The 144,179-nt window shown below is 40.2% G+C and overlaps 2 protein-coding genes, 1 non-coding gene and 1 pseudogene across 9 annotated transcripts; 2 read left to right on the forward strand and 2 right to left on the reverse strand.

Moving 5' to 3' along the window:
• The first annotated feature begins 9,631 nt into the window (after positions 1–9,631).
• LOC131230854 (probable leucine-rich repeat receptor-like protein kinase At1g35710) lies at positions 9,632–93,143 on the forward strand. 5 transcript variants are annotated; one of them, XM_058226874.1, is made up of 3 exons: positions 9,632–10,311; positions 10,456–12,375; positions 14,371–14,833. In XM_058226874.1, the coding sequence occupies exons 1-3, from the start codon at positions 9,639–9,641 to the stop codon at positions 14,730–14,732; spliced, it is 2,955 nt and encodes a 984-aa protein (XP_058082857.1). In that variant the 5' UTR covers positions 9,632–9,638; the 3' UTR covers positions 14,733–14,833. The 5 variants fall into 5 exon arrangements, with proteins under 5 accessions (XP_058082857.1, XP_058082858.1, XP_058082859.1 ...); XM_058226875.1 differs by having other exon boundaries at positions 9,632–10,290; positions 10,435–12,375; XM_058226876.1 differs by having other exon boundaries at positions 9,632–10,290; positions 10,579–12,375.
• LOC131232044 (small nucleolar RNA R71) lies at positions 53,789–53,895 on the reverse strand. The gene has a single exon (XR_009164649.1). It is a non-coding gene; the product is annotated as a small nucleolar RNA R71 (small nucleolar RNA).
• LOC131230855 (ribonucleoside-diphosphate reductase large subunit-like) lies at positions 83,851–91,522 on the forward strand. Of its 3 annotated transcripts, XM_058226877.1 has the most exons (11): positions 85,102–85,746; positions 85,831–85,980; positions 86,074–86,160; positions 86,257–86,421; positions 86,507–86,626; positions 87,289–87,922; positions 88,197–88,299; positions 89,120–89,176; positions 89,348–89,419; positions 89,510–89,592; positions 91,255–91,522. In XM_058226877.1, the coding sequence occupies exons 1-6, from the start codon at positions 85,735–85,737 to the stop codon at positions 87,358–87,360; spliced, it is 606 nt and encodes a 201-aa protein (XP_058082860.1). In that variant the 5' UTR covers positions 85,102–85,734; the 3' UTR covers positions 87,361–87,922; positions 88,197–88,299; positions 89,120–89,176; positions 89,348–89,419; positions 89,510–89,592; positions 91,255–91,522. The 3 variants fall into 3 exon arrangements, 1 of the variants encoding a protein (XP_058082860.1); XR_009164110.1 differs by lacking the exons at positions 85,102–85,746; positions 85,831–85,980; positions 86,074–86,160; positions 86,257–86,421; positions 86,507–86,626 and adding exons at positions 83,851–84,051; positions 84,675–84,729; positions 84,999–85,059; positions 88,775–88,833; XR_009164111.1 differs by lacking the exons at positions 85,102–85,746; positions 85,831–85,980; positions 86,074–86,160; positions 86,257–86,421; positions 86,507–86,626 and adding exons at positions 83,852–84,051; positions 84,999–85,059; positions 88,775–88,833 and having other exon boundaries at positions 91,255–91,521.
• Positions 93,144–139,195: 46,052 nt separating the features above from the next.
• LOC131230499 (large ribosomal subunit protein eL8y-like) lies at positions 139,196–140,043 on the reverse strand (annotated as a pseudogene).
• Between the last annotated feature and the right edge of the window lie 4,136 nt (positions 140,044–144,179).

The following is a 144,179-nucleotide window of genomic DNA, read 5'->3' on the forward strand; positions in this document are numbered from 1 at the left end:
ACTAGACCCAGTTCTCCTGCTCTAACTTTGGCATCGGAGGGTCTCTTTGTGAGGCTCGTATCCTAGCTCGTACCATTCCGTATGCTTCCGTGTTCCTCCCGGTTGAATTCTAACAACCCGCAATTCATAATCAGCAGTTGCTCGCGACCCTCAGTCGTATCCCGTATTCCAGAGTCGGCTCAACCCAAGACTTGTACCCTAGCGACCGTGCCGTTGCCGCGGTTCCGATGCTGCATCTAGTGCACCGAGGCGATACCCAGGCCAAAAGATGTGGGCCCGCGTTCAGTTCAAGGAAGACACCGCGCATTGCAAAACCGAAGAGAAATATCCCATCAATCACCTCACATGTCAAGTACAACACCCATCCCTAAAGTCAACTCTCTCTCTTACACATCCCTTACATGTCAAGTACACTTCCATTACTCACTCACCCATCACCCTCTTACATGTGAGGTGATGCGCGTTGTAAAACCGAAGAGAAATATCCCATCAATCACCTCACATGTCAAGTACAACACCCATCCCCAAAGTCAACTCTCTCTCTTACACATCCCTTACATGTCAAGTACACTTCCATCACTCACTCACCCATCACCCTCTTACATCACCTCTCTCTCTCATTTCAAACTCCATCTCCCAAGCAACCATGAGAGAGGTGGACGTCCATGGGAGAGAAGCTAGTGTGGCCCACCTTCCTACCACCCAATCCCACCATCCAAAGTCCATCTCGACAGTTGAATCGCACCCCTTGGAGCTCTAGATCGTATTAGAGCTCTAGAAGATTAAAGGTGAGTGATCTTGTATTTGTCTTTTTGTGATTTAATGACCCACATTGGTGGGACCCATCGTGATGTATGCGTTGTATAGGGAGGGCCCATAGTGGCGGGGTCCCTTCCCTTCTCACCTCTCTCTCTCTCTCTCTCTCTCTCTCTCTCTCTCTCTCTCTCCCTTTCATGCCGTGTTGCCCACTTGATGCATGTGATATATCTACGCCATCCATCACGGTGGAGCCCACTTTGATGCATGTGGTGTATCCACACCATCTAGCAACTTGGACGATGAGACCCACCATGACGTATGTGTATCATCCACACCGTCCATCCACGGTAGAGCCCACTGACGTATGTATTATAACTATGGCTACCCAGCCCGTGGGGCCCATGTGACATATGTATTCTACCTTGGCCGTCCACCAAGTGGGCCAGATTGTTGACCATCCAAACATGGGACGTCCAGCAGCAGACGCTGCTGGACAGTGTGAAAGGAAGACATAATTATCGGCTTGATCCTCAATCGAGTGGGCCACACTGACGTGGCACCACCCTGATGTATGTGTTTTATCCACCGTCCATCAGGGATGGTGGGCCTCCACCGTGATGATCTATGCGTCCAGCCGTCCGTCCATTGCTGGATGCTGGATGCTGGATGCACGTGATTTTAATAATAATAATAATAATAATAATAATAAACAGTATGTAGGATAGTGTGTGTGTGTATATATATATATATATATATATATATATATATATATATATATATATGGGAAAAGGTACTATGCGCTCGACCTCACGAGTCCGTCCCATGAGGTCGAGCTGTGTGGGCCCCACCGTGATGCGTTTCGAAAATCTACCCCATCAGTTGGATGCACCATTCCATCGTGGGCCTAGGTCCCAAAAATCAAGTCAATCCGTGACTTGTGTGGGCCACACCACATACAGAAGTGGGGAGGGGCCGTGCACCATTAAAACATTCATAATCTTTTTTTGGGCCCACCGAGATGTGGTTTGCAAATCCAGCCCATCCATTATGTGTGTCTCACTTGGATGAGGGTTCAGACCAAGTTTCAGCAGCATTCAAAACTCACCTTTATGAGAAAGGGTTGGCTGGTGTACGCTGACACCAGCCATACATCTGTGTATCACAGCCAGTAAGTTCTTTGGGACCCGCCGTGGACGTATGGGTTTAATCCACACCGTCCAGATGGCTGGACGGTGGGACCCACGTCACGATGTATCTGTTGTATCCACGCCGTCCACCGGATGGTGGGACCCACACCATGATGTATATGTTCTGTCCAGACCGTCCATTTGATGGACGAGCAGCGAGGTGCTGCTGAGCATGAACGTCAGCAAGTTCTGTGGCCCCATCTCATGAGGCATGGGTTATATCAAGACCATCCGTCCGTTTTTCCTGCTGGTGGGACCCACTCCACACGTGCTGCGCGTGTGGAGGTGAGGCCCACATTGATATATATTTTATATTCACGCCATCCACCGTCCAGCAGATCTGGACGGTGGGCCACAGCTTGATGTATTTATTCTTTATCCACTCCGCCCATCTGTCCAGATCAGTGGACCCACATGATATATGTGTTCTATCCACCGTCCATCCCTGTAGGGCCCACCATGATATAGTGTTTCATTCACACCGTCCAGCAAATCGGGACGGTGGGCCTGACCGTAATGTATTTGTTTCTTCCACACCCTGGACGGTGCTGTGGTACCCCCCATGATCTATGTTTTGATCTATGTCGACCATCTGTTTTGCTAGGACCTACCTTGAGGAATGTGATGTATTCACACCAACCATCAGGTTGGACGTGTGGCCCACATTCGATGTATATATTGTATATCTACACCGTCCAGAGTTTTGGGATGGTGGGGCCCGATGTATGTGTGTCCGTGGACAGCATGGACCTACATGATGTAGGTATTGTATCCACACCGTCCACGCTATTTCCAGATCATTTCAAGGCCCACCATGATATGTATGTTTTATCCCTGCGGTCCATCATCGGGATGGTGGGACATCATAGTGTTGTATATGTTTTATCCACACCATCCAGACCTTGGACGGTGGGACCCACCATGATGCATGTGCGGTATCCATACCGTCCTACCGTTTTGAGATATCATTTTATGGCATGGGAGAAATAATGGGTCAAATCTAAAGTTCAAGCGACCCCACCATTGGAAATTAAATGGGACACTGGCATCCACCGTTCAACTTCTTAGGAGCCATAGTAGTTTCCACCAAGCTGATATTTGGTTTTTACTTCATTTATCTTTATGTTAACTTATGAATAGGTCGGATCTCAAAAATACATAAGGGTGGGCCCCACTTGATGTGTATGAGGCCCATTAGTGTGGCCCATTGATGTAGCTCACTTGATGTGTATAAGGCCCATGTGTAGGGCTCACCTATTATGTATTTGAAGCCCATGGGATGTGGCCCATTGTGATGTATTTGAGGCACAGGTATGAAGCCTAATATGATGGGTATTAGGCCCTTGTGTGAGGCCATGGGCCTACTATATATTTAGCCCTATGTGAGCCACTCCTTGCGAGCAATGTTGGTTAAATGTCCACATTGATGGGCAATGATGGTTGAATATCCGCATCGTGACCTTCCCTTAGGCCTTGTTAATTAGGCTCATTCTCACCGATTCCGATTGTCGAGGCCGATTCCGATTGTTGAGGCCGATTCCGACTATCGAGGCCGATTCCGATTTGTCGAGGCCGATTTCGATTGTTGAGGCCGATTCCGACTATCAAGGCCGATTCGGTTTGTCGACGCCGATTCCGTTTGTCGAAGCCGATTCCGATTATCTATGCCGATTCCGATTGTCGAGGCTGAATCCGATTCTCGAGGCCGATTCTGTTTGTCGAGGCCGATTCCATTTGTCGAGGCCGATTCCAATTTGTCGAGGCCGATTTCGATTGTTGAAGCCGATTCCGACTGTCGAGGCCGATTTCGATTATCAGAACCGATTCTATTTGACGAGGTCGATTCTATTTGTCAAGGCCGATTCCGATTATCAGAGCCGATTCTGTTTGAAGAGGTAGATTCTATTTGTCAAGGCCGATTTCGATTATCGAGGCCGATTCCGATTGTTGAGGCCGATTCCGATTGTCGAGGCAGATTCCGATTATCGAGGTCGATTGTACTTGTCGAGGCCGATTTCGATTGTCGACGCCGATCTCGATTTGTCGAGGTCGATTCCGATTGTCAAGTTCGATTCCAATTGTCGAGGTCAAATCTGATTGTCGAGGCCGATTTCGATTGTTGAGACCGATTCCGGTTGTCGAGGTCGATTGTTGAGGTCGATTCCAATTGTCGAGGCCAAGTGTTGAGGCCGATTCCGATTGTCGAGGCCAATTATCGAGGCCGATTGTCGAGGCCCATTATTGAGGCCCATGTGATACGACCCACTTGATGTATATGAGGCCTGCGTGATGTGGTCCACTGTGACCAAGTGAGGCCCATCGTGACCATGTGAGGCCCATTGTGATTACCTGAAGCCTATTATAACCACGTGGGGCCCATTGTGATTGTATGAAGCCCATCGTGACCATGTAAGGTTGGCCCATTGTGATGGTATGAGGCCTACTGTGTATGTATGAGGCCCATTATGATGTGTGAGGACCATTGTGTTGTGATGATATGAGGCCTATTGTGAATCTATGAGGTCCATTGCGATGTGAGAGGCCAATGGTGATTATGTAAGATTAATCATTATTATGTTCGATAATCATGCATAGCATCATGATACATGTCCATACGCATTATCTGCATGTTTATCATGAGATATGGTTGACCATTGCATATGTCATTAGGCAGGTTGTTATGAGACTCCCTGATAGGCGGATGTTATCTCACATGAGCGCACGGTATGCGCATGATTGATGCATTACTGGATTGTATGACTCATGCACCTTGCATTGTGTGTTGTAATTACTGTACGTCATAGCGACATCAGGGTCGTAACCTCCACAGGCATGTTGTGGATGGCTAGATGCGACATCGAAAATGTTTGGTTCGAGCATCTGGGCACTTTGGATGTCCGTGGGTAAAAGTCCTTAAACCTCCGTGGCCAGGAGATGCTCCAATGTCTAGACCGAGTGGATACATGAGCACCCGAGTGCCGAATACCAGTAGGCCGCGTCTCCCACTGTGTCGTGGTCGGTTGAGAGGGGGTGTGGCCTTATTCGCCAGAGTGAGGGGGTTATAAACTAGGATGAGTTTGACCAACTCCCAAATGGGTCCGCTATCGATGAGCCGGGTAGACATTGGTATACTACTGGTAGGCGGGTAGTGAGGTCTTTTTCACTCACTGGGTTGCGCAGCCGGTCGGGGTGTTAGCCGGCTTGGAGTGTACTAGACCCCAGTGATGATCCCAAAGATGTACAGTACTGATTTGTGGAGCAGGAGTTACACATTCAGCATCATATTCATTCATTCACTATCCACTCGGGCTGGTGGTGCACAACTAATTATTATCTGTACTTTCACAATGGCCAGGATTTCAGTTGGGGCGCGGGACTAACCTGAGATCAGGAGCTTACCATATTGAGTTTATCTATCCAAATTTAAGTATGAGACTGGTTTAGATAGAAGTCCTTTGTGATAGGCCCCATAGCCTGCGATACCACGTACTATCATCCCGACTTCACACTGCAGCTTGGTCATTTCATTCGCACCACATATTGCATATTGCATTACATCCTCGTCATATGACATTTTTGGTTACCGTGTTTCTGTATTTATATGGTCTAGATACGACTGACGGTATTCGTGAACTCATCAAGAATTGTATATTGTATTGCATCCTCGATATCTAATATTTGGATCTTTATGACTCTTTATTTGCATAGCTGATTTGTATTGCGTACTCTGATATTGTTTGACTCATGTACTTGTCTGTATTTCAACTTACTCTGATGTCGTATGATTCATGATCTTACCAGTATTTCCGATATTGTTTGATTATCGCATTGTATTGTATACTTGACACTTACCTCGTGCACACACTTTCACCACCCACTAAGCTTTGTATAAGCTTATGCACGATAGATGCGTGCAAGTGGCGTTAGGTTGCAGCAGCGTTGAACTTGGAGCATGCAGCAGACCTCTGGAGCTTTGATTTTCGATATATGTATTTCCCTTTCAACATTGTATTCAAATGATTACATTAGTGGATATGTGATGATGATGTTGCCTTTGTGATTTGGGTAAACTTGTGGTTATGCTTCTTATGAGTTAAATGTACGTTGAAAAATCCTCCTTGTAGGATCCCAGGATCAGAATCTACCATATGGGCGCTGGGAGCCGAGAATGGGGTACTATGGAGGTTGTCGGCATCGGATTCGGCGATCCGGATTCCTTTGAATCCGATTTCAAGTTTGGGGCGTGACTCTCCTACTATAGCCAAGGTCTCCATTACTGTTTGCTTTTACAGGTCCGCAATGGTCTAGGGAGGATGTCCAGATCACTGCATCAACGGTTACATTTTTGGTTTATTAACGGTTTTAAGTTGTTCCAAATTTGGAACGGTTCTGAACAGTTCCAAATTTAGAAAGAAAAAAAGGACGGTGTGGATTTCTTACCTCTCATATGGGCTACTTGAGTTTTAGATCCACCTCATTTTTTGTCTCATATCCTAAAATGCTCTCAAAATGGATGAATTGTGTGGATTAATCGCAAAAATCACGGTGGGCCCCACCTAGCATCCCAGTGTGTGGACCACAAAGCATAAGAAGGAAACATTGTGAATTGAGCATCTATCGTTAAAAAATTCTTTGGGGCTAACGGAAGTTTTGGGTCAAGCTGATATTTGTGTTTTCCCTTCATCCATGTCTTTGTGATCTTTCGAACAGGTTGGATGACAAATAAACGTCACTATGGGCCCTAGGAAGGTTTCAATGGTGAAAATCATTATTCCCACTATTTCAACCACTAAAATGAGATTAAAAAAATGGATGGATGGTGTGGATAAACAACATGAATTTAAGGTTGGCAATAAGATAAAAGCAAGATGAGTAACTCACTACGCAATCCTCGCCCCAAACCTCATCTCTTGCCCAAACCCTCATCTCTCTCTCTCTCTCTCTCTCTCTCTCTCTCTCTCTGAAAGCTCATGCCAATCCCTTGTCCCTTCCTATGTCTACTCATCTCCTTCATCCCAAGCCCTAGATTTGCAGAAATTCATCCACTGAAACTCTAGCTTCACACCGTCTCCATCTCCATCTCCCTCAAATGGAGTTTCAAGGCCTTCATCGTTCTAGTGCCAAGTGAGCCCGGCAAGATCAAGATGTATTCATTGGTTTTGTATGCCTCCTACACCTTTGGTGGCATCCAAGTCTCTTATTAAGTGACAAAATCAATAGACGGCATGAATTTGTCACTTGCATCAAGACAACCCAACATACATGACCTACGGATCCGGAACAATTTCAGTTGTGTAAATACATTAATTTCACATTTGTTTGCTGGAGAGTTTTTAACTTTATATATATATATATATATATATATATATATATATATATATATATGTATGTATGTATGTATGTATGTATGTATGTATGTATGTATGTATGTATGTATGTATGTATGTATGTATGTATGTATGTATGTATGTATTGATGGTCCACACATAATGTGTATGCGCTAAATTTATTCCATTCACGAGTTTACCACCATTGTTTTAGGACATGTCAAAAAATGAGACAGATTTATGATTTTGGTGGACCTTTCTTCCACCATTAAAATATATACCCTTCTTATCGCGAGCCTTATTCTCTAGAAGAGAGAGATCCCTTGGAACAACTATTACTGGAAGGGGCGGTTTGATGTTATATGGAGTAGTTCCGAAGTGTCATTAACCCACATCCCGAGAGGTGTCAATAGTGTGGCGGACATTCTAGCCTGCCTAGGCAGCACCAGTCAATCAGATAAGGTCTTCACAACCATCACAGAACTTCCGATCGCTTCTTGAGGGGAAATTGTCTTAGAAAGGACGAGGTTGGGTATGGTTAAGGAAAGCTAACATGGGTTTGTTCCAGCCTTGCGCGGGAGCCAAACGGTCCGCACCCCTTCGCTTTCTACTTTTCTTTTTTCTTTTTTCCTTTTTCTTTCTTTCCTTTTCTGCAAGGGTTATACGATAGGCTGCCCTTGGAATTTTTTCCCAACTGGCACCTTGAATGTAATCATCCTCTCTATATGTGAATAAAAGGTTTAATTAAAAAAAAAAAAAGAGTAAAATTTGAGTTATTCATTTGTTAACCCAATTATTTTTGAAGGGTCAAAAGAATTATTATCTTGATTGGAAGTTCTTATGGCCCAAATAGATATTCCAATAGTGAATATATCTTAAATTCTATTTTGGATATTATGGCCCGCCCAAATGTTGATTTGGCCTAATTTTTGGAGGTTTACTGTATTTTAAATCTTAGAATCTAATCGACGGAATCGATCGGACCCCACATGTACCAGTAAGCCCAACATATAATTCAAGTGAAAGCAAAACAACTGGTTTTGCTTTCATTCTTTGTTTTACATGCTTAAATTGTTCCAATGTGCACCGTGCATATACACACTTTTCGATATATGTGTACATGGGTTGCGCCCATTGTAAATTCACACTGTCCATCATGTAGGCCTGAAGTATAATAATATAAATAAATAAATAATACTAAATAAAGTACTAACCTAGTACTTTTTGCTTTTGATATATCTCTCTTCCTTATCTTTTTTCTATTATTTTTTTCTTCTTGGAGCACGTCCCACCCTTATGAAGAGAGAATGGTTCCTTGAATAAAATAAGGGTGAGGATGTTACAATTAATTCAATCCTTCCTTTTTAAAAATTTAAAAATTAAATTTTAACCTACCTAAAATTTAAGTTGTTGCAACACTCCAAAGAGCAGAAGCTCTCATGAAAACCATGTAAAGGATTCATACAAATGATAAGGAACATAGCATGTCCTTGTAAAGGATTTTTTTTTAATGAGATAAACTTCGATGTTTTGGAAATTGTGATGGAAGGTAAGAAGGCACTTAGAAATTATTCAAATGCCTTAAAGCAACGTCAAATTAAATTCCCGAAATTGTGGACGAAATTGTGGGTCCGGAAGTATCATAAACTAAAAATTACATTTATTTGATTAATTGACTATCGGATTGGAGGACATCTACTAGAGTTTAGCGAATCTGAATTTAGCTACAAGTGCTTGCATATCATACGTCATGCCCTGCCATATTATGAAATAAATAGTAATCCAAAAATCAGGTCGTTTGAACAAATCTGCAGACGTGGTTTGGCTACGACCCCAACACCAGCCACGTACCTGGTTTCAAAGCTCCGTGGACCCATCATGTCATGGTGTATGTGTTTTATCCATAACATCCATTTATTTTTTTCAAGTCATTTTAGGGCATGAGCTCAAACATTAGGCGGATCCAAATCTCTGGTGGACCACACCATAAGAAACAGTGGGGATTGAACGCCTACCGTTAAAAATATAAGTGGTAAGTTCGTAACAGACCACAATCAAGAAGATTTCAACGGTGTGCATTCAATTCCCACTGTTTTATGTGGTGTGGTCCACTTGAGCATTGAATATGTATGATTTTCTCTCGTGTTATATGGATGGTGCGGATGAAACACCAACATGACAATGGGACCCACAGAGGCCAGGTCGTGTGCAACAGGCAATCCGATTCCGTTTGAATCGCATGCGCGCATGTGGATACTCACGTGCTCATGTGCAACAGGAAACCTTCTTTGTAGCATGGCATCAACCTTCTCCTATAAATACCCATCCATCGTAAGTTGGTAGCATACCATAAGCAACAGCAACCATGGCCATACACAAATCTCTCCCCTTTGCATTTCTACTCTTTTTGCTACCCTTTCTTTCTTTCCAAGCAATATCATTTGCAACAGCAGCGCCATCATCCGCACTCTCAGAAGTAGAGGCTCTCATGAAATGGAAAGCCAGCCTCTTCGCAGCACAAGCTCTCCATTCATGGTCTCTTCCTTCTGCTAATTCTACCACCAACATAATCTCTCCATGCAACTGGACTGGGATCTCATGCAACATCCTTGGAAGTGTAACAAGGATAAGCCTACCGAGTGTAGGTTTGCAAGGTAAACTCGATAACTTGAGTTTCCCATCATTTCCAAACCTCCTCCATCTTGATCTCAGCGATAACACACTCATCGGAACCATTCCAGCCCATCTTGAACCTCTTTACAAACTCACGTCCCTGAATCTGTCTGCAAATGAAATAATTGGATCAATACCTCTGCAAATAGGGAATATTATGAATTTGAATGAGCTTGACTTGTCCATTAACCATCTAAATGGTTCCATCCCTTCCACTTTAGGAAATCTGACAAAGCTTTCCATCTTGTACCTGGACCAAAATCGAATCTCTGGCCCCATTCCTTCACAAATCGGAAATCTACAAGCTCTGGTTGAGTTGACATTGTTCCAAAACAATCTGACTGGTCAGATCCCTCCTGCTTTAGGTAATTTGAGAAACCTTACAATTTTGTATCTCTACGACAACCAAGTTTCTGGTTCAATTCCACCTGAAGTAGGGAATCTGGTTAATCTCACGGATCTCGAGCTATCCAGTAACCTTCTGACAGGTTCTATCCCTTCCACTTTAGGAAACTTGTCCATGCTCACTGTTCTTTATCTGTTCAAAAATCAGTTCTCTGGTTCTATTCCACCAGAAATAGGGAATCTGGTTAATCTCAAAGAGCTTGACATGTCCATGAACCCTCTAACAGGTTCTATCCCTCCTACTTTTGGAAAGTTGACCAAGCTTACTTTTTTGTCCCTTATTTACTGTGAATTATCTGGTTCCTTGCCTCAAGAAATGACAAACATGACAAATCTTTCGGAACTCTACTTGGGTGACAACAACTTTTCTGGCTACTTACCTCAGTTATGTCATGGTGGATCTCTTGAAAAATTCACTGTGCCAAACAACTATTTCAGTGGTGAGATCCCAAGAAGCTTCAGAAACTGCACTAGCTTAACAAGACTTCTACTCAATGGAAATCGACTCACCGCAAATGTATCAGAAGCCTTTGGTGTATACCCACATCTCACATACATGGACGTCAGCAACAACATGCTGTTTGGTGAACTCTCACCAAACTGGGGAGAATGCCAAAACTTAACAAAGCTACAACTCTCCGGGAACAATATCACAGGTAGAATTCCTCCTGAGATTGGGCAGTTGGGGCAGCTAAGAGTGCTTGATCTTTCTTCAAACCATTTAGTAGGAGAGATTCCAAAGGAATTTGGGAGGCTGACTTTTTTGTTCAACTTGACTTTAAATGATAACCAACTTTCTGGTCAGTTACCACAAGAGATTGGAAATCTATCCAATTTGGAGATTTTGGATCTGTCAATGAATCACCTAAGTGGTCCAATACCACCTCAATTAGGGGATTGCTCCAAACTCCAATATCTGAAGTTGAGCGAAAATGTTTTAAATGGAAGCATTCCTTTTCAGATTGGTAACCTAGAATACCTACAGATCTTACTAGATCTAAGTCATAACTCCTTCAATGGACAGATATCACCACAACTTGCAAAATTGATTAGGCTGGAAAAGTTAAACGTCTCCCATAACATGCTGACAGGCTCCATTCCACATTCTTTTGAAGAGATGTTCAACTTGCAATCCATTGATTTTTCATACAATGCTTTGGAAGGTCCTCTTCCTAGCAGCAAAGCCTTTCGGAAGGCTCCGGCAGAGGCATTCATAAAAAACAAAGGCTTATGTGGTGAAGTGCAAGGTTTACAACCTTGCAACACCTCTTTAATAAGTCATGGTGATGCAAGGAAAGACCACAAAGTTGTGATCCTCATTATTCTTCTCTTCTCAGTATTATTTCTTTTATTTGCAATCATCGGCATAATTTATTCCATTTATTATCAAAGAAGAAGAATAATAGAGAAAGGGGTTCTTGAAATGAGCAGAGGAATTACATTTTCAACATGGAATTATGATGGGATTTCCACGTTTGAAGACATTGTGGAGGCAACAGAGGATTTTGATGACAAATACTGCATTGGAACTGGAGGGTATGAGAAAGTTTACAAAGCAAATCTATCAGCGGGCCAGGTAGTAGCTGTGAAGAAACTTCACCCACTTGAAGATGGTAATCAATCTGATCAAAGAAGTTTTAGGAATGAGATAAAGACATTAACAGAAATCCGCCATCGCAACATTGTGAAACTTTATGGTTTCTGTTCCCATGCTCAATTCTCATTTCTAGTCTACGAGTACATGGAAAGGGGAAGCTTGACAAGTATCCTAAGCAACGATAAAGGAGCTGCACAGTTGGACTGGACTTTGAGGGTGAAGGTTATCAAAGGTGTGGCACATGCTTTATCTTACATGCACCATGATTGTAACCTGCCGATTGTCCATCGAGACCTATCAAGCAACAATGTTATGTTGAATTCAGAATTTGTGGCTAGTATCTCTGACTTTGGAACTGCACGATTACTGATACCCGATTCCTCAAATTGGACTACACTCGCAGGCACTTGCGGATACATCGCTCCAAGTTAGTTGCTAGTACGATCTCCATGCTTTAAAAGTTTTATGAGTAATTGTGGTTTTTATTTTTCTTCAGCTTTTTTTATCTTTTGTTGGCACTTATATATGATAAAGTTTCTGCATATATTAGCATACTGTTGAAGAATGTGGCAATATAAGGCAACTGGAATATGAGAAAAATAGTATATGAAATTGCTCTCTTTTTCCACTAAGATTTTCTAATCCGACTATTGTAACAGGCCTTGCAAAGAAACATACTAGGGATATTATTCCAATCCTTCAATTTATTTAGTTAAAAATTAGAGGTTATGACGTACGCCTGCATATCCTTTCAGCTATTGTCAAAAAAGAGTTTGCCTTTAGACTCTTTCCAAAACCCACATACTATTTCAAAATAAGGTCGGAAAGCCATCTGGTTTGACTTTAACTAAAGGATGGCTAATCAACAAGTCATTATCTCATTGAAAAAAAAAAAAAAAAAAAAAATCGTTTTTCCCTGTTTTCAAACAAACTCAATGATTATAACCAATATATTTCATACTAATATTGAACTATGTTGTGGACCCCGCAATGATACTTGTCTCAAATCCAAAGCATAGGTAAATTGCACGGTAGGAAAAAGTCCACTATTTTCACCATCTTATTTTAGGCCATGGGCCCAAAATCAAGCAGTTCTAATGCATAATTAGGTCCCATCACCGGAAAAGGTAGGTTGGTAGTTTATTACCATTGAAATTATTAATGGTTCATCTTTTTAAGCCATCCAAACTGTTGAAACGATATTTCCAACTGTTCAGAAAGTTATTCCCAGTGGGCTGAATGCAACCACTGAATTTTTATACCTGATCTAAAATTTCTTTAGCCCAATGACATATGTTCAATATATACCTTTATTTGTCATTTTTCCCAACTGAGATTTGCATCTAAATCATTTCTCAGCCTAAGCCCTGAAATCATATAAGGGAAATGGTAGGTGGCTCAGATTTCTTGCAAAGAACATGGTAGGAACCATAATCACGACAACCATCTTCTATCATGCAAACACGTTCATAACTAAGGTGTTGTGCTCTAGGTTACAACAATTCAAGTCCAATAAAATGTTACACCTAGGCAAGGTGTCAGTGGTTATCATGATCTGTTAAATCTTTGTGGGGCCCACTTTTATGATGTTTGTCGCAAATCCAAACCGTCCACCATTTCACCATCTTATTTTAGGGCACGAGTAAAAAAATATAACAGATTGAATACACGATTGAGTCCCACAACAGAAAAAGTTGGTCACTAGCTTACCACCGTTGAAACTATCAATAGTCAATTCTTTTAATTTTTTTTTTCTTTTTTAATGCTTTTAGTCCATGCAAATTGTTAAAATGGCATTTCCAATTGTTCAGATGTTCATTCACAATGGGTTGAATGTAACCACTTGATTTTGTCAGAATATTGATACAAGTAATTATGCTAAATTCATTTTAATTATGTGAAACAATGCCATTATCACCCAATCCTTGCCGATGAAATGTGTAGCTTCAATGATGCCTATTCGCGCACCATTACAGTCTGGTTCATACATGCCAACTTCTCATGCATTTGGGACATTTGAGACATACATAATGGTCGGCTCAACCATGCAGATGACCCGACACTATGATTATACTGGTCAGCTTATCGGGCATGCCGCCACCACATGAAAACAATAGATAGTTCAGAGAGAAAAAAACCAACAGTACGCGCTTAATTAATGCATATATGTGGCATGCCTGGTGAGTTGACCATCCCGACTTTCCTAGGAAGATCATCCGAAAGGCCTGGCCCATCTTATTCACCTCCCAAATCTTCCAAATACATCTTTGTTGAGATGCCTTAGGGTTAGCAAGCACAAAAACCTACAAGATATGAAACCTAACTTAAGAAACTCAGATGAGTTTTGATATATGATTAGGAGTTTAGCTATTGATGATTAACAAAGAGAAAAGAGCATGACTGATTATATTCCTTCTTGTAGAGCTTGCATATACAATGAGGGTGACTGAAAAATGCGACGTATATAGCTTTGGTGTTGTCGCACTTGAAGTGATGATGGGAAGTCATCCTGGGGAGCTCATCTCCTCTTTGTCATCGTCAAGTAGTAGACAAGATACACTGCTAAAAGATATGTTGGACCAACGTCTCTCAAATCCGATGGCTGATGTTGCACATGAAGTCTTATTTGTGGTATCCAAGGCTCTTGCATGCATTCGGCCAGATCCAGACTCTCGGCCAACCATGCGACATGTGGCTCAGGAGCTATCTATTGGAGGACCTTCTTTCTCTCTCCAGTCATTCCATGCAGTTACATTACGTCAACTGATGGATCTGAAGGTATAGTTGGGTGGATGAAAATCACCAAGTTTGTGGGCATGTGGTGGCATGAACATTATTAATATGAGTGTTTATTGTATGAAAATCATGGAGTGAGAAGGTGTTTTTCTTGTTATGATATGTGCATAATTAAGTGTGTAGAATCGATGTTTATAAAAAAATGTAGCATTATTTTAGTGTTGGTGATCGAAATCTATATGTAATAAAGTATTTGAAAGAATAAAGATGTTTTCTTGTGTGATGATTAAGATGTTTTCTTGTGTGATGATTATCTTCTAACTGAAGGGTTTCAAGCCAAATAAAAAAAAAATCTACCTTCTAGGCATTAAAATCATTTTCCTTATATATACTAATGTATTAAGAAAAGTAAAAGAATGAGTTTATTTAACTAAGAGAGATGGTCTAATTTTTTATTTTTTATTTTTCAGAAGGCAGGCAAGAAAAGACTCTTTTATTACCAAGGGCTAAGACCTAATTAAACCCAAAAAAAAAAAAAGAAAAAAAAGACGGGTGGTGGGGGGGAAGCAAAGGAAACAAAAAAGCCCACATATTGGGCTTGAAACAAGCACTCACACCCTAGGCTAGAAAAAAAAAAAAAAGAAAAAAAAGAAAAAGAAAAGGAAAAGAGCCTAAGCCCTGGGCTAGGGAAGGAGAACCCACATCCCGGGCCTTGGAAGAAATTAAAGAAAAGAAAATCAAATAAAAAGTTAACTTGTTAGTAAGAAATAATCGAAAAGTAGCACCAAAAGGAGTCCTAGACAATCTTAAAATAAGTGCTTTCTAGCATTTTCTAATAATCCAAGAGGAGAGATATAAGAGTACACTAGCTAATAGACTTGTTGATCCGGAAATCCGGTCGTCCCTTCTAGATTGCTGTATACCTGAAAACCACACCACAATGGGGACCGTGGCTACCGCAGGGGACCCTCCGATGTGAAAGTTAGAACAAGCACACTGGGTCTAATAGAGCTTAGGATTTTTTTTTGTACGTACCTTTCATCGTAGATAAGTGATGTAGAACCTGTCACAGACATGTTCCTAGCATGGTTGAGCCAAAAGAAGATGGACCGTGAATTGACTATAACTTTTGATCCGGGTATCATTACGGGGCACACAACCTATCAATCTTTACTGAAATGGGCCATCTGAGGTGAACCGACCCACAAAGTGGGTCGCATCTGTCCGTTTCGTCAAAAAAGGCGCGCTTTCAGCTCAAAAACGAATTTTTAGGAAAATTTTACTATTTTTAGTAATTCCGATTTTTTAAGTATTTTTAGAGCTTTAGATTTTCTTTCCTTTTAGAAATAACTTTTAGTTATGCTAGGACTCTTCTAGAGAAAGTTTATTTGCAATTTTTATTTTTAGAAATTAGGCCTTAGAAGAGTTTTATTAGAATTAGGATTTTTATTAGAGTTAGAATTTTGCTATTTTTGGTAATTACGAATTTTAGTTTAATTTTTTTCCTATATTAATGGTGTAAGGAGATACATTAGGGAATTATCAATTAATCATCAATCAATTTCGAATTTATTAGAATTTATTTCTATTTTCTGCTTTCTTTCCTCGTGGATTCGAGAAGTCTCTGTGAGGAGTCCAGAGAAGTTCCGTGGATTCGGAATAGTTATCCTCTTGAGGAAGACGGTGCTCGACCTCACGTCCTCCCCTGCGTCAGTTTGGTATCAAAGCGAAGTTTCTCCTCAGATTGATGGCTTCTAACGACGGGTCGGGCAACAATCCCATGGGCGGTGCTCCAGGGAATTTACCTTTAACGGCGGCAGCTTTCGAAGCAGCACGGCGAGAGAATCGGCAAGCTATGCAAGGGCTGCAGGCTTCTATCGATCGCATGGCGGATCGTTTGGCGGAGGCCCTAGGGCAACTCCGTGTTCATGGTGGTGATCCACCATCAACAATTGCTAGAATTCGTAATCATATTGATCATAGGGCGACGCTATCAGTGAACCACAGGATCACTCCTGATAAAGTGAGATCTAGCGACATGATTTTACAGCATCCTAGACGAGCCATTGATCAGATGGATCGGATGGACCAAGAATTCAAGATGAAAGTCGATCTTCCTAGTTTTAATGGTCAACTCTACTTCAAGGACTTCCTCGATTGGTTGCTTAAAGTCGAACGTTTCTTCGACTACATGAACATAATGGAAGAAAAGAAAGTTAAACTCGTGGCCTACAAGTTGACGGGCAGAGCTTCAGATTGGTGGGAGCAACTTTAACTCGAGCGAATGAGACGGATGAAGGCGCCAATCCGCATGTGGTCGCGGATGAAGAAGTTATTGTGCATGCGATTCTTCCCTACCAATTACGATCAGGTATTATTCCAACAAAATCAAAATTATTGGTAAGATAACCAATCATTAAAGGGTTATGCAGAGAAATCCTATTATTTGTCGGCGAGAGGTGACCAAGTCAAAACGGAGTTGCAACAAACCACAGGATTCATCAGTGGAAAACATGTGACCCCTATGGAAACGGTGAGCCAACTCAAGACTTCTAAAGTGGAGGGACAATCTCTCATGACTGAACAGGCCTTTGTTAAACAATCTGAGGAAACGGGAGACATATATGCAGTAGTTGAAGAGAAAAAATATGTGGAGCCTGTGAATATCCTAAAGGATTTGGAACCAATATCGCAGGAGTTCAAAGGGGTTGTGCTCGATGAACTCCCTAATAAATTACCTCTCATACGAGATATGCAAAATTACGTTGATCCCATCGCAGGGGCAAGTCCGCCTAATTGCCCACATTATCAGAAAAAATATGAAATCTTGAAGACAGATGTGAAGGAATTAATCGATATTAGTCAAGTCAAGGAAAGCATGAGTATATGTATCGTATCGGCTCAAAAGCTTAATGCCAAGTACAAAAAAAAGTCTAATGAACATCGTCGTCAAAAGTTATCTCAGACTCATGTGCCAAGTCTCTTGCGTAACTCGAGGACGAGTTTTTTTCAAGTGGAGGGGTCTGATGTAGAACCTGTCACAGACATGTTCCTAGCATGGTTGAGCCAAAAGAAGATGGACCGTGAATTGACTATAACTTTTGATCCGGGTATCATTACGGGGCGCACAACCTATCAATCTTTACTGAAATGGGCCATCTGAGGTGAACCGACCCACAAAGTGGGTCGCATCTGTCCGTTTCGTCAAAAAAGGCGCACTTTCAGCTCAAAAACGAATTTTTAGGAAAATTTTACTATTTTTAGTAATTCCGATTTTTTAAGTATTTTTAGAGCTTTAGATTTTCTTTCCTTTTAGAAATAACTTTTAGTTATACTAGGACTCTTCTAGAGAAAGTTTATTTGCAATTTTTATTTTTAGAAATTAGGCCTTAGAAGAGTTTTATTAGAATTAAGATTTTTATTAGAGTTAGAATTTTGCTATTTTTGGTAATTACGAATTTTAGTTTAATTTTTTTCCTATATTAATGGTGTAAGGAGATACATTAGGGAATTATCAATTAATCATCAATCAATTTCGAATTTATTAGAATTTATTTCTATTTTCTGCTTTCTTTCCTCGTGGATTCGAGAAGTCTCTGTGAGGAGTCCAGAGAAGTTCCGTGGATTCGGAATAGTTATCCTCTTGAGGAAGACAGTGCTCGACCTCACGTCCTCCCCTGCGTCAATAAGGCCCTTATTTATAGCATTTTGGTACCAATTATGTAGATGGTGACTTCCCTACTTGGTAGGTGTGTATTATAGAATGAATCTCCTCCCAAACATGTCATCTTTATCCTCCCGAGATCTTTGGTGAGGATCCCGAGGAAACCTTACCTCAACAACAATATCTCGAAGTGGTTAGCCTCCAATGGGCTAGGCATTGATGACTGAGTCCGACCTCACAGGCGGGGTGCATGAAGTCCATGGTCGGTCTTCGATGACCGAGGCTAACGTCGAGGTCGGGCTGATCGGGGTCCTGCCGTTCGAGTATAGAATCATTGATTATGGTCATGATCTTCGGTCGAGGTCAAGTCGGTTTTCAAAGGTTGTCCACCAGTTACAATGGCGAGACAACTGAGGTTGAGGTCCCTTCCAGTGGTCGGGACTCGAGTTGTTCGTAGAGGTTGTGTTCAGAAGCATGGACCGAGCTCATCTCCATGCTTCTTGTTCTCTCTCATGGAAGAAGTGGGCTGACTTTCTCTTCCACGCTTTGTGTTCTTCTTCATACAGGTCGTCTTGGCGGCGAGGACCGAGTTCTCTGCCTCTTCTATACTTTGCATTCTCTCTCATACAGGTTGTCTCACTTGGTTCATTTTCACCCATAACAAGACTCATTGTACATGAAGAAGAGTTTGAAGTAGAAATCTCACACCTCCTTATTATAAACTTCAATAAGAACATTAAAATATAGATAATATTTAATTTAGAGATGCCAACAAAAAGGGTTTCTAGACTTCCATCTCGTAGCCTATGCATGTCAACCTCTAAGATAACTCCGTAGATGGCTCTTGAGGAGAGAGGATAGAACATGAGCCCAATTCTTATATCATTTATTTTGACAGAAGATATTATCCACCAAGGGTCGGGATATCTTTGATCATTGTTTTGAAGCACAGGAAGACTTGCTCTATTATGCAATGTGGGGATATCCCAGGCAGCAAAGAGCGAGCTTGTGGAATTGGCACCAATAAGTGCTTGAAAACAAAAATGACTCAAGATTTCAAAACATTAATGATATGGTCTAAGAACGGCTTTCTTTTAGAGAGATTTAGAATTGAAAATGCGGTTATATTCTCCCTCCCAAATATGTCAAACAAGCGCTGGGAAATAAAACCTGCTTTGCATGTTAGGAACATGACACATGTAACCATTGATAAGATTTCTAATAGATTTTTTTTTTTCTTTTCAAAATTAACAGATTTCATTGATAAAACAGAGATGCTTTACAGGTGACATACAAAATTCGGGCTACGCCTCCAATTCAAAAAGATGGCGGGGGCAGCCTATCGCATGAAAGAAAACTAGAGTATCCTCATTAAGGTTCTCTAACTGTGCCTAGGCCTGCTCTGTCTAGAAAAGCTTCCCCTCTGATCTTTAGTGAGAGGTCCTGGAGCTGGTCCAAATCCTTATCCAACTGGTTTTCACTGCCCAAGCGAGCCAGCCCATTAGCCACTCCGTTAGCCTCCCTCATGACATGCTAAAAAGAGATGGTGGCTTTCCCCTGGAAAGAATCAATCATCCTCTTCCAGTGGATGGTGTTCCACGGGCTAGGATTACTGTTAGAAGAGATACACAAAGCTACCTCAGAGTCACTTTCAACCTCAATTGCGCTTAGCCCTTTTGTCAAATAGAGTTCGAGACCGTCCAACATTGCTTTTACTTCTGCCTGGAAATTCGTTCTGATGTCATAACCTCTGACGAATGCAAAAACCAACTCACCTCTACATTCAATTTCACCCAACCTGTTTTTGGTCTCTTCCACTTGATAATGCACGTGGGTTTGGCTATGCGCTGGATTGGTTGAATGCCCAAACCATGCAACACGTCGATGTTGCTGACAGTGTTGCTCGATGGGAACGTGAAGGATGACATGATAACAGAGAACCATCTCTGAATTTTGGTTATGGATTGGATCACGTTCATGTGGAGATGGTCGAACCGTTTCCTGTTTCTAGCATTCCAGATTTCCCAGAAAATTAGCTCAGGGGCTATTCCTCGGAGAATTCCAATGGTTGAGTTCCCTTTAGCTAAGCTCCAAGGAAAGAGACTGAGAGCAGAATGGAGAATCGCTGCCAAATGCAAGAAGCAAACTGACCGTTTGAGAATAGATGATCGAGGGATTCCTCTTGGCAGTTATCTGTGTCTTCGCAGCAAGAACAGCAGAAGGCGAGAATTGCTCCCCTTCTTTTGACGCTGATGTCCACCGGGATTGTTGCATTAATAATTTTCCAAGAGAAAATGGAGATTTTCGGAGGCAGTCTGCTATACCAAACCCATTTCGCCCACTATCTAGACGCAGATACCATGCGTATCATCTTCCAAGCTGATCTAATCGTGAAATTACCTGATGGTTCCGCTGTCCTCTCCTGTTGTGGTTCTAATTCCCTCATCCTGTATGTGCCTTTGGACATTTGGCAGGATCAGATTGGCAAGAGGCGAACTCGAGAGGAATCCATCCCTTCCTAAGACGTCATTACTTTTCCTATGGAGCAGGTTTTGGGTCATCTGGCCTAAGAGGCAGTCTTTGAGGGGACCAAGACCCGTCCAATTTGTGGTCCAGAGGTTGCTATTACCATCACCCATCATCAGCCGTGACTTGCCTTCCACCAGATTGGTCCAGTTTAGGATTTCTTTCCAGCACCCAGAGGCATTCATTCTGTTAGGCTGGCCTATGAAGTGAGCTTCTACCCTATATTTTGCTCTCATAAAAGTGGCCCATATGTTGTTTCTGTAGTCATTGATGGCCGTCCATGCCATTTTAATTCTGAAAGCTTTCATCATGTCCTTGAGGGATTTGATTCCCAGACCACCTCCTTCTTTCGGGGCTGTTATTGTTTTCCATCTAATCCAGTGCTGATTTTTCTTAACTTCGGTCAAACCCCAGAAAAAATCCGCCATCCCTTTCTCAACTTCCTTTAGAGTCCCTTTAGGCACTTCCGTCACTGCTAACGTGTGAACCGGAACGCTACTCAACAGATGTTTGATAAGAACTGCTCTACCAGCTTGGTTTAGGAAGCGACCTTTCCACCCAGCAATTCTATGCAGGATTTTGTCAAGCATGGGTTGAAAATGGGCTTTATTTGGTCTACCTCTTATCAGGGGAACCCCTAAATAAGTTAGGTTTGCAGAGGCCCTAGTTATCCCTGTCAGTGTTTCTATGCTTCTGCAACAACTTTCAGCCATGTTAGATGGGGTGAGTAGGTTACTTTTGCCTTTGTTTATCCTCAAGCCTGACACTGCACCAAAATTGTTGAGGATTTTTAGCACTTCCTTCAGAAATTTAATGCTTCCGTTAGTGAATACGATGGCATCATCTGCAAACAGGAGGCGGGTAATGATCTGGCCTGTAGTGTAAGTCTTATAAGGTATACAGAAGCCCCTTTCTACATGTGCATATTGTTGCTTCTGCTGAGAGCATCCATCATCAGGATGAATAGACTGGGGGATATCGGATCTCCCTGACGCAGGCCCCTTTCTGATTTGAAGAAACCGCAGGCCTCACCATTTATTAGAACCGAAAACCAAGCTCCTGTCCAGCAATTTTCCGCCATCACAACCCACTGTTGGCTGAACCCAAATCAGAGGAGCACTAATTGGAGAAAGTTCCAGTCTACCCTATCGTAAGCTTTTTCGAGGTCTAGCTTTAGAATGATGTTTCCGCCTCTCACTTTCTTGTTTATGTCTTGTAGCATTTCTTGCGCTAGAGCGATGGCATTGGAGATTGATCTGCCTTGGACGAATGCTACTTGTTCTTTCGAGATCAGCTTTGGGAGTATAGCGTTCAACCTAGCTGCAATGATCTTAGAAAAAACCTTATACACACAGTAATATAAACTAATTGGACGAAATTTAGAGAATTTTTTTGTAGACTGGGTTTTGGGGATGAGGCAGATGAGGGTGGATAAGAAAGCTCTTGGAATTTTACCTCCCTTGAACAGATAAATAGTAGCATTTAACAGATCATGCCCCCCAATATCCCAACAGGTAGCAAAGAAGGCACCAGGCAGACCGTTTGGACCCGGAGCCCCATCGGCAGGCATGCCTAAGACTGCGCTCTTCACCTCTTCCAGGGTCGATTCTAAGAGGAGGGCCACATTATTGTCCGCTGAAACTAGTTGAGGAATGTGGCGAAGAATGTCAGCAGGATCTGATGTTTCTTCCTTCTTGAACAAGTTGGTGAAGAAGGAAATTGCTTCAGCTTTTATCTCCATCTAATTTTGGCAGCAGGAGCCATCCGGAAGTTTTATGGCAGAGATGAAGGACCTCTTTGCTATCTCATTTGCTGTTGTGTGAAAGAACTTCATATTTCTATCGCCTTCCCTGAGCCACTTATTACGGGATCTTTGTTTCCAGAAAACTTCTTCCATGCTTTCTAGGCGAATTAGTTCTCTTTTGGCTTCAGTTAAATTGTCGACATTCTGGATGTTCGAGGCTGCTGAGCATTGGTCTTCTAGATCACCGACTTTTGCTTCTGCTTGCTTAATGAGATTGAAGATGTTGCCAAAACTGTGCTTGTTCCAGGCTTTCAGAGCTAACTTGGTGTTCTTCATTTTGCTGAGCAGGGATATCATTGGGTTGCTGTTGGTTTCTGACTTCCAGGCGGCTGAAACAGTTTCTTTAAATCCCTCATGCAACGTCCACATCTGTTGGAACCTAAAGGGGCGTGGGATCGAGGATGGGGGCTGGGGGAAGGTTAGTTGAAGTGGAGAATGGTCTAAGTTGATTATCGGAAGGTGGTGGACTTGGAAGGTTGGGAACATGTGAATCCATTCCACCGAGCAGAGGGCCTGATGCAGAACAATTAACCACTTGCTCTAAAAGCTAGAACTATTAGAGTATGGTGAATTAATCCCTTTATCTCATAGCCCAAGCCCCATATCTCATGAGTTAGGACCTCGGCCGAACCCCCTTCGTGGGCCCCAAATCACATGGGTCACCCACCCTAAGTGTGCCCCTACATCCAACAGGCGATCCCACTCGAGCCCAGTGTGAAAATGCCCCTGCATGAATCACCCCCGGTGAGGAGTCTCGAATACGAGACCTTCCGCTCTGATACCAATTTGATGCAGGACAATTAACCACTTGCTCTAAAAGCTCGAACTGTTAGAGTATGGCGAATTAATCCATTTATCTCATAGCCCAGGCCCCATATCTCATGGATTAGGACCTCGGCCGAACCCCCTTTGTGGGCCCCAAATCACATGGGCCGCCCACCCCGAGTGTGTCCCCGCATCCCACGAGCTACCCCACTCGAGCCCGGTGTGAAATGCTCATTAATCACCCCTGGTAAGGAGTCTTGAACATGAGACCTCCCCCGTGGGCCCCAAATCGCATGGGTCACCCACCCCAAGTGTGCCTCTACATCTAACAGGTGATCCCACTCGAGCCCACTGTGAAAATGCCCCTACATTAGGGCCCTGTCCAGTCTGGCCCACTTTCGGTTTCTTCCTATCTGATTATTACACCACGTGAAGTTGCTACCACAATAGCCTGCATCGATCAACCCTGCTTTGTTGATTGCTTCGACGAAATCATTCGTACTTGTGGTTGTTAGGTTGTTCCTGCCTATTCTCTCTACAATCCAACACTTGGTGAAATCTACTTCACAATGATAGGAAGAGCCGACATCGAAGGATCAAAAAGCAACGTCGCTATGAACGCTTGGCTACCACAAGCCAGTTATCCCTGTGGTAACTTTTCTAACACCTCTAGCTTCAAATCCCGAAGGTCTAAAGGATTGATAGGCCACGCTTTCACGATTCGTATTCGTACTGGAAATCAGAATCAAACGATTATGGTTCGTGATAGCATTGAAATCCCCACAGACAATCCAAGGGCCTGGTGTACCATTGGCTATGTCTACTAGATAAGTTTCCTTCAACGGATTAATGAGTATTTAACATAAACTATCGTGATTAGGAGTTTGTTCGCACAACCCTGCATAAGGATCTTGAAAGTGATCATCTGGTTTAACTCTTTGATGATTTCAACAGAGTTTGAAGATGAGTGAAATACCCAAATCTTTCCTTCTGAACCTGCATTGAAGAAAGAATAAGTAAACCCCATTTTGAGGCCCATCTGAATCCTCTTAAAGTCAATGATCATTGGCTCTAGAATAGCTACTAACGACGTCCTGTGATTTTTGATGTTCCTCTCGATCGACTTGATGGTGCGTGCATTCCCCACCCCACGAGCATTCCAAACTAAGATGTTATCCATCAGACAAACATCCCGTGTTCATAGCCCTGTAGTGGAATCTTCTGCTTTTACTTCTCTGGCATTCTATAGCTGCTTCCTTTAATCTTGCTGATCTCCTGGTATTGTTTCCTTGCTTAGATTCTTGGTTTGTTCCTGCTTGGGTGGGTGATTCCTGTCCTTGGTTCAGTTGCTGGCATCCTTTCTTTGCCTTCAGTCTTTTAGTTGGCACCTGGTTCGACAGATGGATCATCTGCCTGTCATTTACGAATTCTATACCCATTTCTATGAAGTAAGGTGACAGGTCTACAAGAAACTGAGAAGGGTCGATCTGCTCTTCCTCCCTTTCTACAGCTTGAACGTAGACCGTCTCCACCTGCACATCCTCCCTGCTACCTGATTCTGAACTGTGTCTGTGAGACTAATTCTGAAGTGGGCTGATCCGCATCTCTTCTCTTTCTGCTGCTAGATAAATGACTGGGTGGATCTGCAGCATGTGAGTCTTCTTTGCATGGTTCTGGACTGGCTCAATCTACAGCTACTCACTCTCCTCTGCATAGTTCCGGATTGGCGCGAGCTGCAACTCCTCATTCTCCTTTGTATGGTTCTGGAATGGGTCTAGCTGCATATCCTCCACCTCTGCTTGAGGGGACTTGCTGCAGATAGTCGTTCCTCCTGGATCGGGCATTCTTAATGTTGGGTCTGGATTAGTACTGTCACATTCCTTTCTTGGCCTCGCTCCTTTCGAAAGAGAGTGAAGTCTATCCATGCCTCTTTTAGATGCAATGTTGACAATCGTTGATTGAGTGGCTCGTAGGAGGTGGGAGAGGAGTGTGTAGAAGAGGTTCTATATGAGTTGGGACTAACTCTTGTGGGAGCTCTTGAACAGACAATGTGGTAGTGGCATTATTGCAAGCAGAACATCCATTTACAGCCCTATCCTCTGCTTCACCTCCTAGATTGCTGTTTCCTTGATGGGAATTTCATCGAACATGTGTTGGGCCATTCACATTTAGGTTTTTTTCCTGGTAAAAGGAGGATTCTACCCATTGTTTTGTTGAAATTTAACTTTGGGGTATCGTTCTGTCGACCAGCCATGTCTGTCAACCATCATCACTGGATTCTCCATGACCACATAGAATGGGTATGAAGATTCACCAACTTGGACATTGATGACTTTAAACATATCTCTTCCAGGCTTCAATTTAATTTTTATTCTAGCAAACATTTGGAATAGGCCAAATTTAGTACTTGTATCAATTTGTACCACTTCCCCGAAGTGTTGGCCAAGATCGATGATCACCGATTAGAACCAAGCATGCATTGGTATGCCATATAGTCTAATCCAGCCTCCTTCACTTCCCAGTCCTCTGTTCAGGTGCCACTCTTCAACCTTCACCAGATCCAAAGCTATATGGAGAGCTTTATCGGATAGGAAATCAATGAATTCTTTCCTGGATTTAAGCAGAATCAGGAAGCTCTGCAAATCTAGAATCCCTGATTTTCTGAATCAGAATTAGGATAGATACGTGGTTGCTCGCTACATAGCCCACAAGCGCGTTCTGTAGAGCTTTCCTCTTTTCTTCCACCGCCGCTTCATCCGCAACAGACGAGAACGAATCATCGGATTGATTTAGGGATGTAACAGGACATGAAGAACCCTGTATTGCTTGCAGATAAGGTTTCTTTGGCCCAGGTAGTTGTGTAATAGAGGGCCGATGTTGGATTTCCTGTGATTTATGAAGCACTAGTTTCGGGGGAGTTTGAAACTTTTGCTTGCATCCCTAACCACCGCTCGCCTCCCGTCTATTTTCTTTCCGTCCAGAACTCCTTTAGCTGCCCTGACATCGTCTTGGTAACGGTATCTAACAAAGGCATATCCATGGGATCTGTTTGTACCTGGGAATGAGGGGATGAAGATATCTAGCACCCTCCCATATCTACAAAAAATCTGGGACATGTCATTGATAGAACAGTCGAAAGGGAGATTGCCTACAACGATGGTGAAATCATTCCTCACAGTTGGCCTTATTTCTCCTGCCGATTTCATTGGATCCACCTTCTTTCTCCTCACCTCCGTCCATTGCCGATCGGATTCCCTGACCGCTAGTTGTCCCCTTTCCCTGTCTGGTGGATGCAAAGCTCCATGCGAGTAGGATCTCCTCCTATGAGATTCAATCCTCGCCATCCTACTTAAGAGTTTCTTGATATTGGTGTGAGATGCGTATCCAAATGATGATTGTGATTAGGGTTGCTCTGAACACCCTTCCACATCTCCATAATAGTACTCATGATTTTCTATCTTTCCAAGAAACGGCCAGATTTCTAATAGATTGAAGAAGAAGGATAAATGGCTAAATGCGATTTAGGTGAAGCTTTTCCCAAATCCAAAGAATAAAGAGATGGTAAGTTTTGGCTTCTTTAGTTAAAAGAGAAAAGAAAAAAAAAGAAAGAAGAAGAAAATAATTTTTTTTAAAAAGAATGATGAATCCACACTCTAGAAATGTGACTAAGATGGCGGTATTGTAGCTCAATGCAACGTTTCTATGAATATACGCCAGTCTATAGGGGCGTAATGAGCAACCCATGCCTTTCTTTACATCTAACCCTGATGTTAATAGCGCTGTGACTATCATTAAGAGAGCCTAATGTTGCTTGGATATATCCAAAAATTACATAAATTGAATAAGCTTCCTCACCTTTGAAAAAGAGGATTTTTTTTTTTTTTTTTCCCATTAGAAAAGGAGGCATTCCAAAGAACTTCAATTGGGCTTATTGCAACCATCTTCTCCTTCTTTAGAAGTCCTTTAATAAAATTATTAGTTATGAAGTAGGTATATTTTTATGGCTTGTTTGGGGCTTAGAAAAACAAACAATGAAAAGACTGGGAACTTTTTTTAAAACTTCTTTGAATTATTCTTTAAAAAAGGGCCAGTTTAAGTGCTCGGAAAGTATTTGGGTGGAAATTTTTTTTCAAGAAAATGACATTTTCTTTAATTGTGAGTTCACCTTATGGTGGAAAATATTTTCCAAGAAAGCTTTTTTATAGGAAAAAAAAAAAAAAAAAAACTCCTATAAAATATTTCCAACCGTCCCCCTAAAATTTTTCAAGAAAGCTTTCAGATTAAAATAGGCACAAAGGGGATAATACGAGTAGTTTAAATCATTCATTGTTGATTTGAGATTTCCAAAATGTGAGACAGATAATTGTGCCTATGTTCGTCGATATAGTACAAGTAACTTCATTCTCCTATGATTGAGTATTAATCAAATTATGGTTGTACATCTTAGTAAAAATATTGTTGTGTAAAAGCTTGTTTGGTTCATAAATTCAATATGAAAAATTTAGGAGTCATTAATCATATTCTTCGAATGACTATATTAGGAGCAAAAAAGCAGGAAAGTATACATAACTCAAAAGAGTTATGTTGAAAGAGCTTTTCACCACTTCGATGTGCAGAATTTCAATCCAGCTAGTACTTTATTTACTTCGGTTTGTATTTATTTGCTTCGGTTTTAGATCAGAAATCTCTTGATCACCATTTTTATGTATGGTCATTTTGGTGCCCTAGGGAGGTTGAGCATCAGAAGGCGATTGGGAGATTATTGTTTCTTGTCAATCACCACCCAGCTGCTGTCCGTCACTTGTATCTTCCACACCTTCAGCTGGCTGTGGATTAGAAATCTCTTGATTTACTATTCTCATCATCTTGTGTCCCCATCATCCTCTCGCTGCCACTCTCTAAATGCCTTTCTTTGTTCAACTCTTCAGCATCCTCAATCCACTGAATTCTAGGATTCCTGGAGATCAATTCCATTACCTCAGCTTCTCATCAGTCTGTTCACCCACTGGCAAATAATGGAAAGGACTCAATTCTGCAACATCCTCAACCGATCGAAGATCGGAGAGGTCTTCGTCATTTCCATCACCATTGGTTCTGATCACTGGACCCTCATTCCCACAAATAGGGTTGATGTTGTTTGGCAATTTGGCATTTTTGAGAGGTTGTGGACTAAAGAACTCTTGGAGATCATTTCCGTTGCCTTGTCTTGTTAATACATTCTCTTCACAACCCTCTGGATTCCGCGCATCATTCTCCTGTCCACCATCCTCGTGCAGTTCAAAATCTGAACTCTCCTCAAAGTCATTTTTGCTTTGGCGGTTGGTTTCTGCAAGATGGGAGAATCGTCATTTGAAGCAAGCACAACTTCCGTTCTGACTAATTCTAGATGAGCAGTAGTACATGCATTATTAGCAGGAAAAGACTGAAATGCATCCCAATCATCATCATCATCTTCTTCTCCTCCTCCTCCTCCTCCTTTTTCCATGCTAACAGTGTTGGGATGAGTTGTCACCGGTTCTAAAACATTATCTTGAGGCTCTTTGTCCATCTGCAATGGTATCTTAATGATTGGAAATGGAGATGAACATGTGGATTTCACCTGAGTTGCATTTTCGCCCTGAGTAGCATTAATCTCAAATGATATCCTGAAAAGTACCATCCAAGAATGTTAAAATATTTTTTCTCCCTAATCAAATTAGATACAGTAGATATGTGTGGGATGAATCATGAAAAAGGAGTTTCTTGATACACTCATAGATTATGAGAGCCATAGTAGGATACCGATATTTGTGCCTTAGTTCAAAACTCAAACCATCCAAACAGCGTTCCCCACTGTAAATGGAAATTCCCTAAAATTGGATTAATCAAAATGATCCTGACTCTACTTAATGGACTTCAATTTGTTTAATTCGAACAATTGAATATTTTCTGTTCTCTCAACGAGATGTCCACGAATCAGGCAGTTAGTATCATCCACTCAGTGTAAATTTTTTGTTACAACAATCTAAAATGGGATCCATGATTTGGACAATTAATTTAAGGTACATGGGTGCCCGTGTATAAAGTGGATTATCACATGCTCCCAAACCACTGAAGCTTTTCTCATCCTGAAAACGAAAACAAATTGAGAAGCTGGTCACATGCAAGCAAGGTGCCACAACTTGTCGAACCATATGATCTTTTCCACCAACATACCACTTGTGTAGGCATCAATACTATGAAAATAGTAGGACCCACCAGGAAGATCAGTATGAACAAAAATCAGGTTGTCTGCATCAGCTAGGCCATACCACAAATCAATGGACAACTGACAATCTGACTCGAAATTAAGGTGTGGTATCATTGACAATCCTCAGGGCAGGGCCTACCATTTTCATGTCGTACACAAGTGGCATGCTGACAGAAAATATCGTACGGTACCACAAGTTGTGGTATCATTGACTGTGCATGATCAGTTCTCAACGTGTAATTAACAACACCACTGAATTCAACAAGACATCAGTGGAATATGGGTCATTGTCTCTAAATTATCATAATACACATAAACAAGCCAGTGGATGAAAACATTTACAAAATGGATAATGCATGAGTAAAACCAAGATAATATTATGTTTATATCGGCAAATTCATAATATATAAGATTTAATATCATATTCACTTCAACAGCCAGGAGTACAAGATTTGCGCAAACAACAATGGCCCAACAAGGTCTCATACTCATGAAAATTCATTGCAAGTGACTGAATCAGCCTAGATGATTGATAATTTGAAGAATAGTTTCCTTTAATAACTTGAAAATAATTCTGCAGAGGCACTTTATTGATGAGAATGTATGTGGGAATTTGGTGAACTATGTATGCTGTGGTAAAAGACTGTTAAGTCTTTCACAGAGGAGACCGAGATCCCTATTGATTCTAAAGAGGGAACAATCATGTTTAGAGCCTAGTTTGGAGATGTGGTGCCCATGGTTAGTCCACCCAAGCCATCGATCTGATGGCCCCCATCATGGGTGGACCATATCCCCAAAATCTCCTAAATTGGAAGATTAGCCATCAAATTTTTGGTCTTTCCTCCATTAAATGTGGGTTTATTCATGAATTTCTTTTAAACCATGTATTTGCATGTCAACAACGGGAAGGTTTTTGAGTTGACCAATTGTGAGGATATTCTGTAAGACCAAATGGCTTGGATAAATCAAATATAGGACTCGAATCTACTAAGTTCTAAATGTTTCCTATTTGGAAAGAATAGGGAACTCGACCTCAACATTTACAATTTCATCTCCTTGTGGATTTAGCTTCGAGAAAAGCTGGACTGGCAGTGTGATGAATGACACACAGGCACTTAGAAATTAGTCTAAAATTGAATACGTAGAATAAAAGTAATTTAAATTAAGCTGTACAAATTATAGGTCCCTGTTTAGATGTACCATGAACATGATTATTTATTATCTGTGACTATCAGATTCGGCAGTAAAAAATGAAAAATGTTCAATGGTCCTGTTTCAACAAACATGCATCCACAAACCAGAAGTTAGGATTGTTCAAGAGATCTTATTTGTGGACTGACTTGGCAACAGTTTTGGCAGATTAGTCAGTTTAATTTGAGTAAAATTTATGTTGCGCATGGGTGACTACCTATCAAAGTGTCCTACACTGCCTGAGCATCAAATAACTCCCCTTTGTTTTTATTTTTTTAGTGGTCAAATACACACTCTTATACCCACACACACCACATGGGTTCTCAAACCCATAACCTCAAAGTTGAAACACACTATCTACCACCAAGCCATGAGTGGAGACCCATAGGGGGCATTTGGCGCAGGGTATTAGATGGGATTAGGTGGGATAGAATTGCATTTGGTCCCATGCAATTCCATCCAGCATTTGGAGAGGATGGGAAAGATTGGGATTAGGTGGGATGGAATTGCATTTAGTCCCCTAGAATTGTATTTGGTCCCATGCAGGATTTCTGTGGATTTTGAAATCCACTATACATGTGGGCCCTACATTGATGCATGCGTTTATCCATGCCGTCCATCCATAAACATCGTTTACACGTGACACTTTGATTATATAAGTGTACGATTGAACGACATCCATTGTGAATTTGGTCCGTTGATTACAATTCAATGGTCCACCAAACACGATTTTGCTTAATCCGATGTTTTCCCCTAGCAAAATTTTTATCCCGAATATGGGATTGGATCGCTACAATACCGTGATATTTCCTGACATGCAATTACTGTGCAATAATAATGTTAATCCCATCTAATACAATTCAATACCATTCAATTCCACTGACCAAGCATGCCCATAACATCTTCCTGACATTCACTTGCGTGTGACATTGTGTTCAGGAAAACCAGTAGTCTCAAGAATTCACCAGCAATAACAACTGATACCCTGGTCTGAAATCCATATGATAAGACAACTCTTTTAGAAGCACATGATGAAAACCAACTTGCATATATGCCATAAATTCAGATGGGAAGTACCTCTAAGATCTTGTGAATTAGGGAGAAAATATCTCTGAGGAGACCTGCAGCAGAAAACAAAATGAAAGAATTATTTCCCACGTTTGCACTTTCACCACAACATGTGGCACCGTACCATCTTTGCCACAAACATACCACTTATGTGGCATCAACATTGTGAATGCAATAGGACCCACCAGGAAGATCGCTTGAAAGTTGGAACAAAAATCTGTCCTTTTCATGCATCAGGTGGACATACCACTGTAATCAATCGAAAACAGACAATCTGACTTGACATTAAGGTGTGGCCAATCTAGTGAGTGAATCAGCCCGGGTTTTCTATAAGCATAATCCTCATGGTGGGGCCTATCATTTTGATGTCCTACACAACTGGCATTTTGGAAGGAAAGATCATACAGTACCTTCAGTTGTGGTATATTTGTCTGCATGTGATTAGTTCTTAAAACAAATTATGCAAGTGCATCATTCCTGAGCAGGTCTACACCAATCTGACATAGAAGTGTAATGAACATGACCACTGAATTCAACAAGACATCAGTATAATATGGGGCACAGATTCTTTGTTGTCATAATGCAGATAAACAAACAAGTCGATGGAAACATTTACAATATGGATAATGCAAGACTAGACCAAGTTCATAGTATGTTTAGATCAGTAAATTCATAACATATAATATTTAGTACGATATTTTCTTCAACAAACAAGAATAGCCGATTTGCACAAAATAAAAATGGCCAAAAAGGTGCCATACTCATCTGAAAACTCATTGCACGCAACTGAATCAGCCTGGATGATAGATAATTTGAAGAATAGTTTCGTTTAGAAATTATAACTTTTGCAGACGCACGTTATTGTTAAGAATGTAAGTGGGAATTTGGAGAACTACGTATGATGTAGAAACAGTATACTTTTTCATACCAAATAAACTTTTCGTTGACACATTGGTAATTTATAGAAATATAATATAGAGGAGGCCGAGTTAGTTCCCTATTCATTCCGAACAAGGAACTTTCCTGTGCAGAGCTTAGTTTGCAGATGTGGACTGACACCCACAGTTGCTCTACTCTAGCCAATGTCTAGGATATACCAATCATGGACCCAACTATACAAACTAAGTTCCAAATGGGGAAGTTCCCTATTTTGAAATAATAAGGAATTCAAACCTCAATATTTACAATTTTCATATAATCGTGGACTTAGCTTCAAGAAAAAATTGACACTCTGGCAGAGTAGTGGAAGATGCACAGACAGTTAGAAATTAGTTAAAAATTGCATACATGTAATTCAAATTAAGCTGGCCAAATTATGGGTTCCTGTTTAGATGCTTCCAATGGTAAATTCATAACATCTTTCTGACATTCACTTGCTTGTGATAGTGTGTGCATGAGAACAACAAGTCTCAATCGTTCACCGGCAATAACAACTGATTCCTTGGTCATGGTTTTCTGAAATCAAGAGGATAAGATGAAATGTAGTCTCCTTGTTACATGGTTTGCATCCCTTCTTACTTGCTACTGTATAGAAGATGGTCGCATATTAGAAGCATTAATATGCAATTACCTGTATATTGGAGTCCGTAAGAGTGATTTGCACGCATTTGATGCCTTGTCTGCATAAAGTGAAAAGGAAATTGTTATTGTCTTTGCTCTGTCCAAGCTATTGAGTTTCATGAGCTAGTCTGGCAAGGATCTTTCTTCTTCAAGGCAGAAGAAAGTTTTGTATGCAGAAAGAAAGTTTACAATAGCATCATCACAAAGCTCAGCCTTTTCTGCAATACAGAGTTCACATCATTTTTTATCCGAGTTTCTTAACTGAAACTGTAAGGGGTCGTTTAGATGGTGGTAAATGGTTTGAGTTGTAAATCAGTAAATCATTTACAGGCTGTAAATGATTTACAGCATCTCTATTTGCCTTTAAGTTGTAAATGATTTACTTGTAAATCATTTACAATGTTTGGATAGCTTGTAAATGGTTTATATCCTGTAATTGTGTATTCACACCTGAGATAGTTTAGAGAAGAAATTCATTAGAATCATTAAAATGGCATATAAGAGTGGAAATCTTGGGGTTGATCCTCACATAAAACCAAGTAGTAGGTTAGCCATAGAAGTGGGCCCATACCAAGATTTGTTGTTGTTGGTTCACAGGCATAATGGACAGAGGGAGATGCGTATCTCCCGGCCTTTAGAAAAAAGAGCCATTGGAGGCTTGTTGCTGGTTAATCATTTGCTAGCAAATGAAAAGGGAGAAAAGGTGGTAAATCATTTACAACTAGTAAATGATTTAAAAGCATTTCAGGGCATCCAAATGCAAGTTGTAAATTATTTACCTGTAAATCATTTACAACTTACCTTATTTACCACCGTTCAAATGATCAAAAGGAGGCATAATTTATTATATTTACCAATGTCCTTAAATGCAATTATACTACTTTAAAGCTTAAAATGAACGAAACACCACTGCATACAAAGAGTTGCTTCAATTATGAATAATGAGGAAGATGCTTACATTTTGGTCATTTCCAAGTAGTGTTGTACACGAAACGAGTTAGCCCGGTTAACTCGCTCAACTCAACTCGAAAAAGCTCGAATCAACTTGGTTCGAAACTGAGTTCAAGACGAGTCGAGCTGATTTTTGGAGCTCAAAAAAATTTCGAGCCGAGTTCGAGCTTGGCCGAGCTCAAATCGACTTGGATCAAACCTCAACTCAAATCGAACTCTGATCGAACCAGTTCGACGACTCGTTTATTTTGGTATTGATGTTGTTAACCAAGTGTTTGATGAAATGACTCAACGAAGTATTGTTTCGGGTGGATACATTCTCTGTGGGATCGGCCGGTGGCGAGGAAGGTATGGATATGAAAAAAAATTAACTAACAAAAAAACAAACATTACATGATAAAACTACCCTTAGATCTTGATTTTGATGCTGCCTACTGAGTGTTTGATGAAATACCTGTAAATTGTTGTTGCTGTTTTGCAAACAGTGAGAAATTGAAGGTGAACTTCATGTGTTTGAGAAAATGCTGCACAGGCTCGAACTCGGCTCAAACTAGCTCGAGCTACTGACCGAACCGAGCCGAGTTCGAGCTAGGGTCAGCTAGTGGCCGAGCCGAGTCGAGTAGTGCCAAGCTCGACTCGGTTCAACTCGTGCATTCCAAGGTTGGCAATGGGCTGGACTCAAGATAGACCTGACCCTGACCCTGGCCCAAGCCCAAGCCCAAGCCCAAGCCCAAGCCCAGCACGAGTCTAACCCAACATATGCATGGACTGACCGATTTACATAAAGAATTACAAGTTAAAACTGTGAAGACAAGAATCATAAAACATAAAAGAGGAATACATATGGACCCCGAAAATGTGACTGAATTGGTCCTAGTTACTCTTCGGGACGGAGTGGAAAAAGGTAGGAGATGCTCGAACGAGGATTCAGTAATAGATACTGAGATGGGGGCCTGATTCGGCAACGGCACTGTGATGATGGATTAAACTGTTCATCACCATCTCCACCATCTGAGGGCCATCGATTCGGCAGGAGTGGTCTGATAGGAGACTGTGAAAAAATGCACCAAGCAGGCCCATTAAAAAGGGGGCTTATGTTCTTCAACCAGTGGCAGCAGCAGCCATGGTCGGTGATGGAAAACCTTGCTCTGATACCAAATGTTTACAATGCTGTTGAGAGTCAAATCAATGGGCTGACAGAGGTTTTGATCCTTACCTACTTGATAACCGAACGCTTGAGAAGACGCTCGCTAGAGAAGTGTCAAACGCCCGCAATCTTCCTTCTTTATCTCTCTCTCTGTAATGGTAAAATGGGATCTGAACTGAGGGAAGAGAAATGGGGAGACTGAGGACCAGAGCCAAACACAAATTTCCATTTTTCAGTCTAATACACCGTGGGTATGGGGAGACTTTACAAGCCACACAATTGTCGGTCCCCCCTGAAGCTCGTTAACGAGATCCAAACCGTTCACTCTTTTGTCCTTCTACTCATTGTTACTTGTAGCCCCATTATTTCCAACAATAAAAAAATTCAAAATGTATCCTATACATTTAGTAGGCATCGCTTCCTACTTGCCTCCATATAGATGATGATGGTCGCAATATAGAAGCATTGACATACAATTACATGTACACTGGAGTCTAATGGAGTGATGTGCACGGCTTTGATACATTGTCTATATAGATTAAAAAATGAACATCTTCTTGTCTTTGTTTTTTCTATCTATGTTGTTTGAGGGCTAATTCAATTCAATTATAAACAATAAGGAAGATTTTTAGGATTGGCAATTATTGGTGGGGCTTAAGGCCTGGCCTTAACCCAAGCTCAAAATGAACCTAATGCTGTAGAAAGCCCAAGCTCAAGCTTGACCTAAAAATTGGTAAAATCCCTATTTCCTATTCGAATTTTCTTAATATATCCATTGATCATGTGGAGCACAAATGTACAGAGAAGTAGACATTGTAGAGGAATTAAACCAACCGTTAACATTCATGATGAATGGATTATCTAAATTAGGATTGAATTATTATATATTTGTGGGATATCATACATGCACATATTTAGCCTAAACCAACATGAGTCCGAGCCTAACTTAAAAAATAATCAGGTCCTACATGGAAGGTCCAAGCCTAGCCCACAAGCTTAGTTAGTAGGTCCGAGCTCAGCCGAAAGATGGGTCTGGCAGGCAACCCATCCCATTTCTAATTCTAGAGCTGTATACACGAGCCGAGCTGAATCGAGTTTGACCCAAGTTTGGTTTGGCTTGTTTATGTGACATCCCTTGTTCGAGCTTTATACGAGCCGAGCTTTGAGCATATCCCTACTGTTTGAGCTTGGGTTGGTTTCGTCCAAATATGTAAGCCGAGCCAAACTGAGCCAAGTTCGAACAGGGGTTACTATAATTTTTTGTTACACTATATATATATATATATATATATATATATATATATCTATATATATATATATATATATATATATATATATATATATATAAAATTGAAAAAATGGTTAATAAAGGAAAAAAATCTAAAACATTTTGAAAATTGTCTAATTACAATGCATGAGAAATCTTCCTTAATTTTAGTCTCATACTGTAAAATGAGCTGAAATTTTTAATGGACAGCTGGATAAAACACATATATCATGGAGGGCCCCATAGAGCTTTGACACTAGCTACATGGCGGGTGTTGAGGTCACTAGCCAATTCGAATCCTGTTTTAGCATACTAAGTAAACTTTATAGGCCCACCATCATGTATATGTATTATCCACGCCATCCATCTGTTTTTACATATCATTTTAGGAGCTGATCGAAAATTGAATCATATCCAAAGCTCAAGTGGACCAAACCACAAGAAATAGTGTGCATTCATGTATATGTATATGTATTATGTATTATCCATGTCATCATGTATATGTATTATCCCCGTTGTTCATCCATTATTACATATCATTTTAGGACATGATCCTAAAATTGAATCATATCTAAAGCTCAAGTGGATCACACCATAAGAAACAATGTGAATACAATCTACATGCTGAATCAAACCGAGCTAAATGAAGCCAAGATCCGAGCCGATACTGTCCTCGTTTGAGCTTGGTTTGTTTTTTTAAGTGAGCTTGACTCCAACACTTAGTTTGATTTGAACTTCTATTCCAACCAATCCAAGCCGAGCTTTTTCAAACCAAACCGCGCCAAACTTTCGAGCCTGCTAACCCATTGCTACCCTTGGTCTCATTTCTTGTCTATTAAACTTGGTGCAACTATCACATTGCAATTAAATGCAACCTTATTTCTGTGAGCAACAACATGTATTAGAGAAATTGTGTATAGAATGAAAATCAATTTTTACTTCCCGTCCGCATGTACAGGGATTCTACCTTCAACAAGCCTCAGATTTTCTATATGACTGAGAGAAATTTCTGGAGATGCATGTAATAAATTTCACAAAGGCGTAACAAATAAATATCGGATACTTCCACAGGGAAGACGAGCAAACAATAGATCCAGAGATGTGTAGGTCCAACACGGTTTGGCAAGCGATGCTGCCTGTATCCACCTCAATGCTCTGTGGGCCCACCATGATTTATGTACCTCAATGCTATGTGGACCCCACCATGATATATGTATTTTATCCTTGCTGTCCATCGATTTTTTTTTTCAAATCATTTTATGGTTTGACTCAAAAAAATCAGGTAGATCTAAATTTCAGGTGGACCACACCACAACGAAACAATAGTAAACCTCCTAGGGCCCACTGTAATGTTTACTTAAAATCCAACCAGTTGCTTAGGTCATAGAGACCTGGATAAAGGGAAAAAACAAATATCAGCCTGATCCAAAACTTTTGTGGCCCCTATGAAGTTTTTAATGATAGGCATTCAATTAATATTGTTTCTTATCATGTGCTCCACTTGAAATTTGGATCTACCTCATATCTGGGCTGGTGCCGTAAATTAATCTTAAAAAAATTGGATGGTCGGCATGGATGAAACACATACATCATGGTGGGGCCCACAAAAGCTAATGGTATCATCTGTAACTAAACCTCATCCATCCCTTACCAACCGTAAGGAATAGTAAAGGAATTCAATTGTCTACTGAGGCTGTCAATAGGCAGTAGTTATTGGACGGTGCTCTCTTGGCCTCGTCATGATTAGGGGTGCCAATGGGCCAGGCTAGGGCTGGGGCAAACTATCCAAGCCTGGCCTGAATTTTTTAGCTTCAGACCAAACCCGGGCTGGGCCCGTAATATGCCAAAACAATCCAGCTCGAGTCCGGCCTGATTTTTTATTATAGAGCTCGACCCAAATCTGACCTAAGCCTGAGCCCGAAGTGACAAAAACTCTTTAACAATCGAAAAGAGATGATGAAATTTTTGTGATACTTACATACTTGACAACCAGTAGATGAAACGCTATTTCCTACATTCATTAAAGCTTCTTCTTATTCTTCTCTATCTCCCCTCTTGAAATTAAACCCTAAAATATAAACCAAACAAAAATTATAGAATGTGAAGAAAACTCAATGAATCGGAAGAGATACGGATGGAGGTTGGTGCAGATGATCCGACATACATACGAATGGAGGGTGGTGCGTTTGCTGAGAGGGGCAATCAAAAGAGGAAGTGGATTATGTGTTAGCCAGGTAAAAACATAGTTGCGGGACACATCTTGATGTTGTGTAGTATATCAACACCATTCATCCATTATTTCACACCATTTTATATGTATTCCCAAAAATTAAGTAGATCCGAAAGCTTGTTGGACCACACCAAATGAAATAGTGGTTATTGGACACCCACCATTAAAAACTTCCTGGGGTCACAATAATGCTCACCATAATTTTTTGTTTCCACCCAACCCGTCCTTCTATTTGGTAAGATCATTTTAGTGCTTTATCCCAAAAAATTGAGACAGATCTAAAGCTCAAGTGGACCACACCAAAGAAAGCAATGGGCATTGAACGTCTCTCATTGAAAACTCACGGAGGGTCACGAAAGTTTTGAATCAATCTGGTATTTGTATTTTCCCTCCATCTAGGTCCATGTAACCTTATGAACAGGTTAGATAGCAAATAAACATCATGGTGGGCCCTAAGAAAGTTTCAACAGTGGGAATCATTGTCCTACTGTTGTCTCTAGTGTGGTCCACTTGAGTTTTGGATCTACTCATTTTTAGGTTAATGCGTTGAAATGATGTCTCAAAATTAATGGACGATATGGATATAACACATACATTATGGTGGGGCCCATAGAACTTGTTGATGTTAACACAGCATGGAGCACACGACGCAATCCGCTTCCAGTTTAAAGAGGGAAGCGTTAACAGCGGCCTTGGAGAAGGGGAAGGTTTGAAAAATAGTTTTAAAGAAAGGAAAGTTTGAGGGAGAAAAGTTTAAATTTTTAACTTTAAAAGATTGTTACATGCCGGGCAGGCTAACAGGCCTTAGATAACTATATCCAAGCTCAGCCTGATTGAAAAACCAACTCTATCTTTGAGCTCGAACCTGGCCTAACAACCTAGCCCAAGCCCAGCCAAAGGCAGGCCAGGCTGGCCTATTGACAGCCCTAATCATTTATTTATTTTATTGATGTCGTCCATCCATTTTTCTAAGTCATTTGAAGGTATGATTCCAAAAATAGCCACATCCAAATCTCATGTGGTGATTGAATGCCCACCATTAAAAACTTCTAAGGGCTACAAAAGTTTTAGATGCAGCTGATATCTGTTATTTCCCTTCATTCAGGATGCCCTCCCTACCAAGATTTGCAGCCTTCTCTTCTTAGACGGCTGGGCAACATTCATATCGCCTCACCCGAGTCTGCTTCTTCAATTTCCTTGTTGCTCTTACGATAGGAGGGCCCACATACCGAGTCCCTCCGGAATCTCAAGCTGTATAGACTTTTTGCGATGGTATATGATGAATGGTTTTTTCAAAAATAAAAATAAAAATAAAAAAATAACCATTACATTAGGCCTTAGAAACTTGTTTAATGATGGGCTTTCAATCACCATTATTTTCTTGTGGCGCGGTCCACCTGAGATTTGGCTTTGTCTAATTTTTGAGCTTGTGACCTAAAATAATCTGGAAGATAGCATGGATAAAATAAATACATCATTGTGGATTGGACAGAGCACTGTCCCATAGCCACCTTCCTAGTGACAACATGCAGAATATCATCAGAAAGATATCGAAATCCATTTCCATCATATTTCCTTGGTCATTGTGGATCACATGTGAACATGTTGGTAATGTAGGCAACATCCAATCCACTCATCAAATTGCTTCCATGATGTCTAATTGATATTTGAAAGTTGTAATTGAGCCCATAGTTTAAAGACCCTAAAACCCGAAACTACATCTGGCTCAACATGTAGTTGTGGCCCTTGTAGTGGGTCAAGATCTGATGTGAAAGATGAATTGGGTGATGAGTTCAGTGGTGCATTTTGATACTTTATGGAATTAAAAGTGCACCCACATAATTAATGGATTGGCTTATTCCATGCTTCTTGCCCTTTTTAATGATTGGATCTTTCACATGTGTGCTGTGATTTGAGGTGGCAGTGGGTCAAGTTTGGACTGCATTGAAAACATGAGCCCGTAACGAGCCTAGCAAAACAAGCCTGAGGCTGAAAAGATTAGTTGGGACCTGGTCCAACCCCAACCTAAAATACCTATTCAGTCTCAACAAATGAACTGTCTGGATTACCTAAAGGTTGTGAACTGTCTGGATTGCCTAAAGATTAGCTTTGGTTGTATGTGATGCTACTCTTTAAGTGATCATTGGCAAAGTATTTTGTGCCAGAGATTGAAGAGGTGATTAACAGGACACGCGTCTACAGGCCATGCATGCAATATCTGTGTTGTTCATGAGTTGTGTCCACTATCAGCATGTTCTCTCTAAAGAGTTTTGGACTGCTCCACTCACAAATTGTGTTACATCAAATTTAGGTTACTCGTCATGTTATCTTGTATCATTGACCCACCTAATTAGCTAAGGGATCTATATTTTGGACAATGGAATTTCATATTAGGCCTTCCTAATCACTAATATTACACAGGTGTCAAGAACCTTCTCCGTCACCTCTTGAAAGTTTGGATCCATCATAGATGTAAAGTTAGTAAAAAAAAAAAAAAAAAACCAATTTAGGCAGAGTGGTAGAGGGTGCGACTAGTCTGGGTCAGTGGCCTGCTACAAGACAGAAAAACCATTTAAATCCAAAACTAAGTCACAGCTTATGGACCTGTGACCAATTCTCACTAATTTACTAATTCAATTTAGAATTTTAACCCATTTACTTTTAGTTCTAGCCTCCGTGTCACTATGCCAACATAGCGTGACACAAAAATGCTTGGTTCTACGATGGATCTATTCAGTTGAAAAAAAAAACTTGGTTTAAATAATGCCCACCATCCCTCACACTATAACTCAAGAAGAAATTCGACAAGTTATCGCCGAAATTGTTTGTCTAGAAAGGGAACTGGGGCAGAATGAAAGATTCCTCACGAAATTGATGAGGTATCATTTCCAACTAGTTTTTAATATTCAAACTTTTAAAAGTTTAATGGAGATGGCTCACCAGAACAACATTTAATGCAATTCATTACAACCATGGAAAATTTCTCTACAATGTACCAATGCAATATTGTTTAGGATTGGCTTTTACATAGTACACAACCTTAGCCTCAAAATCTATACATACATGGGATCAAATGTAAAATACCTTTATGGCAAACTTTTTCTCATCTGATAGCGACGTTATCTTGATCGAATTCACTTCTATCTAACAAAGAGAAGGCAAACCAATGGAGAAGTTTGTCGACCGATGGAAGACTCTAACAATGTCATGCCGATAACTTCTGGGAGAATCAGAACAAGTTAAAACGTGCTTGGGGTCTATGGAGTTAGAAGTAACGCTAGGTCTAACAAGCACTGACATACAAACTTTTCATAATCTCGCTACCAAAGCCCATGCCCTTAAATTCACAGCCAAGAAAATGCCAACCTTTCGGATGGAGTCGACACGTCGAAGTTCCAATAGAACATCAACAAACATCACCGATAAAGGGAAAAGGAGAGAAGACCCTTAAAATAAACAAATAGATGGTAGAAGGAAAAGAAATAAATAGTTATGTAGGTAGGACGACAGATAAACGGCCTAAACAATAGGAGGACCATGAGATGTATGCATTCGCAAGACGCTTCCTATAATGAACTAGTTCATGGCTGTAGGACGATTTAGTTACCCCTGCCAAAATGTCCCGAAGAGGTGAGGAAAACAAAAGAAAAGAATTACTGTCATTATCATCGTATGCTTGGCCATCAGACTAAAAATTACTATCCTATAAGAACATACTATAGAAGATTGTTGATAGAGGCGAAATTGTAATAGAAATTGACAATGAATGAGGTAAGAAGGTTGTAACGAACACAGTGTCTGTGCGAAGCATATCCAACATGATTGGTTATTATAAGAGCTCACATTATTTTCAGGAGATCGATCTTATTGTGATTTATTATGAGAATCAAGTAACAGCCCATATCGTAAATAATTTAGTAGTCAATGAGAGGACTAAACACATAGATATTGATTGCTATTTCATCCGTGAGAAGATCACTTCCAAAGATATTACCATATCCTATATTCAGTACAAATCACAGGTTGTAGATATCTTCACTAAGGCATTACCATGTGTATAATTTTCTTTACTATGTTTTAAGCTAATTATGATAGATATTTATGCTCCAACTTGAGGGGGAGTGTTAAAATAGAAATATTATATTTCTGATATTCTTGTGGACTACCATATCTTATTAGTCTATTAATATAAATTAGAAAGGGGGTGCAGAATTTCCTAAATTTAATAACAAACTTTTTACCCTTTGTTCGTATAGTGAGGGGAATGTTTTGACAAAGATCGAATGTGAAAACATCTTCCGGTAACATCATAATCTCGGAAGAATTTTCAAGTAGAAATCCCTAAATTTTTTCAGAAAACTTTTGCCCTTGTGAAAGTCCAACATTTTTTTTTTCAAAAAATCTTATGAGAAAAACAAATAAGGAAAAATAGGTTTCCTCTCTCACCTTTCTTTGAAAGAAGGTTCATAAGAAACACAGCTTCATTTCCTACACTTTTTACAAATTCAAATGGGCCTTTGAGAAAGTTAACCAACTTTTCTGTAAATGATTTTATCGTGGCCACCTCAATAATAAATGGGCTTGATATTTTAGCAAGGATATATGTTCGTGCAGTGACAGAACCAATGAATGGTTTGAATTGCACACATGCATTGAAACCTCTATGGTGGTCCACTGTGATGGATCCAATCCGACCATCAATTGTGCCAATTATGTTAGGACATGAGCCCAAAACTCAGTTAGATTTAATGCCTAATTGTGGCCACACAACAGGAAAGATTGTAGACTGGGACACGTACACCATTGAAACCTTATTTAGCCCCATTAACGTTTTGGATCAGGGTGAAATTTTTATTTTCCCTTTATCTTGGTGGACTTGAATTATGATTGAATAAAAACATTCTGGTAGGCCCCAGGAAGGTTCCCCTACAAGTCTTGTCTATAAGGAACAAAAGATTCCGTCTATACTATACATATATGGCCCAACTAATGAGCACACATCCCTAATATTTCGGACAAGGAATCTAAATAGCGAGGGCTACCTGATGAGCTACTTGGATCTCCTACAAATGTGCTATGGTTGCACGTGTGAACACCAGAGAAATAGTTGGGGAACCCATATTGTGTAGTGTAGAGAACAATATGGAGGTTGGTACCATGTGCTACTAAAGAAGCTCCATGGGCTCCACTGATGGGTTTTTTCAAAATAAGAAGAAAAGAAATTTTATTTTTTGGGAAAAGAATGGTTGTGGCTTTGGTGATTGTTGGTGTGAATGGTGATGCCCCTTGGTGAAGGGAGCATCTTTTGAATTTGAAATGGAGGGATGTCATTGTTGGAAAGACACCACCATTGATGAAAAGATACTATGGAAGAAGATGTCTTTTCATGAAAAGGGCCTTAAGCATCTCTTGTGATTCTATATAAACCCATCTTTGGGTCAATCCGAATTCACAATTTCCAACAATCTTTTCTCCATCTTCTTCTTCTTCTCTATTTTCGTTTTTAGATGTTCTTTGAAAAATACAGTTTTCAGGCGCTAAATTGCAATTAGTTTTTCAGGCAGTAAATTGTAAATATTTTTTAGGGGGTAAATTGTAACAACACAGAAGTCAGGGTTGTACGCTGTAAAAGTGTGTTTGAAGTGCGATTTTTCAGTTTTGTAGGCCGAAACCCACATTTCTCCAGTCTTGGAGAAGAGGCTTTTTGTATCCTCGAGGCGGATTTGTTGTAACCCTCTTGCAAATTGGTTTAATCACCAGTAGGGTGCGAATATCGCCTTAAAGATAGTGACATCGTAACACGCCTTAAGCCTATCTTTAAGTGATTCATTTTCTATTTTTTCGCCTCAACAATAACAATTTTAAGGCGATATTATGACTTCTTCTATGGGTCATCCTGACTTTGTTCGAATTACGCCATTCGACAACTCAAATTTTCTTCGATGACAATCAAGGGTCCATCTCTTCCTCACATCACTCAAGTTGGATCACGTGCTCACTCAAGATCCTCATTCACCACCATCTGACAATGATATGTTAGAACAAATTCAAAAGAGACAAAGTTGAGAGCGTAACGACTACCTATGCAAAAGTCATATCTTCAATGCTCTTTCTGATTCGTTATACGCTGTTTACCGTCAAAAGAAGACTGCTAAGGATTTGTGGCAGGCATTGCTCACCAAATACACATCAGAGGATGAAGGCAACAAAAAATTCCTTGTAAGTCAGTTTTTTGAATTCAAAATATCGAATGAAAACCTATCCTTGATCAAGTACATAAGTTATAGGTTATCATCCAATGGATTATTACCGACGACACTAATCTCGACAAATCTTTTCAAGTATCCACCATTATTGTTAAACTTCCACCTAAATGGAATGATACTAGAAAATCATTGAAATAGAAAAAGAGAAAATGTCCTTGGAGGACCTCCTAATGTTTCTTCGAATATAAAAAGAATCTACGCTTGGTGATAAAAATGAAGAACAATAGGATGCTATCAGTAACGCTAATATAGTCGAGAATAGTGTGAATTGGGAATTAGAGAAGCCACCTTTCAAGAAAGATGATAGGCTCAAACCTAATAACCAAGCGTTAAAAAAGAACACATCCAAGAAGGGTCCATGCTTCTTTTACAAAATCCCTGGTCATTTTAAGAAAGACTGCCGAAAATACAAAAAGAAAATATAAGAAAAGAAACGGCAAGTCAATATGACAGAAGACAAGAATCTGGCAACTGTCGTATCTGAAGTTAATATGGTAAATGAGGATGTTGAATGGTGGGTAGATTCTGGCGCTACTAAACATATTTGTAGAAATTACAACATGTTCAATTCCTACGAATTAGTGAGGAATAATCAAGAACTATATATGGGGAATGCCTCCACATACAAGGTTGTAGGAAAAGGAAAGGTACGTCTTAATCTAACTTCCGAAAAAGTCCTTACTCTGAACGATGTGCTGCATGTATCGGATATTAGAAGGAATCTTATATCAACTAGTCTACTGATTAAGTTTGGATTCAGACTCCTTTTTGAATCCGATAAATTGATTATGTCTAAAAATGGAGTATATATAGGGAAGGGCTATGTATCTAATGAAATGTTCAAATTGAATCTCATAAATGAAAATTCTTCTTTAGTTTTTATGCTTGATTCATATGATGTTTGGCATGCTAGATTAGGATATATTAATTATCGTAGTATGGATAATATGTCTAATCTAAATCTAATTCCTAAGTATACAAAACTTAATGCCAAATGTAGTATTTGTGTACAATCCAAAATAACTAGAAAACCGTTTCCAAGGCTGGAAAGAGAATCACAACTCCTAGACTTAGTTCATAGTAACATAGTGAAATGAGTGGTTTAATAACAAGAGGGGGAAAGAGGTACTTCATAACTTTTATAGATGATTTCTCTTATTATACCTTAGTATACCTATTGAAGAATAAAGATGTGGCACTACAATAATTCAAGATATACAAGGTAGAAGTTCAGAACCAATTAGACAGAAAGATTAAAATTCTAAGGTCGGACAGGAGAGGAGAATATCTATCCCTAGAATTCTCTGAGTTTTGTAAAACTCATGGTATAATTCACCAAATTATAGCTTCCTATTCACCCCAACAAAATGGGATAGCAGAACGGAAAAATAGGTCTCTCATAGACATGGTAAACTCTATGCTCAATAATGCTGGTTTAAGTTCAGGATTTTAGGGAGAAGCTCTATTGACTGCCTGTCATATCTTTAATAGGATACCTCACTCTAAGACTTTTATAACTCCATATGAACTATGGAAGAATAGAATTCCTAACATCTCATACTTAAAGGTATGGGGTTGTAGAGCTTTAGTTAGGCTTACTGATCCTAAAAGGCCTAAGATAGGGCTGAGATCTTTTGAGTGTATTTCATAGGATGTACACAAAATAGTAAGGCTTATAGGTTTCTAGTTGTAGAATCTAATCATGCGATCTCGATAAATACCATAATAGAATCTAGAGATGCCGAGTTCTATGAAAACTCATTCTCTTCTATAAATAGAAAAGAGACAAGACCTCAAGATCCTAGTACAAGCAGTAGTTCTCAAATACCTGATCAAAATATTAGTAGTCTCGATAAAGAGGAAATAGAACCTAGAAGGACCAAGAGGATTAGAAAAAGTACATCTTTCGGACCCGACTTCTACCTTCTGCTAATAAAATGAGATAAAGATAACATAATAAAGAAAACTATGTTAGTTTGTAACATAGAATATGATCCAGTAACAATAGATGATGCTTTTAGGTCTCAGGATGCTTCCTTTTGGAATGAAGCTATAAACGATGAGATGGATTCTATATTGCAAAATGAAACATGAAAACTTATGGATCTGCCCCCAGGATCAAAACCAATAAGCTGTAAATGGATTTTTAAAAGAAAATTAAGACCAGATAGAACTACTGAAAGGTTTAAGGCCAGCTTAGTGGCTAGAGAATTTACACAAAAAGAATATATTGATTTTTTCGATACTTATGCTCCAGTAGCAAGGATATCAATTATCCGAGTTTTAGTTGCTCTAGCATCCATTCATAAGTTAGAAATCTATCAAATGGATGTGAAGACAACTTTTCTAATTGGTGACCTCGATGAAGAAGTTTATATGGAGTAACCAGAATGTTTTATAATTCCAAGATAGAAAAATAAAGTATGTAAATTGATCAAGTCGCTATATGGACTTAAACAAGCACCTAAACAATGACATGAAAAATTCGATAAAGTAGTCACTTCATATAGCTTTAAGATTAATGAATATGATAAATATGTATATTCAAAATTCTTTGATAATAAAGGAGTAATTATATGTCTCTATCTAAATAATATGCTAATCTTTGGTACATGTTTAGAAGTTATAAATAATACTAAAAGATTTTTATCATCTAGTTTTGACATGAAATATAGGGGTAAAACTAATGTAATTTTAGGTATCAAGCTATTAAGAAACAATGATGGTATAACTCTCAATCACATTATATTGAAAACATACTTAAAAAGTTTGATCACTATGATAAGAACCCAGTTTCTACTCCTTTTGATTCTAATATCAAGTTAATTAAAAATGAAGGTCGTAGTGTATCTCAGTTAGAGTATTACAAGGTGATTGACAGTCTTATGTATGCCATGATTTCTACTCGACCTGATATTACTTTTGCAGTAGGTAAATTGAATAGGTTTACAAGTAATTCAAGTTTAGATCATTGGAATGTTGTTTCTAGAGTATTCAAATACTTAAGAAAAACTATTAACTATGGTTTACATTTTTCTGGTTACCCTAGTGTACTTGAAGGCTATAGTGATGCAAGTTGGGTCACTGATTCTAATGAATCCAAGTTTACCAGTGGATAGATTTTTACACTTGGAGGAGCTGCCATTTCTTGGGGATCCAAGAAGCAAACTTGCATATCTCACTCTACCATGGAATCTGAATTCATAGCTTTGGCAGCTATTAGTAAAGAAGCAGAATGGTTAATAAACCCGTTATTAGAAATACCATTATTGGTAAGGCCTTTACCACCGGTCTCTATCTACTGTGATAGTGAAGCGACACTATCAAAGGCATATAACAAGACTTATAATGAAAAATCCAGACATATCAGTCTAAGGCATAGTTTTGTGTGGGAACTACTTGATGACGGTGTTATAACAATACAATATGTACGACCTATCCAAAATTTAGCAGACCCGTTCACCAAGGGACTGACAAGGTATGTTGTTAGTAGAACATCAAGAGGATTGAGACTTAAGCCAATTTTACAGACACCAGATGAGGGAAACCCAACCTAAGTTAATACGTTCAATGGGCAAAGTACCTCACAGGAAGTGGCTGAAGTAGCACTATACATTTTCTATCTGTCTCATTCGTGGATGTATATATAGTGCTGGGTACCTATAATGATAAAAGTGAGGATGAGCTGCTGCTCTTAATGAGTTCTTTCAAGGGTGTTATAGTTACAAGGGCATTCATAAGGACTCACTTATATGAGTATTGGAAGTGGAGCTGCTTCCTGATGTTTGAGAGTTTTTGGCTACTCTAATGAACTCATGAATCCAGAATAGAGCATAAAGTCGTTAATGTGCTATAATGTTAGAACACATGACAATTGAAATATATGTGTGTGTAACATGCTCGGTTGAGAATACTTAGTTTAAGACCATAGTGTAACGCCTCGGAATTCGAGGGTCGAGCAAAGCTCAACTCCCGAGATCCAGCTCATCACTTATGTAACACGGATAATGATGTTTAAATCTTATCATATTAAAGCATTAAACACGAGTGGGATCATACTAAAACAACATATCATACTCTAGATATAATTAAATTTAGCAAGTGAAAGACTACAATACATATATATCTGAATGCTAAACATTTTATAACTCCATAGTATGATAATGTAATAGGGTTTAATATACTAAGTTTGTTTTAAAAATATACAAAATGTCAAACTAATCCATGTAACCCTGTAGTCCCATCGAAGCAGCACGAGGTCTATGTTGAGGGTCAAATATTGCATATTAGACCTCAGTTATTACCTGGATCTACAAGCATAATACTGTTTAATGGCTGATTTAATCGTGTTTGTGATGCAGAGTGTACTTACGAGCTTAGACTGAAAAAGGATGATAAAGCATAGATTTAATGCGCTGATGACACCAAGGGCAAGAGACAGATTCCAGGGGACCAAGATCGACGGAATTACACGCCAGGGATCCTCGAAAATTGAGAAACTGAAGCTCAAGTGGCCTGAAAGTCAGTCAAAATGCAAGATCACTAGGTTTCCATCATCTGTTTGGCTCGAAACTTTATACATGGCCTGAGGGCCATAAATTAACCGTACACGTAAAATTTCAGCCATTGAATACTTCTGAAAGTGGCACAACTGTCAGATCAGCCCATAAACAGTTGATTCTGGGCCCACCTAATCTTCGGATATGCCTCAACTTTGGTCTCAACCCCTTAAATTTGATGATTCAGTAGATGGACGGTGCAGATTTCTCGCGAACATCATATGTGGACCCCATATGAGACGAGTGTGCATAGTGTACAAGTGCACTAGTCGTGCACAGAAAACGCAGAGACGGTTTGATCGTCTCTGATCGAGAAAAAAAAAAAAGAAAGAAGGAAATTTTCTATTTCCTTCGTAAGCTGCCCGACCATTTTTGGGTAGTGGGGCCCACCCATCATCCATTTGAAAGATCTGAACCGTCCGTACTCTCCTAAGGGTGGGAATAACCCCATCCTAGCTTTCCTTTCGGTTTCATGCACGAACACACAGAAGGAAGCAATCAAACGCAGGATAGACGGTGGAAATATTTGATACGGTGGGCCACACTAAAATTAAGAAAAAGTGTACATTTCTAATTGGTTTTTTGCTATGAGTCGAATGAACGGAGTGGATTTACTTTTTGACATTGTTCATGGGCCCCACCGACTCTCAGTCAAAAAGTGAAAACTTCCGTTTCTTCTGACGTGAAACAGGGGCGCCGTTTGATCTGCGGTGGGCCACCATCATGGCTCACGAGGGTGATCCAAGCCATCCATTTAATGCATATGACGGTCCTAACCAAGATCTTGTGGTTCTTGGTCTGAAATGTGCCAGACAGAGATTGCAAATGCACTTAACGGCAAAGTCTTTGCGAAAAATCAATCAGGTGGGTTGCGCCAATGAAAATTTAAACTGTCCATATCCAAACGGTTTTTTGAAGAGAGCGCAATGGACGGAGTGGATTTCCTGGAAAAATCCGATCGTGGGCCCACCAACTATCGCAGACTCGCGGTTCCGCAGCAGGTGCGATTCGGAAGAAGCCGACAATACCGCAGGCCGTTCGGTGATCAAGATCCGAATCATGGACATGATCCAGACCGTTCAAAGTCATCCCAGGGGACCACCATTCAAGCTCAAGGAGTCTGAAAGGCTCGGATCCAGCATGAGACAGCCATGGACCGACAATGATGGAAAAACGTGAGTCGGTTTCCAAGTTCTGCGTAAACAGAGTCGCGCACGTTGCTGTGCAAGGTGAGTCGGTTCTCCGAATCCAGCAAGCTCTCTAGCCTACCAACTTCCCCGCATATAAAAGAATTAGAATAGAGAGAGAGTGGGGCATTCAATTCCAAGGAGGAGTGCTAGAACAGTTGGACGTGGATTCAATCTTCAGAGAAAGAGAAAGAGAGAGAATTTTTAGAGTTTTTATTTTATTCTTTTCCTTATGATTTTTGAGAGTTCTAGCCTGATTATGTCAGGTTAAACCTCTTAGCTAGGGCTAAGAGGTGAACCTTGTGGCGTGATGGGAGTACTCCTATGGTTGTGATTTACGTTGAACTATTTTTGATGCTAGTTGATTTCATGGAATGCTTTCAATTTTTAATGATGTATTGTGACTTAAATTACAATATATCTGTGATGGTTTTGAGTATGTCTATTCCCTTATTATGATTATGCAGTTAGGAAGCCCTGTTGTTCACCATTGCCCCTTAGACATGGTTGGATGATAGAATCCTTCCTAACATTCATATATCTTCTGATTGGTTGTGGATTGGTTTAGTTCTATTGTTTACCTTGCTCATGGGCATGGATTTGTGATGGAATCATATCTAATTCTTATACCTTTCATCTCTTTGAAAACAAGATCAAAGGAAGTTCAGATTGTGCTTTAGTGATATACCTTCCAATTGGATGAAGATGGGACTTTAAGTCCAATTAAGTTCTTGATGCAGGCATAAGATCTCCCTGATCTCTACAAGTGGATCCTCTGAATCTCTAGTTTTCTTTCCCTGAATTCTTTAAGTTTTAGATAATTATTTCATCACTATTTCTCAATTTACACTCAATTTAGATTTCATCTTAGTTTAGTTCTAGGTCTATTTAGTTTCAGATTACGTACAGGTATCAGTCCCTTGGGATTCGACCTCAGTCTCGCCGAGTTTATTACTACATCAGAACCCTATACTTGGGGAGTGAACAAGTTTTTGGTGCCGTTGCCGGGGAATTGACGATTACAATTCTTTGAAATTAACTAGTTTTAGGATTAGTTTAAAATTATGATTTTTCTAACTTTAGGTTTAGGTTTTTCTAATTTCTAGAAACTAACCTGTTTTCCTGTTTTGTAGGATCCTGACATAAACTTCTAAATTGGTAATCCCTTTCTAATTCCTCTACTTTTTCTATTTTTAGAATTAGGGTTTGAATTTTAGAAATTTCTAATTCTAGTATTTTTCTATTTTTAGGAAATAGGTTATGTTTAGAAACTTTCCTCTTTTGTTTTTAGAAACTAGGTTAGTTGTTTCTCATTTTAGCAATTCTTCCTGACATAATCTTCTAAATTTGTTATCTATTTCTAATTCCTCTACTTTTTCTATTTTTATGAAATTTTTTTTTTTTAGAAACTTTCTAATTTTAGGTTTAGATTTTCTATTTTAGAAACTTTCTGATTCTGGAACTTTCCTTTTTAGAAACTAATCTCTTTTATTTTTCTTTTACAGGATCTTAACATAGGAACTTCTCATTTGGTACCATCTTTCTAACTTCTCCTATTACTTTCTGTACTTTTCTAATTTTAGATTTAGATTCTTCCTTTAAGTAACTTTCTATTTTCTAGTTTTAGAAATTTTTTCTTTTTTTTATAAACTAACTTTCTATTTTTATTTTTAGTAACTTTCTAATTCTAACTCTTTTAAAATCTAACTTTATTTCCTAATTTATTTTTAGAAATTTTCTACTTGTAGACTTTTTGTTTAGAAACTTTCCTATTTTGTAGGCATTTAAGATAAAAATTTCTAATTCGGTAAGTTCTTTCTCGACTTTCAATTTTTCAGATCTCTTTTAGTAACTTACTTTCTAGTTTAGGACTTTCCTAATTTATTTTAGAAATTTTCACCTTTCTTTAGGAATTTCTTCTTTTAGCACTAGTTTACTTCTATCTTTCTTTTTAAGGATTTTCTAATTTTAGACCTTCTCTTTAGAAACTAACTTGTTTCATTTTCTTTTGCCGGTTTTTAACTTAGGGACTCCAATTTGGTAACTTCTTTCCAACCGTCTCTTTCTTTCTAGATTTGCTTTTCCTTTCTTAAGATTAGGCTTCGAATTTAATTGAGGGCTATGAGTGTTTCATGCCCAAGTGGGCCCGTAACAGCACTTGACGTCTATTGACTGAAGGAGGATTGGTTGAGGGGTTGACTATCCATCGCAGGACTAGACATCACTTGAAATCTCCTGAGTTAATTGAAGTGATGGCTGAGAACCAACCTCTTCTACCTCAACCCAGGGTGAAGGACATTCAGGATGAGAATGAGGTGCATTAAACACCCCCGCCTCATACTTTATGAGATTATTTACAACCAGCAAGGGTGAGTACGCCCTCATGCATGATTTTTCCTGAAAATACAGGACATATGGACATCAAGCCAGGGGTTATCCAACTCCTTCCTAAGTTCCATGGGCTTGAATCTGAAGAACCATATCTACATTTGAAAGAGTTTGATGAGATCATAGCTACTTTATATTTTCAAAATGTGTCTGAGGACACAGTCAGGCTGAGACTCTTTCCTTTTTCCTTAAAGGAGAAGGGTAAGACGTGGTTACATTCACTGCGTCCTAAATCCATTGGCACATGGAATGATATGCAAAGGGAATTTATAAAGAAATTTTTTCCACATCATAAAACGATTACCCTTAGAAAAGCAATCATGAACTTCACCCAAAAGGAAGATGAAACATTTTACCAATGTTGGGAAAGGTTCAAGGATTTGGTTAGTTCATGCCCACAACACGGCTTTGAAACGTGGCGCATTACAAACTTTTTCTATGATGGAATGACATCTTCCATGCGCCAAATGGTCGAGACAATGTGTAATGGAGAATTCATTAATAAAAATATTGACGAGGTATGGGATTACCTCGATAGTCTTGCTGAAAAAACACAATCATGGGACTATTATCCAAAATCGAACACCACGTCTAGGCCGACTCAATCTAAGGAAAAAGGTGGATTGTATCTCTTGAAAGAAGAGGATGATCTCAAGTATAAAGTGACTACGCTCATAAGAAAAGTTGAGGCCATGGAAGGAAAGAAGGATAAGGTTAATGAAAGCGTTTGCGGCATATGTGATTGCAACATTCATACAACTGAAAATTATCCTACGATACCCGCCTTTCGATAAGTGTTGAATAAACAATCCAATGCCGTAAATAATTATCAAAGACCTTTTAATGGACCAACCTCTAATACGTACAATCTTGGTTAGAAAAATCATCCAAACTTTAGTTGGATAAATGGACAAACTGCTACCCCTCAAGGTATCTTCAATCAAAATCCAAATCAGGGAAAACCTCAAGAAGAACCGGTTTAAAATTCCATGCAAGAGCTGACCCAGGCAATGTGAGACTTTATGCAAAAGATGGATTCACGTATGACGGTTATAGAAAAAGGGATGCTTCCTGCACAACCGCTCCCCAATCCTAAATCGCAATACGAGATATGTGATCCTAGCTCTTTAAATCAAATGGGGCACGCCAAATCCATCACCACTCTTAGGAGTGGGAAGATTATTGATAAAATCCTTCCGGTTAGGCCTGAAAAGCTTCAAGAACCAGAAGAGAACAACAATAATGGATCTAATGAGGCCCCACAAAAATTAGAACCGGAACTTCTAAAAAAGCCAGTTGCTCCATTTCCCCAACGGTTGGTTGCACCAAAACCTCTCTCTAACTCTCAGGATATCCTAGAGGTGTTGAAACAAGTGAAAGTTAACATTCCTCTACTTGATGTCGTAAAATAGATACCTTCATATGTCAAATTCCTGAAAGACTTATGCGCGACCAAATGACGACAGAGTATTCAAAAGAAGATCTTCTTAACTGAGAAAATGAGTGTCATCCTAAAGCAAGACGTGCCACAGAAATTCAAAGATCTCGGTAGCCTAACCATATCATGTGTAATCGGGGACCATTGAATTGATCATGCACTTCTTGACTTAGGATCGAGTGTCAATTTGATTCCCTACTCGGTATACAAACAGTTAGGCTTAGGTGAATTAAAACCCACCCTAACCACACTACAACTTGCTGATCGCTCTGTTCGTGTACCAAGAGGGATAATTGAGGATGTGTTGGTCCAAGTTGATAGATTTTACTACCCTGTAGATTTTATCATCCTGGACACCGAACCCATCAATAACATGAGCACTCAGATTCCCGTCATTCTTGGTCGCCCATTCCTTGCTACTTCAAATGCAATTATCAATCGCAGGAATAGTGTCATGACTATGTCCTTTGGGAATATGACATTAGAGTCAAACATCGTTTTCAATAACGGCAGAAACTTAGAGGATGATGACGATTTCTACGACATTAACATGATTGACTCTTTAGTGGAAGATACGACACCTTTGACCATATCCTCTGACCCTCTAAAGACGTGCCTGGCCCACTCCCATGATTTTGATGATGACATGATTAGGGAGACGTGTGCCTTGCTTGATACTGCACCGGTACTTGAAGTTAACTGGTGGAGACCACAATTTGAAGAGTTGCCCCAAACTGATGTAGTGCCTCTACCGTCTAACCTCAAGCCACCGAAGCTTGACCTAAAACAATTACCCTCTGATTTGAAATATGTCTATTTAGGTCAAGATGAGACATACCCGGTGGTGATCTCTGCCCACCTGGAGAAAAAACAGGAGAGTATGCTCATATCTACTCTCATTGAGCATAAGGGAGCCCTTAGATGGACGATAGCGGACCTTAAGGAAATCGAACCCCTCAATTTGTACTCACCACATTTATCTTGAGGATAATGCTAAGACCACTCGGCAATCACAACGTAGACTAAATCCAAACATGAGGGAAGTGGTTAAGGCCGAGGTTCTTAAACTATTAGATGTGGGTATCATATACCCCATATCTGATAGTCAATGGGTGAGTCCAACTCAAGTGGTTCCTAAGAAGTTCAGGATCACTATCGTAGCCAATGCTAATAATGAACTCGTGCCAACTAGAGTTACTACTGGTTGGAGAATGTGCATTGACTACAGGAAGTTGAACACTGTCACGAGGAAGGACCACTTTCCTTTACCCTTCATTGATCAAATCTTGGAAAGGCTAGCTAGTCATTCCTATTACTGTTTCCTTGACGGGTATTCGGGCTACAATCAGATTGAAATCGCCCTTGAGGACCAGGAAAAGACTACATTTACATGTCTCTACGACTCCCTTGCCTACAGAAGGATGCCATTCGAATTATGTAATGCCCCTGCCACCTTTCAGCGATGTATGATGAGTATCTTTTCTGACATGGTGGGGAAATATCTAGTGGTCTTCATGGACGATTTCTCTGTTTTCGGTTCATCTTTCAACGAGTGCTTAGAGAGTCTTAAATGTGTGCTAAAAAGATGTGAAGAAAAGAACTTGGTACTTAATTGGGAGAAGTGTCATTTCATGGTTCATAAGGGAATTGTCCTTGGACATATTATCTTTTCCAAAGGAATCGAGGTGGATAAGGCAAAAATCGATCTTATCTCTAACCTACCTTCACCCAAGAATATTAAAGACGTGCGATCCTTCTTAGGACACGCAGGATTTTACAGGCGATTCATAAAGGACTTTAGTCTCCTCTCGTCCTTTATGTAATCTACTTCAAAAGGATGTACCATACGAGTGGATTGAGCCATGTCGGGAAGCTTTCATTAAGCTAAGGGCATGTTGACTAGTGCACCCATCATACAACCACCCGACTGGGGCATTCCTTTTGAACTTATGTGCGACACATCTGATTATGCTCTTGGGGTAGTTCTAGGCTAGAGAAAAGATAAGAAACCCTATGTTATTCATTATACGAGTAAGACTCTAAATCCTGCCCAAGTGAACTACTCGACTACGGAAAAGGAACTCTTGGCCATAGTATTCGCTTTGGACAAATTTCGGTCATACTTGATTGGATCCAAGATCATTATTTACACTGATCACGCGGCGCTCAAGTATCTTCTGTCTAAGAATGATGCTAAGCCCCACCTGATATGATGGATCCTCCTACTCCAGGAATTTGACCTAGAAATAAAAGATAAAAAGGGAGTAGAGAACATAGTGGCTGACCATCTTTCTCACCTTAATCCCTCTGATTCCCTTGAAATAACACATATCAATGACATGTTCCCTGATGAAAAATTGTTCAGAGTCTCTCATTCACCTTGGTTCGCTGATATTGCTAATTATCTTGCCACAAGTTCCATACCGACACATTAGACTGTGCAAGATAAGAAGAAATTTTTCACCAAGGTACACAACTTTTTCTAGGATGATCCATATTTGTTTAAATATTGCCCAGACCAAATCCTGAGGAGATGTGTGCCAGACGATGATCATCAGAGTGTCATCTCCTTTTATCACTCACAAGCCTGTGGTGGTCACTTTTCTGCTAAAAAGACCACGGCTAAGATTTTGCAGTGTGACTTTTATTGGCCCACTATGTTCAGGGACACTCATGAATTTTGCAAAGCTTGTGAGCGTTGTCAGAAATTGGGAGCGTTGTCCCGTCGAAATATCATGCCCTTGAATCCTATTCTTATCATCAAGGCATTTGATTGTTGGAGCATTGATTTCATGGGACCATTTCCCCAATCTTTTGGAAATCTATATATTTTGCTCGCTGTAGACTATGTCAATAAATGGGTTGAAGTGATTCCGTGTCAGAATAATGACCATCGCACGGTCATTAAATTCCTAAAAGAGAACATCCTTTTCCGATTCGAAACGCCTTGAGCTATCATTGGTGATGAGGGCTCACACTTTTGTAATAGGTCATTCGAAAGTTTAATGAAGAAATATGATATCTCTCATAAGGTGAGTACCCCATATCACCCACAGACAAGTGGGCAAGTTGAGATTTTCAATAGGGAGATCAAACACATTTTGGAGAAAACAGTTAACCCTGACCGTAAGGATTGGTCAATCCGATTGACTGATGCCTTATGGGTTTATCGTACTGCGTTTAAAACCCCTATTGGAATGTCTCCCTTTAGACTTGTCTATGGAAAGGCTTGCCACTTGCCTGTGGAGTTGGAACATAGAACCTACTGGGCAATAAAAAAAATTGAATTTCAATCTGGACAACGTTGGCTCGCTACGCAAACTTCAGTTGAATGAACTGGAAGAAATCCGGAACGATGCATATGAGAACTCGAGAATTTATAAGGACAGAATGAAGGCGTTTCATGACCAACGTATTCTACGAAAATCATTCACACCTGGTCAGAAAGTCTTTTTATATAATTCTCGATTACATCTCTTTCCAGGTAAGCTTCGATCTCGTTGGACTGGCCCTTACATTGTGGTCACTGCGTATCCTCATGGGGCTGTTGAGAAAAGAGATCCAGACAATGGCAAGGAGTTTAAAGTAAATGGACATCGACTAAAGCCATTTGTCGAGAAATTTGACGTAGAGGACATGTCCATGCCTCTGACAGATCCTGTTTACCAGGATTGATCTCCTTGTCTGATGGAGGTATAGGTAGGTTTCCTGTTTTCATAGGACTAGGGTAGTTTGCTTTATGCTGTTTTAGGTTAATTTACTTTTTACATTGTTTTAGGATAGTTTTCTTTTATTGGTTTCTCTCTTGTGCTGACCCGCTCTTACGTAGATATCTTTGGAAAGCCTCTTAATTCTTTCATCCAGGTACAATCTTTCCATCACTCCTCTTATACTTTCGTTGTCTCATGTGCATTACATGCTTATTTCTTTTACATTGAGGACAATGTAGATTTTAGGTTGGGGGTGGGAGATTAGGTTTCCTAATCAGTGTTTTCTTGGTCTTGAGCAAAAATTGTGAAAATTTATAATTTTTCTGAAATTTCTTATGAATTCGGAGTGATTTTGACAGCCATCTAAGAGCACTTAGAATTTTAAGATACGTGATGATGGCAATTTATGACTCTTGAATTTAGTATCTGTTAGATTTCACAAATTTTACAATTAAGTTTGAATTGTTAATCCAGAATTAGAAGTTGTAAACATTGATTAAGTTATGATTTTACATGTCACATCTCGCTTTCACATTAAGGTTTTAGTTTGATATTGACGGGTTAACTTAGTAATCATTAAGCATGTAAGGAACCAGCTTGGAAAATTTGCCAGTCAAGATCAGTTTTTTTTTTTTTTTTTTTTTAAACACACAATTGGAAAGAGTTGGCCGAATAATCTTCACCATAGTTTTTCTCCCTATAGGTGTAGATTTAATTCCCCAAGGATGATATGTGAAAAGGGCTGGGTATACAGTGTTCACTATAGGTTTACTCCCTATAGGTGAGGATTTGATTCCCCTTCTTGGCGTTACTTTTAATGGAAAAATCAAAAGCTGGAGGAATGAAAAAGATGATTTGTGAGGCAAGTTTTGGTTATCATGAATTCTCTTGTTAGTTACCAATAATATCCTGAAATAGAGAAGTGAATTTTAATGATGATAAGTCGAGATTAGACTATACACCCATGGAACTTAATGTTTAGAATTGTTCTGATTGATGGATTAATACTTTGAAATTTACTATGTGCTCGAGTCCAGGAGATAGTAATGCCCAACATTCATGAGTCTTAGAATTCTCGTATCTGGATTATTTCGCAAAATTCACTCGAGTACATAGAAATTGTCTTGTAGTTTTCAACTTATTTTTCGCATATTTTACTCAGGACTAGCAAGATGCTGGTTGGGGGTTGTGTTGAGGGTCAAATATTACATATTAGACCCCAGTTATTACCTGGATCTACAAGCATAATACTGTTTAATGGCTGATTTAATCGTGTTTATGATGCAGAGTGTACTTACGAGCTTAGATTGAAAAAGGATGATAAAGCATAGATTTAACGCGCTGATGCTACCATGGGTAAGGGACGGACTCCAGGGGACCAAGATTGACGGAATTACACGCCAGGGATCCGTGAAAATTGAGAAACTGAAGCTCAAGTGGCCTGAAAGTCAGCCAAAATGCAAGATCACTGGGTTTCCATCATCTGTTTGGTTCGAAACTTCATACATGGCCTGAGGGCCATAAATTAACCGTACACGTAAAATTTCAGCCATTGGATACCTCTAGAAGTGGCACAACTGTCAGATCAGCCCATAAACAGTTGATTCTGGGCCCACCTAATCTTTGGATATGCTTCAACTGTGGTCTCAACCCCTTAAATTTGATGATTGAGCAGATGGACGATGTAGATTTCTCGCGAACATCATATGTGGACCCCATATGAGACGAGTGTGCATAGTGTACAAGTGCACTAGCCGTGCACAGAAAACGCAGAGACGGTTTAATCGTCTTTGACCGAGAAAAAAAAAAAGAAAGAAGGAAATTTCCTATTTCCTTCATAAGCCACCTGACCGTTTTTGGGTAGTGGGGCCCACCCATCATCCATTTGAAAGATCTGAACCGTCCGTACTCTCCTGAGGGTGGGAACAACCCCATCCTAGCTTTCCTTTCGGTTTCATGCACGAACACATAGAAGAAAGCGATCAAACACAGGATAGACGGTGGAAATATTTGATACGGTGAGCCGCACTAAAATCAAGAAAAAGTGTGCATTTCTAATTAGTTTTTCGCCATGAGTCGAATGAACGGAGTGGATTTACTTTATGACATTGTTCATGGGCCCCACCGACTCTCAATCAAAAAACGGAAACTTCCGTTTCTTCTGGCGTGAAACAGGGGCGCCGTTTGATCTGCAGTGGGCCACCTTCATGGCTCACGGGGGCGATCCAAGCCATCCATTCGATGCATATGACGGTCCTAACCAAGATCTTGTGGTTCTTGGTCTGAAATATGCCAGACAGAGATTGCAAATGCACTGAACGGCAGAGTCTTTGCCGAAAAATCAATCAGGTGGGCTGCGCCAATGAAAATTTAAACCGTCCATATCCAAACGGTTTTTTGAAGAGAACGCAATGGACGGAGTGGATTTCCTGGAAAAATCCGATCGTGGGCCCACCAACTATCGCAGACTCGCGGTTCCGCAGCAGGTGCGATTCGGAAGAAGCCAACAATACCGCAGGCCGTTCGGTGATCAAGATTCGAATTATGGACATGATCCAGATCGTTCAAAGTCATCCCAGGGGGCCACCATTGAAGCTCAAGGAGTCTGAATGGCTCGGATCCAGCATGAGACAGCCATGGACCGACAATGCTGGAAAAACGTGAGTCGGTTTCCAAGTTCTGCGTAAACAGAGTCACGCACGTTGCTGCGCAAGGTGAGTCAGTTCTCCAAATCCAGCAAGCTCTCTAGCCTACCAACTTCCCTACATATAAAAGAACGAGAATAGAGAAAGAGGGGGGGCATTTAATTCCAAGGAGGAGTGCTGGAACAGTTGGACGTGGATTCAATCTTCAGAGAAAGAGAAAGAGAGAATTTTTAGAGTTTTTATTTTGTTCTTTTCCTTATGATTTTTGAGAGTTCTAGCCCGATTATGTCAGGCTAAACCTCTTAGCTAGGGCTAAGAGGTGAAGCTTGTGGCGTGATGGGAGTACTCCTATGGCTTTGATTCATGTTGAACTGATTTTGATGCTAGTTGATTTCATGGAATGCTTTCAGTTTTTAATGATGTATTGTGACTTAAATTACAATATATCTGCGATGGCTTTGAGAATGTCTATTCCCTTATTGTGATTATGCAGTTAGGAAGCCCTGTTGTTCACCATTGTCCCTTGGACATGATTGGATGATAGAATCCTTCCTAACATTCATATATCTTCTGATTCGTTGTGGATTGGTTTAGTTTTATTGTTTACCTTGTCTCATGGGCATGGATTTGTGATAGAATCATATCTAATTCTTATACCTTTCATCTCTTTGAAAACTAGATCAAAGGAAGTTCAGATTGTGCTTTAATGATATACCTTCCAACTGGATGAAGATGAGACTTTAAGTCCAATTGAGTTCTTGATGCAGGCATAAGATCTCCCTGATCTCTACAAGTGGATCCTCTGAATCCCTAGTTTTCTTTTCCTGAATTCTTTAAGTTTTAGATAATTATTTCATCCTTATTTCTCAATTTACATTCAATTTAGATTTCATCTTAGTCTAGTTCTAGTTCTATTTAGTTTCAGATTACGTACAGGTATCAGTCCCTTGGGATTCGACCTCGGTCTCATCGAGTTTATTACTACATCACAACCCTATACTTGGGGAGAGAAGAGTCTACAGAGACCTGCCAAAGAGCTGAACATATGAGAACTCTTCCTTCTCATCTAGGAAGTCCAACTCTGCTGCATATACGTCCTCATCACCTGCATCTATAACAGGGTCTGGTTGGTGTTTTAAAACACCATCCCAGAGTGGGAGTAAGTAGCTAACTCAGTGGTACTATATGGTAAAGGTTAACATGTTATCAATTCAATCAAGCAGTAATGATAAAACAATACAATAATCACTTCCTAGCTACTCTTATTAATGCAGGAATTGTGTGCAGTAATGATGCATGTTCTGCACAAAGCTCCTTCAAGCGACTTCATCAACCATTCGCGTATGGCAAACTTCCTAAATGTGCCCTTCCTTGCTAAAGCACATGCAATATGGTGCATAGTCATATTAGCCAAGTACTTAATTAGGTTTATTCATACAGTAGATTTGGGAAGCTAAGGTACCTCTCTTTATATCATTGGCCGAAACGAAGGATCCATCTAGGGTCGTCAATCCTAGTTATTCATATACGATAGGCAAGTTGTAGGGCATCACCCATAATGAAAAACAGTAGATATGTAAGTTCAAGAGTTTATACTCGAGGTCACTAAGGGGAGGCTCATCACCTCAATGTAGGCCGACAGCTCGAATACGGTGTGTCATACCACCATATTCGGCTCACGAGTTTGGGGTGCTCACTGGTTACTATAGGGAGGCTCATCACCCTAGCGTAGATTGACGGCTCGACCACGGTGTCCCATACCACCATGCCCGACTCATGAGTCTTAACGGATCATGGTACCATGGTTGAAGCGGGTCTGTACATTGGTAAGTGGTACGTTAGATTCAAGCAGTGATATCCATATATAGTAAACATAAAATAGGCTGATCGGTTTGTTAGGGAAGTTCAATTGGTACGGACACACACTGATTGATTTGACATGGAGCCCATAAACACCCCTTGTGGCCTAACCACTGCCAACAATCTTCGTGTGACCCGGATTTGTTGAATTATCCCAATGTGACGTGACTAGTTCAGTCATCCGAACAGGGACCATTACCGATTGCCTGGGCTACGCTATTACCCTAATCTTACTCAGATGCAGTAAGTAAATACTGTGATAACTATTTCAGAATTCAACAAACAATCCAAGCGAATTTTTCATTTGAGCATTTTATCAAACACATTGATCATGTTACTAAGCACTTGCATTTTATCCATATATTTGCATAGAGGCAAAGATGATTACATGAAAGAACTATACATATGTATGAGGCAATACAAAATCCTAAGTTAATACGTGAAATAAGTACAAATCATCAATAATTTCTTATTCAGACAATTCAACAAACACTTAGGCTACAATACACCAAATACATAGACTAGGTTAGTTACAACACGTATTTTAGCAATTCCTTATACAGAGAGGTTAACGTACATGTGTTAAGGACTAACCCTAGATCAGAAATCATGGAAAGAACAAATCATATTCACATGCTCATTCAAATATTTAAACAAACACATGGAGTGCATCTTTTACCTAACACAGTTCATACATGTATATTATGCAAAAATTGGCGTATCTACGACAACATGGCAACAAACATGTTAGACATAAACCATTAGCTGACATTGAGAGTATTGAAAACCATAACCTAAATGTTTATAGTCCGCACCTTTTGTCGAAATCCACGATCCGAATGTGGTTCGAATCCTACGTCCCCGAATACGGAACAACGGGTACCTAAACATCGAAATAGGTTAGCTATTTCATTGGTTACTCTTTTGGATTCCTAAATCAAGATTAGGGTTAGGATTTCTTACCCAAATCGTAGTTGAAATGGTTTGCCTAGTGATGGTGGGGAGGTGAATCAGCTCATGGGGTAGTGGGAGTGAATCCCGGCAACGATCTCCTGAACTCTCTCTCCTCTCCTCACTCTTTTTTATCTTCTCTCTCTTAGGGTTAGAGAAATTCGTATGGAATGGGAATAGGGTGGTTTAAGGCCTTTAAGTAGGCCCAGAACTGATGTCAATGGCCCTAGGGCCATGGTATATGTATGTTATAACTAAAGGGTGCCTATTTCTGACGAATGGGGCTCATCTGGAGGGCCATTACCTGTCTATGTCATAGAGTAAGTTCTTTAACAATGGATCTAGGGTAGGATGCGATTTCAGCCCGTTTGGATAGGCCGATCAATCGTGACGGACCTGTATTAGATCAACGATCATTGTCACTCGATCAGGGCCACAAGTATACAAATATGTGCAGGAAAATTTTCCTGATCCATGGGTGAAGTTCTGTCAGAAATTGACGGTCTGAAATTTTTAATTTTGCCCATAAGCGAATGGTCCAATTCACTTAAGTTTCACTACGTTTTCTAAAGATATTTGTGTTTCTCACATACTTTGCTCAGGGCTCAAGTTGTGCATTTTGTCACACTATCTGGGCTCGATTCCCGCGATGGTTGTCAAACCTAGTAAAGTGGCCATAACCCTATAGTTTTGTGGTCATCGGACTTTCGACGTGTGGTTCAGGTCCGATACGGAGTTTCAATGTGCTCCCGAGAGCAACCGGCTTTTAGGATTCATCTTAGGTTTTCAAGTAATGTTGAGTCAATGATTTTGATGGTTTTTAGTCTTGCCGTTTATATAGATAGTGGTTCAAGCTAACTCATCGATTAATTTAGTTTAGTATTTAACTAAATTTTTGTCTAATTTTCTATGAGATACGATCCTTAGGTATTTCTGCCTGAGGTGGTACTCGGGCCTTTGTATGAATTTTTCCAAGACGTTACACATAGTCACTAAGGATTCTGATTCAACTTTGATTTTTTTACACTAAGTGAAGGTTCAAGTCCATAAGACACCTTCTCCTATGCACATATTTTCCTTACATACCCTGACCTCTGTATTTTAAAAAATAGTGGGTGATTGTTGGGTTTTTTCAAAATAAGAAGGAATTTTTTTTTATTTTTTAGAAAAAGAATGGTTGTGGCTTTGGTGATTGTTGGTGTAAATGGTGATGCCTCTTAGTGAAGGGAGCATCTTTTGAATTTGAAATGTAGGGATGCCATTATTGGAAAGAAATTACCATTGATGAAAAGACACAATGGAAGAAGATGTCTTTTCATGAAAAGGGCCTTAAGTATCTCTTGTAATTCTATCTAAACCCATCTTTGGGTCAATCCGAATTCAAAATTTCCAACAATCTCTTCTCCATCTTCTTCTTCTTCTCTATTTTTGTTTTTGGATGTTCTTTAGAAAAATACAGTTTTCAGGCGCTAAATTGTAAATAGTTTTTTAGGTAGCAAATTGCAAACAGTTATCAGAGGGTAAATTGTAACAGCACAGAAGTCAGGGTTGTATACTGTAAAAGTGTGTTCGGAGTGCGGTTTTTCGATTTTGCAGGCCGAAACCCACATTTCTCCGATCTTGGAGAAGAGGCTTATTGTATCCTGGAGGCGGATTTGTTGTAACTCTCTTGCAAATTGGTTTAATCACTAGTAGGGTGCGAATATCACCTTAAAGATAGCAACATCGTAACATGCCTTAAGCCTATCTTTAAGTGATTCATTTTCTATTTTTCCACCTCAACAATAGCATCCACCATGATCTATCCATTTTATCCATGCAGTCCATCCATTTTGTCGGCACATTTTGCCGGCATGCCCAAAAATGAGGCAGATCCTAATTTTGGTTGACGATATGATACGAGATAGTGGTGATTTAATGCCCACCAACAAAACTTCTTTGGGGTGCAAAAGTTTTGGATTAAGCTGATACATGTGTTTTTCCGTCATCTAGGTCACTGTGAACAAATCAACAAGTTGGGTGGAAAAAAAATATTACAGTGGGGTCTACGATGTTTTTAATGGAGGGTGTTCAATCATTATTATTTCCTATTTTTTTACATTTATTTTGGCGCATACCGATGAGATGCCACCACATGAAGATACTATGCACTAAACGATGGATGAAATCTTACTCACATCTCGAAGATATCTTTTACTTCACTTCTTTCAACAGCATGTAGTTACCAAAAGAAGAACGACATAGGTACAAATGTATCTAGAAAGACATTGTGATGAGTGACACATAGCCCTATCATGAGCGACACATGCAATTGACGTAGCATGCTCGACAAGTTTATAAAGACTTGCTGAGATATGGATCTTATCACAAATCCCGATATGCTCGGTAAGGTTGTCGCACATAATCCTGCCAAAATGGGAGATCTTCCCAAGGACGATCGGTGCTCTCTTGTGGTAATTACGAAGTTTCAAGAAGCATATTTCTCTCGGAGCGGATGGAAACCAAAGACACCTTAAGGAATTCAGGTCCAGTAAAAATGATCTCGTAAGATCCACAGATCTCTTTAATCATACTGGTAAGGAGAACTAAAAAAGTATCTGACCTGCAGGGATCTCTTTGACCAGGTTGGGATGATCTAAGAATAATTGCGCATTGTAACTATCAGGGATCCTAAACTAACAAGGAAACCCAACGAGGGTTTTATCGTCTCCCAAAGCTATATAAGGAGCATGCGAGGAGTAGCTCTAGGCCATGCCAAATACAATCAACCTACACAACACAATGTTGCTTATCGTAGTTTCTGATTCCTCCACTTCTATCCAGCCACACTGCAGAATGTCTAGAGTTTAGGTTAGTTTAAATCACTACTATTCAGTGCCATTGCTGCATTATGCTAATTAGGAGTAGTATAAATATCCGCGACCTACCATTGTAATTAGACATCTATCAATCGAGTCCTTACTTTGAAAACCACAACCTAGTCACATCTTGCTGACCAATCCACCTCAATTGTTTGTCCATACTACAGATCACAAGCATTTATCTTCTCTTTTTTTTTCTTTTTTTCTTTTTTTAGTTTCTTTACTTATATGTTTATCTGTGGATTATATTAAGCTTCAGACACATATCAATTAAATTGACATTTTTGGCCTTTAATTTTAATCTTTTATATCCATCATTGTTCTATTGAAAAATATAAAGCCTAGTGAAAGATAAGTCATTAATGGATGTAACCCAGCATAGCGGGGTTGGTTGGTTAAAGTAGCTTCTCCTACCCCAAAACCATATATGATATGTCGAAAAACTCATTCTGGTTCACGAGATACGACTGTTTTAAGGTTCTGACGGTCCTGATCACTTCCGCCTCTGATCGGGCCTTCTCTAGTCCGTCTTGGCCATGAACATGTTTGCGACCCGCTCTACATCAATTTCCAACCTTAAGCTGGCTCAAATCATGGATGGATTGGATATATATCACAAGCACATCACGATGGGCCCCACAGTAGTTTTCGTTGCACTTGCTCCCTATAAATCCTGATAAATGGGCCCCATTCAAATTTGTTATCTCATTTTCCCACCTTCCGGAGCCAATTTAATTTCTCAGATTGGAAGATCTTAGCCCTCAGTCTTTGGACCTTCTTTTTGGACCACTTCCTAACCATCCATTTGTATGTCAGGAGTCGAAAAGTTGCAATTCTCGTACCAAGGAATTTTCTACAACCAGTCCATCCACAACTGGACAACATATTAGTGATCTGCATTATAGAATTATGGGCTCACTTCACAATTTCTCACATGATGCATGTACTTGGTTGACCAATAGATTGTCATTGCAACTGGAGGGGGCTGACTTGATGCTGTTCTTTGTTATCGGACACATCCGGACATATGCTTGTGTTCACTAACTGGGTAGTCAGAAAACACTTTCCTCCTTCCACTCTTTTCTATTTCTCTTCCAAGTCGGTAATTGTTGGAGTTGCAATTCTCCCATCTTTGTAATACATAGCAATTTATGTTTCCCTATCTTATTTAATTGAAATGACTTATCTAATTACCTAAATACATATACTGTTATTTAGTTTCTACAGCCACACATTCCCCATCTTTGTGATATATAATAATTATGAATCGAGGTAAGATTTAATCACATACGAGTTTATATATATATATATATATATATATATATATATATATATATATATATATATATATATATGTTGGAAATTATACAGATTAATATAATTTCTGTATAATGTGGAAACCGAAAATTACAAATGCTATAAAATATGGACAGGCTGAAGGACGTCTGAAACGCTGTCCTTAAAGCGTTATTTGCCCCTACTCAAGTGAGTTGAGTATGCTGATAGGTTACAGGCAAACTGCTTCTAGGATACGACGAGCCTGGTGTGGGTCTGCGTTCAGCAAACACGAAGGCCCACCTATTGGAACTCTATTACACTCAGTCTAGCAAAATACAATAAAGAAAAAATCCCAGAAGAAAGAAAAAGAAGAAAAGTGTAATTTAGATTTAGACCACTGCATTGGTCAAGTCTTCAGCCACTGGTTCACTTGAACTGTTCTAGACTACACCGTTGGTCTGTTCTTCAAATAAAGGGTTCAACTCTTATTGTCTTGCTGGAGTATACGAGAGGAGTAGAGGGCTGTCTTAGTTCATATGGGTTTGCTGGAGTGAGTTGAGAGATGGTTTGGAAACCCATTCAGGCCCTCCTTTTATAGGCTATGTTAGCTAGGGGTTATGGTCCAGGGACATAAATCCCATTTATGCAATTTCTAGCCGTTAAGAAACGAGCCGTTTTATGGCCATTTCTGACTGTTGTGCATGGCTCATTATAGCAACTGCATGCTGACTGTTGTGAGAGCTGGCTAGCCATTTTCTAGCTGTTAGGTTAGCCATGCAACAGTTTCTGTATGACTTCTGCAATCAAGTCCATATCTTTATACATTTGTGTAACAGCTATATTTTCAGCCTCTATATAATCAGAGGGACTCTCATTCAATCATCTAGATTTCGTCCAGCCATCCATCTGCCTTAGCTACTTAGTCGCAATGCGACTCGCACACGTCTCGCTCTGGTTCGCTCAAGGTCACGAAGGAGCAACCCTCTGCGACACGATGCGGACGTGCGAAGTGCAAAGTGCGCTACTAGCGCCTCTACAGCCACATTGCCTCACATGCCCACGCCCTCGCACCGAGCCCATGACCGAGACCGAGCCCGTGTCCGTGCCCGTGCCCGAGCGCGAGGGCGTGGGTATTCCAGTGCTTAGCACTGGAACACGCAAGTTCCATTCTCCTTTGTACCATGTGTGTAACTATTATAATACTCCACCACTCTCATATAAAGTACTTTTTCTTCTTCTCTTTTTCCAATGTGGGACTATTCCCAAAAACCCACAAAAAGGTATTTTTTCAAACCTTTTATATATTATATTATTTTTTATTTTAAAATATATTTTATAAAATCAATATTTTGCAACAATCCCTCACTTGATTTTTTAAAAATATATTTTTCTCGATTAAACATTTTTGCCAGAATCATCAGCTTATATGCATAAAGAAAGATATCTTTCGATTTTAATCTTTCCTTAGTATAAGCATCTCAAAACTCTATCGAAATGACTGGTAGCCGTAGCGTTGAACCAGTTATTCTTAGATAAAAGAGTCGGAGAAACCACATACATATTCGCTATATGTTGTTAGAGTTCCCACAATCTTGCTCAGCACAATTAAATGATGCTATTTGAGAAAACTCCTGTGTTGCAAGTGTTATTTGATTTAAATGATGCTATTTGATTTAAATGATTCTTGGAACTCTTGTAACTACAATTCAGTACTGATTACTGTCATAGTTCCAAAAAATTCTTTCCTCTGTTTATTTCATGGTTGTCTAATGCTTTTGCATGCTTGTATGGGATTATGGACAGTTCTTTTAATAACAAGTGAATGTAGAGTGGAGTAGGTCACTTCTGTTAGTATCTGGTATGAGTCCAAGGACTTCCTCTATAGTTAACTTATCTTGGTTCCTGGTTGAGAACCTCAAGTTTTTAACTTCCATATTATGTGGGTTTTCAACTTCTCTAATACAATTTCATTTTCTAACATATGATTCCATTATTGATACATGGCACTTTGGCAACACATTTTTAGTTGTCTACATATCCTTTACACTTACTTTACTTTCATCTTCAGATTTATGAACTTAGTAGTTTTTTTTTAATTAAATTTTTTAACTAAAGCTTTAACGAGCTTGATGTTTGGGTATGGATATAACATGTGTCAGAATAATCTGATTTGTGCCTCACTTCCACCTTTCCATCAATCAAGGTTCACATTGACATATGTGTGCATTATCTTTCCCTTAGTAGCACTACTTGGTAGATCTTTATCTTTCTATTATGTGTGCAATGTAGTCTCCAATGCTATTTAACTTCTGCTCTTCATTAAAGTGTGAGTGATATGCTGTTATAGCTTAGCCATGTTTTTGTCTTTGTATTTTAACTCAACTAGTGCTTTTTGTGTAACATGATTTTAACAGGCTGATGTTCTTAAGCAAGGTCGGGCTTTCTGTTTTCTTTTGCTGCCGGTAAGAACGGGATTGACTGTCCAAGTAAATGGTTACTTTGAAGTTTCCTCAAATGGTCGCAGCATATGGTTTGGAGCTGACATGGACAGAGGTGGAAAACTTCGTTTTGATTGGAATAGGCTTCTCTTAGAAGATATTGTTGCCCCAATTTTCAAGAAGTTATTGCTTAGTGTGCACAAGTTATTGGGTCCCACTGAGTCATACTATTCATTATGGCCGAAGGGTACATTTAAGAAGCCTTGGAGTATTTTAGTGAACCAGATCTATACAAGTATTGATGATACTCCACTTTTCTATTCTGATGTTAAAGGAGGAAAATGGGTATCGCCAACACAGGCCATGTGCTTATCCTAATTCTTGAATGATCCCAAGAGAAAACTCTTAACTCTCATGAGAGACGGCACCATCTTTACATTCATATAGGTGAAATCCTTCCAGTGTCTCCGTTACTATAAGACACTTGTCCTATAGACTGGATTTCATTAAGAGTTCTAAGATTCAACCCTCTTTCATAGCGCTTAACACTTATCTATTATGAATGAGGTTTTATAATTTAGTGCTGAAAACTTTCTACATATTAATAACTTGTTCTTACTCATTAAACCCAAAATTAGAAATTTTTTGATTTTAGGTTGGGTCACCATCACTGGTGGAACTTTGGTTTAAGAGTTTCAACCCCATCCCTCTAGATGTAGCCTTTACTACCTCTCTCGGTAAAGGTTTAGTAAAAGGATCTGCCAGGTTATTGCTTGATTTCACATAGAAAAATAACAATGATTCCATCTTGAATCAATTATTTGTCATAATCATGTCGAAGACTGATATGTGTAGACTTATCATTATAAATGCCGCTATAGACTCTAGTTAATGTGGCTTCACTATCACAATGTAGTGACACAGTCGATATAGGCTTTACACAGAAAGGAATTTCTAATAGAAGATCTCTTAGCCACTCAGCCTCTTTGCTTGTTGCAGCTAGGGCTATAAATTCATACTCCATAGTCGAGTGCATTATGCAAGTCTGTTTCTTGGATCCCCAAGATACAGATACACTTCCTAGGGTGAATACCCACCTTGTAGTAGACTTGTTGTCCCCTACACTTCATATCCAGCTCGCATCGGTATATCCTTCCAATATGGCTAAAATTTTTGAATAAAATAGTCCTAAGTCTTTGGTTGCTTTTAAGTAACCAAGGATTCTACTGATTGCATTCCAGTGTTCAGTACTGGGGTTACTAGTAAATTTACTAAGTTTACTCACAGTATATGCGATATCAGGTCTAGTGCATTGCATAGCATACATAAGACTCCTATAGCACTTGCATATTTTAATAGTGCAACTGTTCTTCCAGTATTTTATTTTAGCTTGATACTTGAATCAAATGAGTTTTTTGCTTTCTTTATATTTAGATGGTTAAACTTGTTTAGTATCTTCTCAATATAATGAGATTGACACAAAGCGTAACCCGCACAATGTTTTTTTAACTTTGATACCTAGGATGGTATTAACTTGTCTAAGATCCTTCATTTTAAATACGGAAGAAAGAAACCTCTTTGTTTCAATCACACCTTCCATTTTATTATTTAATATTAACATGTCATCAACATACAAATAAATAATAACGATATAACTACCATCTATTTTAGAATATATGCATTTGTCAGCTACATTATGCATGAAACCATGAGATAGTATTTTGAAATCAAACTTCTCATGCCACTGTTTTGGTGCTTGTTTTAATCCATACAAAGATTTGACTAATCCACATACTTTGTTTTCATTTCCTAGTAGAACAAAACCTTTAGGTTGTTCCATCTATACCTCCTCATTGAGGTCATTATTCAGGAATGCGATCTTTACATCCATTTGGTGGATGTGAAGATGATGTATGGAATCTAGCGCAAATAATATCCTAATGGATGTTATCCTAGCTACAGGTGAATATGTGTCAAAGTAATCTATCCATTCTTTTTGTTTAAAAACTCTAGCTACTAGTCGAGCCTTAAAGATTTGGATAGTCCCATCAGTGTGATATTTCTTCCTAAATACCTACTTACAACCTATTGGTCTAAAACCTGGAGGTAAGTTTACTAGTTCCCATGTTTGATTTGATATTATGGATTCCATTTTATCGTTTATAGCTTCTTTCCAAAAAGTTGAGTATCTAGAGGATATAACCTCTTTATATGTTTTAGGATCATCTTCTATAGTCATTACTATAGGTATTTGTCTTATGAGTTTATATAGTCATCTCCTAGACTCTTCTCTATTCTTGTTCTTTGAGTCTTATGAGGTTCAAAAGGAGCTTCCACTATTTGTGGAGTTCTGATATCTGGTTCTCTATTAAGAGTTTAAATTTCATTATCATTTAACTCTAAGGATAATAAGTCCTCAAATAATTCAACGTCTCTTGATTCTATTATTGTATTAGACTCTATGTCTAGAAGTCTATAAGCTTTACTATTTTGTGCATACCCTACGAAGGCGCACTTAATAGCTCTTGGTCATAACTTAGTTCCTTTTGGATCAGGGGTTCTGCAATATGCAAGACACCCCCACACTTTAAGATACCCTAGGTTAGGTTTTCTACCTCTCCATGTTTCATATAGAGATATTTTATATTTTTTAGATGGAATTCTATTTAGTATATTGCACGCTGCAAGCAGTGCCTCACCCCATAGATTTAGTGGTAACTTTGCTCTTATCAGCATTGAATTGACCATCTCTACTAATGTTCTATTCTTCATTTCAGCTATTCCATTTTGTTGAGGTGTGTATGGCATTATATATTAATGTATCAGTTCATGTTCTTCACAGAAGTTATCGAATTCATTTGATGTATCAGTTCATGTTCTTCACAGAAGTTATCGAATTCATTTGAGAAGTATTCTCCTCCTCTATCACTACGGAGAATTTTTATCTTTTTATTTAGTTGATTCTCTACTTCTGCTTTATATATTTTAAATATGTTCAATTCTTCATCTTTGCTCTTTAATAGATAAACATACACATATCTAAAGCAATCAACTATAAAGGTTATGAAGTATCATTTACCTCCACGAGTAAGAATACCGTTTAACTTACAAATATCACTGTGCACAAGATCCAATACTTGAGACGATCTTTCAACACTTGGAAAAAGTTTCTTCATCATTTTGGATCGTATGCACACTTCACATTTATCTATTTCATTATCTGTATATGAGATTAAACCATTTTTAGTCATGAACTTTAAGGTACTATACCTTATATGGGCTAGTCTATCATACCACAGTCTAGCGGATTCAACCGTATATGCAGAAGTGCTACTTTCTTTCAGAGAAAACTTGACCATCCCGTTACAAGCATATCCCTTTTCGACAAAATTCTCATTCTTGGACAGAATCAGTTTTCCTGACTCGTACACCACCCTAATGCCTGGTTTACCCAGAAGATCCCTAGAAACTAATTTTCGCCTCATGTCTGGGACGTGCAGTACATTAGTCAGAATTACTTTCTTCCCAGAGGTGAATATCAGTTCGACAGTTCCTTTGCCGACGATCGACCTTCGATCGGACTTCTTACCTATTTAGACTTCTTGACCATCGGTCAATTCCTTATAGGTTTTGAAGGCTGATTTGTCGTAGCACACATGTACTGTAGTGGCAGTATCATCCACCAACCTAGAACTTTGCCTTGGATAGTATTCACCTCAGTGATCATAGCCATAATATCGCCTTCTTCTACTGCACTTGCCTCTTTTTTAGATTTGCGATATCGGCATACTTGAGCATAGTGCCCGATTTTTCCATAGACATGACATGGGCCTTTGAACTTTCCGTTCTTCTTTTGGGCATTTTTCTTGAATTTTCCTTTATTAGGTTTAAGGGAATCATCCTTCTCGGGATTTTTGTTGTTGGTGTTCTCTACTGCATGTACCTTGGACGGGGCATTTCCGTTATCATTCTTTCTGTTGCAGTTATGGGATTCTTCCTCAATCCTTAGGTGTTTCTAAATTTGTTCAAGTGCGTAGTCCTCAGTTTTATGCAGCAACTTCTTTCTATAGTCTTTCCACATTGGTGGCAATTTAGCGATTATATCCTCGACTTGGAATAATTCAGGAAGATCAATCTTTATCGCTTTGATTTTATTTACTATTAGCTGCAGTTCTTGGATTTGGGGCAGTAAGGGTTTATTATCTACCATGCTGAAGTGAAAACACCTGGCGATGAGAAACTTATTGGTACCTTCTTTTTCAGCCTTGTATTTAAACTCCAGAGCGGCCCAGATCTCCTTTGCTGATGACATCTGTTGGTATAGAACGTACAAGCGGTCGGAGAGCGCGTTTAGAATGTGTCCTCGACATAAGAGTTCATCTTCGGCTTGTTTGGTGCGGGCAGCCACTTGTTCAGGTGTGTTTGTGTCGGATGCTTCAGGTAGCGCTTGCAGATTTAGATCTAATATGTAATAGATCTTCAGCGCCGTCAGGAGAAATTTCAGCTTGTCTTGACATCTTGTAAAATTGATTCCATCGAACCGATCAAGACATATCAAGTCCTGATTCATCAACTTGATGGATGAAACACTGTCGGCTTCCATCAAATAACGCTTTCAGATTGTTGAAAATTATACAGATTAACATAATTTCTGTATAATGTGGAAATCGAAAATTGCAATGCTATAAAATATGGACAGGCTGAAGCACGTCTGAAACGCTGTCCTTAAAGCGTTATTTGCCCCTACTCAAGTGAGTTGAGTATGCTGATAGGTTACAGGCAAACCACTTCTAGAATACGACGAGCCTGGTGTGGGTCTGCGTTTAGCAAATACGAAGGCCCACTTATTGGAATTCTATTACACTCAGTCTGACAGAAATACAATAAAGAAAAAATCTCAGAAGAAAGAAAAAGAAGAAAAGTGTAATTTAGATTTAGACCACTGCACTGGTCAAGTCTTCAGCCACTTGTTCAGTTGAACCGTTCTAGACCACACCGTTGGTCTGTTCTTCAAGCAAAGGGTTCAACCCTTGTTGTCTTGCCAGAGTACAGGAGAGGAGTAGAGGGCTGTCTCAGTTCATATGAGTTTGCTAGAGTGAGTTGAGAGATGGTTTGGAAACCCAGCCAGACCCTCCTTTTATAAGCTATGGTGGCTGGGGGTTATGGTCCAGGGACATAAATCTCATTTATGTAATTTTTAGCTATTAAGAAACTAGTCATTTTATGGCCGCTTCTGACTATTGTGCATGGCTCATTACAGCAGCTGCATGCTGACTGTTGTGAGAGCTGGCTAGCTGTTTTCTAGCTATTGGGCTAGCCATGCAACAATTTCTGTATGACTTCTGCAATCAAGTCCATAGCTGTTACACATTTGTGTAACAGCTATATTTTCAGCCTCTATATAATCAGAGAGACTCTCATTCAGTCTTCTAGATTTCGTCCAACCATCCATCTGCCTTAGCCACTTAGTCACACCGTGACTTGCACACGTCTCGTTAAGGTTCGCTCAAGGTCACGAAGGAGCGACCCTCTACGATACAATGCGGACGTGAAAAGTGCGCCACTAGCGCCTTTACAGACACACTGCCTCACATGCCTACGCCCTCGCACCGAGCCTGTGACCAAGACCGAGACCAAGACCGAGCCAGTGCCCGAGCGCGCGCGCGCACACGCAAATTCCATTCTCCTTTGTACCATGTGTGTAAGTATTATAATACTCCACCACTCTCATATAAAGTATTTTTTCTTCTTCTCTTTTTCCAATGTAGGACTATTCCCAAAAACCCACAAAAAGGTATTTTTCAAACCTTTTATATATTATATTATTTTTTATTTAAAAATATATTTTATAAAATTAATATTTTGCAACAATCCCCCACTTGATTTTTTAAAAATATATTTTTCTCGATTAAACATTTCTGCCAAAATCATCAACTTATATGCATAAAGAAAGATATCTTTCGATTTTAATCTTTCCTTAGTGTAAGTATCTCAAAACTCTATTGAAATGACTGATAGCCGTAGCGTTGAACCAGTTATTCCTAGATAACAGAGTCGGATAAACCACACACATATTCGTTATGTGTTGTTAGAGTTCCTACAATCTTGCTCAGCACAATTAATAGTCATATGCTTATCCTAATTCGTGAATGATCCCAAGAGAAAACTCCTAACTCTCATGAGAGACGGCACCATCTCTACGTTCATATAGATGAAATCCTTCCAGTGTCTCCGTTACTATAAGACACTTGTTCTATAGACTGGATTTCATTAAGAGTTCTAAGACTCAATTCTCTTTCGTAATGCTCAGCACTTATTTATTATGGATGAAGTTTTATAATTTAGTGCTGAAAACTTTTCACATATCAGTAACTTATTCTTACCCATTAAACTTATGTTAGGTTACTATCACTGGTGGAACTTTGGTTGAAGAGTTTCAACCCCATCCCTCTAGATGTAGCCTTTACTACCTCTCTCGGTAAAGGTTTAGTAAAAGGATTTACCAGGTTATTGCTTAATTTCACATAGGAAATAACAATGATTCCATCTTAAATTAATTGTCTGACATAATCATGTCAAAGACTGATATGTGTAGACTTACTATTATAAGTGCCACTATAGGCTCTAGCTAATGTGACTTCACTATCACAATGTAGTGACATAGCCGATATAGGCTTTACACAGAAAGAAATTTCTAATAGAAGATCCCTTAGCCATTCAGCCTCTTTGTCTGTTGCAGATAGGGCTATAAATTCAGACTCCATAGTCGAATGCGTTATGCAAGTCTGTTTCTTGAATTCCCAAGATACAGCTGCACCTCCTAGGGTAAATACCCACCTTATAGTAGACTTGTTGTCACTATAACCGGCTTCTCATGACAGCAAGAGGCTGGCCGTGTTGGATGAGCCCCACCCAAATGTATTTCCCAAATCTGCTGTCCACTAGGTGAGTGACCTAATTTTAGGACAAGGGCAATGGAAAAAGATCCATCCCTGGTTTAAGGCTGCGTCTAAGGGTTGAGTGGATTTTATGTAATCATCATGATAGGCCCTACAAGAAATCATCATTGGATATCTCTGTCTCAACTGCTTTCTTTGGGTGCCACATTTGAATCAGAGAATAATATGATATTTTGGGCCTAGCAGATTTCATGCCCATATTACCGTTTTCCTCTTGAAAAAATCAAGGGTGGCATCCCCTTTCAGTCGTTTCAATTGGTATGGTTCAAAGAAATCATGAACGGGGCTCGTTTTTATGCCTCGGCCTAAAACTAGGTCAGGGACCAAGTTGTGGGAGTAGACTTCAGAAACACGTTATGGTGGGACCCACCTGAGCCGGCCAACTCCCTTGCTCGCGCCATGGACCGGATTAGGTGTTAGCTGGGTCACTTCTTAGTGAGTGTTACCCTTACCATGTGGGGCCCACCTTGATGAATGTGCTTTACATCCACATTACTCATCCGTTTTTCTGCCACATTTTAGGATATCAACCCAAAACTTAATCAGACACAAGCCCCTGACCGACCACACTTGAATGACCATTGAAAACTTTTCTTCGGTAGCAAAAGTTCCATATCAAGCTGAAACATCTTCGTGAGAGAACTTAGGAGCCATGAAAGCTTGGATGAACTTGATATTTGTATTTTTCCTTTCATCTACATATATGTGACCTTATAAACAGGTTGGATAGCAAATAAACATTTTTGTGGGCCCTAGTATGGTTTCAACGGTGGGGGTCGACATTGTTTCCATTCTATTATGTGGTGCGGTCCACTTGAGCCTTGGATCTTCCTTACTTTTAGGCCCATGCCCTCAAATGATTTCAAAAACTGGATGGATGGTGTAACACATGTATCATAGGGGACTATAAAACTTGGTGACGTTGACACACCACCAAGATCGGTAGTGGAGGGTAGACCGGCAATCCACACTCATTCGAGTCTACTTTAAGGAGACCAATTCTTACACAATCTATATGGCATTTCTCTTTTTGTCGTTCTTTTTCGGTGTTTTCTTCTAAGTTTCTCACACAGCTCCACCCGGCAAAAAATTACAAGGCCCCAGTACCACTCCTGGGAACGTTGTTTTCACTTGAATGTGCGCATATACAATGGTTTCTTTACCAGATTACCATCAACCTTCTCCTATGAATACCCATCCATCGTAAGTTGGTAGCATACCATAAGCAACAGCAACCATGGCCATACACAAATCTCTCCGCTTTGCATTTCTACTCTTTTTGCTACCCTTTCTTTCTTTCCAAGCAATATCATTTGCAACAGCAGCGCCATCATCCGCACTCTCAGAAGTAGAGGCTCTCATGAAATGGAAAGCCAGCCTCTCAACAGCACAAGCTCTCCATTCATGGTCTCTTCCTTCTACTAATTCTACCACCAACATAATCTCTCCATGCAACTGGACTGGGATCTCATGCGACATCCTTGGAAGTGTAAGGAGGATAAGCCCACCGAGTGTAGGTTTGCAAGGTAAGCTCGATAACTTGAGTTTCCAGTCATTTCCAAACCTCCTTCATCTTGATCTCAGCAACAACACACTCATAGGAACCATTCCAGCCCATCTTGAACCTCTTTACAAACTCACGTCCCTGAATCTGTCTGCAAATGAAATAATTGGATCAATACCTCTGAAAATAGGGAATCTTGTGAATTTGAATGAGCTTGACTTGTCCATTAACCATCTAGATGGTTCCATCCCTTCCACTTTAGGAAATCTGACAAAGCTTTCTTTCTTGTACCTGGACCAAAATCGAATCTCTAGCTCCATTCCATCACAAATCGGGAATCTAGAAGCTCTGGTTGAGTTGACATTGCTCCAAAACAATCTGAGTGGTGCGATCCCTCCTGCTTTAGGTAATTTGAGAAACCTTACAATTTTGTATTCATCCATGAATCAAATTTCAGGCACAATCCCTGGAGAGTTAGGGAATCTCAAGAATTTGGTCGAGTTGACGTTGTACCAAAACAATTTGACTGGTCAGATCCCTCCAGCTTTACGTAATTTGAGCAACCTTACAAAATTGTATCTCTACGACAACCAAATTTCTGGCTCAATTCCACCCGAAGTAGGGAATCTGGTTAATCTCAAGGATCTTGACATGTCCACTAACCTTCTAACAGGTTCTATCCCTTCCACTTTAGGAAACTTGTCCATGCTCACTCTTCTTCATCTGTTTGAAAATCAATTCTCTGGTTCTATTCCTCCAGAAAGAGGGAATCTGTTTAATCTCGAAAGACTTGACTTGTCCATTAACCATCTAGATGGTTCCATCCCTTCCACTTTAGGAAATCCGACAAAGCTTTCCATCTTGTACCTGCACCAAAATCGAATCTCTAGCTCCATTCCATCACAAATCGGGAATCTACAAGCTCTGGTTGAGTTGACATTGTTCCGAAACAATCTGAGTGGTGCGATCCCTCCTGCTTTAGGTAATTTGAGCAAACTTACAATTTTGTATCTGTTTGACTACCAAGTTTCTGGTTCAATTCCACCAGAAATAGGGAATCTGGTTAATCTCAAGGAGCTTTCTTTATACAGTAACCTTCTAACAGGTTCTATCCCTTCCACCATAGGAAACTTGACCAAGCTTACTTTTTTGGACCTTTATTACTGTCAATTATTTGGATCCTTGCCTCAAGAAATGACAAACATGACAAATCTTTCTCAACTCCAGTTGAATGGCAACCACTTCTCTGGCCATTTACCTCAGTTATGCCATGGTGGATCTCTTGAAGCCTTCATTGCTTTCAACAACCATTTCACCGGTGAGATCCCAAGAACCTTCAGAAACTGCACTAGCTTAACGCGATTGCGACTCAATGGAAACCGACTTACTGCAAATGTATCGGAAGCCTTTGGTGTATACCCTCACCTCATATTCATGGATGTCAGTGACAACATGTTGTTTGGCGAACTCTCACCACATTGGGGAGAATGCCAAAACTTAACAAAGCTACAACTCTCCGGCAACAATATCACTGGTAGAATTCCTCCTAAGATTGGGCAGTTGGGGCAGCTAAGAGTGCTTGATCTTTCTTCTAACCATTTAGTAGGAGCGATTCCAAAGGAATTTGGGAGGCTGACTTTTTTGTTCAACTTGACTTTAAATGATAACCAGCTTTCTGGTCAGTTACCACAAGATATTGAAAACCTATCCAATTTGGAGATTTTGGATCTGTCAATGAATCACCTAAGTGGTCCAATACCACCTCAATTAGGGGATTGCTCCAAACTCCATTTTCTGAAATTGAACGAAAATGTTTTGAATGGAAGCATTCCTTTTCAGATTGGTAACCTAGTATACCTGCAGGGCTTACTAGATCTAAGCCATAACTCCCTCAATGGAAAGATACCTCCACAACTCGCGAAATTGGTTAGTCTGGAAAAATTTAAACCTCTCTCACAACATGTTGTCAGGTTCCATTCCGCCTTCTTTTGATGGGATGGTCAGCTTACAATCCATTGATTTTTTATACAATGTTTTGGAAGGTCCCCTTCCTAGCAGCAAAGCCTTTAAGCAGGCTCCATCAGATGCATTCATAAAAAACAAAGGCTTATGTGGTGAAGTGCAAGGTTTGCGACCTTGCAATGCCTCTTCAATAAGTCGTGGTGATGCAATGAAATGCCACAAAGTTGTGATTCTCATTATTCTTTTCTTCTCAATATTGTTTCTTTTATTTGCAATCGTCAGCATAATTTCTTCTGTTTATGATCAAAGAAGAAGAAAAATAGAGAAAGGGGTTCTTGAAAGGAGCAGAGGAAATACATTTTCAATATGGAATTATGATGGGATTTCTACGTTTGAAGACATTGTGGAAGCAACAGAGGGTTTTGATGACAAATACTGCATTGGAACTGGAGGGTATGGGAAAGTTTACAAAGCAAATCTACTAGCAGGCCAGGTAGTAGCTGTGAAGAAACTTCACCCACTCGAAGGTGGGAATCAATCTGATCAAAGAAGTTTTAGGAATGAGATTAAAGCATTAACGGAAATCCGTCATCGCAACATTGTGAAGCTTTATGGCTTCTGTTCCCATGCTCGCTGCTCATTTCTAATCTATGAGTACATGGAAAGGGAAGCTTTGCAAGCATCCTAAGCGACAACGAAGGAGCTGTACAGTTGGACTGGACTATAAGGGTGAAGGTTATCAAAGGTGTGGCCCATGCTTTTTCTTACATGCACCATGATTGTACCTTGCCAATTGTCCATCGAGACCTATCAAGCAACAATGTTCTGTTGAATTCAAAACTTGAGGCTAGTGTCTCTGACTTTGGAACTGCACGATTGCTGATACCCGATTCCTCAAATTGGATTACACTCGCAGGCATGTACGGATACATTGCTCCAGGTTAGTTGCTAGTAGATTCTCCATACACTTTAATAGTTTTATTAGTAATTGGTCTTTATTTTTCTTAAGCTTTTCTATCTTTTGTTGGCACTTATATATTATGAAGTTTGTGCATATGTTAGCATAGTGTTGCTGAATGTGGCAATCTGCAGCAACTAGAATATGAGAAAATTTGTATATGAAAATGCTCTCTTTTCCCACTAGGATTCTCAAATCGATGGTTGTAACAGGCCTTGCAAAAAATAAATAAATAAAATAAATTTACCAGGGATATTATTCCAATCCTTAAATTTATTTAATTAAAAATTAGAGGTTTTGACGTACACCTACATAACCTTTCATCTATTGTAAAAAAAGAGCTTGCTTTGAAACTCTTTCCAAAAACCCTAATACTCTTTCAAAAGATGGTCCTAAAGCCATCTTTTTTTCTTTCTTTCTTTCTTTTTTTTTTTCAAAAAATCCGTGAAATTATCATTGATAACCAAGGAGAATTACAAAGACCCTGAAATTGGGAGACCCCAGGAGAAAAGGGACATACAAATTGCTAAAGGATGGCTAATCAACCGGTCATTATCTCATAAAAAATTGCTTATTCCTATTTTCAAACAAACTCAATGATTATAGCCTACGATATTTCATCCTAACACCAGCTTACCATCATTGAAACTATCAATAGTCAATTTATTTATTTATTAAGCTTTAAGTCCATACAAATTGTTAAAATGACATTTCCAACTGTTCAAAAGGTCATTCACATTGGGTTGAATGTAACCACTCGATTTTGTCCATAATCTAATATTTTTATGGCCCCTGACAATTTGAAAGGTGTATGTTCAATATGCACTTTTAAATGCCGTGTGGCCTACTTGAGCTATTGATTCGGATCATTTTTTTTTTTTGGCCCAAGCAGTAAATTATATGAGGGAAATGGTGGACGGCTTGGATTTTTCTCAAACAACATGTTGGGCTCCATGATCACCATGACCATGCATATCCCATTGAAATCAGACGTTGGTTCAGATATGTGACAAAACATGATTTGTTATCAAATCTTGGCGGGATTCACTTTCATGATGCTTGTGATAAATTCGACCTCCTACCTGTTTAGCCATTTAATTTTAGGGTGTGGGTGCAAAATTGAGGTTGATCCAATGCACAGGTGGGTCTCACAATAGCAAAATGTTGGACAGTGGCCTTTAACAATCCACTCTTTTTTGTGCTTTGTGACTCACTTGAGCACCTGATCTCCCTCATCTTTAGGCGGCTAAGTAAAACCAAACTTGTAAACGGGATAGATTTCTCCTAAATATCATGCTGGCCCTTTGATTATAGAAACCACTTGTAGTGAGACACTAAATGTGATGTCTTACACACTAAATGCCCCACACAACAAAAGAAGTTCTAAGATTGGAAAATCCGAGCCATTAAATCTACTGGCTTTCTTTGTTGAATATGCACACACTACAACAAAGTGCGGCATTGCCGACCCTTTTTTTTCGGGCGCCCAACGTGCACTGCCGGCAAAGGGCACCAAACATATCAATAACCCTAATCGGCCCTTCATTTGCCCACTACTTTGTTTCCGCCCCCGTTCCCCTCTTTCCCTCTCTCCCGATTCTCCTCTTTCCCTCTCCTTCTCTCTCCCGATCTCCGCTCCCGATTCTACTCTCTCTCTCTCTCTCTCTCTCTCTCTCTCTCTCATGGCTGCTTTGGGATCTCTCCAGCTGCAGCAACCTGATAACCCATTAACTATCTAGATCTGCTACTCTCTTGCTTTCTAGGGTTTTGGATCTAATTTCTGCACTTTGCAAGGTTTTTTGACTGGTTATGGTGGGGATTTACAAGATCTAGAACTAGGGTTTGGATTTCAGAAAATTCAAGTGAGAAGATGCTTTTTCTTTTTCCATTTTTCATTTGTGGATTTCTTGTGTATTTTTCAGGACTTTCTCCTCTCGTGAGCCGAGAGAGTAAAAAGACAGATTCGGATCTCATTCCACGCTCTTCCATCTCCAATTTAAGGTACTACCCTTTTCCAACTCACTCACTCATTTCAAAACTCTAGATTTCTACTCCTATTTCTCCAAATTTCTTCCCATATCCCGACTTCCCGACGAGATTCGACGATGTTACTTTGGATTTTGGTTTCACTTTCCAAATTCCTGCAATTCTCTCCACTTGATCTGATTTTTCAATAAACTTGTGTTTGCAACTGAATGGTTTTCGGTAGCAGTGGATCCAGCTCTGTGATCCATGCCATTTATCCGATGGGCCACACTCTTGGATGGGGATGCCTAGAAAGCTCTTGGATTGGAAGATCCTGACCTTTTAACCATTGTAATGTTTTCTGTTGGATGTGGACTGTTGCTGTACTCTCTGCTTCACAATCCATTCAAAGGCCATTTGTCAGAGGTTCAGGATCTTCCAATCTGGCTGATTCTCGTTTCTCAAGAGTCTGCTTTCTGCATTTGGGCCCCCCATGTAGTGGGTTAGATTTTTGTGGTAGGACCCACATCACCCACCTGGCTGGAGCACAAGTCCATATCCCACATGTGTATGCCCGCCTGTTACAGGTGCATGTGGGTGTTGTATTTAGCAAAGCTCCTCATTTTCCTCTTTCGTGCTAACGTTTCTTCTGTTAACAGAGTTTTCAGGTCCTATTTTGTGAATCTGAAGCCTTTACTAATTTAAAGTCTGGATGTAAGTTTTTCATTTCTGGTGGTGGTTTTGTTTCACAAACAGTTACAATCTATAAATCCTTATTGTGATGAAAACATGGATGTTCTGTGCTCTGTACTTGTTTTGTACAAATGAGGCAGTAGGTTTGGTTATTAGTGCCCCATGCCTACAAAATCTCCCTGTATGTCTTACTGAAAGTCAAATGGTAGTAGATATGTGCACTGTTTGATTTACAGGGAGAACACTTTTGTAACATTATTATTATTATTTATTTTTCTTACTGAATGTAGGATCAGTATATACTGGGGTGGATTTTTGTAAAAGGCTATGCGGTGTCTCAGTTATTAGAAGGTAGACTGTCATAGTTTGTGAAGAAAAAGAAAAACTGGAATTTAATTGAAATAATAGCATAAGATTGTGTTTCTGGGGCATATTTGAACCAAATAAGAGCTAGAATGATAAGTACTATTTTTTGTAGTTTTGAATACGCCGAGATTTTGGTTTACTGTTTGTAGAATTTACATTGTTGGGTTCTTTGGCTTCTTTTTTTTTTCTCTCTCTTGTATCTCTTGTAGAATTTACATTCTCATCCTTTTCTTTTTTTCCTTTTCTCTTGTTTCTCAAACAGAGTAAATTGTCACATCTGTTCTAGAAGATTCTTATAATATATGCTTGATGATTTGCATTTCAAACACAGTTTTGTTGATCATAAATCTAAACCACTAACGTTCGGGTTTCCATCTCCTTTTATTGTTATTGCATGGAGACTTTAGCATGAATAATCCATTATTTTGTATTCCTCCTTTTCCTGGTTTTCCTTGTGCATGTCAAATTGCATGCTGAACAACTTTCTAATTACTACTCATAATCCTTTCCATCTACATTTTTCGAAAGAGAAATGATCGCCCAAAATATGATCATCGGTTACTGTATTTGGGGACTCAGGGCAAGGCAAAGAAGTTTGTTCAAGCACAGGATCTCTGGTTTGAAATTCTAAAATCCCAGATAGAAAGTGGAACGCCTTATATGCTTTTCAAGGTATTCTACTGGGAGAAACATGAATCCCAGTGAACCATTTAGATATCTTGGTTTTACACTTCTGACCTTTATTTGTTTATTTAGGATACTTGTAATAGAAAAAGCAATCAACAGAATCTGGGGATAATCAAGTCTTCGAACTTGTGTACTGAGATCATTGAGTTCACTAGTCCTACAGAAACTGCAGTTTGCAATTTGGCATCAATTGTGTTATCACGATATGTCAGGGAGAAGGTAATTTCCATTGATTTCATGCATGTAGCACAGTAGAGCTTTCCACTTCTCCTTTGATTCTATAGTTTGTAATGGTGTGCTTGTTTGTTGTAGGGGGTCCCTATTGAGTCACACCTATCTAAGCTGGTTGGAAGTAATGGTTCTCAGAACAGATATTTTGATTTTGACAAGCTAGCAGAGGTTTGTTCATTGTCTTGAATTTTAATGGAGGACGGTTTTGCAATTCCTTTCTGTTGCATTGGGTTCTCTCTCTTTTTGATGTGTGTTACTTTACAGATTACTGAAATAGTTACCACAAATCTCAACAAAATAATTGATGTGCATTACCACCCTGTTGAAACTGCGAGGAGGTCCAACATGCGCCATAGGCCAATAGGCATAGGAGTGCAGGGTCTTGCAGATACTTTCATATTACTTGGCATGCCATTTGATTCACTGGAGGTGATGACAGGTTTCCAAGAGGTCATTTAATTTCTGTTATTGATTGAACTAGTCAGGATTGCTGATCAGTTTTGGGTTCGTGCAGGCTCAGGAGCTTAACAAAGACACTTTTGAGACTATCTACTACCATGCTTTGAAAGCTTCTTCTGAGCTTGCTGCAAAAGAAGGCCCTTATGAGACATATTATGGGAGTCCTGTGAGCAAGGTTTGTGTTGAAATTGTTAGTCATGAGAACACCAATTTTGCTCACTCTCATAGACCAATTTGCAACAATACAATATCTAAATGGAACTGCCTGATTGAGGGCAATGGCACAATCTCTCAAGGACCGGGCTATTTATGATTGCCATGTTGGGTACTCTCATCTTACATGTGCATGATGCTGATGCATGCATAATAAGCTTTATGTGGAAGAATGTGGAGGAGGTTAGCTTTATGATCTTGGTATTTTTTCATACATAGTCATAACAATGTGCAGGTAATTCTTTTACCTGACATGTGGAATGTGACTCCATCTGATCGTTATGAAAGCTTTTAATGGAGGAATATTCACCTTCTCCCTGAAAATTTTCAGATTTCGAATCAAACCCAATTCACATTTGGGTGCATCATTGATATCTGTTTTGCTGGATGATCCTAAATCTGATTAATGGATATCTGTTTGTTGAATCTAGTACCTTGGCTATTTTTCATTTTAACCATTTGTTGATGGCCACCAATTGGATAGTTAGGACCATCACTACAGTTTTGAATTTTGGGTTGTGACTCAGTATCTTGGCTGTGAGCATCTGTGTGGTCTGTCGTACCCTTTTATTGTTCACATCTCTTCTTGAGATTGTGTTTGATCTGGTGCTTTTATCATGACAGAATATTCTACTCTCTACTGCTGACAGTGATTCTGGGAACTCCATTTTGAGGTTTTCAAAGCTAACTGTATAACTGGCTGTAGTCTCTAGACCAGTAATGGTTAGCCGCATTACTATACCTATCCGAATGTGGAAGTTCCCTGACATTTTCTGATGTGCATGATGGTTAACTGCTCTGTTTTTTCCCCTATCTACTCATCTGACAATTCAGGGCACTTCAGTTGGTAAACATTTGGAACTTGTCTTTTTCTGGCAAAATTTCCCTTTTTGCTGTGACACTATTGAAGATGATTTTCTGTTTTGCATTTCTGCTTCTTTGTGCATGTGCCATTTTGGTGCTTGTGCGTGTAATGTTGCTGCTGCCATGTGCACATGCTCAGGCATGCCCATGTGGTGAGTGGCTGTGCAAGTGGCTTTTGCAGGGACATTTATTTCAAAGTTAAAAAAAACTTTAATATTCATTGTATGTGGGTTAATGTATGCCTCAGAATCACTTAAATGACCTATTTAACAGATGAGAATATTCTTTTCTTAGGTTCAAGTTTGATGATGAACGGGTGACAAAAGAAGATATGAAGAGGGCAATATGGTGGTTTGGAAGAGGTGAGGATTTGCTGCAGAAGAAATAAACTCGGGTTAATGGATTAATTGATCCTATCCAACTGTTATTGCTTCTTTATATTAGGAACAAATATACAAAGCAATTCTACTTCATATTTTCTGTTTAGTTGAATTTGCAATTTTATTTGACACATTTAGTACCTGTCTGGTAGGTGCAAAAATGTGTTCATCTCATTTTAGGTAAGAATAATTATGTATTAGAGATTGTTATCTGTATTACATAATCACTTTTAATGTGAACTCATTATCTATTAGAGATCAAGATTAATGCATAGTTTCTGTTAACAGAGAATACAACAATAGCACAACCACTAGGCCCTTCTCCATCTAGTCATTCCCTGCATGTGGCGCTCCCTCATCAAAAGTCACACCCCCTATATACCAGCGCAGGGTATGATACTATGGTCCTTTAACAAACCACTTGCCACTTATCCTGTAGTTTTTTCTTGGATTATATATTCTCCTTGTTGTTTTCTTTTTTACACATACACATAATTCTGTAAATTACAATCCACTATTTAAATAAATATTTAAAAAAAAAAAGCTACAATCCACTATTTAATACTACAATATTATCCAAAGATATTATTATTAAGTTGGTATTACTTATAATCCATAGATCTAATGTGGACACTCACAATCTTTAGATCATTCTGATTTCAAGGTGGCTCCATATGCAATAAGCCCAATGATCTAACTGGTCTGGATCAACATACAAGCATGCAATGAGTCACTGCACTTAATGTGGCGTGACAGGTTTAGCTTTAGACGAAAATAAACAAAAATTTTACAAAATAATCAATCATTTCAGATTTCTTTCTGATTACTGTGGTTGCTAGTTTCCTAATAGTTATTTGGATTTGCAGTTGTGGGCCGCTTTCCTGATGATGATATTGAAGAAATTGAAGATTTTAGACTTGGTAAGGTATAATGTATTTATTTGGTAGTGCATAATAGCTAGTGACATAAGCTAGGGATGGCAATACATTGGTCATGGCTTGGGCTCCTAAACTTGGCTCAAGGACCCATTGGCATGCTCCAATCATCAAGTGGGTCATGGTTATACAAAAGGAATGAATGATTTAAACATACTTGAAATTGATCTGTCTGATCATCAGTGAAAGTCAGTGGGCCTACCTTTTTCATTTTTCTTTCTTTTTCTCATATGGGTCCTTTTCAATTTTCTCTGATGTTGGTGGGTTTTGATGCAGGTACATAGCCTTTGATGAATATGAAGGGATTGAGGTGGCATGGAACCAGGTGAAGCTGTATGACTTCTTACAGAGCCCTGAAGATCTAGAGAAGCTTTACTGTGAAATCCATCTCCTATATAGGATTTAATCTTTTTTTTTTTTTTTTAAATAATAAATAAATAAATAAATAAATAAAATCTGAATCTCAGTTCCAAGATATGTTTTTGTTTTCTTCCTGCAATGCAGAAACCTGGCATTCAATCGGCTGAGTCAGAATATTCCATTCTCCTTAGCTTCCTTGAAATCTCTCCGTTATTTGTAAGTTCTTGTAATCTGTGAGCGTGTTAAAGTCTCTGGTTTATGAGTAGCCAGTTCATATTTGCCAACCGATCTTTTTTCCGAGTGCAGGAATCTGAGTCACAATTCCCTCTCCGGTTCCATTGGGGACAAATTTACTGGTCTGAAGAATCTAAAACAAATCCAAAACAAATGTTAGTATGCTAATGGGCTAAGTTTCTTCAATCAATCCAATTTATTTTTTTTTTAATTGCAATGTGAGTTGATACCATTAATGATCCATGGTTAATTCTGTCAGTGACCTGCAGAGCAACCAATTTACTGGATCAGTTAACTTCCTGGCTGTTCTCCCTCTATCATACCTGTATGTCTTGAACTGTCTTACTTTGTATGGATTGTCTATTCTTCAACACTTTTTAAGCCCAAGTACGAAGTTCAGTGCTGGAGAGTCCACTTCTCTCTTTGGTAGAAATGATTCAAGGGCATGCCTGGAAACAGCAGGTCCAAAAAATCAAAAGCTCCCTTATAATGGATTGCTTATGATTCTAACGAATCACTTTCAACACATGATCCTAACCATCCATCCATGGCATACAACTTAGATAAAAGATGGTCATAAAAAAATAGACGGCTACTTTTCAGGTGGATAGGATCATCTGACTGGTGTGATTCTTTCACGGTGTCCCATAGGTTGTAAGTTTGTAACTATGGACAGTCCAGATTCACTCCTTGAAGACAGTTGCCTAAGCAGAAATTGTTGATGGCACTGTATGATGGCTGATAAATGAATTTTTATGATAGTGGTTGGTTTAGTTAGTTGATTTTGTCATAAGCTCAGATTTTCTATAATTTAATTTTTTTAGTTTATTCTGGGTACTTGCTAAAGAAGCCAAAGGAATGCAGAGTGCATGGATTTTAAAGAGGTTTGCTAGATCCGCTTGCACTTCTACAAGCAGATATGTGCTAACCTTACATGTGCAGGACATCTGAGCCATGTGTCAGGGATGTTTGCTGGCTCCACATGCACTTCCACAAGCAGATACGTGCTAACTTGGAAAATGTGCAAGACATCTGAGCCATGTATCAGGTGTGCTCTACCATGTACATAACTGTGAGGATGGTTAAATAATCAGTTAGGCCACAGATGAAAATGGTGGATGGTTTAAACAAGCTTGGCAATTTTTTCTAGTCTGTCCATGGTTTTAGCACATGCATTTTTTCTAGTCAACCAAAGGTATCTATGTCAATGTTTCTCTGCAAACTTATTGCTTCAGGCTTCAATCTAATGCTTTATTGATCACTTCATTTGTTTATCCTCACAAGCACCACATGTAGGATTTGGGACTGGATTTTGAACTGTTTGGGGCTGGCTTGTTAGGCCATGACTATTCAAAATTTTAATTTGCCCAACCCAGCTTTTAGAGGATGGCCTGTTTGGGTTGTTAGGCCATGACTATTCAAAAGTGTAGCCCACCCGATGATCAAAATCAGCTTGATTTTGGGCCACAACATGTACATGATGAGGCCCTCCAAATAAATGACATGGATCTCATGCTTATGTATCATATTTGCTTATTAAGCGGTTGCTTTAATGTGGTTTTTCTCCCAGATTGTGGACTTGAAAGATGTGTTACTGTAGGGGAATAATCAATATGCAGTTAGTGTATGTATAGCATTCAATGTGCAGATGGTTGCCTCTAATATTTCAATGTGCAGTTAGGAAATCTTTTTTCCTTGGGCCACCCAAATGCCAAGATTAGTGTCCTCCATGCAGCCCTGTCTTTTGAAGCCCCCAAATTATTTAAATTTTGTGATGTGCAGAACAACATAACCCATTGTAATATCTCTTTGTGCAGGTTCTGGACCATGGTGAAAAGATTGAGCTTCTGGTAGACAAAACAGAGAACCTCCGCTCACAGGTGGTGAACCTCAATATCATTGCGGGCCTGAACCTGCTGAAGGACTCCAAAATACTGGTGCTGATGCCTTTTACTGCTACACAGTTCACCAAATATCAACAGAAGAAACCGGTCCCTTGGAAACAATGGCAATCATTGGCAACAAGGAGATCATTGACATTAACCAAGATATGTTAGTTGCTTAGACTGGTGTAAAAAGAAAAAAAGAAAAAAAAACACAAGGATACATGTGGGTCACCTTTTCTTTTTCTAATTTTCCTTTTTCTTTATTTTTTAAAAAGAAAGATTTTCTCGATTGCTACGGATTTCATTCGTAGTAGAGTTTTAAAAGTTACGTTTCCAATGGCTATGGGTGCACTGTGGGCTATTCATGTTTAGCTACAGATTTTATCCGTAGCTTTTGACCATCTTAGCACAAACGGACGATTTAGCGACGTCCAGCACAACCGTCAGTAAAGGTCCTGGCCGCCGGTAAATCCTTTACCGACTGAGGCTTTCCAGCTGTTAGCGGCGGTTTTGACCGCCGGTAAATGATAGTTTTCTTGTAGCAACAATTGCTTGGCCTCCTTTTTTCCCTTGATCATCTATCTGCTGGCCACCAAAATGGTTAGTATTTCCAATGAGGAGAATTATTAATGCATTAGCCATCCAAATTGGGGCCTATCAATTGTTTGGATCTTGGAACTATAGTTCCCACCATTACAAACTTAAAACCTTATCAGAATATCATAGAAACTCTTCGGTGAATCATATTTGTTGGTTATTTCCTTTATTGAGCGAGAGAGATTTTTGTCAATCCAGAATGTTGATACAAGTAATTATGCTAAATCCATTTTAATTTTGTGAAACAAAGACATTATCACCCAATCCTTGCTGATGAAATGTGCAGTTGCAATGATGCCTATACGCGCGCACACCATTACACTATGGTTAATATATACATGCCAACTTCTCATGCATTTGGGACATTTGAGGCATACATAAATGTCGGCTCAACTATGCAAATGACCCGACACTACGATTATACTAGTCCACTTATTGGGCAGGCCACCACCACGTGAAAACAGTAGACAGTTTCGAGGAAAAAAAAAAACCCAACAGTACGCACTTAATGTATATGTGTGGCATGCCTGGTGAGTGGACAATCCGATACCTTGGGGTTAGCAAACACAAAAACCTACAAGATATGAAACCTAACTCAAGAAACCCAAGTGAGTTTTGATATATGATTAGGAGTTTAGCCATTGACAATTAACAAAGAGAAAAGAACATGACTAATTATATTCTTTCTTGTAGAGCTTGCATATACAATGAGGGTGACTGAAAAATGTGACGTATATAGCTTTGGTGTTGTGGCACTTGTAGTGATGATGGGAAGTCATCCTGGGGAGATCATCTCATCTTTGTCATCGCCAAGTGGTAGGCAAGATACACTGCTAAAAGATATGTTGGACCAACGTCTCTCAGATCCGATGGCTGATGTTGCACATGAAGTCTTATTTGTGGTATCCATGGCTCTTGCATGCATTCGGCCAGATCCAAACTCTCGGCCAACCATGCGACAAGTGGCTCAGGAGCCATCTATTGGAGGGCCTTCTTTTTCTCTACAGCCATTCCATGTAGTTACATTACGTCAACTAATGGATCTGAAGGTATAGTTGGGTGGATGAAAATCACCAAGTTTGTGGACATGTGGTGGCATGAACATTATTACTGTGTTTATTGTATGAAAATCATCGAGCATAGAGAAGGTGTTTTTCTTCTTATGATATGTACATAATTCAATGTGTAGAATCGATGTTTATAAAAAATGTAGCATTTTAGTGTTGGTGATCGAAATCTATGTGTAATAAAGTATTTGAAAGAATAAAGATGTTTTCCTGTGTGATGATTATCTTCTAATTGAAGGGTTTGAAGCCAAATAAAAAATCTACCTTCTAGGAATTAAAATATGTTTCCTTATATATACTAATGCATTATTAAAAGTAATAGAATGAGTTTCTTTATCTAAGAGAGATGGTGTAAATTTCTTTTTTCCAGAAGGCAGGCAAGAAAAGACTCTTTTATTACCAAGGGCTGAGACCTAACTGCACACAAACAAAAAACAAGGGGCAAAGCCCTTAAAGGAAAGGAAACCAAAAAGCCCACATATTGGGCTTGAAACAAGCACTCACACCCTAGTCCAGAAAAAAGAAGAAAGAAAAAGAAAAGGAAAAGAGCCTAAGCCCTGGGCCATGGAAGAAATTAAAGAAAAGAAAATCAAATGAAAAGTTAACTTGCTAGCAAGAAAAAATCAAAAAGTAGCACCCAAGGGAGTCCTAGACAATCTTAAAATAAATGCTTTCTAGCATTTTCTAATAATCCAAGAGGAGAGATATAAGAGTACACTAGCTAATAGACTTGTTAAGTTGGGGAGGTACAGTCGCAGGAAGACGGGGATGTGATGGTAGAGCTTCGGATCCCCCATGGCAGTGGGATGTGCCGTCCTTTTGAGGTCGTGAGATGGTCCAAACCGTCCAGAGGTAAAGTTAAGTTGAATGATGGGTCCTCGATGGGGAACCTGTGTCCCTCAGGTAGTGGAGGTGTTTGTAGAGATGATAAAGGGGTCTTCATGTTCGCTTTCGCCAAAGGGTACGGGTAGGGCTCGAGCTTTATGGCAAAGTGAAGGAAGTGATTGATGGCCTCAAGCTCTGTCTGGATTTTGGCTTTTCTTCCATCAAGGTTGAGAGTGACTCACAAGCTGTGGTAGACTCCCTATCCAATGCGGGTAATGTGCCATGGATCGTATTCTATTGGAAAAACCAGTTTCTTTCCTTCAGGGCCTCGCATTCTATCTCCATCATGTACACTCCCAGAGAGGCTAATAAGGTGGCCGACAGCCTGGCCCACTGGGGTAGTTTGAATCAGTCTCACAAGGTTTTCCACACTGTGGCTGACCTCCCTCGGACCACCCGAGGTGAACTGGTTCTAGATAGGACTGGTTTAAGCGCGGTGCGCATGTCTAGATCTTAGTTTCTCCTCTTCTGCTTTTCCTTTTCATATGATTGGGGGGCTCCCGAATAGTCCCCCTCGTGTTTTTCCAGGTTTCCCGAGCCTTTTTTCACCTCGGGTCCCCTGTGCTCTGTGTAAAGTTCTTTTCTCAATGAAATATAGTAGGATCTTTTGGAAAAAAAAAAAAAAAAGAAGCTAACAGACTTGTTGATGCAGAAATCCGGTTGTCCCTTCTAGACTGCCATATACCTGCAAAACCATACCACAATGGAGACTGTGGCTACTGCAGGGGGCCCTCTGATGCCAAAGTTAGAATAGGCACACTAGGTCTAATAGAACTCAAGGTTTTTTGTACGTACCTTTCACCATAGATAAAGCCCTTATTTATAGCATTTTGGTGCCAATTACGTAGATGGTAATTTTCCTACTTGGTAGATGTGTATTATAGAATGAATCTCCTCCCGAACATGTCATCTTTATCCTCCCCAAATCTTTGGCGAGGATCCCGAGGAAATCTTACCTCAACAACAATATCTCGAAGTAGTCGGCCTCCGATGGGCTAGGGGTTGATCACCATGTCCAACCTCACAAGCGAGGTGGTTGAAGTCCATGGTCGGTATTCGATGACCGAGTCTGACCTTGAGGTCGGGCTGATCGGGGTCCTGCCATTGGAGTATAGAATCGTTGATTGCGGTCGTGATCTTCGGTCGAGGTCAAGTCGGTATTGAAAGGTTGTCCACCGGTTACAATGGTGAGACAACCGATGTTGAGGTCCCTACCGGTGATCGGGACTCGAGTTGTTCGTGGAGGTCGTGTTCAGAAGCATGGACCGAGCTCATCTCCATGCTTCGTGTTCTCTTTCATGGAGGGAGTGGGATAACTTTCTCTTTTGTGCTTTGTGTTCTTCTTCATACAGGTCGTCTGGGTGGTGAGGACCGAGCTCTCTGCCTCTTCTATACTTTGTATTCTTGCTCATATAGGTTGTCTTACTTGGTTCAGTTTCACCCATAACAAGACTCATTGTACATGAAGAAGAGTTTGGAGTAGAAATCTCACACCTACTTATTATAAACTTTAATAAGAGCATTAAAATATAGATAATATTTAATTTAGAGATGCCAACGAAAAGGGTTTCTAGACTTCTATCTCCTAGCCTATGCATGTCAACCTCTAAGATAACTCCCTAGATGGCTCTTGAGGAGAGAGAATAGAACATTAGCCCAATTCTTATATCATTTATTTTGACACAAGATTTTATCTACCAAGGGTCGGGATGGTTTTGAAGCACAAGAAGACTCGCTCTATTATATATGCGATGTGGGGATATCCCAAGCAGCAAAGAGCGAGCTTGTGGAATTGGCACCAATAAGTGCTTGAAAACAAAAATGACTCAAGATTTCAAAACATTAATGATATGGTTTAAGAACGGCTTTCTTTTAGAGAGATTTAGAATTGAAAATGCAGTTATATTCTCCCTCCCAAATAGGTCAAACAAGGGCTGGGAAATAAAACCTGCTCTACATGTTAGGAACATGACACACGTAACCATCGATAAGATTTCTAATAGATTGAAGAAGAGGGATAAATGGCTAGATGGGATTTAAGTGAAGCTTTTCCCAAATCCAAAGAATAAAGAGATAGTAAGTTGTGGCTTCTTTAGTTAAAAGAGAAAAGAAGAAAAAAGGAAGAAGAAGAAAAAAAAAAGAACGACAAATCCACATTCTACAAATGTAACTAAGATGGTGGTATTGTAGCTCAATGCAAAGTTTCTATGAATATACGCCAGTCTATAGGGGCATAATAAGCAATCCATGCCTTTCTTTACATGTAACCCTAATGTTAATAGCTCTGTGACTATCACTAAGAGAGCCTTATGTTGCTTGGATATATCCAAAAATTACATAAATTGGATAAGCTTCCTCACCTTTGAAAAAGAGGAATTTTTTATTTTTATTTTTTTCCATTAGAAAAGGAGGCATTCCAAAGAACTTCAATTGGGCTTATTGCAACCATCTTCTCCTTATTTAGAAGTCCTTTAATAAATTTATTAGTTATGAAGTTGGTATATTTTTATGGCTTGTTTGGGGCTTAGAAAAAAAAAAAAAAACAAAAAAAAAAACAAAGAAAAGACTGGGAACTTTTTTTAAAATTTCTTCTTTGAATTATTCTTTAAAAAAGGGCTTGTTTAAGTGCTCGGAAAGTATTTGGGTTGAAAACATCTTTCAAGAAAATAACATTTTCTTCAATCGTGAGTTCACCTTATGGTGGAAAACATTTTCCAAGAAAGCTTTTTTATAGAAAAAAACGCCTATAAAATATTTCCAACCGTCCCCCTAAAATTTTTCATGAAAGCTTTCGGATTAAAATAGGCACAAAGGGGATAATACGAGTAGTTTAAATCATTCATTGTTGATTTGAGATTTCCAAAATGTTAGAAAGATAATTGTGCCTATGTTCGTCAATATAGTACAAGTAACTTCATTCTCTTATGATTGAGTATTAATCAAATTATGGTTGTACATCTTAGTAAAAATATTGTTGTGTAAAAGCTTGTTTGGTTCATAAATTCAATATGAAAAATTTAGGAGTCATTAATCATATTCATTGAATGACTATATTTGGAGCAAAAAAAGTAGGAAAGTGTACATAACTCAAAAGAGTTATGTTGAAAGAGCTTTTCACCACTTCGATGTGCCGAATTTCAATCCAGCTAGTACTTTATTTACTTCGGTTTGTATTTATTTGCTTCAGTTTTAGATCAGAAATCTCTTGATCAGCATTTTTATGTATGGTCATTCTGGCGCCCTAGGGAGGTTGAGCATCAGAAGGCAATTGGGAGATTCTTGTTTCTTGTCAATCACCACCCAGCTGGTGTCCGTCACTTGTATCTTCCACACCTTCAGCTGGTTGTGGATTAGAAATCTCTTTATTTACTATTCTCATCATCTTGTGTCCCCATCATCCTCTCGCTGCCGCTCTCTAAATGCTTTTCTTTGTTCAACTCTTCCACATCCTCAATCCACTAAATTCCAGGATTCCTGGAGAAGAATTCCATCACCTCAGCTTCTCATCAGTCTGTTCACCCACTGGCAAATAATGGTAAGGACTCAATTCTGCAACATCCTCAACCAATCGAAGATAGGAGAGGTCTTCCTCATGAGGTCTTTGTCATTTCCATCACCATTGGTTCTGATCACTGGACCCTCCTTCCCACAAACAGGGTTGATGTTGTTTAGCAATTCCGCATTTTTGAGAGGTTGTGGACTAAAGAACTCTTGGAGATCATTTCCATTGCCTTGTCTTGTTAATACATTCTCTCCACAACCCTCTGGATTCCGTGCATCATTCTCCTGTCCACCATCGTCGTGCAGTTCAAAATCCGAACTCTCCTCAAAGTCATTTTTGCTTTGGTGGTTGTTGGTTTCTGCAAGATGGGAGAATCGTCATTTGAAGCAAGCACAGCTTCCGTTCCCACTACTTCTGGATGAGCAGTGGTAGAAGCATTATCGGCAGGAAAAGACTGAAATGCATCTCAATCATCATCATCATCATCTTCTTCTCCCCCCTTTTCCATGCAACCAGCGTTGGGATGAGCTGTCACCGGTCCTGAAACATTATCTTGAGGCTCTGTCCATTTGCAATGATATCTTGATGATTGGAAATGGTGATGAATATGTGGATTTCACCTGAGCTGCATTCACGCCCTGAGTAGCTTTATATAAAGCTCAGATGATATCCTGAAAAGTACTATCCAAGAATGTTAAAATATTTTTATTTTTATTTTACATTAGATACAATAGATGTGCGGGATGAATCATGAAAAAGGAGTTTCTTGATACACTTGTAGATTATGAGAGCCGTAGTGGCATACTGTATATTTGTACCTTAGTTCAAAACTCAAACCATCCAAACATCATTCCCACTGTAAATGGAAATTCCCCAAATTTGGATTAATCAAAATTATCCTGACCTCTGCTTAATGGAATTTAGTTTGTTTAATTCGAACAATTGAATATTTTCTGTTCTGTCAACCAGATGTCCACCAATCAGGCAGTTTGTATCATCCACTCAGGGTAAATTTTTTGTTACAATAATCTAAAATGGGGTCCATAATTCGAACAGTTAATTTAAGGTACATGGGTGCCCATGTATAGAGTGGATCATCACATGCTCCCAAAGCACTGAAGCTTTTCTCATCCCGAAAATGAAAACAAATTGAGAAACTGGTCACATGCAAGCAAAGTGCCACAACTTGTAGAACCATACGATCTTTCCCACCAACATACCACTTGTGTAGGCATCAATACTATGAAAATAGTAGAACCCACCATGAAGATCACTAGGAACAAAAATCAGGCTGTCTGCATCAGCTAGGCCATACCACTGTAATCAATGGACAACTGACAATCTGACTTGACATTAAGGTGTGGCCAACCCAGTGAGCATATCGGCCTGATTTTCCAGAAGCATAATTCTCGTGGCAGGGCCGCATGTTGGCAGGAAAGATCGTACGGTACCAAAAGTTGCGGTATCATTGACTGTGCATGATCAGTTGTCAAAGTGTAATTAACAACACCACTGAATTCAACAAGACATCAGTAGAATATGAGCCATTGTCTCTAAATTATCATAATACACATAAACAAGCCAATGTATGAAAACATTTACAAAATGGATAATGCAAAAACCAAGATAATATTATGTTTAGATCGGTGAATTCATAATATATAAGATTTAGTATCATATTCACTTCAACAGCCCTTCAACAGCCAGGAGTACAAGATTTGCGCAAACAACAATGGCCCAAAAAGGTCTCATACTTATGAAAATTCATTGCAAGCGACTAAATCAGCTTAGATGATGGATAATTTGAAGAATAGTTTCCTTTTGTAACTTAAAAATAATTCTGCAGAGGCACTTTATTGATGAGAATGTATGTGGGAATTTGGTGAACTATGTATGATGTGGCAAAATACTATTAAGACTTTCACAGAGGCGGCCGAGATCCCTATTGATTCTAAAGAGGGAACATTCCTGTTTAGAGCCTAGTTTGGAGATGTGGTGCCCATGGTTAGTCTACCCAAGCCATCGATCTGATGGCCCCCATCATCGATCTGACAGTCCCCTCAATTAAATGTGGTTTATTTTTGCATTTCTTTTTAACCATGTATTTGCATGTCAACAATGGGAAGATTTTAGGGTTGACCAATTGTGAGGATATTCTGGAATTGGTTCACATTCGTGATGGGGGCCTGTAAGACCAATGGCTTGGATATACCAACCATGGGCCCCAAATCTACAAAGTTTCAAACCGGGATGTTTCCTATTTGGAAAGAATAGGTAACTCGACCTCAACATTTACAATTTCATCTCCTTGTGGATTTAGCTTTGAGAAAAGCTTGACTGGTAGTGTGATGGATGACACAGGCACTTAGAAATTAGTCAAAAATTGAATACATAGAATAAAAGTAATTCACATTAAGCTGTACAAATTATAGGTCCCTGTTTAGATGTACCATGGACTGAAAATCACGATTATGTGTTATCTGTGACTATCAGATTAGACAATAAAAAATGAAAAATGTTCAATGGTCTTATTTCAACAAACACGCATCCTCAAACCAGTAGTTAGGATTGTTCGAGAAATCTGATTTGTGGACCAACTTAGCAACAGTTTTGGCAGATTAGTCTGTTTAATTTAAGTAAAGTGTATGATGCGCATGGGTGACTACCTATCAAAGTGTCCTGCACTGCCTGAGCATCAAATAACTCTCCTTTATTTTTATTTTTTTAATGGTCAAATACACTCTCACGCCCACACACCACATGATTCTTGAACCCATGACCTTAGAGTTGAAACACAGTCTACCACCAAGCCATGAGTAGAGACCCACAACATCTTTCTGACATCCACTTGCATGTGACAGTGTGTGCAGGAAAACCAGAAGTCTAAAGCATTGACAGTGTGTGCGGGAAAACCAGAAGTCTCGAGCATTCACCAGCAGTTCCGTATTTAGAAAGAATAGGAATTCAGACCTCAATATTTAAAATTTCATATACCAGTGGACTTAGCTTCAAGAAAAAATTGACACTCTGGCAGAGTGGTGGATGATGCACAGACAGTTAGAAATTAGTTAAAAATTGCATATATTGCATACATGTAATTCAAATTAAGCTGGCCAAATTATGGGTTCCTGTTTAGATGCTTCCAATGGTAAATTCATAACATCTTTCTGACATTCACTTGCTTGTGACAGTGTGTGCAGGAGAACTACAAGTCTCAAGCATTCACCAGCAATAACAATTGATTCTCTGGTCGTGGTTTTCCGAAATCAAGAGGATAAGATGAAATGTAGTCTCCTTGTTACATAGTGTGCATCCTTTCTTACTTGCTACCATCTAGAAAATGGTCACATATTAGAAGCATTTATACGCAATTACCTGTATTTTGGAGTCCGTAAGAGTGATTTGCACGCATTTGATGCCTTGTCTGTATAGAGTGAAAAGGAACTTGTTATTGTCTTTGCTCTGTCCAAGCTCTTGAGTTTCATGAGCCAGTCTGGCAAGGATCTTGCTTCTTCAAGGCAGAAGAAAGTTTTGTATGCAGAAAGAAAATTTGCAATAGCGTCATCACAAAGTTCAGCCTTTTCTGCAATACAAAGTTCACATCATTTTTTTATCTGAGTTTCTTAATTGATACTGTAAGGGGTCATTTAGATGGTGGTAAATGGCTTTAGTTGTAAATCAGTAAATCATTTACAGGCTTTAAATGATTTACAACATGTCCATTTGGCTTTAAGTTGTAAATGATTTACTAGTAAATCATTTACAATGTTTGGATAGCTTGTAAATGGTTTATATCCTGTAATCGTGCATTCGCACCTGAGATAGTTTAGAGAAGAAATTCATCAGAATCATTAAAATGGCATATAAGAGTGGAAATATTGGGGTTTATCCTCATATAAAACCAAGCAGTATGTGAGCCATAGAAGTGGGCCCACAAATTCAGCAGCTCTTTTAAAGGCCAGTACCAAGATATGTTGCTGTCGCTCTTTTAAAGGCAGTACCAAGATATGTTGCTGTCGATCGATCGATCGATCGATCGAGAGAGAGAGAGAGAGAGAGAGAGAGAGAGAGAGAGAGAGAGAGAGAGAGAGAGAGAGAGATGCGTATCTCCCAGCCTTTAGAAAAAAGAGCTATTGGAGGCTTACGCATCCCAGCCTTTAGAAAAAAGAGCTATTGGAGGCTTGTTGCTGGTTAATCAATTGCTAGCAAATGAAAAGGGAGAAAAGTGGTAAATCATTTACAACTAGTAAATGATTTACAAGAATTCAGGGCATCCAAATGCAAGTTGTTAATTATTTACTAGTAAATCATTTACAACTTACCTTATTTACCACCGTTCAAACAACCAAAAGGAGGCATAGTTTGTTATATTTATCAATGTCCTGAAATGCAATTATACTACTTTAAAGCTTAAAATGAACGAAACACCACTACATACAAAGAATTGCTTCAATTATGAATAGTGAGGAAGATGCTTATATTTTGGTCAGTTCCAAGTAGAGCTGTACATGAACCGAGTTAGCCCGGTTAACTCGCTCGACTCAACTCGAAAAAGCTCGATTCAACTTGGTTTGAAACTGACTTTGAGTCGAGTCGAGCTGATTTTTGGAGCTCGAAAAAATTTCGAGCCGAGTTCGAGCTTGGCCGAGTTCAAATCGACTCGGATTGAACTTGAACTCGAATCGAACTCCGATCGAACTAGTTTGGTGACTTGGTTATTTTGATATTGATGTTGATCACCAAGTGTTTGATGAAATGACTCAACGAAGTATTGTTTCGGGTGGATACATTCTCCGTGGGATCGGCTGGTGGCGAGGAAGGTATGGATATGAAAAAATAATAATAATACTAACGAAAAACAAACATTACATGATAAAACTACCCTTAAATCTTGATTTTGATGCTGCCTACTAAGTGTTTGATAAAATACCTGTAAACTGCTGCTGCTGTTTTGCAAACTGTGAGAAATTGAAGGTGAACTTCATGTGTTTGAGAAAATGTTGCACGGGCTTGAACTCAGCTCGAACTAGCCCAAGCTGCTGACCGGACTGAGCTGAGCTGGCCAGTTAGGCATGAGGACCGAGTCAAGCCGAGTCAAGCCAGGGTCAGCTAGTGGCCGAGCCGAGCCAAGTCGAGCGTTCAACTCGTGTATTCTAAGGTTGACAATGGGCTGGACTCAAGCTAGACCTGACCCTGGCCCAAGCCCAAGCCCAGCACGAGTCTAACCCAACATATACATGGACTGACCGATTTACATAAAGAATTACGAGTTAAAACTGCAAAGACATGTGACTGAATTGGTCCTAGTTACTCTTCGGGATGGAGTGGAATAAGGTAGGAGATTCTCGAACGAGGATTCAGTAGTAGATACTGAGTTGGAGGCCTGATTCGGCAACGACACTGTGATGACGGATTAAACTGTTCATCACCATCTCCACCATCTGAGGGCCAACGATTCGGCAGGCATTGTCTAAAAGGAGGCTGTGAAAAAATGCACTAAGCAGGCCCATTAAAAAGAGGGCTTATGTTCTTCAACCAGTGGTAGCAGTAGCCATGGTTGGTGATGGAAAACCTTCAAGGGTTTTAATGGCGGGAAAATATCACCGACGCATAGGCAGAGACCTTGCTCTGATACCATATGTTTACAATGCTGTTGAGCGTCGAATCAACGGGCTGACAGAGATTTTATCCTTACCTACTTTGATCACCGAACGCTTGAGAAGACGCTCACTGGAGAAGTGTCGAATGCCCGCAATCTTCCTTCTTTGCCTCCCTCTCTATAATGGTAAAAGGGATCTTAACTTGGGAGGAGAATTGGGGAAAGTGAGTACCAGAGGTCCAGAGCCAAACACAAATTTTCATTTTTTAGTCTAATACACAGTGCGGTATGGGGAGGCTGTACAAGCCACACAATTGTCGGTCCCACCTGAAGCTCGTTAATTAACGTGATCCAAACCGTTTACTCTTCTGTCCTTCTAGTCATTGTCACTTGCAGCTCATTATTTCCAACAACAGAAAATTTCAAAATGTATCCATCATGTGTATCCTACACATTTAGTGAGTAAAAAGGAACATCTTATTTTATTGTCTTTGTTTGCTCAATCCATGCCTGTTTTAGGGCTAATTCAATTCAATTATAAACAATAAGGAAGAATTTTTGGACAGGCAATTGGTGGGCCTAGCCTTAACCCAAGCCCAAAATGAACCTAATTTAGAAGGCCTAAAAATGTATAGGCTAATTCAATTCAATTCAATTATTTCCAACAATGGACACTCACTTGAGCTTGACCTAAAAATTGGTAAATCCCCTATTTTCTATTTGAATTTTCTTAATATATCCATTGATCATGTGGAGCACAAATGTATAGAGAAGTAGACATTGTAGAGGAATTAAACCAACTGTCTACATTCATGATGAATGGATTACCTAACTTAGGATTGAATTAGTATATGTTTGTGGGATATAATACATGCACATATTTAGCCTAAACCAACATGAGCTCAAAGAGGGTGAACCAGATTTTGGCATCAACATTTTGGTGTCGTCCGTGGGATACGATTATCTAAGTCATCCCCGTTTTACCAAGAGAACAATGGCAAAGGGTAGAAAGAAAAATCTCCCTCAAGTTATAGTCGCCTGTCCTGAACAGGCACAACTAGCACAACCTATCTCGTCGTCTCAGATCCGAGTTGAATCCGCTGCCACGAGAATGAATCAACGATCTCAAAGCCGAGGAGGATGATCCCTTTTACCACAAAATCAGATGGAGACCTTAGCTAGCGAGCTCGGCCAGATGAGGTGACTATTAGAGAGACAACACCCCCTCCCTAACTAGGAGGCTGCAGCCCCGATAGCTACCGAAAACTCCACGCACGTCAACTCCAGGAGGGAAGCATTCCGAGCTGTGTCTACTGGGGCCCTCTCTCAGGTTTCAGGGATGTCAGCACTAGCCCCCTCTGACTTACGCCATGAGCTAAAGAAACGAAGATGCGGGAAAATGCTCGAGCCAGATCTAACCCATGAAACTGTTGCCGAAAACAAAGATCCTTGGGAAGCTCAGCTCGACGAATTGCAAGGCTAGATTGGTTCTATGCGTCGGGCTTATCAAGCACAGGCCCTGACCATAATAGAGGCAATGATGGAAGAGACGTAGCCCCCATTCACCAACGAGGTAATGAGTGCATTAGAGCTGGGCATCAAACTAAGTCGGATCGAATTGGGTGCAACTCGATTCGGTCCGAAATCTACATAGGCTAACCCGAACTCAATCCGATCCGGGACCGAGTCTAGGACATCTAACTCGAACCGATCCGATGCACGGTTGGCTTGACCCGAACTGAGTCCGACTCGGTCAGGGAAACCGAGTTGGATTGGGTTGAGTACGATTCATATCGAATTTTTTAATGGTGAAAATCACCATTCTCGCTACTATTTTCAATGTGGTCCATTTGAGCTTTATATATGATTCAATTTTTTTTCAAATGCTCTAAAATGATCACGAAAAATGGATAAATGGTATGGATATAATAAATACATCGTTGTGGGGCCCATGTAATTTTGATCTCATTAGAGTCGTTCATACAACTTGGAGCTCGAGGCATGTCTCCTCTCGCCTTCACACGACACATATCTACACAGCTGACGTGCTGTGCACGAAAGTGCAGTGACATGCTGCGAAATTCGGCAAGGAGGGATTACTTGGTGTAACTGCAGAGCATGGGACTCGCAAACATGCACCATAACCATTGTACACGTGCCATATATGTGCCTCAATCCAAACCGTCCGATTTTTGGTCCTATCGTAGATAGCTCCTGTTTGGTGACTTCGGAGCGGATGGTGCTTTGAAATGTCTCGTCTAAGTCCAGAAAATGGACGGTCATAGGAAAATTAGCCAACGGTCTAAATTAAAAAAAAAAAAAAAAAAAGCATGTGTCTGTTAATTAAAAGTTAGGATTAGAAAATAAGTAAGATTTAGGTCCATGGCCCACACACAGTGGTGCCTAGAATTGAATTGAGTTACAAGCATCGCAAGTGTACGAAAGATGCATGTGGATGGTTGTACCGTAAGAGTATCAAATAACACATATGTCATACGAACAGGGACGAGAGATATCATAAAAGGAAGGGTCTTTGATCTACACACGTAAAAGGCATCTGATCATGGGGTATGTGTTATATCCAAACTATCCATCCATTTGGCGAGCTTGTCTTAAGACTTGAGACAAAAAATAAGACGGATCTAACTATCAAGTGGACCAACGAATTGTTTAACGGTGAAAATATTATCTCTGCTGCTATTAGTGTGGTCCAGATGATCTTTGGATATTATTCATTTTTTAGATAATGCTCTATAATGATCTCTAAAAATATATGAATGGTGTAGATATAATAAATACATCATTGTGGGGCCCATATAACTTTGATCTCCTTTGAACCTTCGTACAACTCGGAGCTCGAGGAGCGTCAATACTGGTCTTCGCACGACACATACCTACAACAGCTATATAGCTAGTGTGTGGTACACCAAAAAATCTGTTTTCGTGACTTAGTACGAAGTAAACTCTATTGGGCCCCACTGTAAATGCATGTGGTTTATCCACTCCGGATCGGGTTGGATCGGATCGTATCGGATCCATTCGGATTGGATCGGTCTGGATTGACCACAATCCGAACTCGATCCGAAAAACATTCGGATCTAAATGACCCAATGATGTTTTATTTAAACCAACCTAATTTAAATGATTTTAAACTCGCAAGTATACGAATCAGATGTAGATATGGTACGTATTACGAGATCGTTCCCACGAGGACTGGTTGTCACAATTCAAAATTAAAGACTCTTCTTAACTAATCCAACAAATATTTGAGCTAGTAATTGAGTAAACTAAACAAAAATCAATGGAAAAATAACTGAGAATAATGAAAAAAATTCAATCAAGGAGAAGATTAGGACTTTCGAATCCACCTCTAATTATCATAAACCTTGTTCTACCTGTTGATTCACCCTAATTCAGATTGATATCAAAATAAATACAACGCACTCTATGTCCTTGGCCGGGCACACAGAATGTATAATTCCTTAAAGCATATGGATCACATCTTTCCATCCATGGTCAGGCATGGAGAGATGTAGATTCTTGTTTCTTCCTCTATAGGAACCTGTTCATGGTCAGACACAAGCACCTAGAATAATATTCCAAACAACATCCATAACTAGACTTTGGTTGAGCTCTTAGAATGGAGAAGTACAAAAATTTCAATTAAGCACACTAGAGAAAGAAACAAATCAATTAAATCAAAATGAAATCAACACATAACAAGGGTTATTCAAATTAGGGGCTTCATCTCAGCCCTAGCTAAGAACTTAGAAACTCATAGATTCAACTGGAAAGAAGGAAAAACATACTTGATAAAAATACATCCCTTTCCAATCTCTCCCTTCTCTCTTTCCTCCCCGTCCTCTGCTTCCTTGAATCTCCCAGCCACTCTCTCTCTCTTTTTCTGCTCCACGTCCAGCCTTCTGCCTCTTTCTTCTCTTTTCTTCTCTTTTTCTCCTCCCTGGCTCACTCCAAACTCTGGATCCTTTTTTCCCCTTTATAGCTCTTAGGTGCGGTAGAGAGCTGTGCATGAAAATAGCAACCGGTCGGTTGAGAAACAGAAGTCGGTGCGTGTATACACATTACGCATTGAAAATCGGAGCCTCCCACGTTCCATGTTCCTTGCATGTTGTCTGTTAAATCAACATCTCCTGGGACGTTCTGAGATGGTCTACATAATGGACGGCTTGGATCGATCATACGAACCATAGAGGTGGCCCACCAGCTTCCGAAAAACGAACAGCTAGCGGGACGCGGACAGAGGATGCGGATTTCTTCCGCTGTGATGCTGGTGGGACCCATTCCTTCATTATTTTGGGAAATCCAATCCGTCCATTGGATTCTTCTCGAAAAAACATTTGGGTAGGAATATTTTTGGGTGCCCATTGATGCGGCCCACAGAGTTTTAAACCTACCGTTCATTCTGCTTTTGAACGGTTGAAAAATCAATCCTCGTTCTCTTTTTCAACTCTGTCAACTAGGCTTGGATGAGAGGGACCCAGGGACTCTGATGGACAGTCTGGATTGTCCGTTAGGACAATGTATGAGGCCCACAACAGGGGACCGCAAGTCCCTATTTCATGCCAGAAACAAAACGGAAATTTCCGTTTGAAGTCGGTGGTGTCAGATGACCCATGATCGAATTCTAATTGTAAATCCATGCCGTCCATTGTAATTTACTCGAAATTTTAGTTGGAAATGACTGCTTTTGGATAGCTTTTGATGCGGTCCACCTGATTTCCCGCTCTATCGTCCATCTTGCGTTTGATGGTGGAGATCATGTGATCGCATGTATAAGGCCAAAATCCCACCTAGGCGATGGTCTTCCCTACCTAAGAGGCACAATGGACGGTTCAAATCTTGTGACATGATGATTGTTGGGCCCCACTACTAAAACCGACGCCGGACGGCGTTAACGCTATTGCGTTATTTAGAATTTTCTCCTTTTTTTTTTGTATTTTGTCGGTCAGCGCCTGCTGACCGACCTTGAATGTATGGGTGCACTACTAGTCTGCGTCCGCACTGTGTGCATGCAGTACACATGTGAGGCCCATCATGATGTATGTACAAAATCTCCTCCATCCATATGATTCTCCATATAATTTAACGTGTTGAGACCAAAGATGAGGCATATCCAGCTTGCAGGTGGACCCCAAACTGGAAATTAATGGGCTGATCTGACCGTTGGGCCACTTATCGAGATATGAAATGGTTGAAATTTTATGTGTACGGTTTATTTATGCCCCCCATCCCATGTATGAAGTTTCGAGTCAATCAGATGGCGGAAACCATGTGTTCTTCCATTCTGGACCATTTTCGGGCCTTTTTAACGTGAACGGCTTGATTTTCTCGGATCCCTGGCTTGTGAATTCTTCAGTCCTAGTTCTCTGGAGTGCGTCCCTTGCTCTGGTGACTTCGGAGTGTCAAATCCATGCTTGTAGGTACTCTTTTTCCATCAACGCTCTTGATTTCATCCTACAACAAAAAATATAATTAAAATATTCCCCTAAGCATTATCATGTACGTAAAATCATGCAATAATTAGGGTCTAATATGCAATATTCGACCCTCATCACCTAACTCGATCTGCACTGATCCAGACCGTTGTTCACTCCTTAAGTATAAGGTTGTGATGTAGTAATAAACTCCGTGAGACCGAGGTCGAATCCGAAGGGACTGGAACTTGTACATAATCTGAAACTAAATAGAACTAGAACTAGACTAAGATGAAATCTAAATCGACTGTAATTTGAGGAATAATGGTAAAATAATTATCTAAAACTTAAAGAATTCAAGGAAAGGAAACTAGGGATTCAAAGGATCCACTCGTAGAGATCAGGGAGATCTTATGCCTGCTTCAAGAACTCAACTGAACTTAGAGTCCCATCTTCATCCAGTTGAAGGGTGTAACCATGAAAATCAAACTGAACTTCCTTTGATATAGTTTTCAAAAGATGAAAGGTATATGAATTAGAATGGATTCCATCACCAAACCATGCCCAGTAGACAAAGTAAACAACAGAATTAAACTAATTAACAACCAATTAGAGGATTATGAAGGTTAGGGAGGGTATTGTCATTCGACCATATCGAGGAGACGATGGTGAACAATAGGGCTTCCTGACGTCATAATCACGAAAAGAAAAGGATCATGCTCAAAGCTATCGCAGACCCATTATAATTTTAGTCACAACAGATCATTAAAAACTAAAAACGTTCCCTTAATAAAACTAAAATCAACATCAGTTCAATCTAAACAAAAGGCACAAGCAAAAAGGTCTCCCATCATGCTATAAGCTTCACTTCTTAGCCCTAGCTAAGAGGTTTACCCTAAAATAGACATGATTAGGCTCAACATTTTAAAAGAAAAAAGAACAGTAAATAAAAACTATACAACTACTCTTTCTCTCACTGACGTCCCAGCCGTGGATCCCCCCCTCTCTCTTACTCTCTCCCTTTTATAGACGGTGGATGTGTGTAGAGCACCGACTTGCCTTTCGCAGGCTGTTTGCAACAAGGCCGGACTCTGTTTACGCATCTGTTTACGTAGCAAAAATTCCTCGAAAGCTCTTTACGCATCTGTGATGATTGGTGAGCCTAGAATCAATGCTGGAAAGAAAATCCACTCCGTCCAGTGGATTCACGTCAGAATTTTGGTCAGATATGGATTGATTTAGCTCGAATTTGGTGTGGATCACGTAATTTTTCGCTGCACCATTCATCTTTCTTTTAGACGGTTGAAAACTGATCTTCATTACTTCCTGCCATTCCATCATCTAGGCTTAGATGAGAGGGAGAGTGGGCTTCTGATGGACGGTCCAGATCAGACCGATGAAGCATGGTGGTGGCCCACAAGATTCGTCCGAAACAGAGCCTGCGCATTCGTGCTATGGTGGTCGGTGGACCCATGATTAGTGTTAGTTAGGAAATCCATTCCGTACATTAGAATCTACTCAAAAAACTATTCGGGTATGGTGGTTTTTGGATTAAATTCGGTGTGGCCCATAAGATTTTTCTCACTGCCGTCCGTCCTGTTTTATACAACAATCCACGTGCTTACACATGCATGGGGCCTAAAAAAAGCTTATAAAGGGTCGTGGCCCTCTTCTGGAGCGAATGGTCGATCCAGATCATTCATTTGGATTATGAGTGGGCTCCACTAGAAAAACCCACGTGGACGGGGCCGTCCGCTATTGATTCCTGCACAAGAGAGAAGAAGGGAGTGTGGCGTGGGCGCTTGGACCCCATGTGCATGTGTTGTACATTCAAGGTCTACTGTGATGTATATATGAAATCCGTTCCGACCATCCATTTCATCACCCTTTTTAAGGGGTTGAGACCAAAATTGACGAATATCCAAATATCAGGTGGGCCCCAACTCATTGATTTATGGGCTAATCTGTCTATTGGGCCTCTTTCACAGGGATCTGATGGCTTAAATTTGACGTGTACGGTTAATTTATGGTCCTTAGGTCATATATGAGGTTTTGAGTTGAACAAATGGTTAAAACCCTGTGATCTTGCATTCTGGACCAATTTCGAGCCACTTGAGCTTCAGTTTCTCAGTTTTCTCGACTCTCTGGCGTGTAGATCCGTTGATCTTGGTCCCCTGGAGTCCATCCCTTGCCGTGGTGAATTTTGAGTGTTAAATTCATGCTTTTAGTACCCTGTTTCAGTCCAAGCTCATAAATACATCTTGCATCAAAAATACGATTAAATCGGGCCGTTAAACAGTATCATGTTCGTAAATCCAGGCAAGAAATGGGGTCTCATATGCAATATTTGACCCTCAACAGCCGTCAGTTCAGTTTGGATCGGCTAGGATCCACCTGATCGGGTCAGACATGCCCAACTTTAAGCGCAATCATGCCTGTGAGGTTCCGGATGTCTTCCATCGCACAATATTTAAGTTTCGGGGATCCAACCGAGCACATGTAGTCCTATTGATCTTGGATGGAGTTTTAGTCGACCTCCGGACCGATCATGTGTCCCGATTTCTCTCTAACCCTTATGGGAGTCGCACAAAGATGGTATAGACAGCTGAAACCAAAGTCAATCGACTCGTTTGTCAAGCTCAGCAAGGCATTCCTGACACATTTCATTGTCGGGAAACAACGCCGAAAATCTACTACTCACCTGCTAACCATCAAGCATAAGGAAGGAGAGACGTTGAAGGATAACATTCTCTGATTCAATGCAGAGGCGATGCAAGTTAACGACTACTCCGACAAAATCGCTCTGATTACGATGATCTCAGGGCTCAAGGAAGGAAGATTTCTCTTCTCGATAGGAAAGAACCCTCCGACCACGTTGGGAGAGCTTATGAATCGAGCTAAAAAATACTCGAACGCCGAGAATTTCTTTAGTTCTTAGAAAGCTACTTAAAGCACGGAACATTCCATGAGGGAGAAGAAGTGTAAGGAGGAGGCCCCGCCCCATTCGACCTCGATCAAGAAAAGAGGTTGGACGAGGACACTTTGCATGGCCAAAGGCCGAGCAAACATCCTGAAAGCTGATTTAGCTCATACACTCCCCTTATCACTTCTCCAAAGCAAGTTCTCCTAGAGGTCCGGGACAAGAAGCTTCTAAGATGGCTGAGCTGTATGAAAACCAACACGAATCAACGGGATAAGCGTAAGTATTGCCGCTTTCATCGTGACCATGGCCACAACACCAGTGATTGTGTTGATCTCAATGAGGAAATCAAAACCCTCATCCGAAAGAGACACTTGCACGAGTATATCAAGGAAGACAAACAAGCTTGGAAAGATAAGCAGCTGAGCAGAATCACCAACAACAGAGTTCAAATCCGAACTATCTGTGAAGGATCATCTGGAAACGGAGACTTGAACCGAGCTTGAAAGGCTCATGCTCAGAGCACCGATCCTGAACATTATGTCCACCTACTAGATAGATCGATCAAGGTGCCACGAATGAGTCTGTGCAGTCTAACATTTACCGAGGATGATGCACACGGTATCCAACAACCTCACGATGATGCGCTAGTAGTGGCAATGACTATAGCTAATTGGAAGGTGTACTGCATTTTGGTCGATACAGGAAGTTCGGCCGACATACTATACTCTAAGACCTTCGACAAGATGGGCATCGACAGATCACGTCTCCGACCCATCCAAACCCCATTGCACGGCTTTGCAGGGGATAAGGTCATCTTCGAGGGTGTGATCCTCCTCCCTATCACGGCTAGGGAGGGACAAAATCAAGTCACCTTAATGGTAGATTTTCTGGTGGTGAGCTACTCATCGACTTATAACGTCATCCTCGGACAACCCTCACTCAATTCCATGAGAGCAATGATATCGACATACCACTTAATGATGAAGTTTCCCCCTATAGGAGGGGTCGGTTTTCTCCGAGGAGATTAATGTGAAGCTTGGCGTTGTTATTCAATCACAGTGAGGAAGGGCATGCCTAAGCAAGCCCTGATGATCAATTCACTTGATCTTAGAGAAGAGTCATCAGAGAAACGCTCCCTAATGGAAGAACTTATTACTGTCCTACTCGATGAGGACGACTCCAACAAAATAGTACAGGTCAGGTCATCTTTGGCTCTTGACCATCGTGCTCGGATGATGAGTTTCCTCCGAGAAAATAGAGATGTGTTTACCTGGTCTCATTAGGATATGCCACCAGGCATCGATCCTGAGGTCATGGTTCATAAATTAAATGTAGATCCGAGCTTTAAGTCGGAAAAGCAAAAAAGAAGAATGTTCGAGCCAGAGCGATACGCGACAATCACCGAAGAGGTCGATAAACTGCTGGATGCAAACTTCATCGAGGAAGTGTATTATCCCGACTGGATAGCCAACCTGGTTTTGGTTAAGAAATCTAATGGGAAATGGCAAGTCTGCATTGACTATTCCAACCTAAATAAAGCATGCCCCAAGGACAGTTTTCCTCTTCCCAGAATAGACAAACTAGTCGACAGCACAACTGGGCACGAGCTCTTATGTTCATGGATGCTTACTAAGGTTACAATCAATAGCGATGCATTCCTTGGATAAGTAGAAGACCACCTTCATCAGTGATAAAGGTCTCTACAGTTATAAGGTCATGCCATTCGGTCTGAAGAATGCGGGGGCAACGTATCAGCTACTAGTGAACAAGATGTTTTCTCAGCAAATTGGTTGTACAATGGAGGTGTACGTTGATGATATGCTAGTAAAAAGTGTCAAGGCGACCGACCACATCATTGACCTCGGAGAGACATTCTCTATCCAACGGATATACCGAATGAAGCTGAATTCGACCAAGTGTGTGTTCGAGGTTAGCTTGGGTAAATTCCTTGATTTTCAGGTCAGCCAGAGGGGCATTGAAGCAAAACCGGATAAGATCAAAGCCCTATTAGACATGGGGTCTCTTTGAATGCTCAAAGAGATCCAATGCCTTACAGGAAGAGTGGCAGCTTTCAACCGATTTGTCTCAGAGCAACTGATAAGTTTCTCCCATTTTTTCAGCAGCAAAAAGGTGACAAGGCAGAGTGGACCTCGAACTGCGAGCGAGCATTCCAGCAGTTAAAGCAGTACTTAGGATTGAAGAGGCCGAGCTAAAAGTCCTAAGAGGGGGGGGGGGGGGGGGTGAATAAGACTGCCAAATTAAAAAATTAAATGCGGAATCAGACAGATATAAATAAAGATAACACTTAACAATCCTACAAAGCCGAAATGAATAGCAACCTCAAATGTTCAAGTATTGAGAGGTTGATATAGATGTCGTTTTAAGAACAACCTTACACCAAAAACCAATGACTTATGATAGGACAACCTGATTACTAGAACGATCTGTGCATTAAAAACCCAAACCAATATAGAGGAGAATAACAATAGCAAAGAAAGAAAACTAAGCTATTAAAACTTTCCCTCACTAGCAAAAAAGAGATTACAGCATTCTCCACAAATGCTTAAAAAGAAATTACAACATTCACACAAAGCTACAATTAACCATCCACCACAACACCAGAAATTATAGTGGTTCGCTTGTGTATACACCAACTGTTTAGAAAAACATCCACACAACTACTCCACTCCCAATATCCTTTCCCTCGGGATATTGGCGTTTACTATGAAATAGGTTTTTCAAGGTTTACCTAAAACCTTCACAATTGTGTCTTTCAAGTGGGTTTACACAATTCAAAAACCCCACACTCTAAGATTTTATGGATCACCTTAGACAAACCAAAACAAAGATTTTCCTGGTACAACCTCAAAAACTAAAAAGGGATTTACAAAAATGTAAATATACTTGTCTGGATATTCTCCTTTGAAGAAGCCTGATAGAACCAATTTTAAGTAGATGTTCAACGTAGATGTTCAATGTCCACACTCACTTATGAAAGGGTTCTAAATGATTTTTATATTAAATCACTTTGGGCTAGCTTGATTTGATTTTGATTCCAAGAAAGGGAAAAAACTAAAGTCCCTTCTTCAAGTAAGATTGAAATATAGAATTCAAAATCAAATACAAAAAGATAAATTAAAGAGAATATTAAATGAGCACTAAATAGCTTAAGAATATCATAAACTTATCTCTCAGAGTGGTGTCTTGATTTTGCTTGAAATAACTTATCAAACTCTGAAAATCGTGCTCTATTTATAGGTGAAAAAACTGTTCACTTAACTGGCCCAGAGGACAGCTCGACTGGTCGAAAGACCAACAAGAATTTAAAATTTCTGGCGCGATAAGATAAAATAGGTCCACAATTGGTCAAGTGGCCTTTACGACCGGTCGATCCATGCACTTGACTGGTCGAGTGGAACCCTGAAAGGTTGCTGGACTTTGAGTCAAGCTTACAGGACTAGTCGAGCACTGTTCACTTGACTGGTCAAGCAGTCTCCAAGACTGGTCGATGATTCAACAGAAAATCCGAAAAATCCATAATAGACCTTGGACTAGTCGAGAAAATTCTTACACTGGTTGAGCCAGTACCTGGTCGAGAAAATTTTTGGTCCCATGCACTGAAATAATATTTCAAAATTGATGGACCGATTAGATAAAACAAATATATTACAATGGGCCCCATGAAGCCCCTTAAGCATAGTCAGTCTCTAATAAGGTCCTATAGGGAGGTATGCTTTAGCTACAGATTAAGTACGTTTTAGCTATATTTAGCTACAAATTAAATCCGTAGCCATAGACCTCTATAGACCGTAGCCTTTGCTCATTTTTTTGGTAGTGTGGACTAGTCGAACATAAGCCAGGACTAGTTGAGTAAAAGTCTATAAAATTATATCATGACCCAAGATAAGAATGTAATCAATATGACCTAACCTAGGGTCAATCTAGGGTCATTCATACCTTATAGGTGAGACTTAAATATTGAAACATCGTTTGCTTCGGTTGATAATTTATCTTGAAGTACTTGAAGCTTGTCATTATATTTTCGGGTGTGCTTGAGGTAGTGACCTTGTAACTTTGAGTTCCAACTTAAGAAGATTACTTGAGCTTTGAATTCCAAAGTAAAGCACATTATCTTGATATAGTTGAAGCTTGAAAACTTGATCTATCATTTGATGCAGTACTTGAAACTCATATTCTTGTACTTGAAGTTCTTGATGTAGAAACTCTTGATCTTGTAATTGAATGTAGGTAAGGATGATGTAAAGTTGATCTATACAAGATACATATATAAGAGGTTTTGACACTACAAAATTCGACAAATCTAGGAGCTAGATCAGATAGCATTCTCAAGGGTCGCCCCCACCGTTGTCAAAGCCAATAGAAGGAGAACCATTGCTACTCCACTTAGCTGTATCCACCTCGGCCCTTGTCCGAGAATCTGAAGGAAAGCAGTATCCTGTGTACTATGCCAGCAAAGCGTTAGTCCTGGCTGAAACTCGATATCCGAGCATGGAGAAGCTCATTCTGGCCCTGTAAATTTTATTCAGATGAGTCTATCCTTACTTCTAAGCCCATACCATAGTGGTCCTCACCGACCAGCCTCTTCATCAAGTTCTCTAGAAACCCGAGGTGTCGAGGCAAATGACCAAATAGGCGATCAAGCTCGGTGAGTTCGACATCCAATATCGACCCAAAACTACCATCAAAGGTCAAGTTGTGGCCAATTTCATCGCAGAAATTTCCGTTCAAGGTGATGAGATAGCCACAAGCAGCTTGGGAGGATCATCTGATCCAACAGAGACATCTGATCAAGATGATAGAACTTTCCAGCCCCTCGACTGGCCGAAGACCATGGGTTGGAAAAGATTGACCCAAATAGTTAGACACTTTATGTAGATGGGTCATCAAATGCGAGATGCAGAGGTGCAAGGGTTGTCATAATAGCCCCTGACCAGACGATCGTCAAGTATGCTATAAGGCTCAGCTTTCGTGCCTCAAACAATGTGGCCGAGTACGAAGCATTGCTAGCCGGGCTCAAGCTAGCAGCCTCTATGGGGGGTTCAAACGCTTGAGGTATCATATGATTCGTAACTTGTCATTAACCCAATATTAACAGAATACCAGGTGAAGGAGGCTCGAATGATTGCTTACTTAGGCGAAGCTCGGAAGGTGATCGACAAGTTTAAGAACTGCAAAATCAACCAAATCCTGAGGGCTGACAATTCATGGGCGGACGCCCTCACGAAGCCAGCCTCCGCAACAGTTGGAGACGTTTCGAAGGTCATCCCGATAGAATTCCTCGCTGAGCCGACCATTGACCACATGAACCACGGGGTTGTCCAGCCTGTGCAAGTAACCCCAAGTTGGATGGATCCAATCCTTAAGTACATCCAAGAAGGGAAGCTCCTCGAGGACAGACTTAAAGCGCAACGACTGAGACTCATTTCAGCTCGGTATGTGATCCTCGGCGGTATTCTATACAAAAAAAGTTTCTTTATGCCTTACTTAAGATATCTCCGGCCTAATGAAGTTGACTACGTCCTGCAAGAGACTTATGAGGGCATCCGCAGCAACCATTCCGGTAGCTAAGTCTTGTCTCACAAGATTATCCGGCAAGGGTACTTCTGGCCGATGCTGCAAGAGGATTCAAAGAACTTCGCCTGAAGATGTGACAAGTGTCAGAGGTTCACAGCCGTTCCCAGGTAACCTGCAGAGGAGCTGACCCCCATGAGTGGGCCCTGACCGTTCACTCAGTGGGGAATGATATCATTGGACCATTGCCCCCATGCAAAGGGCAGACAAAGTATGCGATTGTGGTGGTTAACTATTTCACTAAATGGGCAGAGGTTGAGCCCATGGCCAGGATCACCAAGCAGAAGGTGACGGACTTTCTGTGGAAGAACATAATCTGTAGATTCGGGATCCCACATACTATAGTATCTGACAATGAGAAACAGTTTGACAATGAAAGGTTTCGAGGAATGTGCCAAAGGCTTAGTATTCGGAATGCTTATTCGTTACCTCGACATCCTCAGTCAAACGGATAGGTTGAGGCAGTAAATAAGATAATAAAGAATCACATCAAGACCAACCTTGAGAAAGCAAAAGGCACCTGGGTAGACGAGCTTCCCTTTGTATTATGGGCATATAAGACCACATCTCGGTCCTCAACCGGTGAGACTCCATTCTCTTTATCCTTTGGGGGGCCGAGGCAGTAGTCTCAGTCAAAGTAGGGCTCCTTACGACATGAGTACGATCATTTGACGAGGATCAAAATTTTGAACACATGGCCACACACCTCGACCTCCTTAAAGAAGTTCGAGATTTGGCCGTGCTTAGAACAGTAGTCCGACAACAACAAGTGGCCCGGTTCTACAATTCTTGAGTCAAGGTGTGGTGCTTCTGGCATGGGGACTTTGTCCTCCTTAAAACGTTCCAGAACACTACCGAGCCCAGCACAGGGGCTCTAGGACCAACATAGGAAGGTCCTTATCGAGTGACCAGCTCGGCTAAGTTAGGCTCCTATTGCCTTGAAGATCTCGAGGGTAGACCATTACCACATCCATGAAATGTCGAGCACCTGAAGATCTACTGCTCATAGAAAAATTGTAAAGATCGACACCTGTTTATGAAGAATCAACTTTAATAAAAAGAATTCCTCGACATGGTGATTTCGGACCCTACGCGCCTTATACTCGTCTACTTTATGCAGGGTCTCCCATGGGAGAAAAGCCTGTTTAATGAAACAACCCTTAAAGAAGGGCTTGGCTCATTAAAAACAAAATTGTCTATGGAGGACCTTCTCTCAAGTGCAGAGAAACAACCCTCCGATGACCTGACCCTTAAAGAAGAGGTCGACTCATCAACTATAATCAACAACAATTCAAGCAACCATTCCACGATGATGATCAGTCACAAAATGAAAGCATTAAAATAATCAAAGTATTCACCAAAAAAGTGGCATTAAATTGCCAAAATATTCCTTTAAGAAAAATAAAGAGAAAAATATAAACGGGGGCATATCAATCCACCCGAGGATGTGGCAGGTTGGAAGTACGGGGTTGGTCGGAAGGAGGGGCTTGCTTGTGAGGTCCTTCTCCAGCTTCCTCAGCAGCAAGAGTGTCGAGGTTTAATTCAAGGTAGAGGCCCTTCACATCCTTAAGGCAAGCATCATAGCCAGAGTGATAAAAGCTTTCGACTTCAGCAGTTATTTTCGCTGAGGACTTAAACTCCTCGACAGTAGCAGCAACAATAGACACAGCAAAGGCATCAAACTAGCCCATTGTGCAACCAGAGCCTTCTCAACGGCCCCCTCGACGGCCTTCTCCATCTCGACGACAGCATCGACCTTGGACTGCTTCAGGTCAGCCGCTAATATGGAGACATCGTCTTCGACTGAGGCAAGGTGGGCCTTCACCCTCGTCAGCTTGGCTCTGGCCGCGTCCACATGAGACTTGGTCCCGCTGATCTCCTCCATCACTAACCTCTCCTTCACTCAGCTTCCGCCACCTCGGCCTTCAGAGCATCTCACTCCTTGCCAATGCTCTTTAGGAGTGCTTTAACCTCGTCCTTCCCCTTTCGAAGGGCCTCGTTCTCCTAGAGGGTCGCCTCGATGGCTTCCTCTTTTTTTGCCAGCTCCACCAACTTCTCCCGATTAGATAAGAGCATAGGGACCGTCTGAACGAAGGAACAAACAGTTCAGAATGAAGGGAAATAAGTCAAATTAAGTTAAATAGCTCGAATGAAGTGAAGAGCTTACCTTGTAGCAAACCAAGGCGAGATCAGTCAAGAAGGCTTCGGGGCGGCGGGCGAGGAGTTTTGTGATCTCGAACTCTGGAACGTGCTTAGCTGCCCAATCTACCAAAAAACACATATAATGGTCAGGTGGGAGCACCTCAGCATTTGGAAAGGAAGGCCCAGATCCAGCAGCCTTGCCGACACTACTAGCGACCGAGGACTAGGGCTCGGCCATAAGCGCATCAGCGCCCTTGGCCACGCGATTCGGTCTTGCCGACTACATAGTCGATTTCTGCAGGCCTAAAGGGAGGGATGTCTTCAGCTGTCACCTCGACCTTCCTCCTGTCCTCTAATAGAAAAGGAGAAGTAGCTTCAACAACCACTTCCCTTTGTATCCTGGGCGAAAAGGAAGGAATAGTTGGGGCCGCCTTGGCAGCTCAATCAGGAATGGTGCTAGGCCTGGCCTTGGCAAGAGGTCTCCCCTTCTTCTGAGCAACTACCTTCACCAGGAGTATTTCAGTGACGGGAGGAGGTTGTTTCCTCTTCCTGATCCCTAAAGGCTCAACCATACCTACATAACGCAGATCAACTCAGAAAAACATCAATGACAAAAACCTAGGCTACATCTAAGCTACAAACGAGCACTTACCAAGAGCGGAGGGGAAAGGGTTAAATTTGTAAAGTCCGGATTGGTGGAGTTATCCGGAGTGATGATCTAGTACCAGATGCGGGACTCCTCCTTCAGCACCCTTGCCTTGTCGACTTGGGCTCAGGGAAAGGGGAGAGATCAGGTGGACCCTTTAGGTAAGCTACGGAAGAATAACATAAGTCAGTTCGGTACGCTATAAAATATACAACAGAAGAACAACTCTCCAAAAATCCGACCTGGAGTTGAAATTTTGGTAGGCACTCTGACTCAAAAACTTTTGAGCTCAGTAGTGGGTGTTTCCCATTCTCCCGAGGCCCAAAACCATTTGTGTTTTCCAATCCTTGTTAGAGGATGGAAGTCTGGCCACGAGGCCTGGACCGCGATGTGTCCTCATCGAGAAGTAGAACCAGCACGACTCTAAGGGGTCGTGCTTGGCTTGATAGATGAACATAAATTCGTCTGGGGTCAGCTATTTGTTCTTGAGCTAATGCCAGATAATGTAGGCAATCATTAGTGACCTCCAAGCATTCGGGACGAGCTGACCCGAGGCTAGCTTCAGATGCGCAGTCATGATCCGCACGAATGGGTAGATCGAGAACTGAAGCCCACATTGAAGGGCGCAGACAAAGATGGCTATGTCCTCCTCGGCTGGTTCCCCGGGGACATCGTGCGAAGCAGGGGCACGGATGGTTACAGAGTCCAGGATTCGAAACTTTGCCTCGATTCTTGCCATATAAAATTCAACCAAGACCGAACCCCCAGATACGAGCTTGATAGGTCGTCCACCTACTGGCCTAGCGGCCATCCTCCTAGCTGTAGCTCGGGCCGCCTCTTCGCACCATTAGGCCTAGCCATGGTTTCCAGGCCCTTGGCCTTCTTGGTTCAAGGTCGTAGCGGCACCGCGGTCAGTGGCTCTGCTGAGGCCTCGGGCCTAGAGCTTACGCTCTCCGGCTCGGCGTCACCTTCGAAAACGTATACTTCACGGACATCCTCCAAGCCGTTCGACATTGAAGTTTGATGAAAAGGAAAAAATGTGAAAACTAAGGGAATAGGACGGGAAGACTAACAGGAAATCATTTACTCTAGGAGTCTCAACAATAGAATGACGGTAAGCAAATGGTGAGACTAGTGAAGGGAGCGATAGCTTTTATACCATGCTCAGCCGAAGAGCAATCATGTCAGGCATTTATTGCGACAGGCGAAGACTCGTTTAGCCAAGCACCTACCCTCATGTGGCAGAGCCTGATTTGCCTAGCCAGTGTAACCGTTCGAACCACGCGCTACCCTTAATGATCAACAATAAAGGAGGGGAGCGAAGAGTCGTCCACTCGCCAACCACTCTCTACACGTGGCGGGTCCTCAACCACCCTACTATTTTGCCTCCTCGGTTTGTGCCACACATCCATCCACTACTTAACAGCAGACAAAGAGGTCGCCGTAAAAGTCTGACGCCTCGATAATGCGAAGCCATCATTTCAAATCATCCTCGGTATTGCTACCAGAGAGAAATGAACCAGCCTATTCACTTGTCTTCATTGTATGAATTTACTCCCCGAGCTTGCATTGCAAACTCATGGAGTAGGGGGCTTCTATTATGGGAAAATATGATCCAACATACTTTAAGGTTAGCTCGGCTTAACTACGGTTATCAACGGCTCGACCAAATTACCTTCAAGGTCAGCTGTAACGCCCCGTGTTTTCAGGACCAGAGTATATGACCCGTTTCTTAAAAACCCGAGTGTTAACCTATAGAGAGAGCCAAAATTACACGTATATATATATATATATATATATATATATATATATATATATATATATATATATATATATATATATATATATATTTCTATTCTTTCAGAGTAAGCAGTTTAGCGTAGGATGGACAAATTAACATAAAGGAAAATTTGCATTTACATTTAAAACGTACAAGAGGTTGCCCATAATGACTTGTACAAACCAATGTCTCTGAACTAACAAATACAAGAATTATACAATTTATACAAGAGGAATAGTAAAATGCATATAAATTTGAGCCGCAAGATCGCACAGCTCCTCTTGGCAATTACAGCCATGCACCCCCGGCGGTTGTACTCTGCTCCTCATCAAGTCTGAACATGCATATCACTTAAGTCACATGTGCTACCAGTACGGTTATATATTTGATGAATGAGTTGCCAGGTCAGTGTGAATTCCCTTCAAGATTTCACACCGCCGCATTAGGTAAGCATAGTTATAAAAACATAACAAGGCATACAAAACAATACATGATGCACTCTTATTAGATGCATGGATGCGTGAATGCATCATCGACCCAGAGATGCTCATCCGTTCGGCAGTTGGGCTCGTCACCTATGCAAAGGCTGACCATTAACAAAGCATATCATGTACCGCATAATGACTGCCCATCGTACATCACGTACGTAAATCAATAGTCGATGGTCTAGCAGCTAGCGAAACGATACCCCCAATAACTCGGAGGCACGTGCTACAATATATAGAATTATCCACCCGTCATCGTAAATATGTCATGTATACATGATTAGTCAAACCATTATTAGTCTAATTGCAAACAGCCGGTTTAATAAAGCTCAAGGTCATTACGGGGGGCTCGTCACCCAACGTAGGCTGACAGCTCAGGCATAGTGTCCCATGACACTATCCTCGGTCCATGAGTCTACCGTCTTAGGGTGTTGATAGAACCCATCAATACATGGCCAATCAATTCTCAATGTATGGGAAACTACCATCGTATGTTGAGTGGAAATGAATGTTAAAGATACTAAAATACAATGATTAAAAAGGAGTCGGTATGCATACCTTAAACATGAATAAACAACGATGATAAAAACGTCAAATGGTTCATCCCACAGTCAAATAGGTGGAATCACCCCATAGATAGTACATCCCACCAATTAAATTGCCACTAACATAGCCTCCATGTTGAGGGTCTATTCCTAGCACAACCAATCTCATTACACTCTAAGTACGGACTCTCTTTCTTAGATAGAGGTTTCCCTCCTTGACTCAGAGAGATTTTGATTCATATGTGTCTTGTAAACAGAATAATAGCATGTGAGAATGACATAATGAACCATTTGAAATAACTAATGTATCATTCAACTAATTAGAGTAAATCTTAAGAACACATATAATTCAAGAGTCACCTAATGAATCAAGTTCTAGCATTTGCATTTCATGATCATGGATTATTGATTTTCAACATATATTCAGGTAAGCTAATCGAAGGATTTATTAACTCATTCATTATTAATATAAAAACTATCCTTGATCTAAATTAGAGATGGAAAGCTCAAGGGAAACAGTCATCACCTGGCGGTTCGTAGCTCCTCTCTTGATTCGGATTTCTGCAGTTAACTAACGGTCCAATGTCATATGACCGATTTCCTAGAATTATTTCCAACATAAGAGCTTGTATTAGATAGTGTTTCCAAGACTTTAGCTATCTAACATATTGAAGGTGCATGGAGTTTTGAAAGGACCCATGAACAAGGTCGATTGGGCTTGCATTAGAGTGACCAGGCCTGCCACATCTTATCTCAACAAGTGGTCCAGCTTTGGGCTTGGGATCATCCCTAACCAAGGCTCGAACTGGGACTGACTTTGGCCTAATCTGGCCAAACACTCGGCTGCCCTGTTGTAGTCCGAACTGAGCCTTACTTTGGCCCGATCTGACCCAACACTCTGCTGCTCAGTTGTAGTCCGAACTGGGCCTGACTTTGGCCCGATTTGTTGCTAGCCATTGATGGCCCAGGAATTGGGCAGGACTGGACCCAGTTCGGCCCATCTTGGCGGCCTACCTGCCGTCTTGAGTGTGGCCCACAGCGTTAAGCTAGTGCGGCCCACTGAGTTTCATCTCAGTTGTGGCCCGCTTGAAGCGGTTGGCTGCACCCAGGCCCACCGTGCTTTGGCTCACTTCTGGGCTGGTTTTCAGCCCAGATCGTGTGGCTGATTCTGGCCCAAAGTTGGGCTGGTTTCGGCCCAGTTCTGGGATGGTTTTCAGCCCAGTTCACTGTCCAATGCACGGCTGATCTCGGCCCTCCTCTCAGCTACTGTTTTCGGCCCATACCACGGCCCAGAACGTGGTTGGTCTCGGCCCATTTGAAAGTCGTTTTGAGCCCAGCTCTCGGCCTTGCTAGAAGGCTGATTACGGTCCACTGAAGGACTGGTTCTGGCCCACTCTTTGGACCGATTTCAGCCTAGCTAGAATGTGGACTGGTTTCCGCCCACTTTCTAGGGCAATTTGGTGGCTAGGATCCAGCCAATGGACGACCCCAAATGAGCCCGGTTTATGCCAGTTTCTACCCATGCATCAGACGGTTGCAACGACACTTCACCGTTGCAGCTATGCAAGGCAACTTCCTCACTTACTGAGGCTAATTTGGGGGTAATGTTGGGGCTGATTTCGGCCCACTTCATGCAATGGCTGAAGGCTATTTTCATGGCCCGGCTGAAGGTCCTTTCCAGCCCCGGTTAGGGCCCGTTCCCTGATCATATTATGGCCTATTTTTCATCTTAATGCATGGCCCACATCTCAGCCTATTGTAAGGCCTGATCTCGGCCCATATCTCAGCCATTACATAACTTAGACCCAGATTTCAGGCCTGACTTTAGCATCGGAGGCTCCCCTGCTTTAGCCAAGGTCTCCATTGTCGTTCATCTGTATAAGTGCTCGAATCTAGGAGCTCGAAGAGGGTGAACCAGATTTTGGCATCAACATAAACCAAACAAAAATGATAGAATATGAAGGGAACTCAATGAATCGGCAGAGATACGAATGGAGGTTGGTGCGGATGAGCCGACACACATACGAATGGAGGGTGGTGCGTCGGCAGAGAGGGGCAAAAGAGGAAGCAGATTAGGTGTTAGCTGGGTAACAACGTATTATATCAATACCATTCATCCGCTTTTTCACACCATTTTATAAGTATTCCCAAAAATTAAGCAGATCCCAAGCTTATATGGACCACACCAAAGGAAACACTGGTTATTAGACACCCACCATTAAAAACTTCCTGGGGTCACAATAATGCTCACCATAATTTTTCGTTTCCATCCAACCCGTCCATTTGGCAAGATCATTTTAGTGCTCTATCCCAAAAAAATTTAGACAGATCTAAAGCTCGAGTGGACCACACCAAAGAAAGTATTGGGCAGTGAACGTCTCTCATTAAAAACTTATGGAGGGTCATGAAAGTTTCGAATCAATCTATTATTTGCATTTTCCCTTCATCTAAGTCTATGTAACCTTATGAACAGGTTAGATAGACAACAAACATCATGGTGGGCCCTAAGAAAGTTTCAACAGTGGTAATCATTGTCCCAATGTTATCTCTAGTGTGGTCCACTTGAGCTTTGGATCTACTCATTTTTGGGTTAATACACTAAAATGATCTCTCAAAATGAATGGACAATATGGATATAGCACATACATTATGGTGGGCCCTACAGAACTTGCTGATGTCAACACACCATGGAGCACACGACGCAATCCGCTTCCGGTTTAAAGAGGGAAGCATTAACAGCTGCCTTGGAGAAGGGGAAACTATAAAAAATAGTTTTAAAGAATGGAAAGTTCGAGGGAGAAAAGTTTAAATTTTGAACTTTAAAAGATTGTTACATGCCGGGCAGGTTAATGGGCTTGAGATAACTATATCCAAGCCCAGCCTAAGGCAAGCCAGGCTTGAAAGCCCACGGGCCAGGCTGACCCATTGACAACCCTAATCATTTATTTGTTTTCATCCATGTCGTCCGTCCATTTTTCTATATCATTTGAAGGTATGAGTCCAAAAATAGGCATATCCAACTCTCATGTAGACCACACCACAAGAAACCGTGGTGATTGAATGCCACCATTAAAAACTTCTAAGGGCTACAAAAGTTTTAGATGCAGCTGATATCTGTCATTTCCCTTCATCCAAGATGCAACCTAATCAATGGGTTGAATGGCAAATAACCATTACATTAGGCATTAGAAACTTTTTAATGATGGGCTTTCAATCACCATCATTTTCTCATGGTGCAGTCCACCTGAGATTTAGCTCTGTCTAATTTTTCAGCTTGTGACCCAAAATAATCTAGAAGATAGCATGGATAAAATAAATACATCATCGTGGATCCCACAAAGCACTGTCCCATAGCCACCTTGCTAGTGACAACATGCAGAATATCATGGAAAGCTCTCGAAATCCATTTCCATCATATTTCCCTGGTTATTGTGGATCACATGTGAACATTTTGCTAATGTAGGCAACATCCAATCCACTCATCAAATTGCTTCCATGATGTCTAATTGATATTTGAAAGTTGTAATTGAACCCATAGTTTAAAGACCCCAAAACCTGAAACTACATCTGGTTCAACATGTAGTTGTGGCCCATGTAGTGGGTCAAGATCTGATGTGAAAGATGAATTGGGTGATAAGTTCAATGGTGCATTTTGATACTTTATGGAATCAAAAGTGCACCCATCCTAATTAATGGATTGGCTTATTCCACGCTTCTTGCCCTGTTTAATGATTGGATCTTTCACAAGTGTGCTGTGATTTGAGGTGGCAGTGGGTCAAGTTTGGACTGTACTGAAAACATAAGCCCGTAACAAGCCTAGCAAAACAAGTCTGAGCCTTAAAAGATTAGTTGGGACCTGGTCCAACGCCAGCCTAAAATACCTATTCGGTATGTCTAAACAAATGAACTGTCTGGATTACCTAAAGATTAGCTTTGGGTGTATGTGATGCTACTCTTGAAGTGTTCATTGGCAAGTGCCCACCTTCCTTTAAAAAAAAGTGTTCATTGGCAAAGTATTTTGTGCCAGAGATTGAAGAGGTGATTAACAGGACATGAGTCTACAGGCCATGCATGTTATATCTGTGCTGTTCATGAGTTGTGTCCACTGTCAGCATGTTCTCTCTCAAGAGTTTTGGACTGCTCCACTCATAAATTGTGTTACATCAAATTTAGGTCACTCGCCATGTTATCTCATATCATTGACCTACCTCATTAGTGAAGGGATCTATAGTTTAGACAATGGAATTTCATATTAGGCCTTCCTAATCAGGTATATTACACAGGTGTTAAGAACCTTCTCCACAACCTCTCGTGCAAATCAGCTGGCATTCTCTTATATATTTAGTTGAATATTCAGGAATTATTTAAACCATAAGCTCAATATTGAAAGTTTGGATCCATCAATGCTGTAAAGAAAAAAAAAAAACCAATTTAGGCAGAGTGGTAGAGGGTGCGACTAGTCTGGGTCTGTGGCCTGCTACAAGACAGAAAGACCATTTAAATCCCAAACTGAGTCACAGCCTATGGACCTGTGACCCAATCCTCACTCATTTACTAATTCGGTTTAGAATTTTAACCCATTTACTTTTAGTTCTAGCCTCTGTGTCACTACACCAAAACAACGTGACACAAAAATGCTTGGTTCTACGACATATCTATTCAGTAGAAAAAAAAAACTTGGTTTAAACAATGCACATCATCGCTCACACTGTAACTCAAGAAGAAATTTGACAATTTGTCGCCGAAATTGTTTGTCTAGAAAGGGAACTAGGGCAGAATGGAAGATTTCAGTTTCAAACATTGTATCCTCCCGAAATTGATGAGATATCATTTCCGGCTAATTTTTAATATTCAGACTTTTAGAAGTTTAATGAAGATGGCTCACCAGAACAACATTTAATGAAATTCATAACAACCATGGAAATTTTCTTTACAATGCAGCAATGCAATATTGTTTAGGATTGCTCAAGTCATCCTTGACAGGAAAGGCTTTTAGATAGTACTCAACTTTAGCCTCAAAATCTATACATACATGGGATCAAATGTAAGATACCTTTATGGCAAACTTTTTCTCGTCTGATAGTGACGTTAGCCTGATCGAATTGGCTTCTATCGGATAAAGACAAGGCAAACCAATGGAGAAGTTTGTCGACCAATGGAAGACTCTAACGGCGTCATGCCAAAAACTTCTGGGAGAATAGGAACAAGTTAAAACGTGCTTGGGCTCTATGGAGCCAGAAGTAACGTTAGGTCTAACAAGCACTGATATACAAACTTTTCGTAATCTCGCTAGCAAAGCCCACGCGATTAAATTCATAGCCAAGAAAATGCCAGCCTTTCGGATGGATTCAACATGTCGAAGTTCCAATAGAACATCAGCAAACATCACCGATAAAGGGAAAAAAAGAGAAGACCCTTAAAAATAAACAAAGAGATGGTAGAAGGAAAAGATAAAAAAAATAATTATGCAAGTAGGACGATAGATAAACAACCTAAACGATATGAGGACCATGAGATGTATGCATTCGCAAAAGAAGGCGTGCTCCCTATGATGAACTAGTTCATGGCTACAGGACAATTGAGTTACCCTAGCCAAAACATCCCGAAGAGGTGGGGAAAACAAAAGAAAAGAATTACTGTCGTTATCATCGTATGTTTGGACATTAGACTAAAAATTACTATACTTTTAAGAACATAATCTAGAAGATTGTTGACAGAGGTGAAATTGTAATAGAAATTGACAATGAATGAGGTAAGAAGCCTATAACGAACACAGTGTTTGTGCGAAGCATATCCAACACGATTGCTTAATACAGGAGCTCACATTATTATTAGGAGATCTTATGGTGATTTATTGTGATAATCAAGTAACATCCTACATCGTAAACAATTCAGTACTCTGTGAGAGGACTAAACACATAGATATTGATTGTCATTTCATCCGTGAGAAGATCACTTCCAAAGATATTACAATATCCTATATTCAGTACAAATCACATGTTGTAGATATCTTCACTACGGCATTACCATGTGTATAATTTTTTTTTAAATTATGTTTCAAGCTAATCATGACAGATATTTATGCTCCAACTTGAGGGGGAGTGTTAAAATAGAAATATTATATTTCAGATGATCCTGTGGACTACCATATCTTATTAGTCTATTAATAGAAATATTATATTTCAGATGATCCTGTGGATGACCATATCTTATTAGTCTATTAATATAAATTAGAAGAGGGGTGCGGAATTTCGTAATCTAATGAATTTAATAGCAAACTTTTTACCCTTTGTTCGTACAGTGAGAGGAACATTTTGATAAAGATTTAATGTGAAAACATCTTCTAGTAACATCATAATCTCGGAAGAATTTTCAAGTAGAAATCCCTAAATTTTTTAAGAAAACTGTTGCCCTTGTGAAAAAACAAATTTGAAACTAGGTCCAATATTTTTTTTTTTTTTCAAAAACTCTTATGAGAAAAACAAAAAAGAAAAACTAGGTTTCCTCTCTCACCTTTCTTTGAAAGAAGGTTCATAAGGCTTCATTTCCTACACTTTTTACAAATTCAAATGGGCCTTTGAGAAAGTTAACCAACTTTTTAGTAAATGATTTTATCGTGGCCACTTCAATAATAGAAGGGCTTGATATGTTAGCGAATATATATGTTCGTGTGGTGACACAATCAATGAATGGTTTGAATTGCACACATGCATTGAAACCTCTATGGTGGTCCACCGTGATGGATTCAATCCAACCATCAATTGTGCCAATTATGTTAGGACTTGAATATGATTGAATAAAAACATTCTGGTAGGCCCCAGGAAGGTTCCCCTACAAGTCTCGTCTATAAGGAACAAAAGATTTTGACTATGATGTTCATATGTGGCCCAACTAATGAGAACACATGCCTGATATTTCGGACAAGGAATCTAAATAGCAGGGGCTACCTGATGAGCTACTTGGATCTCCTACAAGTGTGCTATGGTTGCACATGTGAGCACCAGAGAAATGGTTGGGGATAGGGGTGCACATCGAATAGTTGGAATTGTGTAACCGGACCGGAACATTGGATCGGTCCAGTTTGGTCCGGTTCCAGTTCCAAAATTTCCAAAACCATTGATTACAGATCGGTTCTGGTTTAGGGCCATGTAGAACTGAACCGAACCGTTGAACTGAACTCTAGATCCGAACCGTTGAACTGAACCGTAGATCCGAACCGTTACATGAACCATAGATCCGAACCGTGGATCTAAACCGTGGATTCGAGCTTTCATTTAAAATAAAAAATAAAAAACCCTAAGTTCCCTGCATTATGTTTATTTGTGTATTTACAACTAATAAAAATTTTCCTTTCTTCTTCGAATTTAGACCCCATCATGCTTTTCTGCTAGCATTCACTACATTATGTTTATTTGTGCAATTTCACTAAAATTTCTTATATCATATTATGCTATTATACTTTGTAAGTCCTCATTACAAAACACTGCTATATTCTGAGATAGGGTATCCAAATTAAAAACTTTTATGAGATTTTCTTTATAATTTAAGAGGACATATGAAAATAGAAAATAAAGAGAAGCTCAGTTGCATGATCCTTTCCGTCGGAAATTAGGTCCTTGAGTTTGTAGGAGTGGGGCCCATGTTTGGTGATCGGACGATGGGATCCCTTTATGGATGCTCTCACGTAGGAAGATCCTATTTTAAAATCAAGGTGGGACGTTTATTCCCGATAAAGAAGCGGATTAGGTGGCACCCGAGTAACACGTTAGTGGGTGTTTCCCTCACTGTGTTGGACATCCACGCCATCCATAGGAAATAGTTCTCATTGAACACCCACTGTTAAAAACTTCCTAGGTCCCACTGTAATTGGGCTGGAGTTTAAAAAGCCCAGAACTGTGGAACCGACCCGGAACCGAACCGGTTTTCACGGTCCAGTTCCGGTTCAGTTCTAGGGTGCTAACGGTCCGGTTCCGATTCCAAAAATCCTAGAACCGTAGGGAATAGTTCGGTTTCGGTTTCACCACAAAACCGGACCGAACCGAACCGGACCGTGTGCACCCCTAGTTAGGGAACCCGTACTGTGTAGTGTGGAGAACAGTATCGAGGTTGGTACTGTGTGCTACTAGAGAAGCTCCATGGGCTTCACCATGATCTATCCATTTTATCCACGTAGTCCGTCCATTTTGCCGGCATGAGCCCTAAAATGAGGCAGATCCTAATTTTGGTGCACAATATGACACGAGATAGTGGGGATTGAACGCCCACCATTAAAACTTCTTTGGGGTGCAAAAGTTTTGGATTAGGCTAATACATGTGTTTTTCCTTCATCAAGGTCACTGTGAACTAATCAACAGGTTGGATGGCAAATAAATATTAAAGTGAGCCTTACGATGTTTTTAATGGAGGGTGTTCAATCATTATTATTTCCTATTTTTTACATTTATTTTGGCACATACCAATGAGATGCCACCACATGAAGATATTATGCACTAAATGATGGATGAAATCTTACTCACATCCAGAAGATATCTTTTATTCCACTTCTTTCATTGGCATGTAGTTACCAAAAGAAGAACGACACAGGTACATATGTATGTAGAAAGACAATGTGATGAGTGACACATAGCCCTATCATGAGCGGCACATGTTATCGAGGCAGCATGCTCAACAAGTTTATAAAGACTTGCTGAGATAGGGATCTTATCACAAATCTAGATATGCTTGGCAAGGTTGTCTCACATAATCCTGCCAAAATGGGAGATCTTCCCAAAGACGATCGGTGCTCTCTTGTAGTGATTACGAAGTTTCAAGAAGCATATTTCTCTCAAAGTAGATGGCAACCAAAGACACCTTAAGGAATTCAGGTCTAGTAAAAATGATCTCGTAAGATCCATAAATCTCTTTAATCACACTGGTAAGGAGATCTGAAAAAGTTTCTGACCTGCAAAGATCTCTTTGACGAGGTTGGGATGATATAAGAATAATTACGCACTGTAACTGTCAGAGATCCTAGACTAACAAGGAAACCCAACGAGGGTTTCATCGGCTCCCAAAGCTATATAAGGAGTATGAGATGAGGAGCTCTAGGCCAGGCCAAATACAATCAACCTACACAGCATAATGTTGCTTGTCTTGGTTTATAATTCCTCTACTCCTATCCAGCTACGCTGCAGAATGTTTGGAGTTTAGGTTAGCTTAGATCACTACTATTCAGTGCCATCGCTGCATTACGCTTATGAGTAGTATAAATATCCACGACCTACCGTTGTAATTAGATCATCTATCAATCAAGTCCTTACCTTGAAGACCACACCCTAGTCACATCTTGCTGCCAATCCACCTCAATTGTTTGTCCATATTACAAATCGCAAGTATTTATCTCTTTAAAAAAAAAAAAAAAAAAAAAATTCTTTACTTAGTTGTTTATTTGTTGATTATATTAAGCTTCAAACACATATCAATTAAATTGACAATTTTGGCCTTTAATTTTAATATTTTATATCCATCATTGTTCTATTGAAAAATATAAAGCCTGGTAAAAGAAAAGTCACTAATGCCTGTAACCCAGTATAGCAGGGTTGGTTGGCTAAAGTAGCTTCTCCTACCCCAAAATCATATATGATATGTCAAAAAACTCATTTTGGTTCACAAGATACGAATGTTTTAAGGTTCTAATGGTCTTGATCACTTCCACCTCCGATCGGGCCTTCTCTACTCCATCTTGGCCATGAACGTGACCGCAACCCACTCTACATCACTTTCCAACCTTAAGTTGGCTCAAATTATGGATGGATTGGATATCACAAGCACATCATGGTGGGCCCCACAGTAGTTTTCGTTGCACTTGCTCCCTACAAATCCTGATAAATGGGGCCATGCTTTGGAATTGTTCTCTCATTTTCCCACCTTCTGAAGCCAATTTAATTTGTAAGATTGGAAGATCTTAGCTGTCAGTCTTTATACCTTCTCTTTGGACCTCTTCCTAACCATCCATTTGTATGCTGGGAATCATAGAAAAGTTGCCATTCACGTACCCAGGAATTTTCAAACCTTCTTATTTGTAGTTTAGACATATTACACATATTTAAAAGTACTGTGGCCCTACCTTCATAAGAAAAATGGCACATTTATTATCAATATGGATTATCAAATTTAATGTTAATAGTGGGTGCCGACCCGGCATTTAAGAATTCAGCTGCTACCAGCCAAACATAACATGCCACAGTTTAGAGAGACGGTCTCACATGGGGAGCGGATTAGGGTATTGTTGAGGTAATACCTTAGTGGGTGCATGTTACCCTAAGGATAGAAAAGAAAATATAAGGATCAGTTTAATCCAAAACCGTTGCAGCGTAGAAAAAGTTTTTAATGTTTCTTCACCATTTTTCCATGGTGTGGTCAACCGGAGATTTGGATCTAATTAAGTTTTGGCATAACGTACTGAAATGAGCTGAGGAAATGGATGGGCGTGGTGGATATACAACACATTTATCAAGGTGGGCCCCACATGGTAAGGTAACACCTAATTTGCTCCCCACCATAACCGGCTTCTCATGACAGCAGGAGGCTGGCCGTATTGGACGAGACCCACCCAAATGTATTTCCCAAATCCGCTGTCCACCAGGTGAGTGACCTAATTTTAGAACTAGGGTAATAGAAAAAGATCCATCCCTGGTTTAGGGCTGTGTCTAAGGGTTGAGTGGATTTTATATAATCATCATGATAGGCCCCTACAAGAAATCATCATTAGACATCTCTGTCCCAACTGCTTTCTTTGGGTGGCACATTTGAATCAATGAATAATATGATATTTTGGGCCTAGGCCTAAAGTGGGATAAGAAATATAACGGTCCAAGTGGATTTCATGCACATATTAGCGTTTTCCTAGTAAAATATCAAGGGTGGTGTCCCCTTTCACTCGTTTCGATTGGTATGGTTCAAAGAAATCACGAATGGGGCTCGTTTTTATGCCTGGGCCTAAAACTGGGTTAGGGACCAAGTTGTGGGAGTAGACTTCAAAAACACGTTATGGTGGGACCCACCTGAGCCGGCCAACTCCCTTGCTCGCACCATGGACCGGATTAGGTGTTACCTGGATAACTTCTTAGTGAGTGTTACCCTTACCATGTGGGGCCCACCTAGATGAATGTGTTTTACATTACTCATTTGTTTTTCTGGCACATTTTAGGTCATCAACCCAAAACTTAAGCATACACAACCACCGACCACGCTAGAATGACCATTGAAAACTTTTTGTAGGTAGCAAAAGTTCTGGATCAAGCTGAAACATTTTTTTTTTTTCATTGAAGAATACAAGCTCACTCAAATAACAAATCCAACTACAGATGCTCTTCAGATCTAAAAAGGGGTATCCAAAACAAAGATGTCTGGTCTTTTACTTGGAGTGAAACTGAAACAAAATTACAATAATGCAAAGTTGACAAGACTGAAAATGGAAGTATATATAAAATATAAAATGAACACTAAACAAATCTTACTAGAAGCTCTGTTCTCCTCCCCTTCATGCTCTGTGGCTGATCAGGTCATCCTTTGTACTGCTTCTTGTTGAGATGTGGAGCCACATCTGGGGGTACGGGTCGAGCAGGGACCAGTCGAGGACTGCTCGACTCAAAGTCTAGTGAGCATCAAGTTTTGACTTCCGAGGTACTCGACCGGTCGAGGCCCATGCTCGACCAGTCGAGGGACCGCTCAACTAGTCAAGGTTATGCAGATTCGTTTGCGGATTTGATGCGGACTATGGATTTTTGAGTCGGTTTTCACAGAAGTGCGAAAGGGAAGTTCCCTAAACTATAAATAGGGGTCCCTAGGGCTATTTTAGGGTTAAGGTGAATATTGGGAGTTATTTTAAAGTGTGGGCAAAGGGTTTTCTCTATACATCTCAGGGAAAAGGTTAATACATTGCTTGTAATTTTGTTTTCTTCATAGTAGAAGTTTGCACCCGTAGTTTTTTACCCTTGTTTGGGGGTTTTTTCATGTATATATTGTCTTGTGGTTTGTTTGGAATACTTTGATTCTATTTCTAGTTTATATTTCTTTCTGTTTATCATTTGTGGGTGAGACTGGAGATTGGATCTCGGTTCACTACGTTGTTGGCGTGCTGTGCAACAACTAGTATCAGAGCTATTGCTTTAGTTCTATTGGGGATGACAGAAGAAGGGTAGACTAGAATTGAGAAGTTTGATGGTTCAAACTTTACCTTCTGGAAGATACAGATGGAGGATTATCTGTATCAGAAAGACCTCTATATTCCTCTAGGAGGAAAAGAGAAGAAACTAGAAAAGATGACAGATGATGAATGGTTTTTATTAGATCGGAAGGCTTTAGGAACGATCCGACTCTCTTTGTCTAAGAGCATCGCCTTCAATATATCGAAGGTGAAAAATACAAAAGAATTAATGAAAGCCCTAGCTATGATGTATAAAAAACCCTCAGCGTCCAACAAGGTTTATCTCATGAAATGTTTATTCAACATGAAGATGTTAGATGGTGGGAGCGTAGCTGAACATCTAAACGAGTTCAATACAGTCACGAGCCAGTTGAAATCCATTGGCATTGTTTTTTAGGACGAGATCAGGGCGTTATTGATCTTGTCCAATTTGCTAGACAGTTGAGATGGTTTGGTGATTGCCGTGAGCAATTCTTCAGGGTCGACAAAGCTGAAGTTCGATGATGTGGCTGATCTAATTCTCAGCGAAGAATCTAGAAGAAAGACATCATGAATTTCAGGGGATTCAGGGAATGCTTTAAGTGTTGAAGGAAGAGGAAGATCGCTGAACAACGGAGGCAATAAACACGGACGTTCTAAGTCAAGGAAGAAGTCTAAGAGACCGAAAGACAAAGAGGGGTGTTGACATTGCGGGAAGAAGGGGCACATGAAACGTGATTACAGGGCACTCAAGAAATAAAAAGGAAGCTCTCAAGGCGGGAAGGATTCAATGAATCTATCTGAGGAGAGTGACATAGAGGCGTTGATCTTATCTCTTAATGCGAGGAATGAGTCTTGGGTCATAGACTCAGGTGTGTCGTTTCATGTGACTTCATGTAAGGAAGTTCTACGTGATTATGTGTCAGGTGACTTTGGGAGAGTCTACCTGGGTGACGATGAGCCGTGCTGTATTGTTGGAAAGGCAGATGTCCATATAAATCAGAAAGACGGAACGACTTTGAAATTGAAAGATGTCAAACATGTACCATGTTTGAAACGGAACTTGATTTCAGTGGGGCAGTTGGCCGATACCGATTATGTGACGACATTCACCAGTGATTCCTGGAAGATCATAAAAGTTGCCTTGGTGATATCTCGAGGCAAGAAGGAACGTACTTTGTACGTGACTTCAGGATTTATAGTTCACTTGCAGTCGCATCAACTGGAGTGAATGGGCAATTATGGCATCAGAGGTTGGGACATATGAGTGAGAGGGGGATGAAGATGTTATTATCAAAAGAGAAGCTACCAGGGCTGAAGTCTATTGAATTGGAATTCTGCGAGGATTGCGTATATGGCAAGCAGAAGAGGGTGAGCTTCAAGAAGACAGGACAGACTGCAAAGACACGTCTTTTGGAGCTTGTACACACTGATGTGTGGGGACCGGCATAGGTATTATCTCTTGGTGGCTCACGATATTTTGTTTCCTTCATTGATGATGCTAGTAGAAAACTATGGATTTATTTCTTAAAGCATAAATCTGATGTGTTTGATGTATTTAAGAAGTAGAAAGTAATGGTAAAAAATAGGACAGGTAAAACAGTAAAATATCTCAAATTTGATAATGGGAGAGAGTACTGTGATAAGAGGTTTGAGGAGTATTGTGCAACAAATGGAATCAAATATCAGAAACAATTCCAGGGACACCGCAGAAGAATGGTGTGGCTGAGCGCATTAACAGGACTATCCTTGAGCACGCCAGGAGCATGAGGTTACATGCAGGGTTGCCCAAGACGTTTTGAGCAGATGCTGTGAATACTGCCGCATATCTCATCAATAGAAGTCCCTTAGTACCATTGGATGGTGGGCTACCAGAAGAAATGTGGACTGGGAAAGAAGTGAACCTTGCATATCTCAGAGTGTTCGGTTGCACTTCATATGTTCACATTGATGCAGAGCACAGAAACAAGCGGCATGTGAAGTGCAGGAGGTGCACGTTTATAGGCTATGGTAGCCTGATTTTGGCTATAGGTTTTGGGATGCAGAAAACAGAAAAATCATCAGAAGTAAGGACATAGTCTTCAATGAAAAAGTGATGCATAATGACAATGTGCAACAAAACAAGGCCGAGGAAAAAGAATTCGTAGAGTTGGAAGAGTTACCGGACACGGGTGTTACAGCGCTACAAGATGATCATGCACAAGAGCATTATGAGGCAGAGCCACAGACACCGATTGTGAGGAGGTTTACTTGGGAGAGGAGACTCACGGTCCGATACTCACTCTCCTTACATTATCTACTGCTGACAGATAATGGTGAACCAGAGTGTTTTGAAGAGGCATTACAGTTAGATACACGGGTTAAGTGAGAGGAGGCCATGGACGATGAGATGGACTCTCTTGAGTCTAATCGTACATGGGAGCTAGTCACTCTACCTAAGGGTAAGAAAGTTCTTTATAACAAGTGGGTTTACAGACTGAAGGAGGAGTACGATGGTTTGAAACAGTACAAGGCTAGATTAGTTGTGAAAGGTTTTCAACTAAAAGCAGGTATCGATTTCACTGAAATATTTTCACCGGTAGTGACAATATCTACGATTCGCACGGTTTTGAGTATAGTGGCTACAGAGGACTTACATCTAGAGCAGCTGGATGTTAAGACAGCTTTTCTTCATGGGGACCTTGAAGAAGAGATATATATGCATCAGCCGACAGATACGTCGCACCAAGAAAGGAGAACAAGTTGTGTAGACTGAAGAAGAGTCTTTATGGCATGAAACAGGCCCCGAGGCAGTGATACAAGAAGTTTGACAGTTTCATGTCGAGAAACGGTTTTAGGAGATGTCATGCAGATCACTGTTGCTATTTGAAGAAGTTTGATACACCGTACATCATCCTTCTTCTTTACGTTGATGATATGCTTGTGGCCGGTTCAAACATAAAGGACATCTCAGATCTCAAAAGATAACTGTCTAGAGAGTTTTCCATGAAGGATTTAGGAGCTGAAAAATAAATCATAGGCATGAGGATAAAGCGTGACAGAGAAAACAAAAAACTGCTTTTGTCACAGGCAAAGTACATAGCCAATGTACTTGATCGATTCAATATAGGAGGTGTTAAGCCGGTTAGCACTCCATTAGCCAACAACCACTTCAAGTTATCTAAGGAGCAAGGTGTAAAGACGCAGGAGGAACGGGACTACATGGCAAAAGTCCCATACGCGTCAACTATTGAGAGTCTCATGTACACTATGGTGAGCACGAGGCCAGACATTGCTCAAGCAGTGGGAGTTGTTAGCAGGTTCATGAACAACCCCGGGAAGGAACATTGAGAAGCTGTGAAGTGGATCCTCAGATACCTAGTAGGTATTGTGGATATATAACCGTACTATGATGGATAAGAAATCAAGCTACAAGGGTACGTGGATTCAGATTTGGCAGAAGATATCGACAACAGAAGAAGCACTACAGGTTATGTCTTTAATCTGGGTAGTGTTGCAGTCAGTTAGGTCTCTCAGGTACAGAAGATACTATCTATCAGTACGACAGAAGCAGAATATGTTGTGGCTATAGAAACGTGCAAGGAGATGGTGTGGATGCAAGGTTTCATAGAAGAGTTGGGTAAGAAGCAAGTAGATTGGAAGTTATACAGTGACAGCCAGAGTGCAATATACTTGGTTAAGAATTCAGCCTTTCATTTAAGGACCAAGCATATTTTCATCAGATATCACTTCATACGTTCGTCACTGGAAGATGGATCGATTGCTCTAGAGAAGATTCATACAAGTGAGAATCCTGTGAATATGCTGACCAAGGCGATCACATGGGAGAAGCTGAAGCTCTGTTTAGCTTTGATTGGTCTTCAGGCTTGAAGATGGGGAGGTAGTGCACTCCGGATGAAGAAGATAAAGATTTATGGTGATGTGTCTCCAAGTGGAAAATTGTTAAGATGTGGAGCCACATCTGGGGGCCGCTCGACCGGTCGAGCGGCCCACTCGACCAGTCGAGGACTGCTCGACTCAAAGTCCATCGAGCATCAAGTTTTGGATTCCGAGGTGCTCGACCGGTCGAGGCCCGTGCTCGACTAGTCGAGGGACCGCTTGACTGGTCAAGCAACCTGCTCGACTAGTCAAGGTTACGTAGATTCGTTTGGGGATTTGATGCGGACTGCGGATTTTTGAGTCGGTTTTCGCAAAAGTGCGAAAGGGAAGTTACCTAAACTATAAATAGGGGTCCCTAGGGCTATTCTAGGGTTAAGGTGAATATTGGGAGTTATTCTAAAGTGTGGGCAAAGGGTTTTCTCTATACATCCAAGGGAAAAGGTTAATACATTGCTTGTAATTTTGTTTTCTTCATAGTGGAAGTTTACACCGGTGGTTTTTTACCCTTGTTTGGGGTTTTTCCACGTATATCTTGTCTTGTGGTTTGTTTGGAATGCTTTGATTCTATTTCTAGTTTATATTTCTTTCTGTTTATCGTTTGTGAGTGAGACAGGAGATTGGATCTCGGTTCACTGCATTATTGGCGTGTTGCGCAACACTTCTTTGGATAAGAACCTCTCCTTTGCCTTGGTCTTGGCCTAAGACTTCGAACCCATGATGCCGCTGCCCCACTTCTTGCGGTGCTCATCGAATTTGTCATTGAAGTTAGCCTTGATTGCCTCCACAATCTTGCTGAATTCCATTTTATCTTCATTCTTTACTGATGTCAGACACAGGGCAGTGGCCGTTTTCTTGTGGACAATCGCTCCCAGACGAGCTTTTCCTTCAGCGATTGCATAAGGAATTTCCATTTTCCGGCACAAAGCGGGAAGCCAGACAACAAGCTCAATTGGGTCCACGTCATGAGAAATCACCACCAACTGAGCCTTGTTTTGCTCGATAAGGTAGGTGATGTGATTGAGGCCGTATTTGATAACAATGGGCTTCTTTGCCTCCACAGTCTTCCCTTCAGCTTTAGCTTGCGCTCGTTTCAGAAGCCTTTCCTTCTTAGCAGCCTTGTCTTCAGGTCTATTTGAGTAGCATCTTGAAAAGATTTGTTGCAAGATTCTTGTCAAGGGTTTTCGTAAACTAGTTCAGAGCTGGGGGGACCTTCAATCGTTGTTTCAGAATCATCCGCTGTCTTTGAAAACGAACGACCTTTGGCCATTTAACAAATCCATGCAAATCCCTTTTCGGTGGTAATGCACCAGCAATTCCAAATTGCTTTGGACGCTTTTCAAATAGTGAATTCACAACCTTCTCAGGCTTCTTCTTGGCTGGTACTGGGGCTTTTCCACCTCTCGTGGGGGCCATCGCCTTCGATGCCTATGCTAGAGCAGATCGAAACCCTTGTTTTTTTTATGGTTTTTCTGGAGCGGCAGCCGGATCAAGCTCAAACATCTTCTTGAGAGAACTTAGGAGCCTTGAAAGCTCGGATGAAGTTGATATTAGTATTTTTCCTTTCATCTACATATATGTGACCTTACAAACAGGTTGGATGGCAAATAAACATTTTTGTGGGCCCTAGTATGGTTTCAACGGTGGGGGTCGACATTGTTTCCATTCTATTATGTGGTGCGGTCCACTTGAGCCTTGGATCTTCCTCATTTTTGGGCCCATGCCCTCAAATGATTTCAAAAACTGGATGGATGGTGTAGATATAACACATGTATCATAGTGGGGACCATAAAACTTGGTAACGTTGGCACACCACCAAGATCGGTAGTGGAAGGTAGACCAGGCAACCCACACCCATCCGGGTCTACTTTAAGGAAACCAATTATGGGTTATATACTTTTAGAATATGAAATGGATGGATGGGGTGCATTTAGAATTTGAAACTATGTTTTCTCTGTTTCGATTTTACAATGTGGAACTTCTGACAAGATCCTGGTTGTTCATCAGGTGCGCCCCATTGTGCCTTTGCCATGGCCCAAAAGTCATCAGGTGGGTACACCTTGTACGGAAGGAACATGGAAGGTTAGTGAAATGACTGCGGTCCACATCTGATGTACATGTGTTAGCCACCTTATGACTAGATTGACCTGGTTTTTGGAACATGGCACATTAATGGTGGGGTCCACCTGATGAACAACCTGGATTGGGTTCAATGTGTACGGATGAAAATGGGAAGGTTAGAGAAAATGACCATGGTCCACTGCGATGTACAGTTTCACCCACATGATGAGTGGACCAGCGTGTTTTCTGCGCCATAGAACATAAACAGTGGGGCCTACCTGATGAACAGTTGAGATCGGGTCCAATCTGTAGGAAAGAAAATTTGGAAGGTTAGAGAAAACGACCACCGTCAACATCCAATATACAGATGTCACCCACATGAGTGGACCAGCCTGGTTTTTGCACCATAAATGGTGGGGCCCATCTGATGAAAAGTCCAAATCGGGTCCAATATGTAGGAACGAAAAATTGGAAGGTCAGAGAAAATGACAGTGGTCCACATCCAATGTACATATGTCATCCACCTGATGGTTGGACTGGCCTGGTTTTTGGGCAATGGCGCATAAATGGTGGGGCCCACCTGATGAACAGAGTGGATTTCGGACACATTAGCAAGAATAGGATTCAACATCCTACGCTGCTGAGTTTCTAGATCTCTCAATGTTGGCTTGCATTTTGCAATTTTAATTTCAAAGCTTCATTTCCGAACTTATTGAATTTGATTTCTTCATTGTGCTTGTAACATTCATTGGATTGCTGCAGCAGAACCCCCAGAGTCTGGTTTATAAATAAACACAGCTTCTTTGAATATATAATCCACTGACTGGTTTACTGTCCCGACTCAGTGATCGGAAATGGAAGAGTTGATTTAATGGCTCAGATTAGTTCACCACTTTGGCTTGTATGAGATACTAGAACATATAATGGACAGGTCTGACTGAGCTGGTTGTACCTTAAATCTTGTATAAATGCATGTCTGCTGTTTTAGAATGCTTGTACTCTGTACAACATAGCTTTAAAATTTCCGCTCTTCATGCATTTACCTCACCTTTTCACTAGCTCTGATTGTTAAGCTCTCTTTGGTCCTCATTTTAACTTAGTTGCAGCTTTTTATTTTTTCATTTCTGGGTAAGTGTAGTTTGGCAGTCCAGATCATGTCTCATGGTTTTAGCTGTTGTTGTGTGCAGATATTGGAGTGTCTTGTGAGGTTGCCAGAAAATAGGGTGTGTGCTGATTGTAGAAACAAGTATGTAAATCAGTCGACATTCCTGTTTGGATGGTTAAAGCAAATTTCAATATTAGTTGTTATTTCATGTTTTGTAACATTTTTAATTTTCTGATTCCAAAAGATGTGCATATATTAGTTTTCTTGTAAAAATCCAAAGCATCCCTTGTTACTAGATGCCAATTTTGACTTGCAACGTATCTCTTGGTTGTGATGAACATCCATTATTTGTTTTGTAGTGGCAGGAGATTTTTTTGGCTTCTGGATGTTTGCATCCTTGTGTGCTTCAACACCTGCTTTTCAACATGAGCTGGACAGATAGGAGAGGCCTAGCCAATTAGAGCTAACCGTGTCAGCTGTTACAAGCCCAATTATGCCAACCCTTGGTTTTTTGAGTATGTTTCCTTAGGTGCATTTGTAATTTGTTTTGAAAACTTTAAATAGACGGATAATTTTTTTTTATTGGTATTGTGTTTTTATGAATGAATTAAATTGAATAATTATATTTGATTGATTGAATGAATGATTATGCACAAGTTTATGAATAGATTAAAATGGATGATTTAGCCTCAGTTGTTTTGAATTGAGGTTAAAAATTCAATTTAGCCTTACTTGATGCCAACATAGGTTAAATTCATTTTTAGCCTCGGTTACCCAAACTGAGACTACAACTCCTGTGGCTAAAGACTTTAGCCTCGGTTCTTGGAAACAATGGAGACTAATTTTGATTTAGCCTCATTTCAAGGCAATCGAAGCTAAAATGTTCTTTTAGCTTCACTTGAAGAACCGAGGCTATAGAAGTCTTTTTTGTCTCGCTTGCTAAAATTGAGGCTGAAGCCTTTAGCTACAGTGTTTCCAACCTCGGTTCGGATAACTAAGGCAAAACTGAAGCTAAAGCTTATTTTTTAACCATTTTAGCCATGGTTTTGAACTGAGGCAAAAGCCCTTTTTCTTGTAGTTTTACCTACAAGTCGTTTTTATAAGAGTTTTGCTGGAAACAAGCTCAAACAAACCAATAGCTTAGACAAGAGAATCGTGGTTCCCACCTTTACAAACTGAAGAGGTGCGTATAACATGCATATCTCCAGTTAAATATCAATAATATAATATAATATTCCTGTTCAACATTTCAAAATGGGGAAATTTTGCCACCTGTTCATGGACAATTGGAACCCAAAAGATCTAGTCAATAAAGAAATAAAATGAATAGCTCAATTAAGGGCCAAAGAACATATTAGAACAGACAAACTAAACTAATAAGAACTATAGGGTCGGCTACATGAATCCCATTCCACCATTCAACTCAATCAACGGTCATCCATAGTCTCAAACAAACATGATTTTGAATTGATAAACATGTCATCCATAGGAATAATACAATGAAATGATTTTACATGAAGAGCCTTGAAATAACTTTTTATAGTGTTTTCAACAGCAATATGGCAGTTATCTCGTTAACTGTCAGTGACATGTCTGTTGGAGGGAACAATTTAACTAAGCTTTGGTTTCACCACTATCTGCATCTACCACACATGGCATGCACATACAAACATCCAAATCATACTAATTGGGCTTCCAATGATGTATAATACCTTAATGCTTAATACTGATGGGGCTCCTAACCTTACAAATGGTGGCCCATCAAATGAATGGCTAAGATAATCAGCCAGTGTCCCAATGGAAGAGTCGGCACCATTTTGAAAAATGGTATCGACTCTCCTCCATGCGGTATTCATGTTTGGCTATTCAGACCATACAAATTGTAGTGCACATTTTGGATAAAGCGCATAACTTGAAATGGTAAGTGGCTCAAATCATAGAGAAAATTTAGGGTAATTTCTTGGTGTATGCTCCATCCACAAATGAGCCAGCAATTTGGAAGGTCTATGTTAACATAAATTAAGCATGTGTTCGGTGGGACACCACCATTTTCAAAATGGCGGTGAAAGCTTGCTAGAAAGATGGGTGAAATTTTACTAGATCACACACCCTCTCCCTACAATTTATACATAGCACACATGAAAAAAGTATGCTCAACCCTGAAGGTGACTAGACCATCAGGGAGTCCACTCATCAGGGAGACCACCCTTCAACGAAAACAGATAAACCATTCATTATAGAAAATTGATTAAAAAATCAGGCGAGTCCACTCGTCAGACAGGCCATCCCCTGTAGCAAGAGATTTATATGCATGGATGGTCGCTTCCCCACATCCACTTTCCTCGTAGCCAGGCACGTGCAGGACATCCAAACAGTGCTATAAGAAAAAATAAGAAATATATACTGTCATGTAAACAACATTTTAGATGAAATGAGTCTTCGAAAACTGC

The sequence above is a fragment of the Magnolia sinica genome, chromosome 17 (genome assembly GCF_029962835.1).
Source record: "Magnolia sinica isolate HGM2019 chromosome 17, MsV1, whole genome shotgun sequence".
NCBI classification, from domain to species: Eukaryota; Viridiplantae; Streptophyta; class Magnoliopsida; order Magnoliales; family Magnoliaceae; genus Magnolia; species Magnolia sinica.

Bases quoted from the DNA above. Each gene is read 5' to 3' on its own strand.
- LOC131230854 (XM_058226873.1), top strand. From the start codon at position 9,639: ATGGCCATACACAAATCTCTCCCCTTTGCATTTCTACTCTTTTTGCTA. The intron at 12,376-92,613 runs GTTAGTTGCTAG...TCTTTCTTGTAG, and splicing joins TTGCGGATACATCGCTCCAA to AGCTTGCATATACAATGAGG.
- LOC131230855 (XM_058226877.1), top strand. The intron at 86,161-86,256 runs GTTTGTTCATTG...GTTACTTTACAG, and splicing joins ATTTTGACAAGCTAGCAGAG to ATTACTGAAATAGTTACCAC. The intron at 86,627-87,288 runs GTTTGTGTTGAA...TTATCATGACAG, and splicing joins ATGGGAGTCCTGTGAGCAAG to AATATTCTACTCTCTACTGC.